The sequence below is a fragment of the Microcebus murinus genome, chromosome 5, assembly GCF_040939455.1.
Source record: "Microcebus murinus isolate Inina chromosome 5, M.murinus_Inina_mat1.0, whole genome shotgun sequence".
NCBI lineage: Eukaryota > Metazoa > Chordata > Mammalia > Primates > Cheirogaleidae > Microcebus > Microcebus murinus.
Window position 1 is genome coordinate 57,931,028 of NC_134108.1, and position 144,179 is coordinate 58,075,206.

The following is a 144,179-nucleotide window of genomic DNA, read 5'->3' on the forward strand; positions in this document are numbered from 1 at the left end:
CCATTCTCTGGAAGTTCCATATTTTTTCAAGTATAGCACCTTGAGTTTCAGGTATAGCTTTTTTATTTTCTATAAGCCTTCGAAAAGTATGAACAAATACACGGTCAGCCTGACTTTTCTTGGAAGGGTAATAGCGGTGTTATTAAACTTTTTAGAATGTAACAATGACTTTTCTACTCTCTATATATCATCTAATGAATCAAGATAGAAATTTTAGATCACATTTAGAATATTTAGCTAAAATTTTTGACAGGAGAAAGAAACACTCAAATTATTAATACATCAATTTTAATGACGTTCATGCTTAGAAAATTTGATGCATATACTCTAGATAACTCTGGAACTAAATTAAAAAATAACAATATATTAAAGCACACATAAAGTTCTATAAATCATAGAGATCTGCTAAATTAACTGTTAATAGATCTACAGTGAGAGACTGAATATACAAATAGACAATGGCTAGATCATATATAAAAATAGAACTCTGACCCACAATCTCAGTAACCACCCCAGGAAGCCATCTGCTATAAGTTAGACTTGTAGGAAGTAAGACCACCATCTTTGGCAATTGATGCAGGAAGCCAAATGATAATCTCTGTAACAATTGGCTCTAAAGGGCTAGGATTTGATTAAAAATTAACAACTTCCTAGTTTTTGTTCCTGTTCCTAACTTAGGACCAACCAGAGAAAGACAAATATGTACCCTTAACCAATCACTTAGAATGCTCACTTCTAGGTAGCCCACCTGTAGCTTCACCATGCCACAGCCACCAATCAGGAAACTCCTGAAGGTTCTTTTTATTCTGCTATAAAGCTTTCCACTCCTCTGCCTGCCTTTGAGTCTTTGCAAAATATAAATGATGGTGGCTAACTCCTTTGCTGTATTATAGCAAGCTCTGAATAAATAAAGGCTATTTGTTCTCATTGGAATTGTCTTCATGGTCTTCATTTATTTCCATAATAGTTACTTGAGAAGTCACTTAATTGTATAACACACGTGTCCTTTAGCCTTTTCTATGCATGCGAAGATAGCTGTAATTCTGTTCACTAAATTGTATTTTTCAGTTTCATAGTATCAGATGTTCAAAAATATTAATTAATTCTTCCAGGGTTCTCACATTGGCATCTTTATTTTACTAATGAAACAACCTAAAACCTCCAAATTAAGTAACTTATAATGAATGTAAAGCAGGGCTAGAATTCCACCTTGACATTTTCGTTTCTCAACTGATCTCTAAACAAACATGTAATAGGAACTGTAAGAGAAAAATATGGCTACAACCAGATTGTTTTTTTTTTTTTAAATCAAAGTCTGAGGAGAGACAAGATTCAAGTTTGTAAAATAAAGAAAAGTATGTTTACTATGGGTATCTTCTGATATTTGAAAGGCAACATAAAGACAAATGAAAAAAACTGCTATTTTATTTGGTTGGTATAAAACAGATTTCTTAGTTGCTGTGTTCTTTGGACTGGTAAAGGATAATAGGAAAGTGGAATTGTGTAGTTATACAAAAATCAAAGGCCTACCTAGTTCCTGTCCCAGGACTGATCATATCCACCTGAGTATTCAATGGACATATCATTTTACCTCTCTAGACCTCAATTTCCTCATCTTCTAAAATGAGGTTTGTAACCTCTATCTGTCAGACTATTGTAGGGATTAAATGAGATAACATGTGGGAATATGCTCAGTAACTTGCATGTAATACATATTGGTTCCTCTTTTCCTCTCCATTCAGGGTGCTGTCACTATCAGAATCATAGCTGTGCATTGATGGCAGAATATCATCATCATTAATGTGCTAATCGTTCTTGCTCTAGATTGACTGTCTCCAAAGTGGGGATGGGATCTTACTTATTTCTGTACAACCAAAGCCTGAGAGGAAGTGAACACTGCAAATGCTAGCTTATACAGATGATCTCAGACTTGAGGAAGAGCATACTCTCCAAGAAGAGAGTAACATGCATGATATAATAAAGAAACGACACAAGACAGCAAATACTTAAGTGATAAAATGTTAAGGCACTGAGTAGATGAAAAAGAAATGGGTAAGCGAAGTTGGGGCAAACATCATTGAGGATGGATGAGCCAGGAGGTAGACTTTAGCAAAGGAGAGGAGTTTGCTACCAGGGAAAATGTGCAAACTGTAGTGCAAGAGGAATGTGGAAAGGCATAGAGATAGAAATAGACATGAATGTCTTGGAGGTGTGGTGAAAATATAGCTTAACTAGCAGAAACTTCCTACTTACTTCCTACAAGTCTGATTTTTTTTTTCATTTGGGGATAAAAACAGAAGATTGCATAGTTATGGTCAGATTAAATGGGGCCTTGAGTTTGTCAACAGGTACATCTGAGCACCTATAAATGCCTAAGCTTGCAACGGCCTACCTCCTCTGCTAAAACAAAAATTTTAAAAGATCATTAAAAACAAAAACAAAAAGGACAGCGCATGAAGCCAAAGTCTTTACAATGGCTCATAAAGACCTGCTGATCTGCACTCTTCATAGTACTGATCTGACTGCCTCTCCTTCCACTATCCTCCCTGGCCTATTCCACTCCACTCACACTGGCTTCCTTACTATTTCTGGAACATTCTCTAGGCATCAACCTGTGGTAGAGTCCTTGCTCTTGCTGCCTGCAATGCTCTTTCCCCAGGTATCTTTCTGGCTATTCTCGCATCCTGCAGGTTTATGCCCCTACCTTACTTTCTCCATGAGGTCCACTTGATCTCCATATTAAATACAGCAGCTCCTCCACCATGCCCTACTCTTCTTATTCCTCCCTACTCTGTTCTGCATTTTCTTTTTCTCAGAGCACTAATCACCTCCTCACATACCCTAGATTTACTTATTTGCTATGCTTATTGTTTTGTAGTGCCACTCTAGTGCAAGCTCTGTGAGTGAAAGCTCTTAGTTTTGTTCACTGATATATCTTAAGTACCTGGCACACAATAGACCTCCACAAGCAATCATTCCATGGATAAATAAAGGAATACAAAATTCTCAGTTTTACTACAATATAAATAAGAGTGAGATTCCAAATTTAAGTAAACCCTCTCATAGCTAGTGGTAGATTTATTGATGTTTTAGCATTCTGGTTTAAGATCCTGACCATTTTGGTAATACAAGCTCAGAATCTGGACTTGAAATTTTCATTCATTTACTCCACTGAAAGTCACTTGAACTTTATAGAGGCTGGAGGAAAAAAGAGAAAGTAATGGATGGAGAGCCACAGATTTCACACTGACGTTAGCTGAAGCTGAGGAGACAAATGCAGAACCGAAAGCCCTCAATCAATGAACTTGGTTTCAAATGCGTATTAAGAAAGCCTGAAGTCTTAATTCCTTTTCTCAGAAATGTAGAAAGGTCAGGAATTTGGTGACAGAATTTTGTTTGATCTTTCAGCTGAGGTTTCCAAATGTTTTTCAGATATTTTAATGTGGATAAAAGGTCAAACATCTTGAACTAAAAGTTACAATCAGGCTTTAAAACTTAGTGTGTTAAACAGTTACACAAGCTAAATCACCATTCGTCAGGGGGCAAGAGAAACTTAGAAACAAAAGCTAATGCTCTTAAACACTGTCAGCACAAATGGTAGTTAGGCAATCAGTTTAATTCTGAGCAAGAAAACTTCTTTTCCCAATGGGGATAATGATTCTAAGTATAATGAGAATTTTGCGCCAAATGGAGGAAAATAATTTAGCCATACACTAACAATTAAAATATAAGTTTCTTATTAGAATTAATAATTTCATTTATCATGCTACTCGAGGCATGTGACTTGGGTACTTTAGCCAGGAATTAAAAGTTGGAACACAAGAGTCATCTCTAACTATTTTTTTTTTTTTTTACTTCTTAACACATGGTATTCTATTGATCCATCAACAGAGTTAATGGATTTTTCTTTTATAAATTCGCTAGTGCTTACACTTTTTTACTCTCATTGTCATACTCCCATAGAGGTCTCATTGGCTTTTGTTTCTTTCTCATCCGGGGCCTGTGATTTATTGCCTCCAGAATAATCTTCCCCAAATTTCTCCTTCAACATTAACTTAATAAAGGTGTGTTAACCCCTTCTATGTGTAGTAAGCCATGCTAGATGTTACTCTTTCCTCTGTTCCCCACTGGAGGAGGCCCTTGATTCTCTGTTCTTCCCAGAACATAATTGTCATGCTAAATTCTTTCCAGCACATGTCAGTTTTACTCCATGAATATATTTTTATCTAAATTCCTTTCTATTCCCACTGACACTAACTTAGTTCAGTCAGTTTTTCCTTAATGAATGCAGTAACCTCCACCCATTCTTGTTCTGCTCAATCCGCATTGTGTTCTAAACACATTGCTCTAAGCAATATTTTAAAAATATACATCTGAGTTTGCCGTAGCCCAAGTAAATTACTTCAATGGCTTCCCATTACCTCCAGGATAAAGTCCAACTTCTTTAACATGACATACACTATTTTTCTTGGTCTGGCCTTATTTTATTTAAGCTAAAATGTTGAAAGTATCATTATGAGTATCATTATGAATGACATCATTCTTACCTCTGCTCTTTCTGTCCCAGATCCAAGCATTCTGGCTATGAGAGAGATGGAGCATTGCCTATCCAAAGCATGTGCTTTATTATGCAGGGTAGCATCCCAACCTTGCAAAGAATTATCTCCAAGGTTTCAAAGAAGGAACTGAGAGCTGGTTCTTTTCCTCCAACCAAATATATCCTTTCACAAGAAGTTAGGCTCACCAATTTCAAATCCATTTCAAACAAGCTTTAATGGGTCCTCCTGACCTCCATGGGACCATATGGGTAAAGAGAGATTGCATTTCTAGCCTAAAGGACAGTAAAGAGTTTCCATTCCCATCTTTCCAGTGTGCAGTGGAGTGAAGGTGAGAATTGGGTGTTTGAGTGGTATCACTTCAGTAACAATGGAAACACCCAGTTTGAGCAAAAGATCAGCATTTTGGCCAGTGGGTGTTTCCTGTTGCTTCAGGCTGCCTGGGACTTAGTAATGGCTCACTCCCCCTTGTGATACTAATTGGGCATAGACCAGGTTCTTATAGACAGCAGTTGCCCTGGCCGGAGGGCAAGAAAATGTTAACTCAGCAGGTCTGAGTTGCTCAAATCCTGCACATTGAAAAAAAAAAAAAGATCAGTTTTCAGGGCTGGTCCTTGACCAGCTCCTTGGAGATAACCTCTGAGTCCTTGGAATATTCTCCCTGATAAAAATGTTTTTTGTGTGTCTGAGGCCTTGAGCCATGTTGTGCCAGATTAACCAAATGAGTTTACCTTAAAAATGTGATTTACTGTGAATGCCTGTTTTGCTCTGGGCAGATGGGTGGGGTCTAAATAGCTGAGATCATGCCTACATGACTGCCATAGACTGAATGTTTGTGTTCTCCTAAAATTGGTGCATAGAAATCTAATCCCTAATGTGTTATTATTTGGAGGTGGGGCCTTTGAGAAGTGATGTGGTCATGGAGTGGGGATTAATGCCCTCATGAAAGAGATCCCAGAGAGCTCCTTTGCCCCTGCTACCATGGAGGTTAGAGTGAGAAGGTGCTATCTATGAACCAGGATATGAACCTTCTCCAGACACCAAATCTGCTAGTGTCTTGATCTTGGACTCCCCAGCCTCCTCCTGAATGGTGAGAAATAAATTTCTATTGTTTATAAGTGCTATGGTTGGATATGATTTGTCCCTGCCAAAACTTATGCTGAAGTTTGATTGCCAGTGTGGCAGTGTTGAGAGGTGGGGCCTAGTTGGAGGTGTTTGGGTCATAGGTGGGATTCCTCGTGAATAAATTAATGCCTATTAGTCTCTTTAGTGAGTGAGTGAGTTCTGACTCTTGTGGGAATGGATTAGTTCCCTGAAGAATGAGTTGTTATAATGGGAGGTTTCTCCTCTTGTTTGGATCTCTTTACACATGCCCACTTGCCTTTCTGCTTCTCTGCCATGTCTTGATGCAGCAAATGGCCATCACCAGAAGCTGAGCAGACACTGGTGTGCTCTTGGTCTTTCCAGACACTAGAATCACGAGCTGTATAAACCTCTTTCCTTAATAAATTACCCAGCCTTGGATATTCTGTTATAACAATACAAAATGTACTAAGACAATAAGCCTGCTCAGTTTATGGTGTTTTGTTACCTCAGCCTTAACAGACTAAGACAATAACTGACTCCCCCCAAAAACCCCTAGACTCAAGACTCAGTTGAGTTGCTTGTTTGGCAACACTTCGTATGTGTTGTCAACATTGTTGCTAGTAGAATTAAAGTGTGTTCTTGTGCAACTCCACTGAAAGGGGACACCTAGACACTTGTCCCTGGTGTTTTCTGGACTTCACCCTATGTACCTTTTTCCTTTACTGATCTCACCTTTATCTTCTCACTTTAATAAACCGGGTTTTATTACCCCTGACATAGATGCCTATGCATGCAAATGAACAAATTATATATTTTAAAACATAATTACATATTTAGCTTTCAAACATCATCTTTTCAGTTAAGTTTAAATTTATTGCATTATAAACTATCTTATCACCTACTATTGGCTTAATGGTATAATAGTCTTCTAATTTAGGGGACAGTCAGGAGACCAAAGAGTGAAAATATCATTAGAAAGTGACATATGCTTTGAGTATCCCTGAAAGTACAACCAGCTGGGCCATATCCAAGTCCTTAGTAGGCCACACTCCTAAACCATTCAGGTAGCTTCTTTAGGATAATTGGGCAATTCCAGTGACTCATATCAATCCTAGTGATATGAAGTGAGTTTCTTGATTGAAGGAAATGTTTTGTGGAAGGCAATGAAGGTAATAAGGTATTTAAAGGGTCAATGGAAAGATTTGATGGCAAAGGCATCATTGACAGAAAAAGCAAACACAAATTCAAAATAATTGTCTATTCCCATAAAGACAAGTTGCTCTAACCTCTATGATGAAAAGAGGCCAATGTGATCAACTTGTCAACTGGAATCTGTCATTTCTCAGCTAGCTTTGTGCTCTAGCAATTTTGGGCTTTTTGTGGTCCTCACACATACCACACTATTTCACTTCTCTCAGTGTTTGTGCGTGTACTCTCCTCTCTGCCTGGAATACCTTTCCCTTTCTTCTCCACATGGCTAACAGCTACTCAGATTCTCAAAGGCAGGGACTGTATGTCATGTATTTTTTTTTACTCTGTCATGCTTAACAGAGTAGAAACACAGTGAATATTCATTGAATCAAATGGAAGATAAACTCACCAAAAAAGAATAGAAAGGGAAGAAGACCAGAGGCAGAACCTTGGAGAATATCTAAATTTAGAATATGGATAGAAAAAGAAAAGTCAATAGAGGATTTTTAGGGTAAGTCCAAGAGGTGAGAAGAGAACTATGAGAATATTACTATATATATAATATCACATATTATATATGATTGTTATGTAGATTATATATCATTATTGCATATTATATATATCTAATCCTGTAATACTATATTTGAGTATATACATGATGTCAAGCCAAGGAAGAGAGAGTTTCAGGAAAGAGAGCTGACCTACTATCAGATATTGCAGGGAGGTTGGGCCTCATTCTTCAGACTCTTGAGTAGGTCTCATTTTCATACTGACTCTTTCCATTTGGTGGCCTTTTCCAACTCAATGTTTATATCCTTCTGTTTAAGAACTCCAATGGAAAAAAACTCAGCATCTATTTTCTAATAACATCTATGTGATACCTAAGCCTAATGTTCACTGACTCTGATGAGCCATCACTGGTCAGGGGACATGATGCTCTGATGGACCAACCCTGACTCAGGAGTGGGGTCTGGCCCATCTGAACCACATCAGCTGAGGATTCCTCTTAAAGGAAGTGCAAGTGCTATCAGTAGACAAAGGAGCATGCGTGTTGGTCAGGCAAAAATGATAGAAATCCACTAGGGCAGTACCTGAAGTAGCATGATTCTCAGTGCAATTAGTTAAATACTCTACCAATAGGTAGTTCTATAAGAGGAACTACAGAAAGAAAAAGTCTTTATAAATTTATATACATGTTTGGATCTATCTCCCTCCTTTCTGTGTGGAGTGGCAAAATGAGTAAGTTATCCCTTTCCGAACTGTGGATGGTGGAGAGTAGACAATGTCTCTGGAATGATAAGGAAGAGGCCTCTGTAAATTACCATCTAGAGTTCTTATAAAACTCTGAGGCAATAAATTCAAGACATATCTGTGTGTATGAATATATGTATATGTATTTTACATGCTATCTTTTAAAACTTGGCTACAATATACATTTCAGAGTAATAGAAATTCAACTCACTACTTCTTAATTCTTTAGGTACATTTTTATTTGAGCTTGAAATATTGGTTAGGAGAACAGGGTACAACAAAACCATATTTGCGTCTGTCTTATTATGGCCTATATTTGGCTACATCCATGATACATAGCTTAAAACAATGAAATCTAGCCAGAGCATTTCCTATTATTAATAGTAAATCCAGCTCCTCATAGCACCATTACAAAGGTGTTTCACTATCATGTAATATAGATTTTAGAGTAGTAAGGAACTGCAATTCTACACTGATCACCTAGCTGAGCCTGCTCACTTTAAAGATGAATAAACTGAAGTCCAAATTGGTGAATAACTTGCCTGAGATATGTCTATAAATGGCAGAGACAGGTCTAGAGCAGAAGATGAGGACTGGAATTGTCCTTATTGTCCTTTGGTTACTGTATCCCAATGCTCAATGCTCTCAGACCCTAGTTGTAATGTCTATGAACATTTAAATCCATATTGCATGTTGATATATGCAGCACAATCAAGAATTCTGGTGTTTATTTCAGTCTGTCTCAAAATTTGAGGGGTAAGATACATAGTACACAGCAACTCATCTTAAACTCCCCTCCTCTTCCATTCTGTAGCCTGAAATTCCTCAGAGCTTCTAGCCCACTTATTTAGGATCTCTCTCTCTCTCTCTCTCAATATCCTGTCCCTTCATGATCCACTATCCTAATCTCTCAGTTGTCTCTGCTTATTCCATGCTACCTTTATGTGGCACATTCTCCTGCCACTCTCGCAGCTTTTGTGCCTATTTTCCTCTAAGAACAAGGATGGGGGTAGAGGAAGAAGGGGAGAAGATAAAAAGAGGAGCGTGGGGGAAGGCGTGCATCTGCGGAGGTGTGCAGCAACGACACCCAAGAGTATATCCTTATATTTCAAATCTGCCCTTGCTCTGTCAGTAAGTAGAACTGCAGCTCACCCTGGCTCAGGACACCTTCGTTCTCATAAGAAACAACTAACTGTGTGGGTTTGCCATCAGTCCACAAGGAATGTCCCACTTACACAGGGTTCAGCTCCACTGCAAAGTTGCCTTTGCTTCATATGCTGATCTCTTCCCCAGTCAGCAGTGGCTAAAGTGGCATGGTTGTTTCCACTTGAAGCTGGAGGCACATCCCATGTCAGCTTTTGGAGGGGAGTAAAACACAGTATGGCAGACACTCCTTAAAAAGTGGCTGTGCACCTGAAGGCTCTTACATCTACATGAACTTATGCAACCTGATGAGTACATGCCTCCCTTTTTACCTACAGGTTGCACAATGGACTTAGCTATAAAGAAATCCAAAACTACAGTGCATACCCTGTGTGGTTCCCGGTGTGGCTAAGGTAATGGTTTCTGTCATGCCCCAATTGGTTGCTCTTCTTGTACTGAACAAGATCGTTAATTTTTTTCTGTGACCCACACAGTCCAGATTCCCTATAGTCTATGTCACATGATCACCTCTTCATATCAGAGCTGTTAATGTCAATTCCAGAGCATAAGCAGCCTTTCCATCAAGATTTGCTTCCTTACCAGTTGTATTTCTTCCTAACGACATGCCCAGAAAAATGCCTGCTGTCACTGCCTTCTGTCCTAGGAGCGGAGTTTCCATACCTGTGCAGTGCTCTCTGCTCCCTGTCTTGTCAGCCTGGACTCTATCTTTACCCTCTCTGCTCCAGAACAGTGCATGGGAAGCACTTTGCATCTCACTGTCCATTTCTGGGGAAAAGGATTAGATAGATCAAAACAAGTTCTTCTACTGCATAGAATGTATGGAGTTTATGATACCATGTGGCGTCTCAGGATTTTATTGTTTAACCATTGCATACCCATTTTAAAAGTAGGTGATAGTTATGGCAACCATGGAGTATGAGTGCATTTTCATATTTCAAATTTATTAAAATAAAAGGCTTTTATTCGTTGCAGGATGACAAAAAAGATTTTCCTTTTTTGCTCCATTAATAAATTTTCTTCTATTGAACTATCCTTGCATTTTGAAAGTAGTTTACTAGGTCATTCTTTAATATTTAAAAACATTTAAAGTAATTGAGCTTATCTTTTGTTTAGGAGTTTTGTGTTAGTTCTTTTAAGGGCAATTGTTCTGAAGTTTGTGCTTTCTTTGTTAGATGGATGCTGACTTCATATAAGGAATAGAGACAGTTTCTTTCTTTATCTATGTTCTGGACCAGTTTATAGCATAGAAACAATTTGTTCCTGGAAAGTTTGAAATAATTCATCTGTAAAACCATCTGGGTCCTGCACATTTTTGAAGAGTAGTTCTGTGACAACTTTATTTTTTCCATGAAAATTGATTTATTTAGGTTTTCTACCTCTTCAAGGGCCAATTTTGGTAATTTATATTTTCTTAGACTACTGTTCATTTCTTTCAGATTTTATTAATATAGAGCTGTGCAAAGTATTTTCCTGGAGTTCTTTTAATAGCCTCTCTGTTCCCTTTTCACTTTTAACTTTGCGTATAAGGACTCTGACAGTATAATTGGTTCTTGCACAATAGTTAAAAGTCAAGTCATGTTTAGACAAATTCTTTTTATTTTCTAGATACAATATTACAAATTAGAATTCTGGCCCTAGTCATACTATAAAAATACCAATGTTAATCATAGAAGCAAATGCAAGAAAAATACAAAATATACTTGTTCACTAGAAACAAATATTTATAAATGTACAAACCAAATATTTAGAATGAAATACAGATTTCAAACACTCCCTTTGAAGGATTTTTCTCTGTGGAATTATACTAGGTAAGCTTTCTCCAACTGAATTCAGAACGTTTTGATTGAGGGTTTTTTTTTTCTTTCTTGAAAGATTCCTTATTGCAAACAGAGATGCTCTTCGTTAATACAGTGGAAATCTTTTGCCTTGAAGATTCCCATTGTGCAAATTTATTACTTGGCAAACTCTGGAAGGTGGGGTTGTTTTCATCCTAATTCCATATGGCTGATCACAGGCTACAAGGGGTAGAGGTGAATCTGGAGACAGAGGCAGAGAGCAGAGCACAATGTGTCATATATGTTATGTACCGTCTATAGAGTTTTAGGCCAGATCTTGTAGATGATGGGAAACTATCGAAGAGTTTTAGCTATTTGTGTAGTATAACCATTTTGAGCTTTATGAATACAACTGTGGCAGCAATGTGAGGCATGGATTAGAAGGAGAAAGCATGAAGGCAGGGATGCCAGTTATGACAGCAGGGAAATGAGTTAGAGGCCAGAAGGCTAAGATTCAAATAATACTTAAGAGGAAGAATAGCAAGTCTTAGAGACCAACTGAGAGTAAGGAGTAAGTAAGGGGAAACGTTTAGATTGGTTTCCAGATCACTTGTGGCTTGAATGATTGCATGAATGGTGGCATCATTAGTTAAGGTAATTCAGAAAAGGAACAGGTGTTAGGAGGAAGATGATAAATTGCTTTGCACACATCGAATTTTACATTCAATGAATGTTCCATGGAACATTCAAGAAGAGCTGTGTTTGAAAGCTAGCTGTCTGTACTATTCTAAAGCTCAGTGGGGAGGTTCGAGCTGGGTTATGTTGACATAATTAGAATATGCTAGCGAATGCCACAAAATGAGTTTGCCTAGAGAGAGTGTTTTGGATAAGAAATGAAAAGGGGCCAGGACCAAAGCCTGAGAAACACTGAAGTTTAAAAAAACTATATTTAAATAAAGGTGTTTTCATTATTCCCTCTCCAAACTGAGTTCTCTCTTCTGACGAATGTCTTTTCAAGAACTCAGGCTCAAACCTTGGGGTCAATCCAACTTCTTGCATTCCTTTTATGCTCACATAATTTTCAAGGCCTGCTGAGTCTCTTTTCAACAAGCCTCTCATCTCTGCTCCTCGGTTCCCATTCTGCCTCTGCCCTAGGCCCCAGCACCACCACCTGGCAAGAGCCTTCTGGACATGGAAGGCCCTGCTCTCTGAGGTCATCATCCTGATGGCCTGTCAATTTTGTTTTTACGTCTGTTTAAGAGGGGGAATTATAAAAATAATGATACTCATATACCTTATGAACATACAAATGTGCATTCATTCACTCATCTTTTGATATAACCATAGCCTTTTGTTGATTATTGATTCATTTATTGGCATTCTGCATTGTTCTTCTTTTAAAAGCCTTATCTACAGTACATAATAATAGCTGGGCCTTCTTTAACACTTTCTATGTAGAATAAACACTTTTATGCACTCAAAAAAATTAACTATTCATCTTCACTATAAATTATGAAATAGATATTATTAGAAACTCTATTTTACAGATAAGGAAACTGAGGCACATAAAGATTAAGCAACTTACCCAAAGTCACAGAGTTAGCAAATGGTAGAATTGGAACTGGATACATTAAATCTTGTTATGTAGGCACTTAACCACTGTGCTGCATTACATCACCAATCTGAACATGCAAGACTCTTACAAAGTAACCTGACCATTGAATCCTACTACCATGTTTCCCCGAAAATAAGACAGGGTCTTACATTTATTTTTCCTCAAGAAGACACCCTAGGGCTTATTTTCAGGAGATGTGTTATTTTTTTAAGTATGGTACAGCAATCTACATTTATTCAAATATAGTTATGTCTTCTTCTGGAACATCATCATAACTCTCCAAATCCCGAATTCCATCCTGAATTTCTTGCAACTCTATTTCCTTTAGAACCATTGGCCCCAACCTCTCATGTCGAGCAATAGAGCTCTCATGGGACAGATGAGAAGGGCTGCTTATCTTCTTTACTGCTCTGTGATGAAATGCATAGGTTGTGCAGATACACTGCGTAGCCACGCCCATCACTAGGTCTTATTTTCAGGGTAGGGCTTATATTGTGCAAATGCTTAGAAATCCTGCTAGGGCTTATTTTATGGATAGGTCTTATTTTCGGGAAAACATGGGAAAACATTTTTTTTTTTGAAATGAAAAAACATTTCATTTTTCCCTCAAACTTTTACCCTTGTCTCACCCACTCTCAATCTCACAGCAGCTATGAAACCCTTAGTTTTTCCAAAGCAGATAGTTTGTTTTTCTTGGAAACAACCACCCTCTTTGCTGATGCACTCATAATTGTTTTGAAATATTTAATTAAATTATGTAATTGCAACTAAAGCTCATAAACAGATTTGGGAGCAAACACCCTGACTCATGGTAAGCAAATGACTAATCAGGAGGAGCAGGAATGCAGGGAAGTGCTAGAATATGTCTTACTGTCTCAGCACCCAGAGTGCCCTGTGCACCCATATGTGGATTTTAGAGACTACATTGAAAGCAGAGGTTAATGAGGCATTTAAGCTAAGAGGAGGTTAGTTAAGAAAAGCTCTCTTGTTTTCTCTTAGTTTCCAAACTTGCCAGTCTGATTCATCCTGCCCAGGGCTTTTAGAATGAAGCATCTTCATAAATGATTATGCCATTCACTGATCAAAGACATGCAGCCATTTCTCCACTGCTAGAGAGCAGTGGCCTGGAGCCAAGGTAAAGGCCTAAATTCTCAGCATGACATTTAGAGCCCTCAATGATTTAACCCAATCCATGTCTCCAAATATATTTGCCACTTATCCTTTCCATGCACTGGGAATATTAATCTATATTGAGTTTGAATTTTAAAAATCCATAATAACACATTATTAATAATTTCCTTAAGCAGAGAGCAGGATTCATAAGTACTCTGCTTTCCTCTTTCTTTATTCAGGGAGCAAGAGCTACAAAGGGTATAGGAAAGGAAAGGAGAGGGACAGAAAGAGAGCTGCACAGTGTTCGTTCTATGCGTTCTTTAGGGCCCTGCAGCAGATTGTATTTTCCAGATATGGCTATGGCATTATGTCTGGTTCAACACACTCTTCAGAACCTTGTCACTCTTTCCTCAAAGAGTGAGGTCTCTGTTTTCTCACCTTGAATCTGGGCAGGAGCTTGTAGCTACTCCCACAAGAAGAATATGACGGAAGTAACAATATGTGACTTCCAAAGCTAGGTCATAGAAAACATAAAGCCTGTATTTGGCTTTCTCCCTTACAATGCTTGCCCTTTGCACTCTGTCACCATATTGCAATGAAGTCAAACTAGCTTTTTTGCAGGGAGATCACATGGAGCAGTCAAAGTGGAAAAATATTGAGGCCCACTGCTGATGGCCAGTGTCCAACTACAAGATGTGAGTGAGCCAGACTTCACGTGATTTCAGCCATTAGTTTTCAAGTCTTCCAGCTGAGGCACCAAACAGTACCAGGCAGAGGCAAGATGACCCTACCATTCTCCAGCCAAAATCCTGATCCACAGTCTGTAAACATAATACATTGTTTTACTCCACTAGGTTTTGGAGACATTTGTTATGTAGCTATGGTAAATGGGATACGCCCTTTGGGCAAATAAGTAGATCAATGGTATGTTTCGGGTTCTTCTTCCCAGAATTTTGAGTTAGAAATGGTTGGAAAAGCTCCTCCATTTTAGGATTATCTGCTTAATGTTTTTATCTGGAACTCCCACTCCCCCTCACTGTTAGGTTTCAACTAGAGTGCGAAGTGTTACCTAGTTGCATGGACTTGCAGTCTCAGCTGGCTGACTCTTAGGCCAGTGACCTCGTGTGCCTTCCCAGCCATCTTCTCTGTGGGCTGAGCTTGTCACATGATTGCCAACATAGTATTACCACATGCTTCTTTTCCTTTTGGGCATTGCATAGGCCCCTGGTGGATGCTTACAATGTTAGTGAGTGTAATCCTTAGTTGTCCTGGGCAATTTGAAGAAGTAAAATCATTGTGTTTGTGCTCCCTGAAAAATCACTTTCTGCTTTAGAATTTCTTCACCTATCAATCTATACTCAAAAATAACATTTTCATAGCATTGATGAAAGAGGGAAAAATGATCACAAAGTGTTATGGATGGAAAAGAGGTAGGAGATACTTTGCTGTTTTCTCCATAATCCTTCTCTCATCACCAATCCCAAAACACTTCCTGCCTTTTTCTCCCTTTGTCATAGTCTGTTTTGTGCTGCTGTATGAGACTGGGTAATTTATAAAGAACAGAAATTTATTGGCTCATAATTCTGGAGTCTGGGAAGTCCAATAATAAGATGCTGGCATCTGGTAAGGGCTTTCTTGCTGTGTCTTCTCATGGAGGAAGGAGGAAGGTTCAAGAGAGAGCTGAACTTGCCCTTTTATTATGGTTCCATTTCCATCCATGAGGGTGGAGTCCCCATGGCCTAATCACCTCTTAAGGGTACTGCCTTCAATACTGCTTAAATGGCAATTAAATTTCACTATGAGTTTTGGAGAGGACAAACACTCAAACAATAGCACTCCTGCATGCTTTTGTTCATGTTATTGCCTTTGCCTGAATATCCCTAAAATTGTACCTATTTTTTTTTAGCTCAGTTCAACATGCCAAGTCTTTTAAGTAGCTAGTCCTAGCGGCAATCTTGTCCTATTTTATGCTCCCACAGAATTTTGTTCATAATGCTTTTATTTTTTTATTTTTTTTGAGACAGAGTCTCGCTTTGTTGCCCAGGCTAGAGTGAGTGCCATGGCATCAGCCTAGCTCGCAGCAACCTCAAACTCCTGGGCTCAAGCAATCCTGTTGCCTCAGCCTCCCAAGTAGCTGGGACTACAGGCATGCGCCACCATGCCCGGCTAATTTTTTCTATGTATATTAGTTGGCCAATTAATTTCTTTCTATTTTTATAGTAGAGACGGGGTCTCACTCTTGCTCAGGCTGGTTTTGAACTCCTGACCTCGAGCAGTCCACCCGGCTTGGCCTCCCAGAGTGCTAGGATTACAGGCATGAGCCACTGCACCCAGCCAACCAAACCATAATGCTTTTAAACCCTCGTCTTATGATTAAGTTATTTGTACACATGGATTATGATCTCTTTGGCTTGATAGTGAGGTCCTTGTTAAGTCTTTATTTCCCCCCACAACATTTAGCATTGTGCCTTTCAAATAATAAATCTGCAATACAAAGTTGTTGAGTTAAATTTCTAAATGAAAAGGAATGGTAAAATATAATAAGGTGTGTATGTATATACATATGCATATGTACATATGATGTAAATTGGAATCTCATTTTCTTCAGCATTTCTATAAATTATTGTTACAACTATTTGGGCTTAACTTTCATGTAAAGTCAGAAAAGGCTCCGAGGGACCTATCTGAGAGAACCGAGGAATTTTAGTGATGGCAAGTTATGACACACACCTAGTGTCTAATTTGGATAGTTGGTGGAAGTTTACACTAATTATTAAAGTCTGATTAAGTATTAATAAACACTTATAGCAGCTAAATGTGAAAATTTGAGCATCAAAAGTGATACAAAATATGATAAGAAAGAGCAAGAAAGAAATTTGATACTTTAACATAGCTTTTACTTTAAGCTAAAAAATGTGTTAGAATATTTCTATTTCAAAATATTTGTGAGATATATTGCATTGCTTCTACTTTGGAAGTGAGATAAACCACATGAAATAATTATTTCAAGCAAGTACACATGAATGAATTATATCTCACTAACAACATTATATACATATTCCATTCAAAGATATTAATATCGATTCTTTCATTATGTGAGATTTTTTTCAAGCTACAGCATTCCAATTAACATAACCATCTATTTTCATTTGAAGAGGGATCTCTGCTAATTTTATACTAATTCCTAAGATGAATAATTGAGATATTGGATACAATGCCTCAAAAAACTGAATCTTGTTTGGTGTTTGAAGTAACAAGTCCTGAGCCATGAGTTAATCAAGAAAACTATACATAGGTCTTCATTAACATACCAAGAATCAGCCCACCAATAACAGAATCATTGAACATGCACATTTAATGTTATAAAATTCAATCACACTTAACTCAGCCTGAAAATATCAGTGTCTTAATAATTCCTTGTGTTTATATTGACTTGAACTTTTCCTGTGGAGAGAGCACAGTTCTTTTGCATATTTTCTTTGATTAACCACATTTAAGAGTGGATGCCATTATCCACACTTGACAATATATCAAAAAGGTGAAGTAACTCAGCCAAGGTCACACTGCCAGAGAGAGATCTAAATCAGCTGTAGATGCGTTGGCTGCAATTAGCACACTTCTGAATCCAGAAATACACAGGACAAAATATACTTCTGTACTGGACGCCTCTCAATTATTGTAAGGTCCCAAATGATGCTGTCACCGATCTCTGTTTCCCTCCAAATGCTGTATTTAATGAAGGGTGAGAAGTGATGGGGTTGGCACCTGATGGGAGTTTTGCTGGAGAGGGATAGAGATGGAATCTGAGACAAGTATTGTGAGCTGTGGCTTGGTTGTAAACACTCTGCAGTAAGGTTTAACGGTTGCTGTAACATGGTCATTCATGGGCATGGACTCAGGCCAAAGCCCCCAGAGGTAATGCAGGCCCCTTTCGAAATGCTGGAGAGCAACAGTTGCCATGGATGTGTTCTGGGGGGGCCCCAGTGCTGGCTGGTGATTTAAAAAAGGGGTAGAGGCAATTTGAAGGTCAGGTGAAATTTGTAGAGCTGTCCTAGGCTCTTGGTATGACCCAAATCCTTCCTTAGATGTAATTTTCATGCCTGGCTGGTACTTGTATGTAGGTAGAGGGTGCCAGATAGTGTAAGAAAAGAAAAGAAAAACACAAACCAGAAGTTAGGGTTGGTATTAGATCTAGATTGGAAAATAAAAGACACATCTGCTCACATGCCTCAGCCCTATGGCACTGGAAGTGAAATCCATTTGTCACTCAGGACTAGATGCTCTTTAGAAATCCTTCTAGTTGCATCATTATCTTATCCTACTTAAGTAAAGAGCTTTTGAAAATTATAGAATCATGAAATTTATTTCCCAAATTCTATATTTTCGGTGAGTACCCTCCCTGAATGCGTAGAAATGTGGTTGTTTTTTTGAACAGATAACTTAAGGCAAATAAAGTATTACAAGGTCTTATCAACAGAAACAGGTAAAAGAGCAAGATGCCCTCTATTTAGATATGTAAACAGCAAGGCTCAAAGAGAACGTGAACTGACTGATTCAACATTTCCAGAAGATGAAATTATATTAGAGTCCTGAAGAAAACCAGGCTGAGAAAACTTTGCCCATAAATCAGCAATTAATGGTAGTTAGTCAATATCACAGGTTTGATAAAGTGCCAGAGCCCACTAATGGTATAAGAACATTAAGTCTTTGGTCACAAAGTCACAGCAAGTCTTTGCTCAGATTTACTTCGGAGCTGTCCGGACGTGGAGCTGTTGCTGTGAATAACAAATCTGATGTTTTACTTATGTCATTTTTGTGGCATTGTGCTGCATTCACACTTGGTGAAAATAAAGGCAGGCTGAAATAGAACAGCAGCTGTAGATGTGACGTTAAAGAGTTTAGAACTTTGGCTTCTAGAAAGTTAAGTTGGTCAAGCTCATGTATGCTTGACTTGCACCAAAGTTCTGCCCCACAAACTTTGCTACCGTTGGCTACTGGGTTGCTCAATTACTTGCAAGATGGGCAAGCTATGGTCTTCTGAGATTGAAGTGATGCAGACTTGTGCCATCATCTCATAGTTTTTATCTTGCACCTGCCTTTACAGCAAAACAAAAATAGAATATGGATTACCTGTCCCCATTCCCAAGGAAATCTACAATTGTCTAAAGGAGTCAATGCAAATGTTTAACATGAGTCTATCCATTTGCCTTGCTGAAGTCTCCAGTAAAGTTCAGATATTGCTTTGTTCATGGTAAACCTTCATAGTTCAGACACTCTGCTCTGCAAGTGAAATGGCCTAAAGCTTTCTACTCAGGGTGTAGCTCAGGGTTTGGTAGCATCTATATTACCTGGGAGCTTGTTACAAATTCAGAACTCAGGCCCCACCTGGAATCAGAACCTGCATTTTAACATGATCCTCAGAAGTTTCATAAGCACATTGAAGTTTGAGAAGTGTTGGCCTATAGGACTTTTACTATTTTTACTAAAAATGGTATTTGTTAGGCATTTTATATAAAAGAATGCCTGCTTGGATTCCTATCTATAGTTGGAGGTGGCACAGACAAAATTGGAATAGAATATGCTACCAAACACAATTTGTATGTGAGATCCAACTCTTAGTCTAAGTGAACATAAATTCTTATAGTGGGAGAATACAATACTGATATTGTGATTACCAAAAAATGGCCCCTCCCATCATCAAAATGCTACCTTCAAAGAAAGTAGTTCAAAAATCTATTCTTCTGAATTTTAAATATTTGTGTTGCTCCCTTAAAGAGGTACTTTTGAGTGATTGCATTAGGGTTGCCTTGTAGCGGCACTAACAGCTATGGAAAGATATTCATTCTTAGGGAAATAGGACATACAAATATGAAATTCACTCAAGACCTCTCATCCTCTAAAAATGATCCAAACACTATATGAATAGCAATCTACTTAGTAAATAGTAAATAAAGTGCTTGGGTCCATAACAGATCGATGGCAGCTGACCATTGTTAAATCTTGTCTGGCCCATCTCCAAGTTGTTTATGCTGTCCTGGCAGCCACAGGCATTCTCAAAGGGCAGGCGGCCAGGAAGCGGGCGGAAGGAAGAATGCTGCTTGCAGCCCCTCCTGGCTTCTCCCCCTCTTCTTAGTGGCTTGCTTTGTGAGTCATTTGATTTGGAGAAAAATACCCTTACTCTAAAGCAATCAAATCTCTCACCATTAAAAGCTGAAATGATGAGCAGGAAAAAAAAAATAGTAAGAGGACATTGTATAATAAGAAGCTTTATCCTGGGCAACATTTTGATAAGCACAATAAAGAGGCAGAGTCAACTTCTCCTTAAAATTCTGGAGACTCACTACCAATTTATAATCAGAAGGAAAAAAAGAAAGCTTATTTTAAAAATCATTTTCTTTATTTCTTTTTAAATAACTTTGAAATAGAGGAATTTTTCCTAATAAGGCACGAAGAATCTATCCAAGAAACCCCAAATAGTTATAGTATCACAATGGATGATGTTTAAAGATGCACTTTTGGGGAGCTTCTTGTTAGATTACCTTTGTCTATTCACAAATTATTCAGGAAGGATACAGGGCTGTCAGATGAAGGAAAATGCATTATCCAAGGGTGCTGGGTTTGGGAGAAAGTTTATAATAGGGGTTAATCAATTATTGTAACAATTTCATTTTAAATTATACTTATTCTTGAGTCATTTGTATTTACTATATAAATTCTATTATTTATATTAAGTATATGGGGAAAATATTTATAGCTTAATAACAATACAGGATACACCGTTTTGTGTTTCAAAGGAGATGGGTAACCCAGAAAATCATTATCTTCAATTTTTTGTTTTAAATAAGACAGGTTATATTAAGTAGGGAAGGGACATTAACAGTTGTGCAGGGGCACAGATAAATATATAAATACTGAAAGTTTATCTGGGTAATCCAGCCCCCTCAAATCTTCCACTGAGGTCAAAATAATTGTGAGAGGTTGAAGACCTTGAATTATATGAAACACTTACATTGAAACTCTCAGATAATCACTTATCATTTTTGCTTTACCTGTACAGACAGAAAATCTTTGTTCTTTTAACAATTACCATGTCACTGTGAACAGACCACAGGGACCCACCTAATATAGATACACAGGAATTCTTTCAGAAGCATTTTTAGCTGGGTACATTGGCTCACTCCTGTAATCCCAGCACTTTGGGAGGCCAAGGCAGAAGGATTGCTTGAGCCCAGGAATTCAAGATCAGCATGGGCAACACAGAAAGATCCCAGTCTACAAAAGATTTTAAATCTACAAAAGATTTAAAATTTAGCCGGGCATGGTAGCATGTGTCTGTAGTCCCAACTACTCAGGAGGCCAAGGCAGAAGGAATGCTTGAACCTAGGAGTTGGAAGTTGCAGTGAGCTATGATGTCGCTACTGTACTGAAGCCTGACAACAGAGCAAGACCCCATCTTTAGTGAAACAAAAAACTCACAAAGAAAAAAAAAAAAAAAAACTCTTCTACACTTAAAAAAAAGGAAAAAGTAGGAAGGAGAGGGATTGTAGCCTCAAGGATTATACCCTCAACTGGGCTTACCCGAGGCCCTGGCCATGAGCTTCATTTATCTGGCTTTGAGCAGGTGTGAAGTAAGAGACCTATTCAGTCCTCTGCCTCCAGGTGGTATTTCTCCTAAATTATTCTTGACCACTGACCAACTTTATTATCGTTAAGGTTTTAAGTATATGATCCAAGCTACAGAAAAAGAAACAGTACAAGTCAAAACAGCACAAACAGAGCAAGTTACGTACGTTTTTATTTTTTAAATATATTTCAAGATATTCCTTGTAGGCCTGTGTAAATTCAGTTTAAAGTTTTATCAGGTTACTTTAAACAATCGTACTGACTTGTAGTCAGTATTCACTTATTAAAGATATTAGGAAATAGTCACTGGAAGCTGCAAGTTAAGAGACCTACATTCAAGTCTTGGCTTTGCAAGCAACTTGTCATAAATCTCTGGCTAAATCATGCTGTCTTTCTAGGCTTTTCTTTCCTCTGGTGACAATTAAAAGGGTTAGACTAGAATGAACTTGAAGGTTCTATTCTGACATTTTGCACTAGAAAGGCTCAATTACTGATCTTCTGCATGTTTTAATAAATATTAATAATATTCATACATTTGCATACTACTTTATCGCTCACAAAGTGCTTTCATATATATGATCTCTTTTAAATCTTTCCAGTGCCTATGAGTTAGGTACATTTCATAGAAGTGAGAACAAGCTCAGAGAAAGCTACAATTTATCCAAGATCACAGAGCCTAATGTGACAGAGCTGGATAGAAGGGTCTTCCTATTCCCAAGTTCAATTTTTCTTTCTATTGTATTCAGCTGCTTCAAGGTTAGTGTTATATGGGAGCATGGTTAGTTAAGTTTATTGATTTAGAAAGTAATGTGTTATTAAAAAAAACAGACTTCTGGATTTAAAGTCAAACAACTAGGTTTCATTGACAGCTCTGACACTGATTTGGGGAATTCATTTCAACTCTTTGAGCTTCAGTTTCTTCATCTGTGAAAAAAAGGGTCTGGACTCTATGGGTTTGGATTTTTTTCTTGTTTATAATTCTGGTTTTCTTCTTAATTGTTGTCACTGTTTCTAGAGTAATACAATGATAAATTAATATTAAATGAAACCTTTTTATGGATTATAAGAGGTTTAAAAAGGTAGACTAAGAGATTACCCTGACTGGCTATTATTCATGCTCTTTGGTCATTGGCATATTAAAAATCTTGAACTAATATTACTGACTGAATTCTACTTTTTAAAAAACTAGTTAACCTAAAATTCCACAGGGGGGTAAATTATTTTGGCTGAGTTATGTAGAAAATGTATAGAGTTGCATTTTCTGAGAGGTCTTGACTTAAGAGAAGAACTTGCTTGGGAACCAATGATAGAAAACCAAAGGGAACTCATTGTGAAGACATTTTTGGCCCTCTCTGTAGTGTTCTGAATGTTATCTCTATCATCTGATATAGTATCTTATTGTCATGCATACTCATAGTTCTGAAAGTTTATAATTGGTAGAAATTTCATTTTAAGATAAAGAAAAATCACTTGAAAACAGTAGATGGTATGATGGTGAGTGTTTCAAGAGTTAGGGACAAAGAAGAGTTTTGAACCTGCTGCTTCTTTGCCCGCCTCCCCATTTGAGTAGAACATTGTAACTTTTGAAGCTAACATAGAATAGATCATAACCAGCTTGCTGAGCTGGTGACTTTATGCACAATTAAGCCTTGTTGGGACTTTCTTTATTTGTAATAGTGCTGTTACAGCGTGGGATGCTATTCAGTTCCAAACAACATTCCATTTAATAACTAGGCATTAGTTCACCCATTAAATCAGGGCCATCACTAACTGATAAGCATCGCCCTTTTCTTTTGCCTCACTTGGCTCTCCTGCCCAGCAAACAAAGCACGGCAACAGCATCGCCCTTGAGATGAGAAGGTTGGAGGCAGGGTAGACTGAACAATGATGACCAAAATGCAATCTAGTCATGGAAATGAAACTTCCCTTAGACTTTTCTTTTCTTTAAATAAGAACTTGTGTACTTTCCAAGAAGTATTTTAACTGCCATTAAAAACAAAATTAGACAAAATAAGCAACAGTACCAATGACCACATCTTTTAGACACTGAAATGATGAAACTGTATGGAGGGGCATGCAACAGATATTCATCCAAAAGATAAAAGCAAAAATGTTACTATAATAGCAGCATTACTTGTAGTAATCAAAACTAAAAGCAGCTCAATGACCATCATGAATAAAATAGATAAATAAATTATGGTATAGTTATACAATAGAAACTCAAGAAACTACCATTACACTCAATAGCATGAATAACTCTCACAAACCTAATTTTCTCACAAACCTATATTATATACCCAAAGAAGTATATAATATATGATTTCATCTACTTAAAGGTCAAAACTTAGCAAAATTAATCTCTGGTGTTAGAATTCAGGATAATGGTGACCCTTGGGAAAAATAAGGGGAAGAGGTTTAGCAGGGCTTCTGAATGCTGGTACTTATCTAGTTTTTGATCTGAATAGTAAATACATGGGTGTGTTTACTTTTCATCAAACTGTACACTCATATTTTGTAACCTTTTAAAATAGATTTCATACTCAAATGAAAAGCTTATCTAGAAATTATCTTAGGAATGAGCAGCTGCTGTCGTTAGACTTGGTGTGAGCACTTTACAGGCATCAACTCAATAGAGTCTCACCAGCAACCATAGATGGGTCAGTCTTATTTACTTATTGATAAATTGTTGTTTTCATCTAGTTTTTATTTGATAATAGATTTAGATTTATAGAAAAGTTGAAACAAATAGATTTAGATATACAGAAAATTTACAATGATAATATAGACAGTTCCCACATACCACCCATCCATTTTCCTCTTATTGTTAACATCTTATGTTGGCCAGGTGCTGTGGCTCACACCTGTAATCCTAGCACTCTGGGATGCCGAGGAGGGCAGATTGCTCGAGGTCAGGAGTTCAAAACCAGCCTAAGCAAGAGTGAGACCCCATCTCTACTATAAATAGAAAGAAATTAATTGGCAAACTAATATATATAGAAAAAATTAGCTGGGCATGGTGGCACAAGCCTGTAGTCCCAGCTACTCAGGAGGCTGAGGCAGAAGGATTGCTTGAGCCCAGGAGTTTGAGGTTGCTGTGAGCTAGGCTGACGCCACGGCATTCACTCCAGCTTGGGCAACAAAGTGAGACTCTGTCTCAAAAAAAAAAAACAAAACCCTATGTTACCATAGTGCATTTGTCACAACTAAGAAACCAGCATTGGTATATTACTATTAACTAAATTATACTCTTCATTCCAATTTCACTAGTTTTTTCATAATGTCATTTTTCTTTTCCAATATCCCATTTAAAATGCCATACTAGGTTTTTTTAAAAAAATAGACAAAATCAACAAGCTTTTAACCAGACTAATAAAGAAAAAATGAGAGAAGACTCAAATAAATAAAATCAGAGATGAAAAAAGAGACATTATAACTCATAGCACAAAAATACAAAGAATCGTAAGAAATTATTAGGAAATGAATAAATTCCTGGACACACACAACCAGCCAAGATTGAATCATAAAGATACAGAAAAATGAGAACAGACCAATAACAAGGAATAAAATGGAATCAGTAATAAATTGTCTCCCATAAAATAAAAGCCCAGGACCTGACAGCTTCGCTATTTAACTCCATCAAACATTTAAAGAAGGACTAATACCAATTCTTCTCAAACTCTTCTGGAAAACTGTAGAGGTGGGAACAATTTCAAACTCATTCTATGAGGCCAGAATTACTCTAATATCAAAATCAGACAATGACACACCAAAAAAGAAAACTTACAGGCCAATATTCCTGGGATGCAAAAATCCTCAATGATAAAAAGATCATTCACCATTGTCAAGTGGGATTCATCTCAGGTATGCAAGAATGGTTCAACATATGCAAATCAATAAATGTGATACATTACATTAATTAAATAAAGAACAAAAAAACCACATGATCACTTCAATAGATGCAGAAAAAGCATTTAACAAAATTCAACATTTCTTCACAGTAAAAACTCTCAAGAAATTAGGTGTAGAAGGAATGTACCTCAACACAACAAAGCCCATATATGACAAATCCACAGCTAATATTAATATCATACTGAATGGAAAAAAAGTCAAATTGAAAGCTTTTAATGACTGGAATAAGAAAAGAACATCCACTTTCACCACTGTTATTCAACATAGTCATGGAAGCCCTAGCCAGAGCAATTAGATAAGAAAAAGAAATAAAAGTCATCTAAATTGGAAAGGAGGAAGTTAAATTGTCCCGGTTTGCAGATGACATGATCTTATATATAGAAAATCCTAAAGACTCCACTAAAAAACTGTTAAAACTAATAAACAAACTTAGAAAGGTTACAGGATACAAAACCAGCATATAAAAATCAGTAGCCTTTTTATAAACTGATAGCTATTTGAAAAAGAAATCAAGAAAAAAATCCTGCTTACAATAGCCACACACACACACAAATACTTAGAAACAAATTTAACCAAGGAGGGAAAATATCTGTACAAAGCTATAAAACATTAATCAAAGATATTAAAGAAGACACACATAAATAGAATGATATTCTGTGTACATGGACTGGGAGAATCATTGAAATGTCCATGCCACTCAAAGTGATCTTCAGATCCAATGCAATCCCTATCAAAATATCAATGATATTCTTCACAAAAATAGGAAAAAAATTCATAAAATTTGTATGGAACCACCAAAAACTCTAGATAAGCCAAAGCAATCTTTCGCAGAAAGAAAAAAGCTGAAGGCATCACAATACCTAACTTTGAATAATACAATAGAGTTGTAATAACCAAAACAGCACGATAGTGACATAAAAACAGATACATCAACCAATGGAATAGAATAGATAGCCCAGAAATAAACCCCCACACCTGTGGTCAATTGATTTTGACAAAGGTGCCAAGAACATACAATACAGTCTCTTTAGTAAATGGAGATGGGAAAACTGAATATCACACACAGAAGAGAAAATTAGACCCTTATCTCCCATCATATATCAAAATAAAATAAAAATTGATTAAAGACTTAAATCTAAGATCTAGAAATACGAAACTACTAGGAAAAAATGTTGGGAAAACACTCCAGGACATTGGTCTGGGCAAAGATATTTTGTGTAAGACCTTAAAAGCACAGACAACAAAAGCAAAAATAGACAAACAGGATTATATATCAAGCTAAGAATCTTCTGCAAAGCAAAGAAAACAATCAGCAAGGTGAAAAGACAACTCCAGAATGAGAGAAAATATTTGCAAACTATCCGTCTGACAAGGGATTAATAACCAGGATATATAAGGAGGTCAAATAACTCAATAGGAAAAAAACCCAAATAATCTGATTACAAACTGGATAAAACATCTGAATGGACATTTCTCAAAAGAAGGCATACAAATGGCCAACAGGTATATGAAAAAATGTTCAATATCACTAATCATCAGAGAAACACAAATCAAAACCATGATGAGATATCATCTCACTCCAGTTAGAAAGGCTTTTATCAAAAAGGCAATGAATAACAGATGCTGGCATGGATGTGGAGAAAGGGGAACCCTCATAGACTGTTGGTGGGAATGTAATCAGTACAGCCACTAAGGAAAACAATATGGACTTTCTTCAAAAATAAAAATAGAATTACTGTACGATTCAGCAATTCCATTACTGGGTATATATCCAAAAGAACAGAAATCAAAATATTGAAGAGAAATCTGTACTCCTATGTTACTGTGACATTATTCACAACAGCCAGAGCATGTGTCCATCAATGGATGGATAAAGAAAATGTAGCATATATACATAATGGAATATTATTCAGCTATAAAAAAGAACGAAATCCTGTTGTTTGCAGCAACATGGAGGGCACTGGAGGTTATTATGTTAAGTAAAATAAGCCAGGCACAGAAAGATAAATGTCACGTGTTCTCACTTGTATGTGGGAACTAAAAAAGTGAATCTCATGAAGATAGAGAGCAGACTGGTGGTTACCAGAGTCTGGGAAGGGTAGGAAAGAGGAGGATGAAGAGAGTATAAATGGGTATAAATAGACATTTAGAAGAAATAAGACCTGGTGGTTTTTTTTTGTTTTTTTTTTTTGAGACAGAGTCTCGCTTTGTTGTCCAGGCTAGAGTGAGTGCCGTGGCGTCAGCCTAGCTCACAGCAACCTCAATCTCCTCGGCTCGAGCAATCCTCCTGCCTCAGCCTCCCGAGTAGCTGGGACTACAGGCATGTGCCACCATGCCCGGCTAATATTTTTATATATATATATATATGTATATATATATATATATATCAGTTGGCCAATTAATTTCTTTCTATTTATAGTAGAGACGGGGTCTCGCTCTTGCTCAGGCTGGTTTTGAACTCCTGACCTTGAGCAATCCGCCCGCCTCGGCCTCCCAAGAGCTAGGATTACAGGCGTGAGCCACCGCGCCCGGCCAAGACCTGGTGTTTAATAGGTGAGTAAAGTGACTATAGTTAACATTAATCTATTGCACATTTAAAAATAGCTCGAAAGGAAAAATTCAAATGTTCCTAGCTTAAAAAAAAAGATAAATATTTAAGGTGATGGATATCCCAATTACCCTGATTTGATTATATGAATGAATCAAATTATCACATGTATTGGGAAAATGTGTACAGCTATTATGTATCAGTTAAAAAATTAAATTGTAAAAGAAATTGAAGAAAGTAAAAAATAAAATTCCCATTTTTGTATACAATTTATATTGCACATTATATATTGGCTCAGTCATATAAATATCCCTATCCCTATTATTCTGCCTCTTTATAGGAGCAATGAGACAAACAATGCGTGGATTAACATTTTATTATTAAATGTTTTTCCATCTTAATGGAAATTTTTTAACAAGTCAAATAGGATGCAAACTAAAATGGGCGATACTGTATCTACCGAAAATAAATCAACATGGCTGAGGAAGGGAGGCCGCAAGAGTATCTTCTTCATCGGTGGTCATGGTCAGAGGCGTTAGGATTTGTATCGGGGCAGAAGATGTTTGCAAACTTGGTGAATTATGCCTTCACCAAGAGCTCCATAATGTATCTTCCTCTTTTCCTCTGCGGATCCTGCCGCCCGGAATACCTATGCATCACCTGACCCGCCAAATCTGGATTAAGCTCTCAGCAAGACTACACTACAGATGTCAAGCCGGCGCTTGAAGGGATTATATTGCAGAGCGTTTGCAACCCATGCCTGCCAGGGAGTAACTGGGCCATTTACAAGTTCACCTCGGGAGCGGAGAAGCCAGCAGGAAGCTCCTCCCCCCGGGCCTACGACAGGGCTGTCCAGAAGCCCTCAAGCACCTCCGGCGGGAACAGCGCCCTGCCTGCTTCCTGGCCCCGCCCCGCCCCGCCCCACGCCCCGCCCCCGCGCCCCAGGCCCCGCCCCTCCTCGCAGCCGCTGCGTCTTCCTTCCGGGTCGCGCTGGGCCGGGCTCGCCGCTGCGGTGCCGCAGCGCGAGAGTGCGGGAACCGCCCCCGCGCCGCCTGGTCTCTGGTGAAGCCCGCGGCGCGCGCCTCTCCCGGACCCTGCAGGGTACGGCCTTTCCTTTAATTCTCCCTCCTGAGCGTCTCCGTCTTCTTCCTGCGGCGCTGGGGCCGGGCTGTGCGGCGGGCCCCGCCTGGAGAGCCTGGGCGCAGGGCACAGGCTTCCGCCGCCCGCCCCTCCGCCGCCCCTGCCCCGCCCGCGCTGCGCTGCGCTTGCGGGGCTTGCTGGGGACCCCGGAAACTGTTTACGCGCTTCGGGCGCTATTTCCCTGTCCCGGTCTGTCGGCAGGGCGGGAGGCGCCGCCCAGACGTGTGCGCGGCGCAGGGTTGTTTACACCCTGGGATCTGCCCAGATCCGCGCGCTGCGCTAATCTGGACGCCACGGGTTGGCCTTTGCCCGTCTGTGTACTTGTTGCTTCTGTGCCTGCTGCCCCGATTTCCCTGACATGCGATGATTTTTGCCTATCCGGGCCCATGTTTTCTTTCCTCAGGACTGCCACAAGATGCCCGGCTGCAACCTTATTTCAATGTTTAGGGGTGCTGCTAGGGTGACCATCCCCTTGGCCTCCTTGTCAGTATGTTTGCAACAGGGGTGGTTTTGGATTTCTTGGTTTCACAAATGATGATTGCCACAAAGCCTTGAGAAACATAAACAAATTGAAATGCAGCATACAAATAACCAGAAAGTTAAGATGGTCTCAACCTGTGGTCAAGTAGTTGCGTTTGCAGGATACTGAGTCTGGCTTTATACCCTGGAGGGCTCACTACTACCAGATGCTGTTTGTTCTGGTCTGTTTAAAGACAAGCTGTCTTTTCTGCTTAAGTGCCCTCCTGGATTTATTAAGTTTAGAATATAGGTACACTTTTTCCTTCAAGCTCACTTCATGCTTCTGTATTACATATTTCGTACCTGTTGGTTGAGTAGAGGGAGACTATACAGACAGATCAACGCTTCTATCATCCTTTATCAGATACTAAGTTCTTGGGTGAAAGGATCAGCGTACTTGTCTTTCTAGTAGCAGTGTGCATCACTCTGTAGTATTCGTTGAATTGGATTCTTTTTTCCACACTTCCTGAATACTAACTTCTTTTTTTTTTAAAACTGCTGACCCAAATTTTGGCTTTTCTGAACCCTGGTTTTTCATATTCTTCCCTTCTGTTACTTGAAAATCAAAGAGGTTAGGTCAATGTAAGTGGTTAACTTCTCTTACTCACACCTTGATGCAATAATGCAGTTATAGTCCTCTGTACAGTGGTATCTTAAAATGTTGGTAACTGCTTGTCTTTTACTTCCACATATGGTCAGTTAATAAAAACTGCCCCTTCTTTCTTTTTTTTTTTTTTTTTTTTTTGAGACAGAGTCTCGCTTTGTTGCCCAGGCTAGAGTGAGTGCCGTGGCGTCAGCCTAGCTCACAGCAACCTCAAACTCCTGGCTCGAGCAATCCTCCTGCCTCAGCCTCCCAAGTAGCTGGGACTACAGGCATTCGCCACCATGCCCGGCTAATTTTTTGTATATATATTAGTTGGCCAATTAATTTCCTTCTATTTTATAGTAGAGACGGGGTCTCGCTCTTGCTCAGGCTGGTTTCGAACTCCTGACCTGGAGCAATCCGCCCGCCTCGGCCTCCCAGAGAGCTAGGATTACAGGCGTGAGCCACCGCGCCCGGCCTGCCCCTTCTTTCTTTACAGTGTTAGTCTTATTGCCTCATCTTAATTTTGGTGTATTCAACATTCTCCATCTTAACGTCATGGATCTAACTTTGGTGTCCTTTCAGAAAGGCGTTTTGCCCCATGAGTGGTATATAAATATCCACCTATGTTTTCTTCTAGTACTATTAATGGTCTTATTCATATTTTAGTGTGAGATAGGAAGTAAGGCTTTAACTTTTTTGTTAAGCAGTGACCCCATCATCGTTTGTTGAATTCTATTTTTCTCTGCTGATAAGTACTGTAAGTATCATAAGCCCCAATTTCTGTATATTCTTGGGACCCTGTAAACTATTGTGCAGTGATCTCTGGCTTCCTTGCTGCTCCTATTATTCTAGCTTTATAGTGTGTTTTAATGTCTAGTGATTTGAACAATGCCTGGCATATTGTAGACATCACTAAATATTTTTAGAGTTAACACATTTAATGGGTACAAGTCAGTTTCCTTTCTTTACCTCTTGCTCCCCTCCCTGCTTTTAAAGTTTCTTGTCTGTTCTTGAAATTAATTTTTTTAAGCTTGCTTTTTCCATGGTCAGTTGAGTCATTAACTGTTGCTAAATAAACCCCTTCTTTTGTTCACTCAGAATTCACCACTCAAGTTGATCTTCAGAGTTCTACATAGAGAAGCAGCAGCCTGATTCAAAGTCTGCATGTCTTTTGACTTTGCATTGTGTCTTAATAAGTGTAGTGTTGTCAGGGTTAGTCTTGTTCTGTGTTCTCAGTTCTTGGTGTGCTTTTGGCAGAAAAATGACCAGACACACCAAAATAAGGCAAGCATGAGGTGAGATTTAGTGAGGGAGAGAAAGATAGGATTTTAGAGCAAAATAGAGGTATACAGAGCAAGATACATACACCACAGATGACAACCAGACCCCTTGTCATAGCAGAAAAAGAGTTTGGTTATGGGCTGGGTCTTGTTTTATAGTGTCCAGATAGGGACCTCCCCGTGATTCAGACGTCACCATGAAGCCACTTTGGACAGCTGGGAGTTGCATGACCTGAGTCTTACTATGCATGCGGGTTTTTCTATCTGGGCTCTATTGTACCTATGGTGCTTGGTCTGTGGGCGAAGGAGCCCTCTGCATTGTTTTGCAGTTGGCATGCTAAGTTCTGATTGGCAAATTTGTAGGGTGTTCCTTCCTACCCCAGGCATGGCAGTTGGTTGGGACCAAGGAGTGGGGCCTGCGACCCATCCTTGTCCTTTTCCCAGGTGGGGCAGTTGCACCAAAGCAAGACATCTACTTTTGTCCCTATATGACCCGGAAACCCTTGCTGTTTACCTAACAGTGTGGCTATGATTTAGGACGTTTTGTAGCTGATTTCTGCAGCTCTAAGAGGTAAATGGCTGTAGATGTCTTCCCTGGGACATCCTCATGTCCATTTGTATTTTACCTTTCCAGCTGGATGTCAAATATAATCAATTTCCATATGTTGCCATAATAGACACTTAAAAACTTTATCATAAAACTCGATCATAAAAAAAATATATATGTTCTCTGCCAGGTGCTGTGGCTCACACCTATGATCCTAGCACTTTAGGAGGCCAAGGTGGGAGGATCACTTGATACCAGGAGTTCCACCCTGTCTCTACAAAAAAAAAAGAAAAAAAAAAAAAATGAGCCAAGTGTGGTGGAAGGCACTTATAGTCCCAGCTGTGCAAGGGACTGAGGCAGGATGATGGAGTAAGCCTAGGAGTTTAAGGCTGCTCTGAGCTATGATGAGGCCACTGCACTCTAGCCTGGGCAACAGAGTAAGACCTTATCTCAAACAAACAAACAAACAAACAAACTAACAAAAACATTCTTTAAAAAAATTAAGCAATACAGAAATAGCCAAAGGAGGAAGTGAAAGTGTTGTGTGCCCACGTACCCAGTAACTCTGTTCCACAAAGATCATCACCCTTTAATAATTTGTTCTCGCTCCTTCTAGATTTTAAAAATATATGTGTATAAGTCTGTTTGTTTCATAAATGGCAATGTACCAAATGTAACTTTCTATAGCTTCTGTTAGTAATAATGAACATTTTTCTATGTCAGTGCATATAACATCTTTTTGAAAAGTCTTTGTAGTATTTTATTGTAGAAATAACCCCAAATTTATTTAACCAATTTCCTATTGATGTTTAGGCTATTCCAAATTTATTATAAACATAACTGCAGTGATTATTTTTGTATATATATATATATATATATTTGCATGTTTGTTTATTTCCTTAGTGTAAATACGTAGATGTGGAATTGCTGGGTCAAATGCTACACATATATTTTAGAGATATTATAGAGATTCTGCTATATATAGTACACTTCACAAAGGTTGTTGGTAAGAGGACATTTATACAATTTATGAGAATACTGCTTTTGCCATATCATTGCCAAGAATCATCAAAGGTCTGAGATTATACCCTACTTGCAAGCTAACGGTTTTAACGGGTGCTGTCGGGAATCAAGCTGCCTGGGTCAGAGACAAAGCACAACAGTACCAGTAGCCATAGTATCATCTTTTTATGCTGATTCCTGGAGCTCCAATTTCCACAGGTGATGGGACCAGGGCTAGGTGACACTAGCACACAGAGTAGGTTTTGTTACAGGAGAGGAATCTTGAATTTAGGGAACCTGAATCTTTCATGGTGTACTTTGAGTGAACTTACCTGATTTTTGCTTATCTGATTTTGAAGGAGACATTGTCTATATTTTCTTGGATAGTATACAAACCTGCCCTCTGCTCCAGAGGGAGACCTCTGTTTGTATGTCAGGGCTGTTTGGCATGTAAACAAAGGCCATGAGTTCCTCTGCTTATACGACTTCTAGAAATTTGAGAGACCTGTGAAGTATTATAACTGCTAAGATGATATCATTTTTTTATATTTAGTGATTTTATGACTGAAAAATGCTACTTTATTACTGTTTTAATACCGCATTTCCTTGCTTATTGATGGGATTGACTGTATGTTAGTTGGTCATTTGTACTTTTACATGATCATATTCTTTGCTTAGTTTCATGTTGAAGTATTCGTCTTATTGATTTGTAATAGCTGTTTACATATTGTGGCTATTAACAGCTTGGTACATCATTTGTTATTTTCTTTTTTTTTTTTGAGACAGAGTCTCACTTTGTTGCCCAGGCTAGAGTGAGTGCCGTGGCGTCAGCCTGGCTCACAGCAACCTCAATCTCCGGGGCTCAGCGATCCTACTGCCTCAGCCTCCTGAGTAGCTGGGACTACAGGCATGCGCCACCATGCCCGGCTAATTTTTTGTATATATATTTTTAGTTGGTCAATTAATTTATTTCTATTTTTGGTAGAGACAGGGTCTCGCTCAGGCTGGTTTCGAACTCCTGACCTTGAGCAATCCGCCTGCCTCGGCCTCCCAAAGTGCTAGGATTACAGGCGTGAGCCACCGCGCCCGGCCTTGTTATTTTCTTATAGCCTCTTCTTTCTTGTAAGGTGATTTCTGGGAGCTTTTGCTATAGAAATCTTTAATATTTATGTTGCTAGTTTTGTTCTTTTTCTTTATGGCTTCTGGGTTTCCACCCCAAGATTATTAAAATACTCTGTATACATCTTTTATTGTATATTTTTTGTAATATATTTAGATTTTCAAATTTATTTTTCTAAATTGCTGGACATTTTCCCAAAACATTTATGTTGATGAGCTCTCCTTTCTCTGTTGTTTTGATTTGACACATTTATTATAACATATAATATCCTTATTTGTTATTTTCTAAAAACTGACAAATTAGTAACTAAAGTATGTTAGTTCCTGACTGAGACTATGATTTTGATAAAATTCATCCTTAAACACTATTATGTGTAATTTTTCTTAGTAGCTTTTATCTTTAAAAATATAAAATACCTTTTTTTGCCCTGTTTAATGATTTTTTTGCTCTGGAGTTTACATTGTCTGATATTATTCTTGCCTTCTGTCAGTTTTGTGTTAACCTGATAGATCTTTATTGCCCACATGTGTATTTTCAGTCATTCTACATTATTTTGCTTTACTTGCCTTTCATAACATCAAACATTATATAGCTGGAGTTTCTCCCTCCATTCTTCCCCCCTCCCCATTTGCAAGATTGTCTTTTTGTGTTTTGCATTTTAAAAAACTTTTTTGAAAGATACTTATAGATTCACATGCAATGGTAAGAAATAATGCAGAGAGATCTAGATCCTGTGTATACTTCACCCAGTTTCCTCCTTATATCTTGTATAACTATAGTACAATATTACACTCAGGAAATTGACATTGATACAGTCTATAGACCTTATTCAGATTTCACCAATTTTACATGTACTCTTTGTGTGTGTATGTTTATATGTGTGTGTGTTTGTTTCTAGGCAATTTTATGTAGATTCCTGTGACTACCACCAAAGTCAAAATACATAATATTTCCATCACAAGGATACCTTATGCAGAAGTGTTTATCTGTAATAGGAAAATTTAACCAAGTCATATTTACTTTGTTCCCTTCTTCTACAATCTTGGAAATTCTAAAACCATCTATAACTGATTCTTTATTACTATCATTTTTCCCCTTTCTTCGCTATATTCTTGGTTTTATTGGTCACTTGTCTTCTCTACATTCTTGGTTTTATTGATTTCATTTCTTTTTTACATTACTTCTGGGTTCTTTTCCCCCTGCTGACCATTCTTTTAACCTTTACCAGCACTGTATCTGTAATTATTTAGATTTAACTATGAGGTCACTTGTTACTTGAATGTTAGGTCTTCCCCCTTTTCTAAATTATTTATTTAATTTTTTTTTTTTTTTACTGGAATAAATTCTTGAATAATGCTTTTAGGAAGAGTTATGGGAAGTGTACTTGCATGCCCAGAAATATTTTTCATTTTGTTGTTTTTCTATGTGAATAGGAGTTTGAATCAGTTTTTTTCCTTTAGAATTTCTAAAATATTACATTATCTGCTAGCATTTCCTTAAATTTCAATCAGCTACAGTATCTTCTTGAATTCATCTTATATAAGTATTAGGTTTCTCACATTTGTGCTCTAGGTCACTTATCATTTTCCTCATTTTAATTTTCAATTTCAGTCACCATGTTTTTAGTTTCTAAGAACATTTTGATCATTTTTTAAATAAGCTTTTATTTTTTAATGTATCCTATAACCTATTCACATTAAACATAATAATTATTTTTTAACTATTCTTCAGATTTTGACATTAGCTTTCCCATTTGCTATAATTGGCTGACTTCTTTTCCTGTGTTTAAAATGACCAATTACATTCAGACATATAAATATAGATCTGCATTGACTGATTTGTTTCTGGTCTGAAATTCTTCTGAAGTCATGAAGGTCACTAGTCTCTGGAGAGGCGGTTTCCCAAGACAAGGTGAGTAGTTGGGGCTCTGTGAACAGTATTTGCCCTGGGCAGGATGAATGGGTAGGACAGGCCAGCTAGTAGATATCTTTAAGGATGTTCTGGTTAGAAACAGACAAATAAGCTGTGATGAACATAATAAGCCAATACCAGGGTATCATATCTCTAGCTCGACTCATTTTGATCTAAAACAAAGACTGAAAATGATACCACACAGAACCATCACCCTAAAAATTCCTTTCTGTGGCCCCTTTTATAGTCATTGAAGTTAACCTCTGCTACCTTCCCTAAAGCCCAGGCACATAGATCTGTTTGCCTTGCCTATAATTTTGCCTTTTCCAGCATATCATATAAGTGGAATCATACAGTATGTAGCCTTTGCATCAGGCTTCTGTCACTTAGAAAAATAAATTTTAAGGTTTATCTATATTATCACCTGGGTTGTTCATTCCTTTTTATATTTGCTGAGTAGTAATTCATTGTATGGATGTACCACTGTTTATTCATTCACCTGTTAAGGACAACTTGTTTGTTTCCAGGTTTGAATTATGAATAAATCTGCTGTAAACACATGGGTGCAGGTTTTTGTTTGAATATAAGTTTTCACTATGCTTGGGTAAATACCTGAGAGTGGGATTGCTGGATGGTTTGGTAAGGGTGTATGAACCTTGAACTGCCAAACTGTTTTGCAAAGTGGCTATACCATTTTGCATTCCCACTAGAAATGGTTGCAGCATCTAATTTGGTATCATCCTAAAATGTTATTAATCTGTAATTAATTCTTCCCAGATCTAAGACATTAAATACTGTCTTTCCCAGGGTTTACCCTTTTGAAACTGTGCTTCATGCTGCTGTTCAGTAAAATGTGTGCCAGGACACACAAATATACCATAAAAGAAAAAAGTAAATTGGACTTAAAATCTTTTAAAGATACTACCAAGCAAATGAAAAGTCAGGCACAGACTAGGAGAAAATACTTCCAAAATATTTATGTGATGAAGAGTTTGTATCTAGAATGTATAAAGAACTCTTATAACTCAATAATAAGAAAACAACAACAAAAAAACTGGGTTAAAAAATGAGCAAAATAGATATTGCACTAAAGAAGATACAAATGACAAGCACATGAAATGATACTCCTTGTCATTAATAAATTGAGAAATGAAATTAAGACTATATCATTGCCTACCCACTAGAATGGATAAAAACTGACAATATTAACTATTAGTGAGGATGTGGAGCAACTGGAACTCTCATAGTTTGCTGGTGAAAATGTAAAATGCTACAGCCGCTTTGGAGACAGTTTGGTCCTAGAAACAACCCAAATATAAATCAACAGGTGAATGGATATATCAATATGGTTGACCCTGGAACAACATGGGTTTGAACTGTGCCAGTCCACTTATAGGCAGATTTTTTTTCAGTAACTATAGGAAAAGTTCTTGGAGTTTTGCAGCAATTTGAATAAACTCACTAGACAAACCACAAAGCCTAGAGATGTTGAGAAAATTTTAAAAAGATGTATTATGAATGTATAAAACATGTGGATACTAGTCTGTTTTATCATTTATTACCATAGAATGTACAGAAATCTATAAAAAGTTAAAATTTATCAAAACTTACACACAAAATAAATGGTGCCATCTGCAGTCAAGAGAAATATAAACAATGTAAAGATGCACATTGAATCATAACTGCATAAAATTGGCTATAGTATATATTGTTCTACTGTAATAATTTTGTAGCCACCTTCCCTTGTTGCGGCAGCCTCAAAGATTATAGGTATCTGCTTAAAACACTGTCTGATCTCTGACCTCAGGGTATTGAGTATAAAAAGCAAAAAAAAACAAAAAATAATAACACTGTGCGATGCTAATCATCTCTACCTGATGCAGTTTGCCCTTCCAATGAATTGCATGTTGCAGTGAAAAGTGATCTCTTGTAGTTCTCATGTATTTTTCATTGTATTTAGTGCAATACCGTAAACCTTGAATAACACCATGGAACTCATAAGAAGTGCCACTAGTGATGCTGAAAGTGCTCTCACGAAGCAGAGAAAAGTCATGACATTACAAGAAAAAGTTGAATTGCTTGATATGTACTGTCAATTGTGGTCTGCAGTTGCAGTTGCCTGCCATTTCAGGATAAATGAATCCAGTGTAAAGACCGTTGTGAAAAAAAGGAAAAGAAATCCATCAAGCCATTGCTGCAGCTACACTAGGAAGTACTTTTTCTGAAATGTTTTCTTTTTATCTCGTATTGAAAATGTAGCTTTTATGTGAGTGCAGGATTGCTATAAGAAAGGCATACCTATAGACTAACATGATTTGAGAAAATGCAAAGTCATTATTACAACTTAAAACTAAGGAAGATGAAAAATCTAAGGCTGGAAAATTTAATGCCAGCAAAGGATGGTTTGACAATTTTAGAAAGATTTGGCTTAAAAAAGTCAAGAGAAAGGAGAAGCAGCTTCTGCCAACCAAGAGGCAGCAGACAGGTTCTCAGGTACCATTAAGAAAATCACTGAGGGCCAGGCACAGTGGCTTCTGCCCATAATCCCAGCACGTTGGAAGGCCAAAGAGGGAGGATCGCTTGAGGCCAGGGGTTTGAGGTTACAGTGAGCTATGATTGCGCCACTGCACTTCAACCTGGGTGACACAGCGAGAGCTTGTCTCTAAAAAGATTTTTTTAAGTATATTAAGGAATAAGGGTATCTGCCCGAACAGGTTTTTAATGCATTTGGAAGTTCCCTACTCTGGAAAAAAATGCCCCAAAGGACATTTATCAGTAAGGAAGAGAAATGAGCACCAGGAGTTAAGGCAGGAAGGATTTAAGGCTAGCACTACTGTTTTGTGCAAATGCAGTTGGGTTTATGATCAGGGCTTCCCTTATCTGTAAAGGGACTAACACTCAAATCCTGAAGGGAAAAGATAAATACTCCCTGCCAGTTTTTTGATTAAATAATAAGAAGGCCTGAACAATGAGAACCCTGCTTTGTCCCTTAAGTCAGGAAGTCTCTTGCTAGTAAGAGAGTGCCTTTATAAAGTTCTTTTGATCTTGGCTAATGCCCCTGGCCACCCAGAACTTCCTGAGTCTTAACACTGAAAGCACTGAAGCGTTCTACTTGCCCCCAAACACAACGTGTCTCTCTTACAGTCTCTAGATTAGGGTGTCATAAGGACCTTTAAGGCTCATTACACATGGTACTTATGGAAGGGATTGTCAACTCCATGGACAAGAACCTCAACAGAGAGAACATCGTGGAAATCTAGAAGGATTACACCATTGAAGATTCCATTGTTGTTAAAGAAAGAGCTGTGAAAGCCACCAAGCCTGAAACAAAGTCCTGCTGACAGAAACTGTGTCCAGATGTATGCACATCATAGGATTTGTGACTTGAGTTAATCGAGGAAATCATGAAAGAGACTGTGAGTGTGGCACAAAAGGTGGGGGAGTGAGGGGTTTCTATATATAAATCTTGGAGAAATCCAAGAGCTAATAGACACCACACCAGAGGAATTAACAGAAGGCAACTTAATGGAGATGAGTGTTTCTATACCAGTGACAGATGATGAGGAAAAAAACATAGAAGCGGCAGTGCCAGAAAACAAATTGACATCAGACAGTCTGGCAAAAGGCTTTTGATTATTCAAGACTGCTTTTGACTTCTTTTATAACATAGATTCTTCTGTGATATGGACAGTGGAACAAAAGCAAATATTGGAACAAAGATTGGTACTTTACAGAAACGTTTTTAGAGAAATAAAAAAGCAAAGTACCAAGTGTGCCTGCCACTTCTGCCTACTCTTCTACCTCCTCCATCTTCCACCTGTGTCACCCCTGTAAGAATACATTATTTAATACATATAACATACTACCTATGTTAATTGACTATAGTGTCAGTAAGGCTTCCTGCCAATGGTAAGCTATTAGTGTTTAAGTTTTGGGGGAGTCAAAGTTATACTTGGATTTTCAACTGCACAGGGTGGTGGTGGGGTTCACGCTCCTTTCTCCTACATTATTCCAGGGTCCACTGTGTGATGGAATACCATGTAGAATAAAAGGGAGTGAACTGATACACATAGCAACATAGGTAAATCTCAAAGATATACTGAGCAAAATAAGCTAGACTCAAAAAAGTCATTTGGTCCTTGAACAACATGAAGGTTGCAGTGCCAACCTACCACACACTTAAAAATACACATATAACTTTTGACTCCTCAAATCTTAACTTACCCAATAGTTAATAGTTAGGTTTGTAGTTGACTGAAAGCCTTGTGGATAACAAACAGTTGATTAACATATATTTTGTATGTTATTTGTATTACCTGCTATATTCTTACACTAAGCTAAAGAAAAAATATTAAAATCCTAACAAAGAAAATAGATTTACTGTTTATTAAGTAGAAGTGGATCATCATAAAGGCCTTCATTCTCATCTTCGCATTGAGTAGGCTGAGGAGGAGAGGGGTAGGAGGCAGAGGAGGTGTTAATTTTGCTGTTTTAGGGATGGCAGAGGCAGAAGAAAACACACATATAAGTATTCCTGCACAGTTTAAACCCATGTTGTTCAAGGACCAACTGTACATATTATTTCACTTACATGTAACTCTGGAATAAAGGGCAATCTGGTTTATAGTGACAGAAAGCAGATCGGTTTTTTGCCTGTTGCAGGATGTGAATGGGTAATTGGCTGGAAAGGGACACCAGGAAACCTTTTGGTCTAATGGAAGAATTCGATACCTTGATTTTGGTGGTGGTTACATTGGTGAATGTCTTTATCAAAATTCATGAAACTATATACTTAAAATGGGGTACATTTTTGGAATGCAAACTATACCCCAAAGTTAATTTAACTTTATACCATTTCACTTAATTATTCTTTTAGCTATAATAGCTGTGACAGAACTATGATATTGTACTTGAATTTTTATTAGGTAGGATTACTGTAAATCTATATTTTTCTTAGGTAAAATGTTCTTTATGGTAATGTACAAAAATGTTACAGTTTTACAGTATATGGTTTTGATAGAGATATCATTTTTCTTTATTTAGTAAGTACATTAAAATTATCCTTAACCAGACATCTCTTAATTTTAATATTTTAGTTAATATACATTGTGTATGTGCTAAAGGTTTAGGATTATTCTGAATTCACAGCTCTTCTCATTCAGATGGTTTATTCTTAACCCATCATTAAATAATGAAGAAAAAGGTAAAAATACAGATAATATAGCATAGTGGTATCTGTATCTAAGATACTTTGTATTGTCATACCTGTGTAATTAGAAACATGTCCTTCTTTCACTTTGTGAGATAGTACCTTGGGCAGGAAGTTGTTTTTCAGGTCCATCGTATCAGTAAAGTTACCATTCCACTCATCTACAGCTCTGCTTTTATTTATTTATTTTTTGAATTCCTCTGATTCCTTCTGCTTTTCTTTGCTACTAAAGATTGATTATGAAATATTTCAGAAGTTTAGATATGCTTGTTAAAGAAAGTCTAGGAAAGAGGAGAAAACACATGATGCAGAACTAACCAGTATCAATTCCTAGCTTAAATTGGTTTTAAATCTTAGCCCTGTTTTCTGATAAATTCATTCCTAGTCTGACTTCTTAGGTACCTCTTGCTTAGTTTCTGCAGTTGGTTCATTAACTCAGCAGAAATTTGTGAAGTGCCTACTGTGTTCCAGACCTTCTGTGTTACTTTCTTGCATTTTTGAGGGATACCTTGATTTCTGGAAGAAAGAAAGGTACTTTTACCTCTGGTTTTAAAGATTTTTTTCCTCTACCTTTAGTTTTTTGCTCTTCCTGAATTCCCCCTGCTTTCTCTCTTTGTATTGTTTGCCTGGATTCTCAAGAAGCTCTGAAGCTGGATGAGAGTCTCTGTTCTCCCTGTTGAACCACTTGGTTCATTTAAGAACTCCAGAAGAATTTATTTAGAGGAAGAAAGAAGCACATAAAATCTTAAGATAATATCACCAGTATTCTCCACATGACACTGTTACATTTTATGTTAGTTTCAAGCACATACAATTAGAATGCCAATAATTATGATGAAGAAAAATGGATGCTTTTGCTATCACTCCTTCATACCATATCTAATACCAGAACAATATTAACCTGTCTTTTTACCCTTGCTTGTATTATTGTTGTATTATTATTATTGCTGTATTATCTTGTATTATTGCTGCTCTTGGCCTCTTTTTTAGATATGTCCTTTAAAAGAGATAACCTGAGATAACTTAGGTAAAGGATAACTTCTCTTATCTAAGAAAAAATGTTAACTTTTTCATCCATAGTTTTTCCACTTCTCCATAATCAACCTGCAGTCTTAACATAGATTTGGAGTGTTAAAAAAATCACTGTGTTTGAGAAAATAGCTTTCTTTTACCTCTCCAATCATCTCTTTCATGAATCTTTCTTTAATTTCAATCAGTTTCTTTGTGGCCAGAGTCAAGTCTCTCGTATGTATTCAGGGGCTGCTTTTGTGCTCACAGAAGTTACCACTTTTTTTCGTTCTCTTTGAAAAGTAAAATTTCAATATGTATACTCTTCCTTCTTAGATGGCTTCAAAGAAGTTCATACATTTGAATCTCACCTATTGTGTTTCAGTTTTTATTATTTATTTCGCCCTTTTTCTCTGTATCAAGATATAGAACATTTTTTGCTTCATTTTTTTGGTTTACATGTGCCTTATCTTGAAGAGTCACTGGTTTCACTTCTGTGTTTAATTCTTTTATGCCATCTATTCTGCCAATCTTTATAAAACAACAAGTGTTTATTGAGCAAATGTTGGCATGCACTAGGCTAAGGGTCTAGTTGCAATTAAGATACATTCTCTGAACTTGAGGATTTCATAGTCTATTGGGGAAGAGAAATACCTTGGCATGTAAGAAATAGCAAATATGTAACCTGTAAGAGCAAAGGAAGGGTGGGTGGTGGATAAAGCTAAACCTGACCTTGAAGGATGGGTAAGAGGGTGCCAGGCAGGGGGAGAGAGGGAATTCCATGGCTACCTAGCCTTTGTTGAAGACCTAAAGATGCTGAGACGTGATACCACAAGTGCTATTAAGGACACAGTAGAGTCTCTGGTGGATGTATGGCAATGGTGGTGGGTGTGAAAGTGAAAGGGATGGGGGAAGTCAGGGCAGAGGTAAGCGGAATGTTGTTACATACCATGTTATTGGAATGGCAGCCTACCTTTAATGGTGCCTCTCGGTATATGAGAAGAATAAGGAGGAAGAAAATCCAATGGAGACTGAGGAGAAGTTACCAGAGAGGTAAGAAGGTGTATAAGACCACATGTTGGTGTAGAATCCTAGAGGGGGCTGGCCAGAAAAGAGGACTGATAGGAATTTTGGATGCTACATCAAATTCAGATATAATTCCACTCTTTTCTGGATTGGTATTTTCCATCATTCCCCTGTTTTGATTTCTAGATTCAACCATAAAAGTCCTTTCCTCAAAATAGTATCTCTTGATCAGTTTCAGCAGGATTCAGAAATGAGAAACATTTAGATTTGGCCTTTTTTCTTCCTTTATTACCACATTGCTCATTCTGTTCTATTTTGGTTCTATGCTGCAAAACTGTCAGCACCCTCTTTTTTCCTATCACTTCATTGACATGCCTCTGTGGGCTCTTTTACCAGTAAGTATTGTGTTATAGCTTGCCTTCTATATATGGCTGTGCCTTATTGCCTGTCATTTTTGTCTTTTTCCATGTTTTTTTACTTTAATATAAGTTGAGAATTCTCTTTTGAGTTTTAAACTTGTGTTCCATGTTCTTTCATCACACTGCGAACCTAGCCTTTCCGTTGTCCTGGCTCTAGTGCGTTCTGATTGCTCCCTTTGTTATTTCTTGAAGAGTCTTTTTCCTTCCTTCCTCTTCTTCCCTCTGTGGAAGCACAAGCCCCACTTCTCTGTAGCTCCTGCCATCCTGCTTCTCTCCGCCTCATCGACTCCCCATCTCACTTCAAATCTCAGTAGGAAACATATGTTCTCCCTTGTCTATACCTCTTAATTTCTCTTTTCCACTGTTATTGCTTTCTTTGTAATTGTATTATTTAACTTTGTTAAGCATTTTATAATATGGAAGATGTGGTTGAAAATAAAGTTGTATTATAATGAAATCATGTCGTAGAAAGCAAGTTGTTTCCCAGGGAGTATGAAAGTCTCAAGATACAGTTAAAATGGCTGTTGTTTTGTATTCCTTGATTGTGCTAATGTAAATGTTCGGTGTGTTATAGAGAGTTTCTTGCTTCATAATCATTGTTAATAAGTGATTGGATGAAGCAACAAATAAAATGAAGTTTATCCTATTTCTAATTCTGACTTCTTGCTAAATGGAAAATAATATTTTTATATGTTGTGAGAGTCTTTTAAATTAAAGTAGCTTTTTGAATGAACTAAAAAAGAAAATCCCTCTCCAAAGGTAGATTTTATAATTACCCTTTTGGACAAAGTTAGGGTTCTAGACTAATATTTATTTATTTATACCAGGTGGGAAAAATCAGTTTGTCTTTGAATCCCATTCTCCTCATAAAATAGAGTTATTGTATCTTTTACACTTGGTTCTTTGCCCATTGGGATATTCATTGGTTGTCACAAATTACCTCCACGCCTTGGCAAAAGTCCAGATAGTACATGGAAAATTTGGACTTCTGCATTGGTTGTTGCTACCCACATGAGTCCTGAGACAATGATTCCATTCCTTTTTTCAGTTTCATTTCCCAGGGAACAGTAGAGGGGGCTATCCTTTCTTCTCCATATGCTCTTCCCCACCCCTAAAATACTTTTATGTGTCATCTTAGTAGATTGGAAAGGAATTTAGAATCAATGAAGGACATAACAATGCGTTTGTACATTACTCTTTTTCATTTCTATGCTTTGCTTATCTTCAAAAACAGGTTTTAATTTGTATAACATTTTTAGAATAGCACTGCTGGAAAAAGAATAAATATATTTGCTTTTTCAGTGTATCATACTGTGCTTTTCCTTCTTTCAAAAATTTCTTATGTAATTTTTAGCTTTATTTCACAAAAAATTAACTCAATATTATTTTTATCCATAGTTGGAAAAAAACAAAGCATTCGTTTTACATTTCTGTACTGAAGAAATTTGAACATATAACACATATATTTACAGTTTATAACTCACTTTTACATATGTTGCCTCACTGTAAAGTTTTATTTAACTTTAACACAGCTTAAGAATAATATTGCGCATATGATACTCTTGCTGCTTTTGATATCGTCTTATAATCTACAGTGGTAAAAGCTAGCTGGGAAACAGTTTTAAAGTTTGTGGCTTTTTAATGTCAAATAGAATTTGACTTTCACGATTTGTCTCAATCTTTTCACCAAGAATGTGAAAATGCACAAGAATATCTTATTTTGAGGATGTTTCTTTGGTTTTAAAAAACTGTTTTACTTTCTGATAAACACCATTTTATAAAGAAAATGGGTGGAGTTTAATTGAAGCAATTTGTAGACTGTGTGAAGTGAGAAGTGATGTCCAGACATCATACAGGTAATTCATCTATCCACACTGTTAGGTGGTTTTCTGTTCTTCCCTTAAAGATTTCCAGGGATAAAACGTACACAGTCTTCCAAATTAGCTGGTCTGTCATTTGAGTTGCATATTTGTTATATGTTGTTCTTTATTTCCTGGATTTTATTTTTGCAGTTTAACTTCATTAATTCTTTTTATTTTCAGAAAGAGAAGGATCAAGTAACTTCTTTGGAAAATGACTCTTTTTAGTTTACCTTTTGAAATAAAGTATATAGTGTAGAAGAAAGATCTGTATCATTTCAAATTTTGTTTTAATGATTTGAGATTTGTGTGGTTGTAAAACTTTTTTTATTGGATGGATTTATACTTGTGATAGGTGAAATGTTTGAATAAAGAAGTGATACAAGTAGATAGTTGTTTTTTTCCCACATTTATGACATGACCTATAGTTCAGCATTTGGTGTTACATGTCCTGAGCTGAATCTGGTTCACTGATGCATGGCACATCCTAGGAACATGTGCTATAGCAACACTTTATTTTAATAAAGGCTTTGTTTCTCTTCTTCAGAAAAAGTTTTGTTCTGATTATTATTTTTAGTTATTGTGATGCAGATTCCTTCATTTGGTGATTTAGTGACTGTCCCTCATTGCAGTTCATTTTCTGTTATGATCTATAATTTTTTGCTGTGATGCATCTTTAATAAAGGTTTAGTCTGTGTTTTGAAAGCATCTCTACAGAGAGGTTTTACATTTGCTGCTACCAGGTCCCAAAGTTTTACCAGTTCAGGACTACTTTTTCTTTTTTCAGTTTTTGACTTAGAAATGGAGTAGAATTCTAAGCCATGAAGGTAGTGTGAATTTAGGCTCCCATTCTATGCATAGTACATGCCTACTAGGCATATACTATGTGGGGTTCTGATTTGTTCTCATGACTTTGCCCACATTGGCTCAGTTGATGGCCGTGCCTACTCAGAATTCCTGCCAAGTAAGATAAGTTTTTATAGTCCTGGTTTCAAGGATAGGATGGTCTTTTCTGAGTTTTGCCGTTATGAAGGTCCTTCCAAATATAACCTGTGTATTGAAATAACTTCTCTGCCTGGGTGTTAGAAAGTCCCCTTGTAACCATTATGGACTGTAGCTCATTCCATAAGTCATATTAGCTTTAGCCCCTGGCCTCTGCTCTTTGACTTTCTTCTTTGTTTCTTATAACTGTGGATTCTTTCCACTTAGTTCAAGCTCTGCTCTTTCTTTATTGTTTTACTGGTTATATTTTATCAAGTATTTCAGTATGTTTGAATCTGGCTGGGATTGAGAGGCAGAGGGTTGCTGTTTTATAATTTAAAATTATTTTAGCCTTTTATACATTTTTTTTGTTTGCTGATCACCTTTCTATCAGCATGTCAAATATTATGTGCCTACTATATGCTGAGTACTTTGAGAAATAAAGACATTTAGGTAGATTCCCTCCTTCAAGAAACTTCTAACATAGACGCTAGCAGAGCTAAGGTATGTATCTAATAAAAATGCACTGCCAGTGGGTGCCAGAGAGTAAACCTGCTGATGTGGAATAAAGTTGTTGGAAAAGAAATGACAGAGGAAGGAAGACAAAGTAAAATATGAAGGGTGGTAAAGCTTGACTGGGTTTATCGGGTTAGTACAAGGAGAGATTGGTCCAGCTTGAAGGGAGCCTTGAAACACCAAACCAAGGAATTTGTATTATATCTTAAAGATAAGAAAAAGCCATTGGAGGTTTGTGAGTGGGAGAGACATGTAACACAAATAATATTTTATAATCCCAGTGATAAAGTTTTGGAAGGCTAGCACTTTGCTCTGCTAAAGAAAGGTTGGTATGTTCCCCTTGTTTTTAAACTTAAGACTTTACAGGTACAAAAATAAGTATGTTTGAGTTTCTTGTTTGTGTTGACGAGAGGTCACCTACTCAGGACAGGGTCCAGGCGTATGTTGTAAATGAGTGGAGCTGGCTGGGAAAAAGGGTGGCCACTGAGAGTGGTCAAGCCTCTTGGGGTCCTCTTGATTGTTAAAGGTTACAAACCAGACCGATTTATAAAAAACACTGTTTGGCCCCAGTAAAATACATCTGCAAATATAGTTTGAAACAAAAGCTATGGGCTTGCAACCTCAGTATAGATAAGGTTCATTATTATATTTTTATTACATTCTGTCATAAAATTTTTTAAATATTTAGAATTGTCTATAAAATTCAGCAAAAGTGTAGTCTGACTTGAAAGTGTCTGTGTCTAATAATTGGCTGTTTATCTATAATAATGCTGTTGGGATATTTGACTTCCTGAGTTAGACATAAAAATATTTTCCAAACTCTTGTCTTACAGGTAAAAGAATGTCACATTTCAGCACTCGTGCCTGAAATCAGCATGCAAATTTCAGGCTACATGGATGAATGCCAACTTTTGCATTTCCCACGTGCATCCTATGACCATTCTATCTGGGGTGAGTGATTTCTAAGAGTACCTGGCAACAAACCAGATGCCAGCCAGCCGTGGACTGCCCTAACAAATAGTGCTAAGAGTTATAAATTAAACACTGTCTGGTGATCTGTGATGTGTAAGGCAGTTAATTTAGTTGGTCTTGATTAACTGTCAGCACCAAAAAACTATATTCCCAGTAATGTGAAATCTGTACTTAGCATGTTTGGAAGACAGTAGTAGTTAACAATAAGAAATCATTTGTTAAAATGTGAAATTACAGCAATGCCTAAGATTCTTTTGGATTTACAACAGTATTTTAGTGGTTCACCTTATATTTTAAATAATTTTTAAGCTTCAAATTCAAGGAGTTGGTATTTCTTAAGTGGTGGTTTTAATTTTGTGTAAAATAGGGTTTTTGGATCATGCATCTTCCATTGCCTTATAATATCATTTTTGCTTCCCATGTAGCATAAAGTTGTATGCATTACAACATTTAGGTTTCTTAAAAATACATTAGATAAATTATTTATACTGGACATTCACATTTACAGTTTAAAACTTGTTTTTTCAGAGTTTTATTCTGGGAAATTATAGTGGGATAAAGCCTGTTTGTTACCTTATCCATGCATTTTTCTGCTTATTTAAATTATTTTATTTTACCAAGCCATTCATTTTTTTAGAACATCCTTCAAAGAGTTCATGCATCTTACTGAGGACACCTGACCTTTTGAAGCTTCATAATTCACATCTAGATGTCACCAGTCTTTCCCATGTTAACAGTTCTGACTATGTTTTATTATATATGCCTTCGGCGCCGAGCCAGGACAGCTACAAGAGGAGAAATGATGAACAACCATAGAACTATAGAATCAAACAGCCGGGCTTCCCCTCTCAATGCAGAGGTAGTCCAATATGCCAAAGAAGTGGTGGATTTCAGTTCCCATTATGGAAGTGAAAATAGTATGTCCTATACCATGTGGAATTTGGCAGATGTACCAAATGTATTCCCAAGTTCTGGTGACTTTACTCAGACAGCCGTGTTTCGAACTTACGGGACATGGTGGGATCAGTGTCCCAGTGCTTCCTTGCCATTCAAGAGGACGCCACCTTATTTTCAAAGCCAGGACTATGTGGAACTTACTTTTGAACAACAGGTGTATCCTACAGCTGTTCACGTTCTGGAAACCTATCATCCTGGAGCAGTCATTAGAATTCTGGCTTGTTCAGCAAATCCCTATTCCTCGAGTCCACCAGCTGAAGTAAGGTAAGACTCATTTTTTAAAGACCTAAGTTATACGGCTGAAAGGTTTTGGTTGTTTTAATATTTGAGGCCTTTTTGGAAGCCTTCTCTTGAATGATTTAAAAGAATTTGATTTTGAAAATTTTCCTTAGTTTCCTGATAAGGAAAGGAGATCACACATATGAAGATTTACTGCATGCTTTATACCTGTAACACCTCACACTATAATATTCATGGATGGTCATATTTGCATGTCATAAAATTTAGTAGAGACAAAAAGCACAGTTTGAACAAATAGGGACATGGGCCATTCTGAGAAGTTAGTAGGAAATATGACTTCTAAAATATTTTCAGGCAGGCATCATGTATTGCTTTTAAATACTTTGAATATCTCAGAATAGGCCTATAGAGTGATACTTTGGAGGAGATTCTTAGGGGATTAGGTCTGATGTTGGATGTTTTTGTAACAAGCATATTCATTTAAAAGCAAATGTTGCTTTGAGTAATTCATGCATTCTCCTTACAAGCCTGTTTGCATCCTTAATTTGCATAGCATCTCCTCTCTTGTTTTTGTCATTAAACCTGCTGATTTGTAAAAATATGATCTCAAAAGTACATAATGCAGTCTAGCCTGTACCCTATTCTCCATGTGCCTAAGACACATCCCTCCTGCAAGTAAACCACTTTTATCAACTCCCTTTTTATCTTTCCAGAGTTTTTTTGTACAGATACAAGCAAATAAAAAAATATTTTTATATAAAAGTAAGCATTTCTATATAAAAGTAAGCATAATAATCATATTGTTCTATATCTTGTTTCATTTCGTGGTATATATTGGATTTTTTTCATAAAGAGACCTTCCTTATTCTTTTCTATAGTTGCAAATAATACATAGTGTATATGAACTCCCACTTATTAACCCCCATTGATGGGCATCTAGTTGTTTTCAGTCTTTTGCAATTATAAATGTTAATGCAGGGAATAAGCTTATCATAAGTCACTTCACATGCATGCAAGTGTATCTGCTGGATAAATTTCCCAGAAGGGTTGCTCAGTCAAGGATAATTCGATAATTTTATAATTTTTAACATTTGTAACTTTTAACATTTTTTACATTTTAACAATTTAATTGCAATTATATCTAATTTTAAACACTTGTAGTTTTGATATATAGTACCAAATATCCCTCAAAAGGGGCTGTGCCTACTTATATTCCCATTAGCGTATGTGCATGCATGTTTTGCCAAAGCTTCATCCACAGAGTGTGTTAATAAATTTCAATTATTTTGCACTTCAGTAGGTAAAAAATGTTATTTCATGTTAGCTTTGTTAAAAATTCCTTTATTATCTCTGAAGTTGAATGTCTCTTTATATGTTTAAGAGCCATTTATATTTCTTTTCCTCAACTATCTGATCATATTACTTGTTCATCTTTCTATTACTTATTGATCTTACCAGTTTTTAGATCTTTATGTCACTTGCTTAAATCACCCTTTATTAAATATTTTAGTGTCTACCATGTGCTAGGTATTGTTCTAGGTATTTGAGGTATGTCAGTGAACAGTGGACAAGATAGGCAGAAGTCCCTGCCCTTGTGAGCCCATTCTAGCCTGGGAGTAGATCCTGGGCACCTGCTGGACTGTAGGCCCCCCACTGCCAGAGGAGGAAGAATGGGGGCAGGGGTCTGCTGCCACCCCTGACACACTGCTTCCTTGATGTCTCTGTCCCCTCACCTCTAAGGGGACACCTCCACAGCTTACCAGGGAAACAAATACAGAGACAACTCAAGTTGGAGACTGCTGTTATAATCTTGTTCAAGGCATTTTCAGAACTACCTTGATAATTCATTGTGAACAATGTTATTGAATCATTTTTTAATCCAGAAAATCAGCATTCTTTAATATACAAATTTTTTTTCCCCAAGAAGAAAAAAAGTAATACTTTGGCCAGGATCTTTTCTTATGTGAGAATTATTTTATTAGGACTCTGTCATTCTTTGTCTTTTTCCTTCAGTTATCTACTTTTTTGTAAAAAGCTGTACAGATTTAGGGGTGAGATCTATGAAACATGTAATGTCTTTTCTCCAGTCTAAAGCTTAATGGCTTCATAACAGATTTTTGAGTAAAAATCTAATTCCTTAGAGTTACACTGTATAATTGTGATTAAAGTTAAAGCTTTATAGATATATTTCTAATTTGTTTTGCTGATTTTTAGCTTTTTTCTATAGCAAGTGCCATTAGCTTTTAAGAGAAAAAGAATCTGACCAATATAATACATTATTACAGGATAAGAAAAGGCCTTTCTAAATTTTACTAGTTATGAAATGAATAGATATTGCATTGTAAAGAAAAAAGTTGTTGGAAAATATATATGAGAAGAATACCTGTAATTCTTCTGCCTAGATTCAGTAACTGTTAACATTTTGGTGAATTTCTTTAAACAATCAGAAACATTTATTGAACACCCTCTTTGTCAGTTCACTTCTGGGAACAAAACAGAGAGCCAGGCAAAGTGGCTGTTATTCTTTGAGCGTACAGGCCAGCATGGAAGAGGACTGTGAGATCACAGGGAACATGTATTGGCAGAGGGGAGGACCTAATCCCTGGGGCTCAAGAAAAGCTTCCCGGAGGAAGTGACTTAACTGAGACCTGAGGATTGAATGAGGCTCCATTGTGGATAGGCAAGGGGGAGAGAGAACAGCACAGTAGAAGGTGAGATGAGGTAAGATCATGGCGTTTGAAGAAGTAAGAAAAGTCCAAGAGGACAGAGATCTTAACTAGTGGTTTCTAGACTTTGGGATTATGTAGATATCTTAGATCCAGTTTCCCAGAAACAGACCTTTAGATAGCTATTACTATGCAATTACTTATGGAGGTGCTCCAGGAGAAACTGCTGTGGGGGTGGGGGAAGCATGATGGGGAAGGAGAAGTCAAGCAAGGATGCAATGCCATGTGAAGTCCTCGTTTGCTGGAAGGCAAAGTTGCTAGGGAGCTAGGCTTTTTTTTTTTTAAGCAGAATGCCAATTTGTTAGTTTCCAATTAGAGATGGGCTGGGAGGTAGGGAGTGATAGGTACACCTATCAGAATACTTGTTTCTTTTATTCCTAGTTTAGGAATAGTTATTCCTAAACTATCCTTTAGGAAAAGGATAGTTTTCCTTAACTATTCTTTCACTTTCAGCTAGTGAAATTGAACAAGGTTGGCATGAGCACTTTTTCCCTGGCTACTAGATATGCTTACTAACCAGGAGAAATTTTGGTTACAGGGAAGCTTTTTGCATGCATGGGCCTGGTTTTAACCTGAATACAAGTTAGAAAACTTGGTTTCTCTGGTTTCCATTAATGAAACATCTGTCTTCCTTGCTTGTCTACCTGCTGCTTCCTGGTTGCCCTGGAGAGAGTTTCTAAGTGGTATAACCAGCAGGTCAATAGTCAGAGAGAGAGAGTGGTTTGTTAATTGTTTTTGAGCACTGGACACATAGTAGTCATTCAGTACAATCAACAGAAAGAACATTAAATGGACTTGTGAAGAGAACACTCTTGGTTACCATCCCAGAATGGAGTGCTCTGGGTGTGGACCAAAGCACAGTCCGAAAGGGATTCCAGGTTGAATTTTGCACACATGTCACTCTAGATTTAAAATACTTGAGTAGTACACTAGAGTTTGTCAGATTTCTCCAGTAGATAAATCCAATGTGTGAGAATAATAGTAACCACATAAGTGGGTAGACTACAATGGCCATAACTTAAAGGAGTTTATTCCTATCAACACTGCCCTGAGTCTAGAGACTTAAGAGTTGGGCTATCTGCAAAGATGTGTGTGTATGTTGGCATGTATATGCATGTACATGTGCATATGTCTTTGCTTTCTTGTTTTCACTGACTTATTTCTAAGATTCTGGCTATAATTTTCCACACTAAATAGAAATTGGTATTCTTTGTTTTGTTGGATAAAATAGACACCTTTCTCTTTCTTACTTTGGATTGATACATTCTAGTTCTACTGGGGAATTATAAATAAAAATTCGCTTTAATGCAGATACCACAAAATCAGTTTGTGTTGGTCTCACAGTTAATGTTCATTTAATTAAAGTGGCTAAAGACCTACAAAATAATTTTTGTCTTTTTATCATTTTTACTTTTTACTTTTTGGGTTATCAGGGAAATCAAATATAAACTAATGATTTATTTGCAAATTTTTTATGTTTAAACATTTAAAAATCTTTCTAAAAGCTGTTAAGATCCTGATATTGTTTAAGTATATTTGTAATTTTTATAACTTATATATGTGTCTCTACATATGTAATGTTCATTCTATATAGAAGTCACAGGCAGAATTGATGCTAAAATAACATTAATCCTTATGTTTAAATATACTGGAAATGTTAGGAAGTCAGTTTAAAGCATCACCTTAACCTTGTCTGTTTTGCATATTCTGCAAGGTAGATGGGACTTCAGTAGATGAATGCATTATTAAAATAGAATATTTATGCTCTAATCAATGCCTTTCTTTAAGCTTATATTTGTAATTTTATAATTTAATTTACATTATAATGCATTTCACATTATGCATGAAGAACATGTATTGTCTGCATATTTGTTTATTGCAAAGCACCTGGTGGAGGTTATTTCTATATTACATCTTTAGTGTTTCTGTTAAGCCTCACAAAACTTCTCTTTGAAGCTAAACAATGAAATAGGCTGGTTTGGTTCACATGTGCTGTGAACCAGTATAGGCAGGTATTTCACAGGGTCCTGAGTGGTCTTGAACCTGAGACATTCCTCCAACATTGTCTGCGTCAGTTTGCAGTAGCAGTGAAAGGATGAATAAAACCAAAGTTTGAATTTTCTCATGCAGTCCACAATTTACCCTGTGATTCTTGAAAATAAATCATTCATAATCAGGCATACATTTTGCCACCCACATTGTTTTACGTGTTTTGTACTTCTGTTCCCCTGTACCTATGTGACTTATTCTAGTTTACTACGCAGATTGACATTAGAATATTCCAATCAATTCCATTGTTAGAAACCCTTAAGATTTTTGTAGTTAGTCTCTAGGGACACTTCTTCTTGGGTCCAGGTTGACACTTCAAGTTTGTTTTTCTGCCTTGTCACAGAAGAAGATACTCAGCCTGCTTTTCTTTCTATTTTAAACCTGTCACAACCTGCTGTATTTCTTGGAACTCTTCCCCTGCCTCCCAAGATTAGTTATACTGTGTGGCCAATTCCTCCAATCCTCCTCCTTGTTGCCTCTGAATGCAAATACTCACAGGCTCTTTCTACTTGATGGGTTTTATTTCTAATTTTCAGGAAAGAATTAGCAAAAATAACAAATATAAAGGTTCTAGAAACTGTAAAAGTTCCTGTACTGGTTCCCTATTCTGTAGTTCCTGATTACTTTGGTGATGTGTTTACTAGACTCCTCACTGAGCTTCTACCTTATGTTTTTATTCCTGAAGGTAGAAATTACCATACTTCCAATCTCCATTCTTCCAAGATTGGGGCTATCTGCCCTCCTTGGCCCTTAAAGACCATTAGAATATCTATATGTTGATGGCTTCTATAGTTTTGGCTCACATTTCTCATTTGAGTTTCACACTCTTTTGTCTATTTCAGTTTCCTATGTGCTTTGCTATAGTTAATCAGTTTTTACTTAGATACAAGTAGGTCATTGGGCCAATAAAATAAACCACTAATTTAATGGTGAGAAAAAAATCTCATATAATTAATGAATATATAAAAACATTTTAAGTGTTATTAGTAATCAACAAATTATGAATCACATCATAAGGAGATATGGCTAACTGAAATTAGAGGTTATTTAAAAAAAACAAATAATGCTTTCAGTTGTCATTCTTACATACTATAGACATAAGCTTTTTTGAAAGCAGTTTGTAGTGTATATTGAAAGACTTAAAAATATTCTTTGATATTAAGTCTTCGTTAAAAAATTCTGTTAGCCAAAGTAAATAATTAGGAATAGAGGAAAAATATCTATTGAAGTATTTTTATCTGTATTTCTAATTTTCTTTGCTATATTAGGAAACAATATTAGAGAAATTATTGGCAAATATGAGAGTGTTAAATAGCTGATGATACTATGTTATGAAGAATCTTTAAATAATTTTGGAAAATATTTTTATTAAGAAGACTTATATGGAGATGGAATATGAGTTAGGCCTTGAAGAACAAACAGGTAGATAATAGTAGGTTGGGCATTTCTTTGAAGGAAAACAACATGAGCAAAGACACAAAGGTGGAAATAAGTTTATTGTATGAAAAGTAATGATCAACCTGACTAGGAAGTAGGAGTTCATTTGGAGGGATAGGAGAGGATGTTATTCACCTATTACATATTAGACACCTGCCAGGTACTAGGGATACCAGGATGACTAAAAGATAACAACAATGGAAATTCAGGAGAGGGGCATACGTAAGAAACAATTTCCTGAAAAATTTGACAAAACTTAATGACTTGATAAAAGAAAGAGAAAAATCAAAGATAACGTGAAAGTTTTGAGTTCCTATGGCGCCAGTAAGAGAAATGGAAGAGCTGGAGAAGGAGACCTTTGTAAGGCCAGATGATCAGTTTAGTTTCTGCAGGTGGTTTCGGAGGTGCGCACAGGGGAGCTTTCTCCTGTGTGCTTTATTATTCCTGTTTCTTATTAAAAATCTGTTGTTGTTCTTCAGAAACTTCAAACTACGTGTTTCAGTTTTTAAACTGCCCGATGTGAAATCTGAAGAACAAAAAGGGGGAGCTGCTTTGGGACTTGTAAAAATAATTTAAATAATAAAGTCTGTGACATTTAGTTTTAAGGTTTTAATATCCTGGAAACAATACTTGTGTTTGATTCTATTCACCTTATTTGATGGCTTTGTTTTGCACCATGACATATTGGGCATGGGGCCATAACCTTAAGGTATCAGTAGATCTCATTCTAAACTATATTATAGGGAAATTTCTTTTTTTGGCAGATGGGAGATTCTTTGGTCAGAGAGACCTACGAAGGTGAATGCTTCCCAGGCTCGCCAGTTTAAACCTTGTATTAAGCAGATAAATTTTCCCACAAATCTTATACGACTGGAAGTAAATAGTTCTCTTCTGGATTATTACACTGAATTAGATGCAGTTGTGCTACATGGTATGAAGGACAAGCCAGTGCTTTCTCTCAAGACTTCACTTATTGACATGAATGATCTAGAAGACGATGACTATGAAGAAAAGGATGGTTGTGGAATGGACAATCTTAACAAAAAGTTTAGCAGTGCTGTCCTCAGGGAAGGGCCAAATAATGGGTATTTTGATAAACTACCATATGAGGTAAGCTAAAAATATTTATTAGCAATATTGGACATAACTATAGATTTTTAAATGTCTAGATGTTAATGTTTATTTTGCTAGATATCAGAGGAATAGGAGCATCGGTAAGGTGTATATAATCTGATTTGTTGTATATTTTGGTTTTGGAAAAAGTAGACAGAATTACGTTAATGAATTTTGCTGCTTTTATTTTGGATTGACTTTAGTGTTTCTGGATAAACTATTAAATATATGTTATATCACTAATTAATAGTAACCAAATACATAAACCAATAAAAAACTATACTCCACTTTATATTTTATAATGTAAGTATAGACAATACATGCTTAACTTTATATCAGTTATGTCAGAGATTATTTGCTATTAAAAATAAGAGTAATACTAAGATTGTAAAATGAAAGCTTATTCCATTTAGTAGTCTATAGTTCTCTAAGTGTCATTTGTTCTTCTGCACTAACTCTATTCTGTATTCTTCTAACTGTAATCTTTGGTCTAAGTAGGTACAGAGTAGCTTTACCTGGATATACTTTTTTTGTATCTAATTTGAAGTCTTGTTTGCAGTGTGTCTCTGCAGGGACACTTCTGTGGTGTATTTGCATCCCTGGGTCCCAGGGATCAAATGCCAGTAGCATTCCACAACTATGCAACACCAAAACCTCACCCTACCTGTTTCCAAATATCCCCTGGGGCTGGAAATAGGGCCAGTCATTTCTGTCTCCTGCTGAAAACAGTTCTATGGTTAAAAATAATATAATCAATTTTCTTTTTAAGAAAAATTTATAAACTAAAATTTAACAACTTAGATAGCCCCTTCCAAATTGGCAGGTATTTCAAATTTCATTGTAATAATACAAATTGCTTAATTTGCGTGGAACATATTAAGCCTCTTGAATGCCTGTATAACATTTTACAGTTAAAATGCTATGGTACATCCTGTGAAGTAGCTAAAGTTGCCACATAAAGATGAATTTAAGGGTCCAAGGTAATTCAGTAAGCAAGCCATAGGACCAGGATCCCACCCAGCCCTTTTAAGTCAAGTCTTGTGTTATAGAAGGGAAGCTTAACAGATTGGCCTTTAATGGTAGGTATGAAAAAGATGAAGGGAGAGTTGAATTAGGAGAGAGAGGGAGGTGAGATATTGACAGTGTGGCTCCTCAGGGCTCTGAGAAGGTCTGTTGTGGCAGCAGTGGGAGCAGTTCATCTGGAGGAGAGTGAATCACTTCTTTGAGTCTTACCTACTTCCCCAAACTATAAAATAGAATTTAAATTCAGCAAATGTATTTTAAATAGTTTATTGAATTTTTAAGCTCTTTATATGTCAGAAAAAAAAAGAAAAAATTTAAATTTATAAAATAAAAAAGAAAATAAATAAAAAGAAAAAAAATAGTTTATTGAATTTTATCCAGATCTGATAAAATGCTTGACACATACCGATGTGATAGGGGAAGGAAGCTGTATGAGATGGGATTGGATGGAGGCTCAGGGCTGCCTCAGCGCACAAGTCCATGCCCGTAGATGACAGTAATTGGGACTCCCCAGCCTTGGCAGCGCCCATCCTGCTCTGCTGCATCAGAGAGGATCTCTGAGTTCTTCCAAGAGGTTTGCATTTTATCCCTTTAGCCAGTGGTCATCAGGATGCTGAAGTGTACAGTGGTTTTCAGGGTACTCTAATATACACTAATATTAGTTGAGGGGAGTTACAGATACTTTAGACTTTGTAAATAATTTACTTTTGCTAAAAACTTAGAGCATGTCCTTGAGTTGAAAAACAAAATAAAGTAAAAGTTTCAGTTTTCCTTAATCTATGTATTCAGTGATATCCCAATTAAAATGTAAACAGAATTTTTTTGAAGTAAAAAGTTCACCTAAAAACAAAAAATGAAAATACTCAGGAAAATTCTGGACAAGAAGAGTGATAGAGGGGCATTAGTCCTGATTCACATTTGGATCCAAACAATCTAATGGATTCCAATGTATACGCTTTAAAAATTTAGAAGACAATTTATTTTATTTTAATTAGAAGGCAGTTGATATGGAAGACATAGTGGGTAGATAAATGGGACAGGATAGCGTGTACAGGAACAGCAGCTCCCTTGGGAAAGGGCTAAATTTCTGTAGTTAAAAAAAAGGAATAAGAACCACAAAGAAAACAGTCCTGTATTTTTTTTTCTTTTTTTGCCTTTCAGAATGAAAAGTTTAAAGTTTTAATACCAAAGGTGTCTAGTATATAGGTTAAAGGATACTTTCGTACACTTTTGTGGATATGTAAATTGATATGAACATTCTGAAGGGCAATTTTTTGCTTGTACCAAAACTTATAAATGTATGTAATTTACCCTAAGGATATATTTGCAAAGTTTGCCAAGATGAACATACATACATAATACATACACACAATGATATTGTAATATAATTTGCAACAGAAAAAAAAAGCATGAAATACATCAGTGAGAAACTAGTTGAATTGTTATGTCACATCTATGAAATGGAATGAGGCGGGTTTTTATGCAGATACAGGAAGATCTACAGGATATATCATTAAATTAGAAAATCAAAGTGCTAAACAGTGTATATAGTATCATTCTTTTAGTGCAAATCCAAGAATAGAATTTCATACATGTTTATCTGGAAGAGATCAGAAAAACCTTTAACAGTGCTTATCTCTGGGGAGAGGGATTGTTAGAATTGAGTGTAGAGAGGGATACATTTTTCATTTTCTATCTTTCTACAATATTTAGGTTTTCTAATTTTTTACTTGAATTTTTTTCATTTGTATAATATTTTACATGTCACCAGCTTTATCTGGATGAGATTTGTTAAAGAAAAAATTATTTATTTGTGATAGATATAGGGAGTACTGCAGCGAGACTTTGCGGTGGGGGAAAGAGTGGGCTCAACTCCGAATACAGCATGTGTAAGTGGGAATTTATAGCAAAGTTGCAGATTGCTGGGATTAGTGGATGGAAAATTACTAAGAGGAAACATCAGGAATTAGGGAGAGTTTGACTAAAGACAGGTGATCAGACATCACCTGAGGGGTGGTAGTAGATGGGGGTTCTTACTAAACTGATTTAGTGGGGTTCTTTGCTGAAACTTGATTTTAAAGGAAAGTGCATAGATGGGCCTGGAAGGTTCAGAAGTCTGATTAAATTCTGGCAAAACAGCATCTTTGTCAGCTTTTGGGCTAATTTTTAATATCCTTATATTTTCCTGTTTTTACAATACACACACACCAATATTATTTTTTAAAAGGCTACTTCAAATTTTAAAAGTAAATAGTAAAATACCCCAAACATTATTATATACAATAGATTAATTAGCTGATGCTCATATTTTATAAATATTCCTTGAAGATATTTTAAAGATCATTTTGTTACTATTTTGTATTATTTTGGCCCAAAACAATGAAATTCTGACCTGAAATTAAGACCAAACCTAGATAATCAAATAAATTGAAGAAGAGCATTTAGGGTAATTATAAAACAAAAAGTTTAGTTAAATAAATACCCTTAATTAAGTTTAAAAAAAAAACCCTTCTGTCTTATCTTAAATAAGATTTTTAACTTTTAGCAAATATTTTATCTTTTTTTTCTTTTTGGTTCTTGGTTCAGAATAGGCTATTTAAGCAGTTCTTTGAAGAACTAGTTTAGAAGCCTCCAATTGTTAAGAAAAACCCAAAACTTTGACTAGTTCAAAGAGATCATTTTAATTTAAGATAACAATGTCTTTGTTTCCACCTTCTTAATAATTTTTGTATCTGTTTGCTACTCCATCATCACTGTCAGTTGCCTTAAGCAGGCCCTTAATTTTCTCTTTCCTGGAATTCTGCATTAGCGCCCTGGCTGGTTTCCCTTCCTTCCTCCCTGCCTCCAGTAGCACCCCCTGTAATAATCCTTCTAAAATACAAATCCAACCATGTCGCTCTGCAGTTCAGATCCTTTCAGGATTCCCCATGGCTTTCAGGATAAATCCAAACTCCTCTGCGAGGCTCTTTGTAACCCAGCCCTTACCACTAGACTCTCTTTTTACCTAGTTTTCCCATCAAGGTTTAAAGCTGTGACTTCTTGGCACAAGTACACTTTCACTTTGGAGTTAGACCTGTATATTAAGCCTTTAGTAGCATCCTGTGCTTCTCTCCATCAAGACTAATAAAACATATCACTGGACCAATCCCCATTGGACCATAAGCACTCTGAGAGTGGGAACTCTTCTGTTACCAGTGTCTGGGGTGTAGTAGATGGTCAGTAAATGCTGAGTGTATGAAAAATTATGCCATTCAACAGATTACCAAAATATATCTTTGTACCCTAAGAAAGTGAGTAGTCAACATGAGCTGAGTATATTTCAAACAATTTTGAAATATAATATGGTCTTAAGAATGTATAGTTTTTTCATACTGGAGTAATTCTGTTGAATGTTGATTTATTTACTCTATGAAAATATTATAAAATATACTTTTATTCCTTATTAGACTATATTATATGCTTAATAAAGTGATACTTACTGTTTTTCACTCTTGATGGTCTTGATTTCTCTCTCTTATGTAGCTTATTCAGCTGATTCTGAATCATCTTACTCTACCAGATCTGTGTAGATTAGCACAGACTTGCAAACTACTGAACCAGCATTGCTGTGATCCTCTGCAGTACATTCACCTCAATCTGCAGCCATACTGGGCAAAGCTAAATGACACCTCTCTGGAATTTCTACAGCCTCGATGCACTCTTGTCCAGTGGCTCAATTTATCTTGGACTGGCAATAGGGGCTTCATCTCTGTTGCAGGATTTAGCAGGTTAGTGCAAAGCCTTGATAAAGTTTTATTCCACCAGCAGGCTGTACTTAATTATATGATAGTTTTTATAATAAAAGTTAGAAATTATATACCATGTACATTATAGAAATAAAAAATAATTACATTTTATGTATCATTGTGTTCCGAATAATGCTGCTTATAAAAATGAATGTATTTTACCATCCTCTTAATAATAGGAAGAGGAACTGTACTCTTTATTTATCTCATATTTTTTAAATCCCAAGTAACTTTCAACAGAGCTCCTTTTTTTCTTTCTCATATTTTCAGCACAGATGATTAACACATTTTAAAAACTATTTCCAAATCAAAATCTACCTCTCTAATGTGATTTGTCAGAAATGGAAAACAATTTATTATAGAACATTTTTAATTAAATCTTAATTACATGTGCAATACATCACCCAGATTTAGAAGCTCATTTAAACTAATTATGTTGAAAATGCAATTGCATGCTAAATAGACGACCACACTTGTAGACCTGCCCAGGTGTTTCTGCTCCTTTCTATTTAAGCATTTAGTTTTCTTACTATTAAATGTCACCTGTTAAACATTTGAAAGCTTGCACAAGTGCATATTCATTTAGTAATGCCATAGTAATTTATATTATACAAACAGGTGTTTTTCTCTTAACCTTGATGATGGTTGTTCTCATTGTATGTTATATATAATCCCATCATTTTTGTGAAGTTAAATAATGGAGTAGAAACTTTGGGGAAATTACCTGTTATTTTTAATTAAAGAATATTCTTTTATCCTGAAAAATGAACTACAGCTATCCCAACATGTATCCTCAGTGGATACATTCTTGAACAGTGGTTTATGATTAGACATTTGTATGTGGAGCCTTGTTTCCTCTTGACTCAGATTATAAAAATAAAAGTTGCAGTTTCAGAAATAAATATTTGATATTGTATTTGGATGAAGTAATAATATTTGAACTGGTAACAGTGTGCTTAAAATGCTAACATTGATAGTTTATGCATCAAAGTGAAAAATAAACACAAGCAGTAATGGTTTGTGGCACATGTTGAAAGTGTGGCTGTACCGAGTTTCTTTCTTTCTGCCAGAAAAAGAGCCAGGGGAAAGGATTTACTGTAGACATTTGACAGACAGCTGTCCATTGAAACTCAATTTAGTCCTTTCTGCTTCCCCTTACTCCAACACACACACTTCATTGGCAAGTTTTTCTCTCTGCTAATAGGTCCAAGAAGAATGGAAGCTAATGATGACTGAATATTTAGAGCATATACAATCATAAACCAAGACTAATTGAATATGAGAGCAGATAGAACAAGTGGTGTCAGTAAGCATTATTTTACATTATACAGACCTTCAGATTATTTTAATTACCCTCATAGCTCTTTCTCATTGTTTTACACTATTAGGACTATATTAAGTGCTTGTTTTCACCCTTTATGTACAAGGCATGATAGTGGGTATTTTTGGCCATGTAAACAGATATATCAGATATATAATAACAGTTCCTGCCTTCAGCCTAGAGAGAAGATAAAGATATTAAGATAAACACATGTCTTTTATGTATTTTTATAAATAACAGGCTGGTAACTAATGATTTGTAGACATTAAAGAAAACATGAGTGAGTGGCCGAATCCAGCTTCTTTGGCAAAGTGCTGTTTATGACCATAATAATAATAAGTAAAATGTAAAGGTAATATTAAATCAGTTTTTTAAAATTTTCATTACATAGCTCATTCTGGTTGCATGAGAAGAAATACCAGTTGTGAGTAGAAAATCAAGAAGCACTATTTTTTAAATTTTAGACTGGCAATGGATAAAGATCTTCCTTTGCAAAGTTAGAACTCCAGTCTACTTTCTCACCAGCAGTTTCTCTTCCATTTTCAATTCACCCAGGTTAGTTGCTGTAGGGCTGTTTGAGTAATAACAAGACTGCATACATGAATTTAAGTTCTCCATATTTTACTGTAGTACTTCAGCCAGTAAAACCATAAATCTTGATAGCATTCCTTTAACTATCGTCACTATTTCCATTAAGAAAAGTCTAAATAACAAGCAGAGAGAATCTTCTCTTGGGTGGGGGCATGTTGGAGTTTTACCTCCTGATTGCTGTTGGCCCCCAGGACTTGACTGCTGAATTGATCATCATTATGGCTGGTAGGCAGCGTTCCCAGAATAAACAATAAATATTCATGGCTTGATTATTAATGAATAATCTATGAATAAGTATGGTCTATTTATGCTTATTACTGTGAAGAAGACTTATTTATAATACTTTAAAGAAAAACACATTTTTAAACTAGAGACCAACATGATGAGCTGCTTTTTGAGCAAGTCTCTGGGAAAAAGTTTGATGTTTATTTCTGTTGCCTAAAGATGTTATCCTCACAAGTTAGAACTGTGTAACTGGATTTTAAATATTTTTAAGAATTTGTATTATTCAGAATAGCAGAGAAATAGGTTAAGTTGGAATAAAGAGAACCTAAAACTTTTAATCAGTTATTAAAATCCTATTCTAGCCATAGATTTGTGATTTGCAACTTTGAGTACCGCTCAAGCATATTATTACTCATTAAAATCACTTCTATTATAACCCCGCTTTTCTTTTTATAATATAGTTTCCTAAAGTCTTAGATAGTCCTTGACCTCCCAGCTTGTTTGTGCTTTAAAGTGTAATTACATCTTTCTGTTTAAAAAGGCTGGGGTTTATTTTCCCACTATCATATTTCTTCAAATAATTGCAGAATCACCCTGATCTCTATCTCAATTATGTATAGGTTTTTACCCCTAACCCCTCTACTTATTCTAAGTAGTTTATAGTCATTCCTTGAGGAAACATTCTTGGATGCTTTCTAGATTCAAAAAACAGATAGTTTGACACAGAGCTAAGTTTTATGGTATAAAGAGCTTTTTGTTCATTAATATATTTATTCAATTGCCTGCCTATATTTTATGCATTTGTCTCTCCTAGAGAGTAGAGACAATTTCAAGACTTTCTTTTCTCCTCTTTCTATACAGGGGAAACTGTATATGGTACCATATACACTTAAGCAGGAAGTTTTGTTCTTAATGGCTTTGTTTTAGATTAGATATATTAGTGTTCCAAGTTATTTGGGATTAAAATTATCTTAAATATGCTGTTTTATAAACTTAGTGAATATCAGTTAACAAAACATAAGATTAGAAAACAGAAGCCACAGATATTTATGTCTAATTCTCCCCTTACCTTTATACTTCAGGCAAGTTGTGAGGATTAGTGCCTTTTATTTTGTGGTGAGTAAACTCAGATTAAATCGTACATTCATGTGATGTTATTTTAGGGTGCAAGTTACCATTTAGTAAATTACTTCATATGTACTTGTATTATTCTGGACAAATTAATTCACCTCATAAGGATAAGCAATTTATTTCTCTCTCCAGAGACTCCTTTTTTCACAGCAGGAGACCTAGTTTGGGATTGTTTATCAGAACTTAGGTCTTCTTTTAAAACCCTCAATATTAAAAAGTACTTTATGAGCTTTTACAATGTAGAATGAATAGGCTGCAGGAAGTAAAGAAGCTGAGTTCTTTCAAGTGACCAGTGTCACAGTTGAGGTGAAGAAATAGTTGACCAAGACAAAAACATGTGTGTAGTAATGCATTAAAATAAAACTTACATGAGGAGCATTAAGGAAAGAAGAATTGTGTTCAGCTAATTGAGTCTGCTACTACTTCTGTTCTTTGGGATATAGATATTATGAAAAGGTAGATAGTATAGATCTTGTAAATTTAGGTAAAGATGGGGATATTGACCAAATAATCTGTTCATAATAAAGATTTGCAATATAGGAATCTAGAGAGAGAGAAAGTCAGAAAGGTAATATAGGTGTGGTCATTATCTCTATTGTGCTTTCAAAAATTTTATCATTCATTATTTCAACTTGGGAAGTTTTCCGCTGTCTGTTAACAGCTTTTTGGTGGTTGGCTTAACAGCACTCTATAATTCTTTGGAGAGGAAAAGTTCAATAATGAGAGCAAAGAGAAGAGGGATATCAAGGCATTCTAAGTCAAATATGAAAAAAGAAATGTAGAACAAAGTGCTTTGCCAAGTAATGAAGACCTTAAAGAGAATTAATATACTCTTTTAACTTTTGTAATCTGTAAATATTTAATAATTTTAGCAGTATTAAACCAAAGTAAGATACTCTTTAGCTCTACATCAATTTCTAGATTACTAGTATATATTATTAAATAATGAAGAACTCCCATAAACTACTATGTACACTCAAAGTAAGATAAAAATGTGAATTTCATCATATTTCTTGGGAACAGATTGATCCTGTTAAGGGAAAACTACCCTGAGTCACTAGAACTTAGTTTGTTCAAGAATAGAAGAAAATTAAATTTATCAAGTGAATTTTCATAAGTGGAAGATCCACTCAACTCACTCTCATCAAATGTTTTTTATGTGCCTGACATTGTTCTAAGTCCTGGGTACACCAAGGAACTGTCTTAATTGCCAAAGGATTTGAGGCAGCTTATAAAACTCAATATAAAAACAATTAATAAGTCAGGATTGGTGGTTAAGAGAAAAATAATGGTTGGGACTAGATGATGCCAGAGTTCAATTCAGTATATAGGAGGTATGTCATAATTTAGTATGCATTGGTGACCTTTGAAATAGATCCAGAATCTGAATATTTACCACCACATTTGGTACTACCATCTAAATCCAGTGTGCCATCCTCTCTTCCCCGAATATTGCAGTGGTTTCCTGAGGGTTCTCCTGTTTTGACCCTTATTCCTCTTCAATCTGTTCATCACACAAAGACCAGAATGATCCAGGTAAAACACAAGGAGGTTGTATCAGTCCTCTGTTCAACACCTCTGATGGTAGGAATCTTATCTCCCTCAAAATAGAAGCTGAAGTCTTTGTAGTGACACACACTATATGAGCTGTCCCCTCCCCTCTCTAGTCTATTCCTCAAGTCCCCACCACTCTGTGCTGCTTGCATCAGCGGTCTCACCATTCTCACTCTACTGGTTATACTGCCCCAGAGCCTTTGCAGGGTTTTACTCACCACTTCACAAGAGACTTCTCTGACTACTCTGTCTCCCCTTGACCTTTTATATTGCCCTTTCCCGCTTTTATTTCCTCTTTGGCACTTTTCATGTTCAAATTTACTTATTATTTCACTCATTTATTTGTTTATAGTCTCCCTCTCTCACCAAAAGTTAAGTAAGCTCCATGAGGGCAGGGACTTCGTTTGGTCCACTGCTATTTCTCCAGTGCCTGGGTCATAGTAAAGCTCCATAAATATTTGTTGAATGAATGAATGTGCTTGATGCAGACTACAATTAGCTAAGATAACTAGCAAAGGAAACAGGAGTGAGATGAGTTGGAGGCGATCCGGGAGAGGGAGTTAGAAGAGGAGTGTCAGAGTTTTAAGGTAAGAGTGGGCAGTTGTATGAAATGTCACAAATAAATCAAATAAAACAAGTACTGATAATAAAGGGCATTGAATTTAGCGTTTAAAAGGAAAGGGTGAATTTAGGGACAGCAAAACATAGACTGCAGTGGATTAAGAGTAAATAGGTGTTCAGGTGTAAATAAGATATGTGGGCTGCTGGGTTATTTGCAATATTTAGAAGAAATTTGCAGCAACTCAGGTATTTTGTTGTTTAAATGTGAGTTGGCCAAGATGTAACTTATATTTGTTTATGGAGTGTTTTGACCTTTACAAACTGTGTTCACATATTATTTGATGTTCAGTACCACAAAGCAGTATGTACTGGTTACATCCTTTAAGTCTGCTTTTATAGCTGGGGAAATGCTGAGATTTGGCTAAATGCCTGTTTCAAGGTCACTGCTAGGAAGTGGTGAACAGGGCAAAAACCCATCTTGTGACCTTTAGTTCAGTGTTACTTCCTTTATTTACACAAGTGAGCTGATTTAGTCAATTTTATTTTGAATGTGTATTTTTAATCTCATGAAATCATTTAGGAAAAAAGATGTGGCATAAATTAACAGTATATTACTGATCTGACACTGATGGGCAAGATTATGTCAAGAGACCTGCATAGATGTAATTGGTGCATGGTTTGAGGACTCCATTTGCTTAGGTAATAAAGCTTTATGGATTCAAATACTCCTAAAGTCGTGTTTACTTTTAGATTGTTTTCGAGTGATGATTATGGGCAGAACTGTTTTTCCCCAAAGTGTAATGTAACTAAGATACATACTGTGATTCCTACTCTGATAAAGCATTTTGTGTCCTTTACCTTGGATTATTTCTGTGAATTTTATGTGGCGCTGTAATTTACTATTTTGTAATAATTTCAACATCAAGCAGTCTAGCTGCTAAATAATAATAGCTCCATGGAACATATCACAACAGTACAGTTAAACCAACCTAGAAATTTTCTGAGTTGGGAGGAGGCTAGTCTCATTTGTTTTAAGGTCATATAATTAAAGCTGTTTCCTTGTGTGCAGTGTTCAAAATATATTATCCAGTACTGAATGGGTATTGTTTAAGGGAGATATATCTTCCAAGAGATTAGAGTTTTGTTTTTTTGGCTTTACCAACTCAGATGTGAATTGCAGGTAAGTTGGAGAAATATACTTTCTGCTTTCTTAATTTTCCACTTAGCATTAGCTGACTTTTTATTTGATGTGAATCCACTTTATCTTCCCAGGTTGATTTATTTTAGCCTAACAATTCATATTTCATTATGCAGTCAATGAGAATTTAAGCAAAACAAGTTTCCTATTTCCCCTAATAGGAATCTATACCTCTAAGTGTATCTGCTTATCTGCTTAGAGTTGACGTGATTTCAAAGTTCTTGCAAAAGTATTTTAGTTTTACAAACATGGAATCTTTTTCTTTAAAGGTTTCTGAAGGTTTGTGGATCTGAATTAGTACGCCTTGAATTATCTTGCAGTCACTTCCTTAATGAAACTTGCTTGGAGGTTATTTCTGAGATGTGTCCAAATCTACAGGACTTAAATCTTTCATCCTGTGATAAACTACCACCTCAAGCTTTCAACCACATCGCCAAATTATGCAGCCTTAAAAGGCTTGTTCTCTATCGGACAAAGGTAGAGGTAAGAATAATTTATCATTTACATCTTTGCTAGTGTAATAGCCAACTGAATATTTAGTTGCCTTTGCTCATAATAATGTGACTTGAGATTTTTAAATAAAGTTTATGGTGCCATCTGACTAAAATCATTAGAACTGATTCACAGTTATTTCAAAGTTATTTAAAGTCTATTATGTTTTTAAATTATAAGAAAATGTTCTTCTCTGTGCTCTTAAAATTTTTGTAATGCCGTTCATGCTCCCAGATAAAAAAGGTAAGCAGTGTGCTGAGGTAAGCTGAAATGCTAGCAGGAAATGAGTGAGAGAAAGAGGAAGGAGGATAGTATGCAAGAGGACATTTGCTTGGAGAGGGAGGAAGCAAAGTGGATTTATCCAGGGCCAGACCTTAGGAATTAAAATTTGTGATACTATAGTTAGTTCATGAGTTTCATTAAAAAAAAAAGAAAACCCATAATGGAATTATGTCATATACATTAGTCTACTTGTTTTTTTTTTCCATGCAGTATCTCTAGGACATCTTTCCAGATCAATATAGATATTGTCTGACTCTTCTTAACTGTGAAGTGTATATTATACCATAATCTATTCAACATTCCCCAAATCAACATTTAGTTTTCCCAGTCATTTTCCTTCTATAAACTACCTAGCAATAACATTCTTCTGTGTATAGTCTTACATACACATATTATTATTGCTGTTGGAAGTGGTATTGCTGGATTAAAGAGTATGTGCCTGGGCCCCTATAGTAAATACCCACCTTCTGCCATGTGATTGTTCCCTCTACTCCAGGCACATTGGCCTTCTTTCTATTCCTTGAACTTTCTGACCAGGTCCCAGCTCAGGGCTTTTGCTCTTCTGCCCATTTGGAATGTTTGTCCAACTCTTTATTGGCTGTCTTCTTTTCAGCTGAATGTTCAACTTAAATTTTTTTTTTTAGAGATGGCTTCCTGAACATTGATAAAAATAGCCCTGCTTGGCCGGGCGCTGTGGCTCACGCCTGTAATCCTAGCTCTTGGGAGGCCGAGGCGGGCGGATTGCTCAAGGTCAGGAGTTCAAAACCAGCCTGAGCAAGAGTGAGACCCCGTCTCTACTATAAAATAGAAAGAAATTAATTGGCCAACTGATATATATATAAAAAATTAGCCGGGCATGGTGGCGCATGCCTGTAGTCCCAGCTACCTGGGAGGCTGAGGCAGTAGGATCACTCGAGCCCAGGAGTTTGAGGTTGCTGTGAGCTAGGCTGACACCACGGCACTCACTCTAGCCTGGACAACAAAGCGAGACTCTGTCTCAAAAAAAAAAAAAAAAAAAAAATAGCCTTCTTAGAGGTTTGTTTCTTTCATATCAACCAGTTCTATTTTTTTTTACATCCTTCTTGCTCTCTGAAGTGATATTTGCTGTCTTGCTCATTCTTCATATTAGAATACAACAGAAGGAGCCTTGTTTTCATTGTCATGTTTCTAGCATCTAGCATAGGACTTGGTAAAGAGTGGCTATTCAGTAAACATTTGTTAAGTGAATAAATGTAGATAACCAAATTACTTTGCCAAAATGATACACCAGTGACTTTTCCACTATAGTGGACCGTTGCCTGTCTTGAGTGTTACCTTAGTCAAGGTATTCCACCTCTCGGTATTTTAGTTTTCTTGTCTCTAAAGTAGGGGTAATAATAATTCAAATCTCATAGGGATCATTGTGGGAATTAAATTATATTTAAAATACCTGGAATATAGAAAACTTTTAATATGTATTAGCTGCTAATAATAGTACTAGCAGTAATATTATCATGGCAGTTTTTCAGTATCTTTTACTATCTGATGGGAGAAGACTATCCTTATTATGTGTTAAAATTTTTTTTTTGTAAATCCTTGTATATTTATTCACCCAGGTGTATATTTCAGCAAGGATTTTATTAGAAGTACATTATATTTCATTTTGCTCTTTAATAAAGCTTCCCATTTGTTCATGTAGGTCTTGTTTATATCCAAGAACATGTTATTGTTTTCTTCACTTAGCTCTTATAGCTTTCTGATTAAATTTATGTGTTGCATGTTACAGTTTCAGATGCTATTCTTCCATTTAATTTTAACTGGTTATTGTTAGCATAAAGGAAAATTTGGGGGGTTGTATATTTACTTTGTATCTACTTACCTTATTGAATGCTTATAATTGTTCTAATAGGTTTTTACTTATATCTTGTGGATTTTCTAATCATGCAATTATATAATCTGAAAACTAATATACTTTTTATTTATTTTCCAATATTCGAAATATTACTGCCTTAAGTATAACTTTATAAATAATGTGGAATAACAGAGTTACAGCAGTTTTACTAGTGTTATTCCTAATATAATAGGAATGTCTTCAATTTATCTTACATTTATACAACAAATATTTACGTTCCTATTAGATGCCAGGCACTATTCTAGGCACTGGGACTTCATTAATGAACTAAACAAGCAATTCCTTATGCAGCTTACTATTTTCATATGTTGTTTGATGTTGCTTTCTGATAAGTAGTCTTTATCATTCCATTTAAGAATACTTTATCAAAATTGTATATTGTTTTTTAAGCCTCTATTAATGCATTCATTTGTTGCTTCTCTTATGTATTAATGTAATGACATATTGAACAGTCTTTGTATTCCTGGGGTAATCCCTGTGTTTTTAATTTGATACATAGGTAGGTTGATTTCCTAATATGTTAGAGCCAAATTCCTTGGATTTGGACCAACTAACTTTATCACTTACTAATTAGATCTTGAGGAAGTTTCTCAACTCCTTGTACTGTCCTTGCCCTTTTATAAAGTGGAAGTAATAGTAGTACACATCTCAAGGGCTGCTGTGAGGATTAAATTATTTATTGTATGTAAAATGTCTGCAACATGCCTGGTTCGTACTAAATGCTACCTAAGGATTTACACTTGTAAGTATTCTTTACATTTTCTTTCTTAAGTGAGAGTGAACTATGGTTTTCCTATTCATTCTGTTTTATCAGGCTTGGGGCTAGGGTCATGACAGCTTAGCAAAATGAATTGGGCAACTCCCCATCTTTTGCTCCGATCTAGATTAATTTGAATACATGGGAATTATCTGTTAGATAGAATTTACTTATGAAAGCATCTGGGCAATATAGCCTTTTTTAGTGATAGATCAGAGTAAATACCTTTTTCTAACACATGGGATTTTTTCCAGTCTGTGGAAGCCTGAAATTATATGAGTATGAGAACTTCTATTTAATGCAGCTGATATGATTTGGATATGGTTTGTCCCTGCCAAAACTCATATTGAACTTCAGTTGCCAGCATGGCAGTATTGGAAGGTGGGGCCTAGTGGGAGGTGTTTGCATCATGAGGAAAGGTCCTCCTGAGTAGATTACTGCCTTTTCACAGTAGTAAGTGTGTTCTTGCTCTTGAGAGAATGGATTAGTTCCCACGGAATGGATTAGTTCCCTCGAGAACAGGTTGTTATAAACTGAGGATGCCCTTCATGTTTGGCTTCCTGGCATCATCTGTTTCCCTACCAGAAGCTGAGCAAATGCTGGTGCCATGCTCCTTGAACTTCCCAGCATGCAGGACCATGAGCTAAGTAAACTTTTTTTCTTCCTAAATTACAAACTAAGACAACAGTATTCTCAATCTGGGGCAAAATGTTTAGCTACAGTTTGATGAGTGACCTGGTATGGTGAAAAAAATACTTTGATTTTTGTTCTGGTTCTGCCCGTGACAAGCTTAGTGATCTAGGTTAAGATACAGTCTCTGATTCACAGATTTTTTTTATTTGTAAAAAGAGAGGACTGTTGTTCCTGAATGCCAGTTTAAAGATGGTATTAGCTTATGTTTTCACAGGTCTGTGGTGAGACGACCACCATTTGTGTGGGTATGAAATTGACTGCTCTCTTTTCTTGGGTAGGACTGTCCATTCCTAAATTATGCTGTGACTGCTTTTTATTGGAACATTTACTATTTTATTCACCTGTATACTATAAACGGACATCTTCTGAGCAAGTGATGCCTCACTTAAAAATTTTCTGATTGTTTAAGAAGAAGTATAACATACTTTATTATTAAATGAGCCTTTGAGAAGAAAAATAGGCTAACAACCAAAAAAATTACATGAACTTGCTAGGCATCTTACATCTGTGGTGATTTGTGAAAAGTTATCCCATGAGATTCTTTTGAAATGTTATATATTAATATGATCTGAGTGTCAGAGAATCATTAAATAGTCTATAATTTTCTTAAATTTGTCTCCAGGGACTGACAGATATGACTATATTTTTTAAAAAGTATGATTTATGAGGATTGAAAAGCTTTCATATCTCAAGAGTGGAAATGTATACATATGTACCTAAGTCTAGATAGTATCAGCTCTAGTTCCCCATAGTTACTTAAATATAGATGTAAAAACATTGCATGAATGTATTAAATAAAATTTAGGTTGTACTCTATATTACTTACTATTAATTTTTTTGTTGGTCTATCTGTTAAAATACCATAAAAATCACTTATATATGATACAATTTTTCTGACATTGAATATGTAGAAAAATTTATAAAATTGAATTTTGATTGACCTACAGCTTATAAGAAAATAAAACATGTTATTTTAGTGATAATAGATGGCGTACCCAAAATTGAGAAAACTTGCCCAGGCAGTTATACTTTTAATGCTCTCCAACACTGTATATAAAGCTCTCTACCTGTACTTCACTCACTTATGTTATTATCTCCTCATTCTTTTAATCTATATCAGAGTCCCTCATGGGCACTAAGTAATTCAGAAAAAAAGTTGAAGACAATACAATTAGCTGGTTTCTTTTAAAACAGGCAGTGGCTACAGCACTGGTATTCATATAAATCTGTAACACCTCCTTTGTCATTTAAGCAAACCATTATGTCCCCTCCCTCTCCTTCTCATACACACACCTTTTAATCCTGCACTTAATGATGTTGGTGAACCAGAGCAAACAGAATGAAAAGACAAGATTTAGGAGACTGGTCTCTTTCTAAACCTTCCACATAATCATTAGCAGTATGTTCAGATGTTATAGACTCTGTTTTGAAAAGAATGATTAGTAATTGATTTCAAATGCCTTTGCTTGCTCTAGGGAAATATATGAGGAGAAAAAGAAGATATGAATTTGAGCTTTCTAGAAGAGGTTATTTTGTTTTAAAAGGACTACAAATTATCCAGTGCCACTTTTACCCCTGTTTTTCTAAACCCTACAAAATTCTAAAATAATTAAAAATTAGTATTAAAAATATTGACTCTATTATATTAATCTCAGAGAGGTCAGATTTATGATATAGTAGAGTTACATTTTGTCCCTATATATAATTTACATGCATAAATATAGTACATTTATGCCATTTCATAAGACTTAATAAGCAAATCTGTGTGCATAGTGAATAAAGCTTAACAGGGTTTTGGAGACCTGGGTTTTATTAATAGTCCCAAAGTTTGGGAAAACTTAATATATTTTGTTACTGTTCTAGACATTTTACACTATTATTTAATTCCTTATGCCAGTCCAAGGAGGATAGGTGATATTCATATCTTGTAGATGATGAAATTAAGGTCCCAAAAGATTAATAAGTTGCCTGGTGGCACAGGACAGTCATTAGAGTCAAGATTTGACCCCAGCTCTTGTGGTCTTGATGTTGTAGTTAAAATTGTAAGATATATAACATGGAATATTAATTATTCTAATAGCTTGGCTACCTCTATCTGAAACAGAGATTTTTCTTTACTGCTTATTTCTAATTTGCAATTGGTAAGGAATATAACATTGTAACCAACATATACAACATTATAATCCCATGTAATAAACTATTAAGTTATATTTTATAAATATCTTTTATTCTTAAATATCTTCTACAGGAAAATGGAATTTTGTCTTTTTTTAATGAACCAACTTAGAACTTTTAATGAACAAATCACAATTAGTTATTCAAATTATATTTAGAAACATTTAAGTGAAAATTTGTAGAATCAATACATAATGAACTGCTTTAAGTGAATGGTTTGTATAGGCCTACTCCCAATTTTATAGTAATACTATAATGGAGAGCAGCATTAGGACAGATAATCCTCAGAATAATTTTGACATGTAAAATGATGTGTATTAATAGTTGATGGCTAGGTGATATATTTGTAAGTGGTCGGCCAGAGCTAGGCATAATACTGCAGGCCTGGTTACTAGTAAGAATGAGACGTCAGGAGAATGAACTGTGGCAGAGTCAGAATTGCCTTCTATGCTAGTGGGTAGATTCTGAGTAGCTGGTGTTCCCCCTCCCAGTTCCAATGGTTGTTCAGAATTTTTAGCCCTATAAGATAGTAAAATCTAGTTCAATTTATTAATTTATTTCATGAGATCTTTTTCTTTATTTAGATGTGCTTGGGATTACAATAAAAAATTACATCAGAGAAATAACGATGTCTTCTTATAACATCAGCAAACAAAACAAAACTAAGTATGCTCTTTGCAGGATAAGTAGCATATATTTGTTGAATTTCAGTAGGTGCAGAGCATTATATCTATGCCTAGTAAAGAACAAAATGCTATTACATTAATGAGAGACAGGGTGGACTGGTATATGATAAGCCCAAATGCATGGTAGCAACGTGTCATAGGTTTGTGCTTAGTTGGAGGTGGCACTGTGTTAGGAAACCTTTTTAGGAGAAATGACCCTAGAGCTGAGATTTAGGCCCTGTTTACTGCGTGATCCCAGAATTACTAGTAAATGGGTTGGTAAGTAGCGTTATTTTTTTTTTAACTGAACTTTGTGGACCTTTTAGAGTTGCATAGACAACACTTTAGGCAAAAGGTGGGAACTTAGGAAAGAAACTTTAGTTGTGCTTAGTTTTTTCTACCATCTGTGGCGAGAAAATGACTATATTAGAGTTAGGTATTATAATGATTGGAAGGACTGTGCTTCAATTTCCTTTAGTCCTTTTCTTCTCTATTCATAAGATTCTTACTATGATGACAAACCTTGATTGCAAACACTTCTTTAGCCATATATAATGATGTATTTTCATGAGAGTGGGGGTGTAAAAGTGAAACTCATTAAAAAGACTTTTAAATACTTAAAAAGAAAATAAATTTTATTTTGAAATAATTTCAGACTTACAGAAAAAATACAAAAAAAAAAGATTTCTTATATACTTTCACCCAGATTCCCCTATAATTATTTGTGTGAACCATTTGAAAATTAGTGAAAACATAATGATCCTTAACCACTAGGGGCATTTATAAGTAGAATATGCAATTTACCCCTAAAGAGTCATGTATCTATAACTTACTCTTAAGACTTGTGCTATGAGCTGAATTGTCTCTCCCCAAAATTCATATGTTGAAGTCCTAACTCCCAGTAACTCAGAATGTGACTATGTTTGGAAACAGTTTTTAAAGAGGTAATTAAGGTTAAATGCGGTCATTAGGGTAGGCCCTAATCCAGTCTGACTGATGTTCTTGTAAGAAGAGATTAGGATACAAACACATAGGGAAGACTATGTAAAGAAACCAGAAGAAGATGGCCATCTACAAACCAATAGGAGAGGTCTTAGAAGAAACCAACTCTGTGAACACCTTGATCTCAGATTTCTAGCCTCTAGGATCATGAGAAAGTAAATTTCTGTTGGTTGAACTACCTTGTCTGTGCCACTTTGTTATGGCAACCTCAGAAAACTAATACTACTTTGTAAAGGATAGCATAAGAATAAGTTTTTAAGATAGTGTGTGAGAAGCATCTTTAAGATAAGTCCTGTACATTTACTAAAATAATCTGGATTAGTGTTAGAAGTTTGAGCCTGTTTACCTTTTCTTTGTTTGGAAAAAAAAAAAGAATAACACCTGGAATAAGGGTTGAGAGTGGGGCATGGTAGGTAGCTCAGTAAGAATGTCATTCTGTTGCTTAGCAGCAGACGGGAAAACCAAGAGTGTTTTTTTAAAGGTTGGAGTTATAAATGGAACACCTGCATCCAGTTTTGATTGCCTCACTTCAAAAATGATAGAGCATAAATTGGAAGAATCTGAAGAAGTGAAAAAACTGATTATAGGTATTGTGGGGGACTAGTATATGACAGTAATCCATAAGTGTGGTTCAGCAACTGTTTACTTGGCCTACTAGGCTGTGTCGACAGTTTCAAGGACCCCTCTGCTTTCATCTTCATGAACTAGAAGACAACAAAAGAATTTGATCTTTACTCCTGTAGGATATCAACACGTTTCTATTTTCTTTTTTCTATGCCAGTTTATTCCACAAGATTGTATACATAAGAAGAAATGCATACTACCCTGTCACTTGATGAAAGTGCTTGGTCTTTCTCACTAAAGATATATTAAAATATATGTATACTCCTTTGAAAAGAGTATGATTTGATTTAGTGCTGTGAATTTGCTTTCCGACATGTCTATATGATGGTCTCCTTACTGCATTTTTATTTGATTTAAAGAACACATTATTGTATATTGGTAAGTAGAGCAGTGATGGCCTTTCTTTTAATAGAGCCAGTGGAACTGACAAACTCAAGACTATAAGACCAAACTGTATGGCAAATGAAGGGGATGGCCTCTCCCTTAACAGGGCCAGTGCTGATAACTAAGACCAAGAGAAGAAATTGAAATAAAAAGAACCTACTGTGGTCACTGAAGTAGACTAAAGCAGGCTGTCATTAGCTGTCATCTGAAATGCAGTCTTTCAGACAGATTAATTTAGCTAGAAAACATATAAAACAGAAGGATATTAGTAATTTGTTTTTAAACAGAATCAAGAATTAGGATTTTAATAATTTATAATAAGTTTAATTTATTAATTATCATATGATGACCAAACTTTCTGAGAGTTCTTGATATGTGTCTCCAGGGTAGAATATACCTATACTTCTCTATCCTTATTGGCCTTGTAGAATTCTAGTGGGAATAGGAGGCTTTGGGTGTGGGTGTGTATGTACGACCTGAGCTAATAGGTTGTGGTTCAGGTAGGGTCAAGAAGCCTGACTTGTCAGTGCTGCAAGGGAGGAGGTGATCTCTTGGAGAGCGGACACATTATCAACTACATTCATGACAGTGACCCGTAAACCAGGTATAAGAAATCTACCTGGAAAGGACATTGTTCATTAGCAATGGCTGATTAGCCCATTCTCTCACTGTTGACTATCCCAGGGGAAGCTAAATTACAGTTATAAGACTTGTTTGGTGAGTTTAGAATGAAAACATTGAGAGTTATGTGACTCAAACGTTTAATGGCCTTAGCACAGAGCAGTTTGACACTTTCATCCTAACAGGAAGGAAAGAAGTGCTTTTGAAAGAAGATAAAGTCTTTGAACCAGAGCACTCTCTTAGCTGGGCATCATTTAGATGAACTGTGTCAAATAACATACATCTCAGACTCTCCTTATGTGCTTCCATGACAGTCTAACTCTTCTCCTTCTGATCAAAACATTCTTTCTTTATATATTTAATGAGGGTACTGTCGAGTCTAGCTAGTGTGTGAATTACCATGTCTTTTTGACTATAAATCTCTGCTGTCATCCGTTATGGCTTGTTACGGAAATTGATCAGTTTGGTCATCTATGAGGAAAAATGTATTCAACTATATTACTGTAGGAGAGATCAACTACAGTGGTGAAAATAGGTTCAGAAATGGGACGGCAGAGCAAGGCAAGGGTGTGTGAATGTTTAGCCTTAGATTTTGTTTCATCACACATATGCATTATTGGAATCTGACAAATTATCTGAATGTCAAACTTATACTTTAGAGCTAAAATTCTAAGTCTGTGATCTATGGTAGCTATAAAACATCTACAGTTAGATTTAGAGAACTTTCTTTTTTTTCCTCAAAGGCATGTGTACAAAGCTTTATTAGTTTATGCCATTTATAATCTTTAACCTTTTCTTTTTAAAGATCAGAATTTTAACTCCACCACCACAATGTTGATCTTAAAGTTTAACTTGTAAAAGACAATATTATTCTCAAGTTGTGATTATGTATCAGCATATAATCTATACCGTATTATATTAATATATTTAAGTTATAGAAAAGAAAACAATTCATGATAGATGGTTCATAGCAAATTTCTATAAAGTAGTTGAACTTAATATTCAGGAAAGGTGATTGTTTATTTCTACATATGGATAGTTTCAATTACTTTAAAGAGTTCTCAAAATACTTCAGCTTTTGCTCTATATTCCCCTTCCCCAAATTTATCAAGATTAGAACACTGGGCCCCAAAAAATTGAAATTGGAGAGAGACTCACATTTATGTGTATATATTAAATTTTAATAATTGAGTGGTTGTGTTTTTAGGATTTCTTTGGAGGTATTTGTTAAACAAATTTATGGATTTTCATTTAGTGGATATACTTTTTAAAAATTTTGCCTTATTACTTGGAGATATTGCTCTGATATGTTTAAAATGTATCATGATCAATGAAAGTTCACTTGTTTGTAGCACATGATATCACTAGTTTATATTTTAGCTATTCTATGACTGTAATATATAAACTTGTTATATGTCCCTTTATCGATATACTTTCTAGGAATCATATTTTAGAATGGGGAATACTAACTTGGAATCTTACCTTCTTATATTAAAAGTGTTATAATTAAGGTTACATTCTTTATTAAAGATAAATAATTTTAACACTGAGCAAAAAATGTCATAAACTAGTTATAACAACTAAAAACCTATATTAATATAAACTAGCAAATGTAGTAAGTACTGCATACATTCATTATACAAGATCTCAATATATTGTAAAATGTACAAGGTATGCATAAATATAATTCTACTGCTATAAATCTGGACTACCTAAAAGTTATATGTGAGTATAATAAACATCAGTTTTTTTCATTAAGTATTTTTGCTTAATATTTTAGAAGTCTGGAGGATGGGAAGTTTTAAAGTTTATAGGTAGCATTTCTTAAAAAACTGTCAATGAAAATTTGAATTCATGCCTTCTTTTACCTATTAATAAATTTCCTTATAACAAAGTAATTAATAATAATTCTTTATAACTGCATGACACTTCATATCTGCTGACACCAAACTTTCACATCTGTTATCCCTCACTTCATTAACTAAAACTTTTTGAAGTTGAAATCATTCTTTTTAGAAGTAGTCATTGTAGCTTCTGAATATTTCGAGGCTTCATTAAGGACATTATGGGGAATAAAATTGCTAAATAAATAAATAGGAGGGCAGTTGTAAAAGAAGGGAGAAGTAGTCTTCCTTCACTTTTAATCATTGGAGTATAATGTTTATGGATTAATTCCTTCACAATCTTTTTCTGAGTTGTAGAAGATGGTCAGGAGCCCTAATACTGGAAGTATGCTTTTCAGTTATTTTTGCTTAATTGCATTAATGAAAACTGTTTATACTGAGATTGTCTCTTGCTTTGTTATTGAACATGAATCTTTTGTTTTGTGTTAGTTCTTTTTAAAGGTGAAGATGAAAAATTATAGTTCTCTAATATTAAATGATTTTATAATTCTCAATTGAATGTGCAGACTGATTAAGTTATTGTAAAATATTACCCGAGTAATTATAATATGCCATGAATTCCTCTTCTACAACTTAAAATTCTCCCAAAGGAAAAAAAATGCATCCACATCTGCTGTTTTCTAGATATATATGATTAGACTCTTAGTCTAAAAGTGAATTAGGAGAATATTCTGTTAGGTCTGTGCCTTAAAGTTACAATTTTTAAGATGGAGAATAACAATAGATATGGTTTCTCTAAGGGACAGTCCAAATAGGTTGCTTACTCTTATTTGTAATTAGAAGAACTGATTCTATAGGGAATTCATCTCCAGCTATATCAAGAGAATCTTATTGTCCCAGCCTAGGGATCATCATCAGTTAGAGCTACGTGACAGTGTTACATAGTTGTCCAAGCCAGCTCAGGAGTTTAGACAGAAGCCTTAAAGAAAAGAGGGAATTTGGCCTGGGCAAGAGGTACATAGTGACCTGGCATTGGCCATGCTTCATAGTCAGAACTGAGACAAGCTTCCTACTGGGTCTACAGTATCCCCAGTGCCACAGCAGAGCAGGACCTCTGCATCTTCAGTACAAGTCCTCGTTCTGGAAGGGGGCAATCTGTAAGACTCCCAGTTCCTTGGGGAGGAATAAAAAAAGTGGGGTCTGGGGATGGAGGTTCAGAGAAGTAAATGTAAGCATTTAAAAAAACCTCTATAAATTATGAAATATAAATAGCTAAGACAACAAGAACAAATAATGTGAAAAATAACTGATTAGAAATCTAGGAAATAAATTAGTCATTGGAATAAAATAATTAATAGATGGGATAAATTCTAAATTGGACACAGAATTGTTAAATTAGAAGTCTGAGCAATGTACTCAAATTTGTAAAAGCTATGAATGTTAGGTACTACTGTAAGTTCTTTATATCATATCAAATATAAACTCATTTAATCCTTAAAGCAACCCTATTCATTTAGCAAGAATATATTGTGCCTATATCTATCACTGTATTATTTATCTATGGCTATGTATCAATGACCCCAAAACTTAGTGGGGTAATTAAACAACCTACATTTATTATCTCATATAATTTCTATGAGTCAGGAATCTGGGAGTGGTTTAGCTGGGTATTTTGGGCTCAGGTTCTCTAAGGATGTTGCAGCCAAGTTGTTGGCTGGTGCTGTAGTCATGTGAAGGCTTGACTATGTCTGGAAGATCAGCCTCCAAACTCATCATGTGACTATTGGTAGAGCTTCTGTTTAGCTTGTGGCTAAAGGCTTCTGCTCTCTCCACATGGGCCTCTCCATAGGCTGTCTGAATGTCCTCATGACCTGGCAGTGGCTTCTCCCAAATGAGCAGTAGAGGAGGGAGGAAGTCAAAACAGAATCCACAACCCTTTTATAACTGTATTAGTCAGGGCAGGGTTATTCTAAGAAACGGAACCAATAGGATATAAATAAAAGATTTAGTATAAGGAATTGGCTCATGTGTCTTATGAGTCTTATAAGTCTGAAGATCTGCAGGATGAGATGGCAAGCTGGAGACCCAGGAGAGGTAATGGTGTAGTTCTAGTCTGAAAGTAGGCAGACTTAAGACTCGGGAAGAGGCTGGGTGCGGTGGCTCATGCTTATAATCCTAGCACTCTGGGAGGCCGAGGCAGGTGGATCACTGAAGGTCAGGAGTTCGAAACCAGCCTGAGCAAGACCCCGTCTCTACTAAAAATAGAAAGAAATGAATTGACCAACTAAAAATATATATAGAAAAAATTATCCAGGCATGGTGGCACATGCCTATAGTCCCAGCTACTTGGGAGGCTGAGGCAGGAGGATTGCTTGAGCCTAGGAGATTAAGGTTGCTGTGAGCTAGGCTGATGCCACAGCACTCACTCTAGTCTGGGCAACAAAGTGAGACTCTGTCTCAAAAAAAAAAAAGACCCAGGAAGAACTAATGTTTTAGTTTATAGGAAAAAAAAAACAATGTCCCAGTTTGAGGGCCATCATGTAGAAAGAATTCTCTCTGCCTTGGAATTGGTCAGCCTTTGTGCTCTATTCAAACCTTCAACTGATTGGATGAGGCCCACCCACATTAGGGAAAGCAATGTGCTTTATTTAGTCTACTGATTTAATTATTAATCTCATTCAAAAACACCCAGAATAATGTTTGACCAAATATCTGGGTGCCCCATGGCCTAGTCAGGTTGATACATAAAATTAACCATCACAATAACCTACTATCAAAAGTGATATGCCATCACATCTGCAATGTACTGTTTGTTAAAAGTGAGTCACTAAGTCCACCCCACACTCTCAAAGGGAGAGAAATTAAGCTTTAATTCTAGAAGGAAGAAATATAGAATAACATGGGGACATATTTTTCAGACCACTTCAGGAACTGGTACTTGGTACTTAGGAGATTTCAATGTTCATTGAATAGAAGTTCCAGAAGAAATAAATGGAATGAATGGTAGCAAAGTAATATTTGAAGAGAGAATTGTAAGGAATCTTCATTTTCATCTTTCATAAAGAAAGATATGAGCCTTCAAATCAAATGTGTACTTAGGATATCAAATAAAATGAAAATAAATCTTCAGATACATTGTGATAAAATTACAAAACAAGAAAAATAAAGGGACAAGAGAGAGAAAAGACATATTTCCACAGAGGAAGACAACTAATCTGATGACAATAGACTTACTATCAAACAATAGGGCCTAATAGGCACTGGAATAACATTTCAAAGTGTTGAAAGAAGATAACTGTGATCTTAAAATTTTAAGTCTGGCTAAACTTTCATTCAAGATTGAGAGTAAATCTAAAATATGTACAATAAAATTTATTTTAAAAAAGATTGAGAGTAAATATTCAGACTAACATTACTTTTTATGACTCTAATTCCTCATCTATAAATGGAAATTATACTTCCTTTTAGTTTGTTTTCTGTTCTGTTCACTGTTATATCCCAAGTACCTAAACAGTACCTGATGCATATTAGGTGTTCAATAACTATTTATTAAATGAAAGAATAAGTAAATAGGGTTGTTGTGAGGATTAATATATATAAAGAATTTACAGCAATGTCCGATGTGTTACTAAGTACTTAATCAATGTTATCAAGATCTTATCACTCACGCTAACTTGAAAAACTATTAAAAATATTTCTCAACAAAAAGAAAAATTCTGTAAGGAGGTATCATATATAAAAAATCATTATGACACAGAAATTGACAAAATTCTGGTAAATTCTTATAACTAATAACCATGGGGGAGAGGAAAACTAATCTTTTTGCATTATTTTTAAAAAGGTGAAACTAAAACATTTAAGGTGTTTTTAAAATTCATGTGAAAGAACAAGGGACTATCCAATTTTCCCAGCACCACTTATTGAATAGGGATTCTTTCCCCAGTGTATATTGTTGTCTGCTTTGTCAAGGATCAAATGTCCATAGGTGGGTGGTTTTATGTTTGGGTTCCCTGTTCTGTTCCATTGGTCTATGTGTCTATTTTTATGCCAGCACTATGCTGTTTTGGTTATTATACCCTTGTAGTATAGCTTAAAGTCTGATAAGTGATGTCTCCAGATTTCTTCCTTTTGCTTAAGGTTGCCTTGGCTATTTAGGCTCTTTTCTGGTTCCAAACAAAGCATGGAATTATTTTTTCTAGATCTGTGAAAAATGATATTAGTATTTTGATGGGGATTACATTAAATCTGTAAATTACTTTGGATAGTATGGACATTTTAATGTTGATTCTGCTGATCCATGAGCGTGATATGTTTTTCCATTTGTTTGTATCATTAACAATTTTCTTCCTTAGTGATTCATAGTTCTCTTTGTAGAAATCTTTCACCTCCTTGGTTAAATATATTCCTAGCTACTTTATTTTCTTTGTAGTTATTGTGAAAGGTTTTGAGTCTTTGATTTGATTCTCAGCTTGACTGTTGCTGATGTATAGGAGTGCTACTGGTTTGTGTACATTAATTTTGTAACTTGATACTTTGCTGAATTTATTTGTCAATTCCAGGAGTCTGTTGGTGGAATCTTTGGAGTTTTCTACATATAAGATCATATCATCAGCAGAGTGATATTTTGACCTCCTCTTTCCCTATTTGGATACCCTTAATTTCCTTCTCTTGCCTGATTGCTCTGGTTAGGACTTCCAGCACTATGTTGAATAGAAGTGGTGACAGTGGGCATCCTTGTCTTGTTCCAATTCTAAGTGAGAATGCTTTTAGTTTTTCCCAATTTAGTGCGATCTTGGCTGTGGGTTTGTCTTATATGGGTTTTATAATTTTGAGATATATATCTATGCCTTTTTAGTGAAGAGTTTTTATCATAAAAGGGTGCTGAACTTTGTCTTTTCTGCATCTATTGAGAGTTTTATATGATCTTTGTTTTTGTTTGTGTTTATGTGGTTAGTAACATTTATTGATTTACATATGTTGAACAATCCTTATTTCCCTGAGATGAAGTCCACTTGGTCGTGGTGGATTATTTTTTTGATGTTCTGCTGAATTTGATTTGCTAGAATTTTGTTGAGAATTTTTGCATCTATATTCATAAGGGCATTTGGTCTATAGTTTTCTTTTTTTGTTGTCTCCTTTCCTGGCATTGGCATCAAGGTAACTACATGTAGAAGACTGAAACAAATCTCTTACCACTCAAAAAAATTAATTTAAGATGGATAACAGACATAAACCTAAGACATGAAACCATGAGAATTCTAGAAGAAAATGTTGGAAAATCTCTTCTAGATACCAGCCTAGCCAAAGAATTTATGAAGAAATCCCCAAAGGTAATCATAGCAACAACAAAAATTAATAAATGGGACTTGATTAAATTCCTCTGGACAGCCAAAGAAATAATCAACAGAGCAAATAGAAAACCTACAGAATGGGGGAGAAAATATGCACATGATATATATCTGTTAAAGGGCTAATAACCAGAATCTACAAAGATCTCAAGAAAATCAACAAGAAAACATCAAACAACCCCATTAAAAAGTGGGCAAAAGACATGCTTTTCAAAAGAAGATAGATGAATGGCCAATAAACATATGAAAAAAATGCTCAAAGTCACTAATCGTCAGGGAAATGCAAATCAAAACCACAGTGAGGTATCATCTAACCCAAGTGAGAATGGCATTTATCAAGAAGTCCCAAAACAATAGATGCTGGCATGGATGCGGAGAGAAAGGAACACTTATACGCTGTCGGTGGGACTGCAAACTAGTACAACCTCTATGGAAAATAATATGGAGATTTCTCAAAGAACTAAAAGTAGACCTACCATTTGATATAGCAATATCACTACTGGGTATTTATCCAAAGGGAAAAAAAATCATTTTATCAAAAAGATACTTGAACTCAAATGTTTATTGCAACACAATTCGCAATTACAAAGATGTGGAATCAATCCAAGTGCCCATCATTTCATGAGCATATTAATAAAATGTGACGTATGTATACATGGAGTACTACTCAGTCATAAAAAATGAATTAATACCTTTTGCAACAATCTCGATGGAACTGGGGACCATTATCCTAAGTGAAGTATCACAGGAATGGAAAACCGAACACCATATGTACTCACTATTAAATTGGAACTAACTGACTAGCACTCGTGTGCACAGATGGAAGTAAAACTCAGCAGAAATCAAACAGGTTGGAGCAGGGAGGCGGGATGGCTGAAGTCATACCTACGGGTACAGTGTATACTATATGGGTGATGGGCACACTTTTAACCTTGACTCAGGCAGTACAAAAGCAATGCATGTAACCAAAACATTTGTACCTCCATAATATTCTGAACTAAAAAAAAAAGAATAAAGTGCTAACTGCAGGTAATAGGCTTTTGAAGAATGAAGAAAAGGTTTTTATACTGCTAGATTTTAAGACTTATAAACTATAAGAATTAAGACTAAAATATTGGTGCAGGGAAAGGCAAATAGACCAGTGAAACAAAATGACCTAGAAATAGACTCACACATATATGGAAACTTGGTATGACTAAAAGCATCACAAATCAGTAAATAAGGTAGAGTCTTCAATAAGTTGAACTGGAACAATTGGAGAAAAGTAAAATTTGATATCCTACCTTTATTAATATGTAAAAATAAATTCCAGTTAGGTTAAAAACCTAAGTGTAAAAAAGAAAGACTTTAAAGCTGTCACTTGAAAAAAAAGAAGAATATTCTTCCCTTTTAAAGAAGGAAGAAGGTAAAGGTAAAGAAGGACTTTTTGGAAAACACAACAGAATATAAACATAAGGGGGAAAAGATTAATGTGACTTTATTAAAATGTTCATATCTCAGAAGATCCAATAAACAAGGTGAAAAGACAAGTCTCAGATTTAGAAGATATATTTGTAATAGATGTAACTGAAAAAGATTGGTATCAAGCATAAATAAAGAATTTCTACAAATCAGGAAGGAAGAAACAACCTAATGGAAAGAAAAATCAGCAAAGGATATTATTAAGCAATTTACAGAAGAGGAAATAGGAGTAGCCAATAAACAATGATAAGATTCTCAACCTCCCTAGCAATCATACTAATGCAAATTATACTATCCTGTACTTATCAGATAGGCAGACTTTAAAAAGGATAAAAAGTCTGTATGTTGGCAAAGATGTGGGGACCTAACACTTTCTTACATTAGTGGTGGGAAAATAAGTTGATTTAAGCACTCAGAAGAGCTATTTTGCAAAATCTAATGAAGTCAAAGCATACCCAGACACCTGGAAATTTTTGGTCTGGTATATGCCTGACATACTTTCATATAAATGCACAGGGAAGCATGTTTAAGAATATTTATTCTAATACTGTAATAGTGAAAATTACATGTGCATTATAACACTGTTTATATAAAAACCATGTAGGATTTTATATACTACTTATAGATATATAATGGATAGTAAAGTCATATAATTTTCCAGCATTCTTTTAAACACCAAGTGATAATAAAGGTTACCTCTGAAGAAGTGTGTGAATAGATGGAGGGATATAAAAATGGAGACAGAGAAGCAAAGAAGGCAAAATGTTAAGAGTTGATAAAATCTGAGTCTTGTCTACATGCATGTTATGTTTGTATATTTGATATTCTTCATATTAAATTTAAAATTAAATTACCAAACAAGTTGCACGAATCATATGTGTCTATATAGTATGTGTGTGTGTATATATATATGTACATTTTTAAATTTAAAGTTTCTTAACAAGGATATGCGAGATCCTTTCTAAAAATTCTCTCTAATATGTTCTGGATCTTGCTCATATAAAAATCTTATAAAACAACTCTTTTATAAAGATATGGACCTTTAGTAAAAACAAACCTAATGTCATGTCCGTATTTGTTAGTAAATTAAAATGGCTAAGTATTATGGAGAACCTCAAAATTAATTTATCTTCAAATACCCTTTCTAATGTGAGCTACATGGGCTTGTCTTATAAATGATGGAAGTTATGTTGAATCAAGTATAAAATCAATATAAGCTTTTTTTATTTTGCTTAAATTTAAAGAAATGCTTAACAGTGAAATAATTAGACTTAAGTCTAATATCCCTCTAAGGCCTGTTATAACTATTACTTTTTTATGTTGCTCTAAATAATCTTATTTTATATGAAATACTTTACTACTTTCTCAATGAGAATCTTATCTGGGATTTGACCAGATGTTTTGCATTGTCATCAACACATTCTTCACCTTTCCCTCAACTGGTATTTTTTAGTTTTTGAACACTTCGAACAGATTTAACAGTGGTTTTATAATACCTTGATGTTTTATGATATCATCTGGTTAAAATGTTTATCAAGGAATTTTGCTATATAAGTTTGAATAGTTTTTCTTTTAATTTATAAAAGAAATTTGAATATTTTACATTATTTTGCTTTTTACAATTCTTCGTGGCAGACATGTCATGAAATAAGATTAGGACTTTTAAAAGATGTTTTAGGTGCCATGGTTATATAGCAGTCTAGCATACTTTTGGTTTCTTTAGTGGTGAGACCGTTTTTATTGCACAGGAGAGATGAGCTTAAATGGCAGGAACATGACTAGAAAGTACGTGTTATATATGTTTCAGTCAGCATGTTGGTACTGACAGGTGCTCAATGGTTGTTGGTATCCTTGTCAGCAAAGAGAATCCTTTGACATTAAAGTCACCAGCTCAATCCTGATTTGGGGTGACTCTATTGGCAGTTCCATCAGGCTGCAGCTGATCAGTGAATGTCAGAGCTGCAGCTGTTCTTCTAGAGTGTCACCAGCCCCCTGTGGGTTTTTTGTTTTTTGGTTGTTTTTTTTTTTTTGGAGGGAAGGATGGTTTAGCTTGTCTTGTTCTGTCTTAACCAGACTTTCAAATTGCTTACCTTTGGGAAATGAAATGAAAGGTCATAGGGAATATAGGTATCTTTAGGGCATGCAAAACCATATACAAAGTGACGACTTACATGGAGACCAGTAATGATTACCTTGACTCCAAGCCAATCAATGGCGAAGCCTCTGGGGACTCATTAAATGGCATTTGTGGAATCTGTAACCTAGGTTTTGAGCTATACTTCAGGAAAAGCAGTGACAGCCTTTAATGTCTAATTGACCTCTTCTCTTTGTTTCACTTTCATTCACTTTCCATATTTGCCTCTGATGTGGTCCCCAATGGCAGCAAACGGCACTGCTCAGCATTTTGAACTTCTGCTCAGAGCTCCAGCACCTAAGTTTGGGCAGTTGTGTGATGGTAAGTATTTGAAAATTCTTTATACGACTCAATCACTGGTTCTGTTTCTTTCCATGGGTGAATTTTCTCCTGACCCACCCACCGTACCCCATACTCACCCACAGTTTTTCAGATTTATGCTTAACTACTTTGTTCTCCACTTTCAAACACTTTTCTTAAATTGGAGAGTTTGTCTTTGAAACACTGACATTATTTATCTGCCAGAGCAAGGAAAAGAAGTATTGGTGTGGTAGAAAGAGCTCAGTTCTGTACCAAGCCAGAGGTTATCTCAGACAGGCTATTTACCTCTCTAGGTCTCTTTACAAAATGCCAGTCATACCCAAATGCCAATAATTTAATAAGTTTTTCACAAAGCTAATTTTGGTTTTTAAATTCTGATATTATTTCCTGGAAATGTTAATGATAGTAGATAGGTTTATTTTGTTTGTTTATTTTTGTGTTTGTTTTACTGCCCTTCCTGGATAAAACAGGAAGATTGACATCCTATGTTGGAATTCAGTTTTGGGGAAATTTTGCTGGTCTACAAAATACAAAAGCCTCAGAAGTGTTGGGCTAGATAAGCTCTAAAGTCCTTCCAGATTTAAAATTATGATTTTATGTGCCCTTGAAAGAGCTCATGGGAAGAATTAAATCTTTTTTGTCTAAACCACATAATTACAGAGCTTATAAATAATACTGAAACATAAAGGAAGGACAGTAGAATTTTCATGGGGGAGGAGCACGCACGTTTGTGCCTCTCTGTGTGCGTGTACACATGCATGCATACGTACTCACGGGAATTGAATCTTCCAGTATAACTGACTATGGAGCAACCATTCTTCTTCACTTCCTCCCCTGCCAAACCAAGGCTAATGTCGGAGATCCCCAAACCATTCCAATTTTGTATCCAGTTAGTAGGAAGACCTGAATAAGCAGGATGGTTGCAAAATTTTACAGAAGTTCTTCTGGTATCCTAGGCTTGGAATCAACATGCATGGTCCTTGACCTAAAGTAGATACCATCTACTAAGGATTAGAACATCCTTAAGAGCTCAACAGTGGCTTTAGAAATGCCTCAAGATTTGGCAATGTGGACTAGATAGGCCTCTTATAATGATTTATTTATCTCCATGTTCCCATGGTCTTTAATCCTTGTGGTTAAGTCTTAATAAACCCCAACTATAGGCTCAGGCCATCGCAATCTCTGAAAACAATATTGGGAGCACACTAACTTCTCCTTACTTATGGTCAAATTCTAACCATAGTAAGCCATTTCATAGGCTTCCGTGTGTCTCTCTAGAGGCTCTTCCTGATGGGCCTGGTGACATCTGATGTGCAACAAACCAGCCAGTACTACCACTTATACCTTTACTTATGGCTAGCCTGCCCTCTTTAGATTGGTAAAGATCCTGTTTAACTTTGGCTGGACATACCTTATTCTTGTATGTAAATATTCCGCTTGTAAAATTATTCCGTTTAAACTGGAACAACATTCCAGAAAAAGAAAAAAAAGAAAAGCAAGCCTGTGACCACAGATGCATTAGAGTTGTAATTATATATGTTTATAGTTGGAATTATATTTATTTTATATATTTATATTTATTTTATATAATTTTCCAAAGTTAAGCCATGAAAAATTAATTCTGAAGGATATTCAATTAAAAAGGTGTATGTGTAGGAGTGGAATGGAGATTCCTAATCAAAATTAAGAATCCTATTATCTCCTCCTCCTGGAGTTGTGTAATATGTGGTACAACAAAGAAATGGTTTACCTTTGCTTAAACCAGTATTTTACAGCCTTACCTAACTGCTAAACTCATTTTTCCATATTACATTATATTTTTGACTGTCAATATAATAGCAGTTTTAAAATTTGTGATACTTATGAAGCTATTGTCCACATAAATAGTGCACTGTGTTGACTTTGCATGATGATTATGATCTATTATATGTCTTCTCTGTTTGTCCTCTCATGGCACACTTCTTTCTGTATTGAATGTAATGTAGACACTAAATTAGTTGAGCCAAATTTTTTCTGAAACTAATCTTTATGCCACAAGCACCAGTTTAACAGATCTATAATGACAAGAACTTCTGAAAAGTAGTATCTTACCCATAATAAGCCTAGATATTCTAGTCAGTGCCATAAATGACTTTGTAGGACTCTCTGGAAATTTTTATTTTTTCTCTTGATTGAGAAAGAGAATTAAAAAAATTTTTTTTGAATAGTCATACCTTTGACTTAAAATTATATCATCCGTGGTAATGGAAAGCAGTGAAAGAATCAGAAGTTTGCTTTAAGTATTCATTCCAGCCCACTCTTCTACCAAAGCTTTCATCAGGTTTGTAGGTAAGTGTGTTAGAATTAGATTCAACCACCAATGAGAGAAAAACTCCTAATGACTATGCTTAAAAATATATAGTTTATTTCTCTTTGATGCAAGTAAAGTGTTAGAGGTGAGTAGTCCATGCTGTTAGGGTAGATCTACTCCTTAGATTCCTAAGAGATGGTAATACCTAGCTTACTGCTTTGCAGTCCCTATGGACATGCATTTTACTTCATGGTTGAAAATGGGGCAACAGCCATTACATCCCATGTCAAGCAGTAGGGAAGGGAAAAAGAATGCCACTTTCCCTGAAGGATACTTTCTAGAAGATGCATTTTTAGCCTTACTTCCTATTATTCAGAACTTAATCATATGATATACTTATAGCATGAAAAGCTGGGAAACATAGTTTTTATTGTGGGCAGCCATGTGCTCAAGTAAAATTCAGAATAAAAGTAAATAACTTTAACTAAGTTATTGTATTAACTTTTGTATTAACTTTTTAAATTATTGTATTAACTTTAACTAAGTTATTGTAACTGAGTTGTGTATTTCTTTTCTACCCAATTAGTCCTAGGGAGAGGTAAAAAATAATTAAATGACCCATTGATAAGCCAAGAGAAAGAGAAGTAAAGAACATATATAATACCCTAAATACCCTAACTTGGTAATTAGCCTCTAGGTCTGTGCTATCCAATCTAGTAGGTAACAGCCACGTGTGGCTATTGAACACTTGAAATGTAGGTGGTCCAAACTGAGATGTGATATAAATATAACATATATACCAGATTTTGAAGACTTAATACCAAAAAACTAACATCTCAATATTGATTTTATTCATAACATGTGGAAATGATAGTGTTATACATAAACAAAATATATTATTAAAAATAACATTTTTTTTTAAAGTGACTGAGTTAAAATTCCATATGTGATTTGTGTCATATAGTGCTGCTTGAGGTAATTGAAAATTGGCTAAATTAAAGAATCATAAGACCTAGCTTTTCTTAAGTTTCCTACCAATTGTGTGATCCTGGTCATGTTACCTAACTTTTCCTCTGTAACCTGTGTCATTTTTTTTAGTTAGATAATTGAGAATAAATGTGTCTAATCTTTTAGGATAAAAAATTCTATGTAATTTCTATAATTCCAAAGGGCTTATAATTAGTAAGGGCGGGGCCCCCCGCCCTTACTAATTTTTAGGCCCCCCGCCCTAACTAGGTTGCCTTCAGTCCAATAACAAATATTTGATTTTATTCTTATTTTCCCAGCCCTGAATTTCTTTGCGCCTGATGGGTGTAATTGTACTGTGAAAATTTCACAAAAAAAACTTTTGAAGGAATTTTGCACTGTATACTATGCTGGTAGAGAGTTAGTTCATATGACACTGAAATTGCCCTGGTACAAATTCAGCACACTCAGAATAATGGGTTTCAGAATGTTTTTGTTTTTGTTTTTGCTAAGGAAGCTAATTGGCAGCTCTAATTCTCAAGCCTGTAATTTTATGTTCAAGTATACTCACTTAAGTGGTTGGTGATATTCTCCTATACCTGTTTCTCATGGACTTCTGCTTGATTCTACCATACACAGAAGACCAGAACCTTAGAAATTATTATCACTATATCTAATAAGCCTTTGGTTTTGACTCAAAAATATAGCCCCAAAAGTGTCAGATTTCTCCAACCTCTACTGCCTAATCCAAGCCTGTCATCTCTTTTCTAAACTATTGCAGGCATCTTCAGTGGGCTTCCTCCTCCGTTCTTACCTACCATAGGCCATCTTCCAGGCAGAGCCAGCGGTGTTTTTGTTTTAATGTAAATAGTATTATGTCACTCTTTTGCTTAAAACTCTCCACTGACTTCCTTAGTACTTGAAATGAAAATCCAACTTTCTCATGGCCTAAGTGGTCCAGCCCTTGCATAATACTCTGCTTTCATAGCCTGTCCTCCCCCTCACCACCCTTGGGCCATGTGGATCTCATTTCTGTTCCTTGTGTGTGCCAAGCTTGCTCCTGGAGATCCCAACAACTACCATCCCCTCCCTCAACTCCTGACACTGCGATCACTCTCACATCACCCTATTTTACTATTTTTGCACCATTTATTACTCTTTGAATTTATTTCGCTTGTTTATTAGTCTGTCTTTCTCAAAAATGTGGGCAACATGACTGTTTCTCGGTGTACTGCTATTCCTAGTATCTGGAGTGGTACTGGCACACAGTAGGTACATAAATATTTGTTGAAAATAGGAATAAACAAATGAACAAAAGGAAATAACTATTGTAAATGTTTAGTATTTTGTTTCCTTTTGATTTCTGGTGGTAATTATGATACCTGATTATAACAAAGTCAAATGAACCTCTTAAAAGAACCCATTTAAAGAAACATTATTAAAGCATATAAAGCCCAAGAACTGAAATGTTTAATCCTTGATTAACAGAGGCTTATCCTATAATCATGAGATAAGTATTGGGTACCCTCACTAACTGACAGTGATTAACATGTTATAATCTAAATTATCCTCATGTTGTATGTTCAGTCTGCAAATGCCACATTTATCCCAAAACTAGTATCTTTATTAGAACTATCAGCATTTCCACATAGTGTTTTAGAACCAGGTACACAACACCTCTATCAGGTAGATCTTACATGCCTACCAAAGTATATTAATCATATATAAAATACAAAATATTAGCCTCTGTCAGTGAGTAGCAGCAGTAAGGTTGATAATCCTCAAATTCTTCATGAGAGACTAAGGACTTCAGACTGCTTTGAGATTTAATTCATTGATATCTTATGTCTGGAGTTCTGTTAAATGGATTTTTAAGTAAGTGATTATTTACTCTTACTGTTTTATGAAGCAGTACCAGATTTATGAGATGAGTGGGCAGATCTGTATTAATAAGAGTTTGAGTATGTTTACATGGAAGCAAACAATAGGAGATTATTAAGAATGTTCTAACTTACTCTAAACAGTTTGCATTTCTGAGTATAACATGTAAAAGATTGAAATTGTTTGATTTCCAGATTGAAGACTATGACGTGATAGCTAGCATGATAGGAGCCAAGTGTAAAAAACTCCGGACACTAGATCTATGGAGATGTAAGAATATTACCGAGAATGGAATAGCAGAACTGGCTTCTGGTTGTCAACTTCTGGAGGAACTTGACCTTGGCTGGTGCCCCACTCTGCAGAGTAGCACGGGGTGCTTCGCCAGACTGGCACGCCAGCTCCCAAACTTGCAAAAACTCTTTCTTACAGCTAACAGGTCTGTGTGTGACACAGACATTGAAGAACTGGCATCTAATTGTACCAGATTGCAGCAGCTGGACATATTAGGTAAGGATACAATATACAAATTGACATAGAAGCTAATTTCAGACTCTTTGTAAGGCAAAAAAAATTCTTGGATAAAATAAAAATTTTGTCCTGAGACTGCTTGGTTTGATAGGAAATACAAGATAGATCAATTAATGTGGGGAATAATTATATATTTACTTAAGTAACAGTGAGAATAACAACAGAATTGTATAGTTGAACCTATTAAAAGCTTTAAATAACCATTAATTGTTAGTCTAGTTAGAAAAATGAGAATTTCCATGAGCCGTTTCTTCATTTTTATTAAGGACAGAAAATAAGAAATGAATCTATTTGCTGTTTGTGTAATGAATTCAAGTTAGATATTTTCCAAATAAGCTTCTTTAAAATTTAAATTCTTGATTAAGGAATATTGTGAAATTTTCATCCCTGATAATTCTAGTTTTTAGGAATAGTCCTTTCCCTGGCAAATCCATTGAAAATCTTTTCCAGCTCTGGGATGCCTTGTGTCCTTACCATAAAATGTGATTTTGTTACTTCTTACTTTAGCCAGGGTTGCTACCAGGGCCACAGTTATCATGGCCCACACAGTTGTTACTTTGTGAACTCACATTGCACTTGCACATTTCACATCAAATGCATTGTGAAAATCATTTGGAACTGGGGTGACAGAAACAGGAAAGTCTGAAGGAGCTGATTTAAAGGGGTAGGAGGTAGGAATGAAGATGGTGGGTAGGGCATTTACAAGATTCAGGTCCCAGATGCCAAACTGGTGGGGAAATTCAGTTTTTATTTTTTTAACAAGACCATTTCAATATACAGTCTTTTGTTTTTTTAAAAAATACTTTTAATTTTTGTAGGGTCAATGTTATACTTAAGATGTTTTGTTTGGTTTTGTTTTTTTTTAAACAGGAACAAGAATGGTAAGTCCAGCATCCTTAAGAAAACTCCTGGAATCTTGTAAAGATCTCTCCTTACTTGATGTGTCCTTCTGTTCACAGATTGATAACAGAGCTGTGCTAGAACTAAATGCAAGCTTTCCAAAAGTGTTCATAAAAAAAAGCTTTACTCAGTGACTTGATATATATTCTGTAGTAAGTTAATGTGCTTTTGTAGGGTTTTATTTTGGGGTTGGTTTTGTTTTTTGTTTTGTTTAGTTTTTATAATGGTAAGAATTAAGACATTTGTAGATTTAAAAATATGAAATTGTGCATTAAATCAAGTAAAAATGTACACAAATGTTTTCACAAAATGTTGCAAGCACTTTTCTTCAAGAATATGTGAATGGATGAAATTATTTTTACCTTATGTTAATCAGTGATATGCTTTAACCAATAATTATATTATTAATAAAAGAATAACATGGAAACATGTTAACTTATTTTTAAATGAATACTTTGAGCAATACAGTATCATGATATTTATGTAAAAAATAAAGTTAATTTTTCACACCTCCATGTAAGAATGCCTTATTAAGCCTATTACCTGGGAAATATTTTGTTTGTATGAACAAAATTGTCAGAGCTAGTTAGAGAAAGAGACTTGTTTTTTTCATCCGTTAAGTTTATTTTTTCAAGCCGATATATAAACTCTTCAGCTGGAAAATGTGTAGTTTTTCTAGCCAGGTGGTGGCATGTGCCTGTAGTCCCAGTTACTAGGAAGGCCAAGGCAGGAGGTTTGCTTGAGACCAGGGGTTGGATGCTATTGTAGTGTGCAATGATTGTGCCTGTGAACAGCCACTGCACTCCAACCTAGGCAACATAGTGAGACCTCATCTCTTAAAAAAAAAAAAGAATTATAGTTTTTTCCACTTTTCTTCTAATATATTTATCTATTTCACTACTGGATAATACCAATATAAAAATATGGACATAATGAAGAACAAGAGGTAAACTACTAAATGAAATAATCTTTCCAGCTGTTAAGCAGATGCCTTTTTAAAAATTTGCCACAGGGAAAAGTTTAAGGCTTCTGAATTGTGTGTGGATTTTATTTATATTTTGTCCTGTGCTCCAGCACCTTAAATATTAGAAATCAACTACAGTGTGGGGGCATTGCGGGGGGGAAAGATAATAAACATTGTTTTGTTAAATTATGAATTGACTTTGTTCTACTAAGAAAGTAGATATTTTGTGTCATAAAAAGGCAGGGCTGCTTTGAATAGAAAACTAATATTAACTGTGTAGTGTAACAAAATTCATTTTTCGATTCAAGGCAAAATTTATATTCCAACATGCAGATGTGCTAGAGTGATCTTGTAGAACTGTACTGTCCATTACAGTAACCACTAGTCATATGTGGCTATATTTTATTTAATTTTAATTAAATTTAAGTAAAAATTTACTTTTTCAGTTGGACTAGCCACATTTTAAATGTTCAGTAGTCACATGAGGCTGTTGGTAATTATGTTGACAACATAGATATAGAACATTTCCATCACTGCAGAAAGTTTTATTGGCTAACACTACTCTAACATTTCTTCTGTTATAGGATTTATTTATTTAAGAAAAAATACATTTCATTTAAAAATTAGCGCAGTTAATATCTCTGGACAGTTTTCAAGGGTATTCTCAATAGTACATATGTGAGAGCACCTTTTCCCCCAAAGTTCTTAAGCTAGTAAGTTTATACATAAGGCAAGTAGTAGGCATATTTATTGAATGAATAAGAATACAGTATATTATTAAGTCATATGTCAAATTTTTAAAGTGTAAATGTTATAAATTATTACTAGTGGTGCTGTGTTTATTCTTTTATAGAATGTAAATAATGTAATATTGTGGTATGTAACATGTTAAAGGATTAATACAATCTCTTCTACATTAAAAAAATGTGTGTGAGAATTGCTGTCCTGGTCATATACATAGTGTGCCCCACCCAGTCTTCTATTTGATCAAAGAAGGTAAGGGGCAGTTGGAAAAGGATTTTGTTGTCCTCTGTTGTTATCTTCATGCACTAGGATTTTCTTTTCATCCACAAATGTACATAAACATTTTAAGTATTTTATTCAGTGGACCTTTGGAGGGAGGAGATGCATTGTTTGACTACCAACTATGTGAATTCATACTTTTATCTTAAACTAACAGCTAACATTAGGATGATGTTTACTTTATTCCAGGCACTATTTCGCAACAACTCCATAAAATATATGCCATTACTTACCCATATTTACTGATGAGGAAATTGAGACAACCAAAGATTGAAAAATTTATTAATGATTATATAGCTGTTAGTGCAGAGCCATCATACAAACCCAGGCCATCTAGCTTAGAGGCAGTGCATTCAACCTATGCTTTAAGTGTCCAGAGTGGCTTCTGGTTCTACAGCAGAAGTCAGGAAACTTTTTCTGTAAAGAGCTGGATATTTTAGGCTTCATGGGCTAAGAGGCAAAACTCAGATTATTATGTAGGTACTTAAATAACCAGAGAAAAAAAAATTTGCACAGAAATTTTACTGGCAAAATTCAAAATGATAATAACAGAACTTTTTTTATAATACGGTTTTACTAATGAGAAGAATTAAATACTTTGGGAGAGGACATTTCACTTAATTGGGGCTCAAAGTTAGTGTTTCCTATCATCAAAATTGATTATAAGTCTTTATCTGTTAATGCTGATCTGTAATAAGATTTTACATATTTCACCTTTGAAAATGCCTTTTTGTACAGATAGTTATTGCCAAGAATATTAATCCATAAGATTATGATTTTCAGTGGTCATGTTCATCACTGGTCATGTTTATTAGCATTGATAAAATTCTGTTAGTTTATTTCTTTTCTTGATATTTTCTTTTTAGCATATTTGCAGATTAATCACTTAAGATTGAACGTTAGGTGAAAGCCCCTCAATTGCACAGTTAAATGAATTTTGAAAAATGTAAATTTCCTTTGCACTTGCATCAAAATTCAAATACTGCTGGAACTGTAGCATGAGTTACAAATTTGTGTGAGAATGGAGATCCTGCTTCTTTGTCTTACTTTTTGATAACATAGGAAGTATATAAAGTAGTTTATCATTACTTGTGATTCAGTGTTAATTGTCATCAAAATGACTTAAGTATGTTTCGCATATAAACACTTCTCTTGTCTTGTAATTTTTGGTTGAATTCATTACAAAACATTATCAAGTCTGCAGCAAAAGCCAAATTCCAAAGCCATTCAGTGTTCCATAATAGTGGTTAAGGATATTTCTTCTTATTTAGAAAAATTCCAGTATCATCCCTGAACTCAAAAACTAACAATAGAGCTAACAGTGCTGTGCCAACGAACTGCCATGTGGTAAGGCAAACCAGAATATTCATCTTCTGTATCAGACAAGAGATAATGGAACTGTTGATGGTTAAATCTATGACTTAAATTTTTGTGTAATTATTTATCTTTTAGCATTTTGCTAAGGTAAATTATCTTCCCAGAGGCTAGTAATAATGATATGTTCTTGACCCTGTTTGGGAACATAATTAAATGATCATCTCAATGTAAATTGCTCTGAATTAAGATCTTAAAAATACACAATGTAGACAATATTCAGGTGCTTGGTTTTGAGCTAATATGTAACAAAGAAAAACTGATTTCTTTGTGAAATTACTTTTATTTTTTGATGTTTCCTAGGAATGAACTAACAACTAAAAACTCATATTTGCAAGTGTAGTAATGCTAAGAAGAGTCAGTAAAAATTACATTTGGCTATCATGTATATTAATAATGAATGTTTGGCTTTTCATTTTTTATTTTCAGGCATTAAAAGATGCCTGTTACTTACAGAGTAATTTTCATTTCCAAAGCCATTTATCACACATTTATCAGTGTTACATCTAGTTTTCTCCATTTAGCACATTTGATATTTATACTTCAGAGAAACTTTTCTTTTTAACTACACTGAAAATCTTGTCACTGACCATTAACTGCTAATCATCACCTCATTTGCCTATTGACAATATACTGCTAAAAACCTAGGCTTCAAGTATAAAACCATAGCTGTTAGACTAGTTTTTGGCAATAGCTAACATTCTGTTGAGTCATTTGCTTTAATCAGAGATCATGATTTATTATATATGTTTTATAAATGTGGATAGAGTCCAAGATTTTTTCTTTGGCACAGCAGAAAGTGTGCCTAAGATTTTTGCCTCTAAGTCTAAATTTTTGGCTTAAATTTTTGTACATATGAATACTATTAATGGTGTATTTGACTACATTTTCAATGGAAAAAGGTAGTTTTGTGGAAATCGATATTTTGAGAGAGGTTCTTATGTATTTGGTAAAGCAATACAAATTAGTGAAGTCTTAGTTACAAAAATTTGAAGGAAAAATTTAAAAGCAAAATAGTCATATGATCAGGTAAGTTGACTACACCAAAGATTTAACAGGTATTTGTTACAAATGAAGATCTGTACAGACAACTAACGTGTTTTAAATTTTATTTACATAAAAATGCTGTTCAATGTCTTATGCTTTGTGTTGTTTGTATTAGTCTGTACTTTAGAGAATAATAAGAAAAGCTTGAATATCTCATTAGCTCACTTTCAAAAGTGATCATTTCAGGACACTGCTGAATATAATGGAAGTTTTCAGTAAATAGGTTTGTGTCACAGCTCCTATGCAATTAGATGAGGATAAGCCTGGAAGATCTACATGCAGAACAATAACAGTCCATTCACACACTATGAAATGATATCAGCTTGGATGCATTTTAAACCCTAAAATTACATGAGTCTGCCATTAAACTATAAACTGAGTTCACACTGTTATTTATTATACTTCTTTCTACCTTCTCAGTAACTCCTCCAAAGTAAGATTTATTTACTTAAAAGTTTGTTTGGTTTGTTACTTAAAACATCAAAGTTTAATACAGAGTTTTCCACCTTTTACTTACAGAGTATCATGTATTTGCTTTCTGTAGAAACTAATCTCTTCATTACTGTAGTTCTTAAGTTGTTCCACAGTTCTTAGTCATGCTCAAACTACTTGTAAGCTAGGATGGAATGAAGGACATGAGATAAGACATTCATCCATCTATTTAGTGTGTGTGTGTATTAAATATGAAATGTCCAATTTTGAATCAAAAGTGGTTTATTATATCTCAAGAAGCAGTAAAGCAGTACAGTTAATCAAAGTATGCACCTACACTCTCAACACAGTTTTGCCATCTCAACATAGCTTGTTTATGCCGGCAGCCAAGAAGCCTAGAGAGTTGAGTGGCAATGAAATCGTGTAAGGTATTTTCCACAGCTTGTTGAGAATTGAATGTTTTCTTGCAAGAAGTGGTGTCAAGCCTGGAAGGAGTGGTAGTCAGTTGGTGCAGGGTCTGGTGAATACTGGTGAATATGGTGGATGACGGTTTGCGAGTCCAGCCTCTGGAGTTTGAGCAGTGTTGTTTATGCAACATGAGGTCAAGCAGTGTTTTGGAAGAGGATTGGCTTGTTTCTATTGACCAGCCTCAGTGGCTTAATCACAAGCATCCTCATCATTTCGTCCAATTGGTTGCAGTAAACATCCACTGTAATGGATTGACCAGGCTTCATGAATCTGTAGTGGATAATACCAGCACTGGACCACCAAACAGACATCATTAGCTTTTTTTGATGAATGTTCGGTTTTGGACTGTTTTGGCACTCATCTTTGTCCAATATGAAATCAGACATTTCATACTTAATAACCAATTTCCTTAAGTACTAAGCTTGACAGTTGATATTTCTGACATTTCACTTTGACGCTTCATTTAATTTTTATTGTTCATTCTTTCAAATGCGTGTTTTGGCTTGTGATTATCTTTCAAATTTTTTTCAGAGCAATTTTTGTGAAACCATGGATAAGTCAAAAATTCATGTTATTTTTTAATATGAGTTCCATCATAGAACCAGTGCAGCCCAGACAGCTGTGTGTATAGCTAGATAGATAGATACTGTGTTTCCCCAAAAATAAGACCTACCCATAAAATAAGCCCTAGCAGGATTTCTAAGCCTTTGCATGATATAAGTCCTACCCCAAAACTAAGACCTAGTGAAGGGCGTGGCTACGCAGCATATCTGCACAACCCATGCATTTCATCGCAGAGCAGTAAAGAAGACGAGCAGCCCTTCTCATCTGCCCCATCGTGACAGCTACTATCCCAGAGGTGACTGGAAAGGTGCAGGCAGCCCCACCAACAAGGTGAGCTCCCCCTGTCAGGTCCCGGACCTCCTATGCATGCTGCAAGCTGAGGCTTTGAGGGGAAAATAACACATCCCCAGAAAATAAGCCCTTGGGTGTCATCTTGAGGAAAAATAAATATAAGACCCTGTCTTATTTTCGGGGAAACACTACACACACACACACACACACACACACACACACATACACACACAACAAAAATATATTGATAGCTTTGTGCAAGGCACAGATTGAGGTAGGGTTGCTGGCTATTTAAAATGCATATAAAGGACCACAAAGCAATTTTTAAAATGGTTATGTGTCTAGAAAAAATTCTGTGGTAAAATAATCATGGGGTACAGTGGGTTAAACAAAGGTAGGTTTCTTTTTTTTAATGAAAAATAAGTTTAAAATATTAAGGGGGTACAAATACTTTTGTTTACATGGATTGCTTTTGTAATGCTTGAGTCAGGGTTAAAAGTGTGCCTGTCATCCAGATAGTGTTCATTGTATCCATTAGGTAGATTGTTGCCCATTTCCTCTTCCCCCCCCTCCCCTGCTTGATTTCCTCCCCTATTTTATTTCCCTCTATGCACATGTATGCTCGTCAGGAATAGGCAGGTTTCTTTACTGCTCAACTTTGGGGCCCTTAGAATACTAATGGACACTGTGAAGGCCAGGTGAGTTAGGGTTAGTAATGTTTCCCTATCTTTTATGGAATACCCATCAATATCTCTTGAAAACTTGAGTTTTTCAGAGCACAAGGAAATGCTTTGGGAAATGCCACTAAGCAGCATTATATATACATTATAAAAGGTATATGTACCTTTTATATATAGAAGTTTTACATACAGTAATGTTATTATTTTTCTCTTAGTAATTAACAAATGCTTTGTGGGGAAATACTTCGAGATAATGCAAATATCCTGTTTCTCACCATAATAAATACTAATTTTAGCATCTAAAAAATAAAAAATATATGAAACATTAAAAAAAGTTACTAGGGTAACTTTTAACATAATTTGCTAAATATTATACATTGTAATTTGTTTCTAAAAAAGTATTTTTTATTGTTTAACTAGATTTGAAAGTTGAGTAATACTTTGGTAATGTGATTTAAAAAATTTTTTTGAGCCTGATTACTTTTTATTTTGACCCATAATTTCTAAGTTCAGTTTTTATTCATGTATTAGATTTTTAAAATATGCATTTACTTTTGATATCCTAAAAATCTGTGAAATATGAATCATAGTTAATAATTGGCAATACCTAAAGGAACTGCTGTACCAACTGATGGTTTTATTATTTGAATGTAGCATTTCACAGTTTGCTTTAATTAATATTTATATGTTGTGCTATTCCATAAACTATTTTAATCATCTATTGTATCGAAATAGAAATAAGTAGGAATTTTAGATTAACTTCTGATTAGTGACTATTTAAAAATGTTTAATATATAATATGTTTTTTAAAAAAGTATAGTAACAGTTCACTATTAGCATCTGTTTTACTAACGTCCAAGAATGAGGGAAAGGGATAATTTATTATAAGAATAATTTATTCTCAAATAGATACTTTTTACATTGAACTCTATTATATGCATAGTACATACACACAATACTTATTTCAGTCTCTTCAGTAGGTATGTGTGAAATTTATTTTATTAAACTTTTTTTAGTGGAAAGTTATTTTTCTGCAATGCTTTCTACAGAATATAAATTGCTGCTAAGATTACAACAAAGGCCGGAGAACTGTTAATGCTAAGATAAATTCTGACACACCATTGTTCTTACTTGAGATATTTTTGCTGACAGATACCCCAAATAAAAATTTCAAAGCCCTGATAACTTTGTTTAAAAGTCCTAAAAATAATTCCATCCAGTAAAACCCAAACCAAGAATTAACTGGTCCTTATTATCAGAAATACTTGTAAAATTGAAAGACCATACAATTTGTGTATCTAACATATGTTATCATCACTGTAGGCAGAGTGTGTCTGGCCATGTGCATCTACACAGAAAGGAGAAACACTATTTAGACTGTGTTAGAGGACTCTTCTGTCTCTGTCTTTCAAAATGTTTTCGGCTTTTCCATCTATACTCACTCTTTGCAAAATCAGGAGTCTCATTTTCTGTTCTAGGTGCATCCGTTTTACCAGGGCCGAGAGTATGAACTGAAAGTGCTCTGGGAGCATCAGCAGGCCACCACCTTCCTCAGTGCCTTCAGCTCTTCTAAGCATTTGTGGCAAGCTACTAGCTCCAGTTTTAATTTTGCAGCCTCAAATCACCCCTCATAAAACAAACTGGGCTATTTTAAAATTTGTTAAATATTAAAATACCTAATTGTTAAAGAAGGTGAATTTCTTAAGCCTGGTGGTACGCTGATAAACCACCAACTCTTGGGAGGAAAAAAAAAGCCCCAATTTGTAGGGCTTTCCAATTTTTGTCATGTAAATGCCCTCATCTTGGCTGATTTTAAGCTACTGATGTGAAGTCACTTAATGCCAAGTAGGGATGAGATGCACACACTTTGTTCTTTTGAGTTGATATGAACTAGCTCCAGGTCCCCACAACCAGATGAAGTTATTAAACATCAATCTCATAATTTCTGAAAAAAAGGCATAATAAGCTATAGCTAGCTTTCCCCCAGAGGTGGTATTATCTGTAGTCAAATGGTCCTTCAAAATCTCTGAAATTCCTATTTGCCATCTAATATATTGCAAGAACAAAATTAACAGAAATTTTTCTAGAAAAAAAATCTGATAATCATACTTAGAGTAATTAAAAATAGTAAAAAGGTAAGCTTTGAAAAACTATAAGGAAAAGCAAATTATTTTTTCTGATGTAAATCTGACATAAATCATGTAAACTGATAGAGCACTGTGTTTGTGGGATTATAATTTTTTTTAAAAAATTTCCCTACATTTCCATGGGCTTTGAAAATTATATCCCCAAATAAATTGTGGCATTTCCTTTCTGCATGTTGGTGCGATTTTACATTATGAAATTGTCATGTAGATTCATTACACCTATTTTCCAAACACAAATGACCATAATTCAAATATGTACCTATCATATACCAAGCTCTAAACTGCATAGAAACATTCTATCACTAATGTATTTGCAGGCTCACTGCTAAGATACTTACACAGTTTTACAATGAAGATTCTTGGTCCGGAAACCTCAGAATTTTTACTTTTGATACCTTTCTGCTTCAGGTACCAGCTTTTTGATCTAGATTTGAATGCCTTTATGTATTTGCTTTTATTGGGTTACAATGAGTAACAAACAACTTCGAAAATTTTAGTGGCTTTCAAAACAAAAGAGTATTTCTCACTCATGGGCATGTTGGCTGCTGTGAGTTGGTTGCTGTAGCTGATCTGCAGGATGTGATTCAGGTCAGATTCACTCCATCCAAGGACCACACAAAAGGCCCTGCCTGGGGTATGTTCTTCTGGTAGCAGAGGGCACTAAAGAGAGAGAACTAGCAGCAACATGAAAAGCATTAAAGGCATCTTAGTGGACACAGCGCTCATCAAGTCTGCTCACGTTCTGTTGGCTAAAGCAAGTCGTGTCCAGTTCAGTCATTGGTCACAGACTACTCTTTCTAAGAGGAGCCATTGTAAGTCACCTCCAAAGTTTTGGAGAACAAATGATTCTGAACAATAATACCCTAGGTAGCACAATGTACCACAGATATTTGAGTTCACTGTAGGTAGCCAAAATATGTCAAAATAATATGAAAGGAAATAACATCTTAATTAAAAAAAAAGAAATACATTACTGATTACATTGGTTTAGTTCAGAATTTTTAGAAGGATCCTCATTTTTTGTAAGATTTTCCCAAATATCACTGCTGTTTAATTCTATCCAAGATAAAAAATAGGATAAACTAATAAAAATGTTTCTAAATCTTTGATGGTATAGCAATGGAAGCAATGGAGGGGAAACAAGAGTCATGAGGAATTCTCAAATTGGACAGAGCTACTTTTTGGCTGTTACTTTGAGTCTCAATTTTCTCATCTGTAAAATGAGAAAGTTGTTCTGAAGCTTTATGAGGTCATTCTAACTATAAAGCTCTTATTATAATGCTTTTTATTGTCACCTAATTAACAAAACATATCTTTTTGCAATTCTTATTATAGTTTAGCTCATTGTTTTTCTTAGAATTATGGCAGAGTGATGGAATTTTAATTTTCTTTTATTCATATCTTTCCTTATTAAAATGGATTTGAGATAAAGTAATGGAATATGATCTTCCTTGTTTTTAATTTTAATATTCAAGCTCACCTGGCTTTAAAACATTCAACCCACTAAAAATACTCTTCCTTTATGCTGAGATTTGCTAGTTTAACATCATTATATGTGAGAATCACCTGGGAGCTTGTTTAAAATGTAAATTTCCAATCCTCAAAACCTTGAAGATCTGATACTAGATAGAACCTTGATAACTACATTTTTAACAAACCCCAAGTTTCCAAAGTCATCTAAGCAGTATAAACCCTATAAGTTATTTTGGCAATAATGGAAAAAAATAACCTCATAGACTGGGATACTACATACTTAGTACAATAATTTAAAATTAGTTGTTAATACCATGCTTCTCATTCTTTATTTGGTTTTGTATTTTGTCTTCATGAATTTATCCATTTAGTGTATCTAAGTGATGAAATTAAGTTTATATGTAAACTTTAAAAATGTAGAAACCAAAATATCTTAATGTTCCTTTGAAATGAAAATGCTTCTATTAGTATAGCTTTCTCCACATGCATACAGGGTAGATCAATCTCAGAATGGAATACTACAAAATTAGAAGTACTGTTGGATTATTACACCCAATCTCTCTGCTTCTTCTCCTATTTCCTTGCAATTAATCTCTATAGCCATAATGTTCTGTTTAAAACATAGTCAGATCGTATCATATTTGCACTTAAAAAACCCTCCAGAATAAAAATCAAAGCCCTTATCTTGGCTACCTGTAGGATCTTATCTCCACAACTCCTTCCCCCATCCCCTTCCGTGTTCCTTGCTAAAATGCCCTGGGTAGGATATTCTTCCCTATATATCTTCACTATTCTAGCTCTTACTTTCTTCAGGTTCCTGCTCAAATATTGATTATGCACAGAGAGACCCTTATTGACCATCCAAAATAAAATAGCATATTCCCTTCTATCTATCAATTTCTAGCCCCTGTAACCACCTATATTTTTATTTTTAATACTTATGACTATTTGACACATGTATCCATTTGTATCCAGTCCTCTATAAGGTTAAACTTTATCAGCACAAGGACGTTGTTTTGTTCACTGCTGTATTGCCAGGGCTTAAATTAGTACCTGGTACATAGTAGGTACTCGATAAATATTTGTTGAATGAATATTAGACATTATCCACAGCTTGTCCTATCTCTATTGTAAGGAAAGACTATTAAAATCCAAGTTTTATAAAGTAGGCCATGTTTTTAAAGGCAGTTTTATTTTCTCTTAATTTCCCATCTATTTTGAAAGTCATTTTAATTTATTAGTTTTAGATTTATCATCCCATTGGCAAACTATTCTTTCCATCTTCTTCTTGTCTATTTTTCAATTATGTGTGATACTTCACTGTGAATTATGGCAATTTAAAGTTGATATTTAATTTCAACAAGTTTTAATTACTTAATTGAAATATGAAACTCCGACTATGAATTCAGTGTTGGTGAAAGGTACCAGATTTACATTCCCATAAAACTAAACACTTACTTTCTTGGGATACATATATGGGGAAGGTATATGAATGGGTAATAATATTCAGGATTTCATCTGAAAATTAGAAATCTTGATTTAAAAACAAACTAAGTGAAAGAATGATTTGTTCCTCAGCATCTTCTGATACATGCCAAAATATGTACCGGTAGAGGTTTTTATGCCATAAAGACAAGCCTTCCTCTAACAGAACTGAGGTTATTTAGACAATAGTTTCAAAACACTTTGAAAACTGAAAGGAAAAAACTATCTGTTGAAATGTATAATATAGTTTTAGCAAAATAAGATTGATCCACATTAAAATTGTCCACCTATTTGCACATTTCTCCCTCCCTCACCTAGATGTCCCTGCTTCCTACTTCCTGCCTGCACTAGTGCTTGGAAATGCCCTATGTGTCAGTACACTGTCGAACAACCTACAATTCTGCTTAGACTGAAGCTCAAGTAACACCTGTCCTAAGAACTTAAGCTCAACACCAAACATGCAAGCTGAGTAGCAAGCCCAGAAGATTCTCCAAATGATGTATAATTTTAGAGTCAAAAGAGGCCAGGCTATGGGATCTCCTATGTTTAGCTCGTAGAAAAATTCATTCCGCTCCAATGTGAATGGTTTTTATACCATTTTATTGCCGGTGGACATATCTTAAATTATCATGTGAGATCTCAGCTTTTATATAACTATACCTGGTGGCATGTTGATTATACTGGACTGCTTCCATCATGGAGGGGGAAGCATTTTGTTCTTTCTGGAATAAACACTCTTGATATGGATTTGCCTTCCCTGTGCAGTACCTCTGCCAAAACTACCATCTGTGGATTTAGAGAATGCCATGTCCGCCATCATATCATAGTATTCCACACAGCATTGCTTCTGATCAAGCAAGCCTCATGAAATCCAATGGGCTTACCACATTCCCCACTATCCTGAAGTCCCTGGCTTGATAGAATGATGGAATTGAAGACTCAGTTACAGTGCCAGCGAGGTAGCAAAACCTTGAAGGGCTGGGACAAGGTTTTCCAAAAGGCTATATATGCTCTGAATCAGTATCAATATGTAGTGATGTTTCTCCCATAGCCAGTCTTCATGGGCCCAGGAATCAAGGGGTGGAAATGGAAGTAGCACCACTCACTATTATCACTAGCAATGCACTAGCAAAATTTTTGCTTTCTCTTCCTGTGACCTTATACTCTGCTGGACCAGAGGTCTTAGTTCCAAAGGAAAGAAGCCTTCCACCAGGAGATACAACAATGATTCCATTGAACTGGAAGTAAACTGCCATCTGGCCACTTTGGGCTCCTCATGTCTTTGAGTCAACAAGAAAAAAGGGAATCACGGTGCTTGTTGGGGTGATTGATCCTGACTATCATGGGGAAATTGGACTGCTAATGGATGCAAGGAAGCATATATCTGGAATACAAGAGATTCCCTCGGGGCCATCTCTTAGTATTACCATGCTCTGTGATTAAGATCAATGGAAAACTACAGTAACCTGATGTGGCAGGACTACTAATGGCCCCGACTCTTCAGGAATGAAGATTTGGGCCACCCAAGCTGGTAAAAAAAAAACTACAACCAGCTAAGATGCTTGCTGGAGGCAAAAAGAATACAGAATAGGTAGTAGAAGAAGGTATTATGAATACCAGCTATGACCACGTGACCAGTTACAGAAATGAGGACTGTAGCCCAGGCGTGGTGGCTCACGCCTGTAATCTTAGCACTCTGAAAGGCCAATGCAGGCAGATCTTTTGAGCTCAGGAGTTCTAGCCCAGCCTGAGCAAGAGCAAAACCCCATCTCTACCAAAACAATAGAAAGAAATTAGCTGGACAACTAAAAAAATATATATCTAAAAAGAATTAGCCAGGCATGATGGCACATGCCTGTAGTCCCAGCTACTTGGGAGGCTGAGGCAGGAGGATCGCTTGAGTCCAGCAGTCTGAGGTTGCTGTGAGCTAGGCTGACACCATGGTACTCTAGCCCAGGCAACAGAGTGAGACTCTGTTTCAAAAATAAAAAATAAATGAGATCTGTAATTGTCATTATTATTTCATCATGTTCATTTGAATACCTGTATGTGTAGCAAAATCTTTGTTTTCTTCCTGCTTTTATCCCTTATCATGTAATATAAGATGTATTGAGTTTATATCATAGTACTTAAGTATTGTTAACTTCACATCATAGTATTTAAGTTATGGGATATTGAGGGGAAGAGTAAACATCATCCAAGGACTTTATATACTCATCTGGGAAAAGGTTAGTATATTTTTGGTTGTATGCAGGGTAGTTGTATCACATTAGGTGGAAGTATGATTTTGTTATTGTCTTTACATGGTGATTAAGTATGGTTTAAGGAGATGCATATGGGTGCCAACTTGACCAGGGGGGAACTTGTGGTGGTTAGTTTTATGTGTCAACTTGGCTGAGCCATAGGGTGCCCACATATTTGGCTAAACATTCTTTTGGGCGTTTCTGTGAGGGTGTTTTGGATGACATTAACATTTAAATTGGTGCCCTTTGAATAAAGAAGATTGCCATCCATAATGTGACTGGGTCCTATCCAATTATTTGAAGACTTTTTCAGAACAAAAAGACTGGCCTTCCCAAAACAAGACAGAATTTCTCTAGCAGACTGCCTTTGGACTTCATCTGCAGCATTGACTCTTTCTGATTCTACTGAAGACTGCCTTCAGAATGGAACTTCAAACATTGGCTCTCCTGGATCTCCAGCTGCCAGCCTGTCCTGCAGATTTTGTACTTGCCAGCCTTCATAATAACATGAGCCAATTCCTTATGATAAATCTCTTTTTCTGTATATATACATCCCATTTGCTCTGTTTCTCTGGAGAACCTTAATGAATATACTTCCCAACAAAGCCAAAAAAGCTTGTTGCTTAGAAATTATATGCAGGAAATTAAAGATATTTTATTAACTGGATTCAAAATATTTCACAGGTATTGAAGTCCATGACATACAATCATGCAAAGCTAACAGAAGTTTGCATTACATAAACCTTAGCTAAGAGATCTAGTCATTCACTGAGCTTTAAATGTAGACTTTTCTATTCCAATGCTCTTGCCTACTTTACAAACATCTACTTTATTTTTTAATAAGCATAATTGTTGTAGAAGTTTTGCTTTCTTATGACCTTGAGACTCAGAATACTTAAGTTTAATACTTTATCGTTGCAGACATTTTTAAATCCTATTAGCTGACGTAATAACACTGATGTACAATGAAATCTATTTCAACTTTCATGTATTAACAATAATGGTAACTTCATTTCTTTTTTATAAAATATTTTTGTTGCATACAAAGCTACTTAATTTCTGTAGGCTGAATACAAACTAGGAAGAAAAACTTGGCTACTACATTCATTAAATCAATTACATATGAAATTGGACCACAGAAAAAAGTAAAAAGTTATGGGATATATTTTTAGAATCATCTCAAAAACTTGTGAGATATTGAAGCTCTGTAGAACAGTTTACAAAACAGAATAAATTATAGTGTAGCATTAGTAGACTTCTTACAAGAAGAAAAGCAATTTTTGAAGTTCCTTCAAGGACAAAAGATAATGGATGTTTTTATAGTTTGCATCTGGACTAACTCTATTAGTGTCATTAGTGGTAATGTATTCCAGAAGCCATTTAATGTAATTATGCAGATAATTTTTTTTCATTAAGAATGTTGTGGAATTTCAAATAAGAACATTTTTTAGGTGAAATCTTTGAATCTTTTAAGAGTAGTTCCTTCAAAAGGTCTATTACCTATACAGTAAGTAATAGGGAAACTCTAGGTTAAGAGCCTACTAAAAATCTTCACTTTTGTAACTCACCTACATATTGGTACAACCTATTCCTTTAAGTTGCTAAGTCAAGATAGAAAAGAAAAGAACTCTCCAAATTCCTTTACTTTTAGGTCTTAGCCTAGATATGTTTAAAATATAAGCATTACTACTATATGAAAATACTTTAATTATAGTGGACACATTTTTTCCCCTATTCAACCATATTTTAACCGTTCTTGAATCATCGTTCTGATTTTCTTGGGAAACCCACCCCTCTAAGACTCTCAGGACATGTGGGTTGGGTGGAGCCGATTACTTGGTGTTAGACGTTAGTATGTGAACTGAGGACTGGACAGTTAGAGCATTTCAGCTCCTCACCCTTCCCCAGAGTGATTATTTAAAGAGATGGCCAATAAAATTAATTCTGAGCCTCAGGTGGAACTCTCCAACCTGGGGGTCCTGGCAGTACATTTGCTTCCAAATGCAAGAGTTGTAATAGTCATATACTACTATTTTGAAGAAAATATTTTTATAAGCAACTTTTCCTCCCACTCATTTACTATAAAGGGCAAGTTTCCTTTGTCTTTTCCAGTAGTTTCCTAGCTTTCACACACAATATTCATGTGCTTTTGTTCTTTTGGAAGTTGGTATGTATTTGTGTTCTTGGATTGTAAACTCCTGTGGCAATTATAAATAATATTGATATCAGAGTTGTTCAGAATTTTCCACACACTTAGTAACAAGTGCTTAACAATGTCATTAGGATTGGTGGTTTGAAAATTTTTGTCTAGTGTAAAGTCCTTCACTCACATTTGACTTATCTCAGAGGACCGTGGGTTGGACAGTAATGGTACCTCAAGAACTTTTAAATGTTGAGCTTTATGATGATGCAGAAGTGGTAAGACTTTCTTTTGTGAAATTTGTCTTGTGACTTGACCTTACAGGGCAAATATTCCTAACCTACAGCACAAACCCATTCTCATATTACTCTTTCTTTTAGTTATTTATTGTTGCATTGTAACCACTCTGAATGTATGACTTCAAATAATAATGATTTATTCTTTCTGATGATTCTGTGGATTGTTTGGGCAAGTCTGCTGTTCTGGAAGTTGGTATGTATTTGTGTTGCCTTGGTATGTATTATGTATCTGTGCTGACTTGTGGCTTCATTCAGCTAGCTGATTGGCTGGGCTTGGATTCAGCTGGTTTATTGGCTGGGACAACTTGTTTCTCTCTTCTCTCTGTATTTCCAAGAGTGCAAGAATAGAATTTATAAGGTCCCTTGTAGCTTGGCCTTGTGAGCTGTGTAGGGTCATTCTTATGGCTGTATTTTCTTGATCAAAACAAGAATCAGTCCAGCTATCATCTACCACTTGATAAGAGGAGCAACACAATCTCATTGTAGAAAGCATGCAGGATGGGGGCTATTGTGATCATCCTTGGAAACAATATACCACACTTTTGTTTTTATTTATAATCACGGAAAAAAACCCAATTGGACCTTTTTATTCCCTAATCCTCTTTATGCATACAGTAGAATTCTTCCTGAACCATTTGATACTCAGAAAAGTACTCAAAATGAAGTATATTGCTTTTCATTTGGAAGTAAATATTTCTGAAGTGGAAACTATTAGAACATGCAGTTATTTATAAGTACACATGTGCTAGTCTATTTTCTTTGGCTTATATATACAACTAAGCTGATAATTTATGAAATATATAGGTTTTGCTCTTATTTTAAAAGTTAAAACACAAATATTGTTATTGCTATCCATTTTGCCTTTTACTTTGTTTTATTGTGTTTTAATTTTTGAAAACATAAATGCTTTGGAAGAGCCATACAGACCTTTGAACCAAAACATTGCATTATATAAGTTTGAAAAGTGTAGCAGTAGGTTAAAGATGCTTGTCTTTTGCTTTTGAGATTTTTAAATTTTCTATGAAATGTGATTTATTCAAAAGTTATATATTATTTATATAGTTTTAAAACAAGAAAAACTCTTAAGAATACAAGTAAATGTATAAAATATAAAGAAATTCATAGAAATGGTAAATAACAAATTCAGGATGGTGGTTATCTCTGGTGAGGAAGAGGGAAGTCAATGAAGGAGCCAAGATTCAAGGGTAAATCATATGTTGGCACTGTTTTATTTCTTAAACTGTATGGTAGGTATGCAGGTATTTGCATATTTTTTATATCTTTCTATGTAAAAAAACTACAAAATTTTAAAGAGAATTTTATATTTTATATTTATCATCTAATTAAGATACCATTCAAATCTATGCTACATGAAGCTCTTTCAGAAATTAACTTTTTTAAATTGGTTTCTAAATTGTTGCCTCACTATAAGAGTTAATTCTGAAACCTCATCCTTCTGACACAGTACCATTTTACCTTTTTCTTTTCTTTCCAAATTAAAAGCCTATGCTAATAATGGCAGAGAAAGAGGGCATCCAGCAACTCCTCCATTGGATACATACACCTTCTAACTCAGTGCCAATAGCCTCTCCACTTAGTACACTTAGTTGCATCTGAGAGGTTTTATACATGGTACATTTTGTAAAATACCCAGGGGGTATGTATGGGAATAGTATGTCTACATATGAAAAAAATGCTTGCAAAGTGACTCCAGAAAACTTTAATTCCTTTAACAAATTATAGCTAAATCTTATTCTGACAAATGTTGCAGAAAATAGTTTCTCATTTTTTTCCCAGTATCCTAAAAATATTAATTTCTAACAGACATTTTAAGTTGAAAAGTTTTTTTCTGAATACTATTTACAGAGATTCCAAGAAAAAAATTAAGGTCCTCTGGTCAATTTGATTTTAAATAGGAGATGGAAAATAGAACCAACTTAGATTGACTGTATCATACAGAAGAGGAAGAGAAATTATATGGAAGTCAGTTCATGCTCCGTTTTTATTTTCCCCTCACTTTTATTAAGGTATAATTGATGAATAAAAACTGCATATATTTATAGTATACAACATGATATTTTAATGTATATATAAGCTAATGAACATATCCATCATTTCACATACTTATATTTTGTGGTCAGAATATATAATATCTAATCCCTTAGAAACTTTCAAGTATACAATGCATTTTTATTAACTATAGTCCCCATGATATATATATCTCCAGAACTTATTTATCCTATCTAACTGAAACTTTTTACCCTTTAACCAATATCTCCCCACACTTACCCTCAGCCCCTGGCAACCACAATTCTACTCTTTTTTCCATGAGTTCAACCTTTTAGGTTCCACATATAAGTGATATCATGCAGTATTTGTCTTTCTGTGCCTAGCTTATTTCTCTTAACCTACTGTCCTCCAGGTTCATCCACAGTGACAGGATTTCCTTCTTTTTTAAAGCTTCATAGTATTTCATTGCACATATGTGCCATAATTTCTTTATCCATTCATCCATTCATAAACACTTAGATTGATATTCTATATCTTGGCTATTGTGAATAATGCAGCAATGAATATGGGCATGCAGGTATCTCTTCAACATACTGATTTCATTTCTTTTGGATATATACCCAGAAGTGAGATTGCTGGCTCATGTGGTAGTTCTATTTTTATATTTTTGAGAAACCTCCACGCTGTTTTCCATAATGGCTGTACTAATTTACCATCCCATCAACAGTATACAAGGGTTCTCTTTTCTCCATATCCCATGTAACACTTGCTATCTTTTGTCTCTTTGATAATAGCCATTCTACCGAGTGTGAAGTGATAGTTCATTGTGGTTTTAATTTGCATTTCCCTGATCATGAGTGATATTGAGCATTTTTAAAATATACCTATTGACCAGTTATATGTCTTCTTTTGAGAAATATCTATTCAGGTCCCTTGCCCTTTTTTTTCATTATTGAATTGTGCTATTATTTTCTTGCTATTGAATTGAGTTCCTTATTATATTTTAGATATTAACCTCTTATCAGATTTATGCCAATATTTCTTCCCATTCCACAGGTTGTCTGCTCACTCTATTGTTTTTTTTCCTTTGCTGTGGAAAGCAATTTAGTTTGATGCAATCCCATTTATTTGTTTTTGCTTTTATAGTCTATGCTTATTACCCAGACCAATGTCAAGAAGTTTTCCCCTATGTTTTCTTCTAGTAGTCATACAGTTTCAGGTCTTACAGGATTACACTTAAGACTGTAATCCATTTTGAGTCAGTTTTTTTTAAATGATGTGAGATATACGAAATTTCATTTTTCTTTACATGATATCTAGTTTTCCCAACACCATTTATTGAAGAGATTGTCCTTTCCCCATTGTGGGTTCTTGGCATGTTTATTAAAGATCAATTGACTATAAACATGTGGGTTTATTTCTGGGCTATCTGTTCTGTTCCATTGGTCTATGCACCTGTTTTTATGCCAGTCCCATGCTGTTTTGATTACTATAGCTTTGTAACATATTTTGAAATCAGATAGTGTGATGCCTCTGGCTTTGTTCTTTTTGCTCAAGATTGCTTGGACTCTTCGAGGTCTTTTGTGGTTCCATACAAATTTTAGAATTGTTTTATCTACTTCTGTAAAAAATGTCATTGGAATTTTGATAGGAATTGCATTGAATATCTAGATTACTTTGGGTGATATGGGCATTTTAATAACATCAATTCTTCCAATCCATCAATGCAGGATATCTTTCCATTTATTTGCATTTTCTTTAATTTCTTTCATCAATGTGTTCTAGTTTTGAGTGTACACAGCTTTCACCTCCCTGCTTAAATTTATTCTTAAGTATTTTATTTTTTTGGCTGCTATTATAAATGGAGTTATTTTCTTGATTTTATTTTCAGATATTTTGTTGTTAGTGTATAGAGATGCTAATGATTTTTGTGTGTTGATTTTTATATCCTATAACTTTACTGTGTTCAAATATTAGTTCTAATAGTTTTTTGGTGGAGTCCCTAAAGACTCTTTAGGGTTTTCTATATGTAAGTTCATGTTGTAGGCAAACAGAGACAATTTGATTTCTTCCTTTCCAATGGGATGCCTTTTACTTCTTTTTCTTGCCTACTTGCTCTGGCTAGGATGTCCAGTACTATATTGAATAGTGGTGAGAGTGGGCATCTTCATCTTGTTTCTGATCTAAAAGGAAAATATTTCACCTTTTTGCATGCTCTGTATTTAAAACCTGGCAGTTTCAGTTACTTTATACTATACTCAGGAGAATACTGACATATTTGTATTCCATCCACCTCTATTCAAATTGCCTTCCTTTTTCCTAACTCAAAGTAATCCAGTATACCATTCCTATCTTTTAAAAGCTAGAAAATCTTAGAGAGTGTTTTTTGTGCTTTAACTAGGAAGTAGTATTAAATATAAACAAATGTATTATCCCCAAATGTAACCCCTCATAGTTTTAGTTGACTGAACATGTTAAACAAGGAAATTTTAATGTATGTCTAAATTTTTTTAAAATAGTCTACTTTTTAAACTGTCTTGAAAACAAATAAACATTTGGATGAAGATATATGTAAGAAGATATATGAAAAAAGAAGTGATATGGTTCAAGCAAGCCTCCTTCTGGGAAGTTACTAGAAGCCTGGCTGCAGTTTTTCTATAAAGATTTCTCCACACCCTGGATATTGCCTACTACCTATAAAAAAATGTGTGGCCTCTGATTTACATTCACTTTCTGTTCCTTCATATTTTTTCGGTTACAGAGGCATCATTTAGGACAGAGCCTAGCATGTGGTAGGTACTTAATATAATTTCCTGAATTGAAATTAAGTTGTTTTTACTGGGGTCAGGCATAAAAGGTAGGTTCAATAAATAGTTAGATGTTACTGAAAACCTGTTATTCTGATGGCTTCATGATTTTTGTACGTGTGTGTGCATGAGAATGTGTGTGGGGGGGGAAGAAAGAGATAAACTAGTAAAACTAGCACACTTAAAGCTGCACACAATTTCTACAATTCTTTTTTGTTCTCATCTCTCTATCCTTGCCCATTTGATTCTCCCCAAATGTAATCATGGTCTTACCATTTTTTAATCTCTTTTTTTTAGCCTTGCAGCCCTTCAGGCACCATCCTCTGTATCCTTTTTAGACTTCTTTTACTGATCACTTAGAGTCACCACCAGCTCTTCCGTCCCACCTAACCTCCCTGCTTTCATCCTTACCCCTCTCCAACCTATCTGATGCACGTTAGGTCAATTCTTTTCCTTCCAGAAGGGTTATATTCATTGGATCTCTCCTCTACAGTGGCTCTTAATTGCCTTTTGAATCTAATTAAAACTTCTTCAAGACCCACTACCAATTAACTCTATGCACTGTCTCCCTCAGCAGCCTTCTTATGCCAGGCGCCAGCTCCTGTTCTCTGACACAGTTGACCAAACCTGCTCACCCTCTGCCATTTCCTGCTTTCCTGTCTTACGCTGTGCCAGCTGCCTCCTACCTAGAGTGCCCACATTACTTCTTTCTGCCAAAGCATTCTTTCTCCTTTTTTTTTTTTTTAAAAAAAAAGTACTAAATCACTTTTCCCTCCTATTTTGATTACTCTAAGAATCCCAATCGACTGAACTTAGGTTTTTTCTTTTGGAAACGCATGTGTGTTTACGTACCTGCATTATCAAGTCCTTGTTGCAGGGATCAGTGCCCACACAACTTGGTGCAGGGACTCCACGCACTTGGCAATAAGTTTTGCTGTCTTTGGTATAGTGGTTTGGCTTTTCCCATAACCGGGAGGAAGTGCCTCTAGTGTTAAGTCCTCGGTTCACGTTGAACCTGCATCCTCCCTGAAGGTCCTGGTTCCTGCCTCAACTTCCCTTCCCCACCTGCAAAATGGCTGCCCTCAGAACCTCAGGCAGCCACAGCCACTCCTCTCCCCCATCGCAGTGCGGTGGGACACAGAAGGCCTCCAGGTGTTCAGAAGGCAACTATCTAGGATAGTCTATCTAGGAGAGTATATCTAGGAGAGTCACCTAGATAGTCTCTTCCCTGCCAGACGGCTTCCTGGGCTTCCTGAGGTGGCTTGCAAAGTGCCCGGGTCCCAAAAGGTGGCAGGGGAAGGAGGAGGAGGTGACCACAACGCTAGGTCTCGCTGCTCCGCCTGGCGTGGCGGCTCCAGCCCCCGACAGCCTCTTGCCTCCCGACGTGAGTTCTTGAGAAGACAGCGCCTTTGTAAACCTTAACCCCAGCACAGCCCCGGGCGGCCACTGCGCGGCCAACACGAAGAGGAAGGGCGGATCAGGCCCTCGCGCGGCCCTGGGCTAGACCCTTCCTGGCCTGTGTTTCTGCAGCTCCGGGCAGGGCGGTGCGCGCAGACACCGTCTCGGCCGCGCCCGACACTTGCTGCGAGGCCGGGCTTCCACGACGGACGCCACGCCTGCCTGGGCGCCCCAGGGGGCCTTCCCGCATACACAAAGGGAGGGACTGCCCTGGGCCACTCCTCCTCTGCCAAGTGGCAGAAGGACCGGCGGAAAGGCCGTTGGGGAGTTGGAAAGACTACCTGAGTGGAATGGGACTCCAGAGTAGCGGAGGGTACGCCAGAGTGGGGACTGGCTGTCTTCATAGCGCCCCTCCTGGCGACCCCGGGGTGTTGTGCGGCGTCTGTGGGATCCAAACTGTCTTTATTTCCAAGCCCAGTGGCTGGATGAGGGTCCTTGCCCGCTGGAACTCTCCACAGGTGTCCTGTATAGATTCACGATACGCTGCTGGTGGTTAGTGCTGCTGCTCCTGCTAATGCTGCTCCTGTTGCTTCCTGTGTATATATGTGTGCGCACGCGCGCGTGTGTGTGCACGTGTGCGTGTGTTTGATTTTAAGTGTATGATCCCAGTATTCTCTTCTTGACTAATTCAGGCTGCTATAAATGACACCCAGAGAAGGACGCTATAACCATCAAGAGTTTGGAAGATGTTAAGTAAAAAGTGCTTTGCAGGAGTAGGGCTAGCCGTGGCATCACGGCGGAGCTATAATCGCTGCGGTTACTGGTATGTGGCACTGGTGGCTTCCATGACTGAATATCCTAAACAAAAAGTCTGCTGAGTGGCAGCCCCGATTTAAAAACTCTTCAGAATCGGGGCTGCCTTCCATGGATAATGTAATTGAGATGACTGTCCCTGCATTTCTTTCCCCACACTAATAGACGTAAGCTATATGGTTATTTTTCAGTTAAGAATATTTCTTGTTGGACAGTCATAGCATAGACCGCCACTGGAGTTAGCCCTTCACTTTGGACTTGCACTTTACATAATGCTTTCCTGTACATTATTTAATTTGAGCCCTAGTTCAACCCTGTTGGAAAGATTTTTTAAAAGTGGTTTTATCCACATTCTGCCCATGAAGAAACTGAGATTTGAAGATGTCAGCTGACTTTCCCCAGTTGCTGGCTAGTAAGTGCAGCGTGGTAGACAAACACACATGTTCTGACTGCAAGCCCATTGCTCAGTTCCATTAATAAATACTGCTGGGTGCTGCCTGTGGTCCACGTCCTCTCCCCCCCGTCACGTTACTTTGGGATAAAGGCAGAGGGAGAAAGTACCATTCATGGTGAAAATAGGCCACAGTGTGGGGGGAGGACTAATTCACCGGGCTCTGAAGGAAGCGAAGTTCAGCTCCACAGGCTGAACTGATACCTTTGGTGAGAGTGTCTGGAGGGGGGGATGTTTTTCCTATTCTGGAAAATACTTACATGGATGGGTGTCTTTTCAATGAACTCACTTGAAAAAACTCACTTCTGAACCGTAAAACTGAACAAGCCTACTGTACGGGAAGAAATGTCAGACGAAACCTTGGCTGAGTTAAAATAGCATTCGCCGGACTCCCTCTTTGCTGAGGAAGCATTCTACCTGTTATTAACCCTGGCTTCTGACACAGAACTCTGGTCTCAATGCCTGGGGAAAGCTGGGGCGTCTCCTAGAGACTGAAGGCTTGCCTGCTACAGCCTCCACATGTGAGAGCTAAGGACTGGGGGAGTGATTTTTCCTACCTTTGTTTGGAAACTTTTCTGGTGTAGAACGTAGGGTCCGCTCTGGTTAAACTTTTCAAATCTCTACTCAGGAATTTCCTAGAACTGGATGTTTAGAAACTTTTGCATAAGTCATATGCACAGTCACCTTCATAAGTGTTTGGCTAGGAGGGGTTGAGGGAAAGAGTGCGGAGTGAGGAGGGAGAGGAGGAACAGCGGGAGGGAGGATTGGATCTGAAACAAAACATTTGAACAGATTAGGCGGCTATAAAATCAAGAGTAGTTCCGAGCCGATGCCACTGTGAGGCGCCAAAGTTCTACTCGGCTAAAGCCTGGCGCCGCCTTCTTGGGTACAAGGACAGAAGTCCCAGGGAACAGATGCACTGGGGGAAGAGAGCAGGGAGGAAGGAGGGAAGGGGAAGAAAGGAGGGGTGGGGCTAGGGTGTCCTTTATTCTTCAGTTAAACTCGCCTGGGAGACTTTGTTACATAACAAGTCTGTGCGTGGGGGAAGAAGACTTTGTTAGAGGGAAAGGAGGAGGGTGTGAGTGGGGGAAGCTCTTGGACAAGAAGAAAATCTCGGGCTACTGAGCCGACCTGAGAGCACAAACGGCCCTCTTCGCTTCAGAAATTTCTTGGGCTTCTTCTCAAACTGGGGCCACGACCTTTTCTAAAGGGGGCGTGCGAGGAAGGGAGATAGATTTGAACTGGGTCTGCTGCCCCCACCCCCAACACACACACACCAGCGACCCTGCCCGACATCCCGGCCCCTCGACCCCCGCGCACACACGGTCCACCCCCTCCCACGCCTGGGGGCTGCTGCTCCAGGAAGCGGGGCCCTTTCTCCTCGGGGCGCCACGGGGCTGCCCATCTCCATCTGCAGCCCCCGGGGACTCCTCAGCCGGGATAAAGGGCGGCCTCCCCCGCCTGCGAGCGTGCTGGATGCTCAGCCGTCAGCTGGCGGGAGGCGCAGATTTCATTCCGGCGCGGCTTTCGCTGCGGGCGGCGAGGGGCGGAGGGGCCGGGGCCCGCGGGGCGGGGCGGGACGGGGGCCGCGGGACCCGGGCGGCGGGCGGCGGCCGCGACCTGGGCAGGCTGAGCGCCCCGCCCCGCCGGAGTTTATTACATCCCCACCACCGGCAAAGGTTAGGAACGCGCATTTAGAGACGGGATAATCCGAGTTTAAATATTAAAAGTAAAAGCAGAATCGGTGGAATATTTACCTAGAGACTGAGCAGATCTCCCTTTGCGAGGGGAGAGGACCGTGGAGGAGCCCGGCTCCCAGGCCTGCGGCTCTGGGGCTGCGCTTTCCCAGTGGCATAGCGGGGCCCGCCTGCACCCACCTCTGAAGCTCCTTCAGATCGTGGTTAGGGGGGGAGGACTGCGGACCCTCTGGCTTTCCCAGGATCGGAGTCTGCGAGGCTTGGTCAAAGTCTTCTGCTTTGTCATATTCTCCTTTTTAAGGGCCTCCGGACCAACACAAAAGGTGGCGGAAAGTACGTTGGATCAATAGCAAAGATTGTTATTTAGATAACGAATTAATCTCCCTGTTATAATACTTTTATAGTGAACTTTGCACCCCTTCCATAAGAAAAAGGAATTTAAAGGGAAAAAAGTCTCAAACAGGATTAAGGTTTTAATTACAATTCCCTATCGAAATAGTATGTTTGATGAGCTGATCTTATCAATTAATAGTAACATTAAAGCACAAGAAACAGATTCACGGAAAATATGCTTAAGGGAGTCTTTTAAAAGTAATCGCACCCGGGGAACTAGTGGGGCAGCAGGCCAGCCATGCTGCGTCCGAGCAGGTTTCGGATCCGCGTCTGCTTGGACTCGGCCGGAGCCGGGCGCGCATCTGGGCGCAGGATAGGGCGGGGGCGGCGGACCGGGCGCTGGGAGACCAGGCTACGCGGGTGGGAGGGAAATAATAAATAACAGACGCTTCTTCCAAGCCCAAGCCCACATCAAAGTTGGGGCCCCACAAGGGCCGTGCAGTTCACTGCGTTTGGGTCAGCGTTATATTCCAGGGGCAAATAAAGTAATTTGAACATGCACCAACAGTTTTCCATAAAATACGAGTTAAAAGAAGTAATAGAACTAATCACTGTCTCCTCAAATCAAGTAGAAAACATTTCAATGCACTAATTAGAGTAATTAGAATAATAAGCCTCTGCCTATATGTGGTAAGACAATGTGTACAAACAACTTTATTTAATGTATACTGGTAATCAGCGATGCGTGCCTGCTTGAATGCTTAGCGCAATAAAACTACCCTCCGTCCGCCCAAACAATCAAATACAAATTAGTTTAATGATTGTGCCTGCTGAATGTCTTAGAAATCCACAGGCAGAGGCGAGTAAATAGAAGCATCCTTGTTTGCGTGCGACCCCGCCCGGGCTGGCCGCGGGGCCCGGTGAGTGGCCGCAGGCGGGCACGGCGGGAGCAAGCGGGAGGCCCTGCCGCGGCGGCGGAGGCCAGGCTGGGCGCCAGCACAGACCTGCGCCCCTCGGGAGCCCCTGCATCTGCCCTTGGTAGCCTTCCCGCTCCTCCCCAGCCAGCTTCCCGCCTCCGCGGCTCTGCCGCACAGCCAGGCCCCAAGCGCCCACGTCCCCTGGCCAGCCTCACCTCCTCCAGGAGGCAAAAGGCCGCCTTAGAACTCCCAGCGCCCTTCTGCGAAGCTTTTAAGAACTGAGTGATTTCCTCCTACAGGTCGATTCCTCCTTGGGGCGTCAGAGGGCTAAGGGGGGCGTCCGCCCTGCAAGTGCCCAGCTCACCGAAAGCAATGCCAGGCCTCCTTTCCTGGGGAGCGGCCCTCAGCTCTTGCTTGGGATGCCAGGGAGCCCAGGGTGGGGGCTACTGGGTTCCCTTCTCTAGGGAACTGACTTTCCTCTGCTGGGAACTGACTCTAGGTCCCCAGCAGGGAGGGGTCAGTTTCCAGTGGGTTTAAGAGATTCGTTTTCCTCCATGCTTCAGCGCTTAGAGAGTAGGTTCCTCACCACTGGAGGCAGGGGGCTGAGGTCAGAAAGTTTGATGGATGGGGGCTGAAAGGAACAGCTTCAGAACTTCGCCCCCCAGCTCTCGCTGTCCCTCTCCTTTCCCACCTCCTAGCCCCTCTAAAACCAGGAGAAGCCCAAATTACGCTACGTCACTGAACCTTTCCCCTACCCAGTTTTCCTGCCTCCTCTTCCCTTTCTCTTGGGGCACCGTCTCCCACGATTGCCTCTCCCATGCGGGAGCAACGTCCTGGGTCCCACTTTGCAGAGGCAAAAGCGGAAAAGCCAGGCAGGCGGAAAGCTACAACATTCATTCTCCTGTGGACCTTCGACTCTCCACCTCTGCACCTCACAATACCTTTGCCCCAGCCACGCGCGCCCCAGAGAAGCCCTGCCAACTCCTGTGTCTAGATCCCACTTCCCCAGAGCGGCGGCCATACCCAACACATCTGTGCTCCTACTAACACCAACTCTAGCCTCAGCCTCAGGCAGGCAAACTCACCACTTATCCACGCCCCCCGCCATGGCCTCTTTGGGAAGGAGAGAGTTGGAAGAACTCTCGGGGTCCAAGCTGTTGACCCTTCCCCTGAGAGTCCGGGCGTCGGAGCCTGGGGCGCCGCAAAGAATCCCTGATTTCCAGGCAGGCACTCCCGAGCTGCTGGCAGCGTCCCGGAGGAAGGCCGGGCCTGGGAGGACAGGGAATGTCCCGCTCCCCTCCTTTCTCTCCCCTCCCTGCTGCGGCGAGCCGGGCTGGCTGGGCCTTACTGTTAGCGGCCAGGGATCCCCGAGGTGGGGCGCGGCGAGGCCTGGGCGCCTCTTTTCCGACTGAGCGCCCAGCAGGTGCAGGCCAGCAGTACCCTCGCCCTCCTTGTCCAGGCATTGCACCAACTTTGAAAGAATATTTGTTAGGGGAACAACATCAACAAAAAGTTATTAAGGTCAAACAATTCTCTCCAGAATCATGTGCTGTGGAACATAAAAGGTCACATAAAAATTCCTTTGACGGAATGAGATTTCTTAACAGGAGGAGGGAAAGAACTCCCAACACTTTCCACATGGACTTGTCTGAACCTTGAAGCCCAGTGATTTACAATGGCTAATTTGTGTTACAAACCCACAAGAAACTTTCTTTTTCCCACTCTACTGCCAAACTCTGTGGCTATATTTTTTGGTATGTGGCTTTTTTTTTCTTTTTAAACAATAAACCCAGAGGAAACACTGGTGGAAGGAAAAATATATGATCCCAATAAAAAGGGACGCAGATTCAAATTTACTCCATCGCAAGGTTTCCTATGGCCGTTGTTCGGCACACCGAGAGTTAATCGTATACAATTCGTAACAATCAAAATCCTCTCCATATCGCTCAGATGGGGTCCTAATGGTCCCCTGTCTTTCTAAAATTGGTGACAACTACGTCTTTGTGGGGGCATTTATTTCCTTCTTTTTTCTAGATGACAGCTCCCCATTCTGAGAGCAGAGAGCTGTTTGCCGCCAACTACAGACCACTCCAGAGCCCAGGCTCCTCACGCACAAACCGCATGTGGAAGTCCCCCCTCCCCAAATCCCAGACAAAGAGCTATAAAAACTCAGAAAGACGTGGAAGGAATAAACTTTAAGATATAGATGCACTTTTACTGATGTATTAAATAACATTTCAGACATTTTTTTTTAAAAGAAATACAACTTAATGTTACCAACAATCAGAATTCTAGGAACGATAAGAGAGGCCAAGGGTTGTTTTGATGAAATATGGTATTGTTTCTAAAACCTCTAACAGCGAAGCCAAGCAGAGGTGTTATTAAGGTAAAGGAAAGGTACTACAAGATGAAGTTAATTAACTTTTTTTCTTTTAAAGGGGAGAACAAATTTCCTAACTTCCCACCAAACACCAGAGAAATGTGGAAATATTTTGATTGTTTCTCTATCTCTATAACCAAGCAAAACCTTGAAGAAAAGTAAAAAGCCATGTTCTGGCACCCCCATACCCACCTTCAGATAAGGGGTCATTAAAATAACACTGGCCCACATTTTGAAAACGTGGGCCAGTGTTAATTCCATGATTGGTAGCTGGGTTGAAGGCCCCAGCCACTTTTGCATTGTTTCTTATCCTGAATCAAGTGATAGGAATAGCTATCAGAAGCCCTGGTTCTTTCCTACCACCATCTTCCCCCTGTTAAGAGACTATGCATCATTGCAAAGTAAACTTTCCCAAATAGGGGAAAATATTTATATGAAACTTAGCTGTACATCCCATTTAGTCATATTGTCAAGCTTCATAGTATTTCAAGATGCATCGTTTTTCTTCATTTAAAATAAACACAAGCTTGGCTGGTTAGCTCAGTTGATTAGGGCTTGGTGCTGATAAACACTGTCCCTGTGCCTTACTCATTGAAATATAAAAGCAGACCCAAAGAATCACTTTTACCCTTGACCCTCACTTCACCATTTATCTTTCTTTTTCTATACAAGCCCCGTTCTTTACCCCATTCTTTAACTTGTGTAGAAATTCAATTCTACATGGAGCAGAGTTCTATGAAGTGATTGAAAAATCAACAAAGACAAATCAGAGACTAGTGATAAAAAGATAATCTCACCTCACTTCCCAGCACTACCCAAGCTGCTTCCATGATAAAGCAAGTGAAAGGCAAATGAATGCAGCATGTAGACATACATGTGCAGGTACCAATGCACCCCAATGCCATTTTCCCACCATTGTTGCTGTTGCATCTCTTTATTAGTTGCTTTTGGAGAAATAAGAAGATAGATGAGTGCTTTTATCAAAGCCATTTCACCAGACAATTTTGCCAACCAGTGCATGGCCTCTACTGGTGGGAGCAGGAGGGGAAGGGGAAGAGAAGAGTGCTTTTGTTGCTGCCATCTGAAATATAAAGGCGGTTACTTCGTGGGAACCGAGAATGTTTAGAAGTGCCAAGCATAATATTATTCGTGGCCATTCTCTCCCTCTGACCTTCACATAACTCTTTCTCACATGATCATTTCTCTCCCATTTTACACCATAAATTTAAAAAGTGACATATTTTGAGGAAACACAGAAGCTCTTTCAGGATGGCTGTATTCTGCATTATTGTCTTTAGAGGAAGGGTTTGTCCTTGTAGCTAACCAACATCTCAGGGACTACTGTCCCACAAATTTCTCCTAGTGGCAGTGATGGAGTTTTTCACCTTATTGTGTAATATATTCCCCAAACCCGTGTGGAAACTACCCAAGTAGTCTTAGGACCTGAACAGCAAGCATGGGTCAAAACTATAGTGTGCCCTTTTAACATGTGATGGTCTCCAGTCAGTAGCCTCTGTGGCTAAGAACAAAAATGCCTTTTCAAGGTCCACTAAAATGCCCTGCAGAGGGCATATGCTGCTTGTTTTCTACCTACAGTGGAGGAGGATATTGACCCAGGACTCAAATCTATACGCAGCTTAAACATTTTACCCATCAGCATGTCTGCGGTCACAAAACACTTCTTCTTTCTGTCACTTCTCGTTCAGACTATTGATAAGATCATTTGGCTGAATCTGTTTGGGACCTGTGTAATATTGACTAGGAGTTAGAAAAGATGATCAGATGTAATAAGCCCAGAAACTAGCTTTCAAAATGGACATTTATACTTAAACCAGTGTTCCAAGGAGGACTTTAAATACAGCAGAAAACTTGTAAACTAACTCAATACTGCTTGAAATTCTCTTAACCTTTAAACAGATTTTGATAAGTGTAGTGTTTCATCTGAGATTGTCTAAAACAATCTGTTATTAGTTCCATGGCTTGAGTGTCCTATACGTTCCATTTTTTTCTTTTCTTATTTTAGAGATTGTTTATTTGCCTGATGAGAAACAGACACTATTGTATAAACCATTGCAAAATCCATCTTTTTCTGTAAACTTAACAGGAATAATATATAGAATCTATCTCTAATCATTTGGTAAACACACATATAGTACATTGTCAGGGTTATGTCTGTTGAAAAATATTTGTTAATTATTAAGAATAATAATCACCTAAGCTTTGTTTTTCTGAAGATCCCAAATTATGTGAGGACATGTGGGTAGAGATTAAAATCCAACTAGTTTTACTGATGTTCTCCAAAACAGCATGATTGGCTAAGGTAGAGCTAACCTGGAAAAAAGATATAGGGATATCTGCATATATTTAAAAGGGATAAACGTCTCTTTGTTGGATCATGAAATGGCAAACGAATTGAAACTCAAACCCAATGACCATTTCAATTTAATGCTATAGGCATAGTTACTGAAAGATTTGGGACTGATAGTTTTTGCAAAGAAAAGTGAATCAGAACAGTAGTCTACATTTTTTTTTAAAAGCCTTTGAAAGTTATAAACATGAAACCTGGCGGTATATGCATAAAATTTATTCCAAAACTTTATGAAGTATAAAGGAAGGGAAGTGTTTTACACACAACTCAACTCAGTCTGTTTAAGGTCTAGGGTTTTCCCCCCCTTAAAACTTGGCACTATCTTTAAAAATAAAATAAAGATATTTCAATAATTAGAACAAACTATGAAGGTATTGTGCATTTCTGTTTTATGTAGATAATAAAATATTACTTTAACATAAATATATAAGGATCTCTGCGTTTTTATTTTCCCCACAAGCACAACCAAATGTACCAAAACAAAGTATTTTTAAAGAGACTGAACAAAAAAATTACATCCCATATAGATTTTGCTCACCTACTCATTTAAAGCTACAGAAAAACAGTTTCCAGAACCTTTTTGCTTCAAAAGAAATAAATATACATTGAGGCAGGCCACTTAAAAATGATATGAAAATATTTCCCTGGGTAGCATTAAAAAAAGAAAAATAGACAAAGAAACATTAAAACTATTTCTGCATTTCAAAAGACAGATATTAAACATATATACATAGTGGTAAGGTTCAGTGGTAACTTTCATCTTAGTAAACCTATAAGAGTCAGAGGAGCTATAGACACATCCCCTGAACTCCAGCTTCTGACCTTACCTACTTGGTAATAAGTATCTGAAAATTCATTTCCTCCCTTTACCATTGGCTATTTGCCCTGCTCAGGATTGCTTCCCTAAAGGCCAGTCCCTATACCTCAGGAACGGGCAATGTGGTGCATCCAGAAGCAGCTCCGTGCCCATCTCCTTGTGACATTCATTGGGGGAAATGAAATACAGGCAAATAAATATGCCCATTATAAGTCACCATTTATCTTTCAAAAACACTGAAAATGAAACAATCACAGGTGTTTGAAAAGACAATATAAAGCATATTTTCTAAAACCTTAAAGACTACTGAGTGCAATGCTAATCTGATACTGAACCATAATTTTATGGTAGTGAGAATTTAATTTTTTCAAACAAAAAAATTATCTAATACCTAACCAGAAAAAAAGCCCCAAACTTTGATGATTAATAAAAAGTGGTTTCCCTTTTAGCGCCCTTTTGTGCTGATTTTTAAAAAAATTTTAACTGATCACAGTTTAATGGTATTTATTTTTAATACAGTTACAAGTTTTTTCACCTACACTTCCCAGTAGAGTCTTTTGTGTTTGGAGTTAACTGTTTTCCATCAAGAGAAAGTCAAAAATGCACTTAAAACTATTAACAAAGGGGAGAAAGGAAGGATTGAAAATGGCATTTTTTTCACTTCTTTTCCCTTCCATAGTGAAAGAGGGGGAAATAAACTGTCCAAGTCAAACTGGTATTTTCTGTAATAAATTATGGGAAAGGAGGGTGGGGGACATTAAGTATGACTTGATAAACAAATGAGCTTTCAAAGACAAAACCTGTCTACTGAGTGGAGATAGTATATGTATGCATGTTGGTATTTATGTGCTAAGAAACACAAGTCTATGCACACACCAATAAGTTCCTGTTTTTTTTTAATGTTTAATAAAAAGCTGTTAGAGGAATAAAGTTGAACTGCTGTCAGGACAAATAATTCTTCATAATTAAGTTATTAAAACTGAAGGCAGAGAACTATATAGGGATATCTGAGGATGTGTATTTCCCTAGTTCTCTTCAAAGTGCCACTTTCTTTCTGTTGGACAACTCTGGAGATATATTTAACCTCCACATTTCCTCTGAGCTCTTTCACAATGGACCCGCCTGATAAAATGAAGCAATCAGTCACTCATTATCGATTTTTCTTTTTCTCCCCTCCTTTATCCTCCCCCAGAAACACTGCCTGAAAATGAAGTTTACTTTGTGGTTTGTAACAAAAACCAGTGTTTGACTCTTATTTTTATATTTCTAACTGGATTCTTGCCTTGCATAAAGCGGGGTAGACCATGCACATTTCCTGAATGCAGAGAGAGAATTATTTATTTTGTATGAAGCCAATGGTTTTGCTTTGGTAAGAGGAACAAATAAGTGTTACACCAATTTAAGGGGGATCTGAAGGTAACCAAAGTTCACAAACAGAACAAGGAGCACAAAAACACTGGAAATGGAGAGCCGCCAAGAGCTGGCTTCAACTCTCTTCACTGAATAAAGCAAAACAAAACCAAAAACGGCAATTCCAAAATTAACGGTGGGGAGAAAGAGAAAATATGTTCATATATTTGTTCATGTAAACTTCAATTTTCTTGCAGTGCAAATTTATGTGGTTACATTTTGCCTATATGAAGTGTGTATTTTTTCCTCTTTCCTGATGGGGATCCACATCAAATAAACACAGCAGCATGTGCCAACTCCAAGCATCAGGAAGCTGCGTTTTGTGTTTATCACGGTTTGGTGGATTATTTTTCTTTTTGGTAATTTATTTAGTTTTGCCAGGTATTTATCTCAGTGCTTGCCATCTCTCTCGCTCTCGCTCGCTCTCTCTCTCTTTCTTTCTGTCTATCACACACTCTCTCCTCACTCTCTCTAGGAGACACTCCACTCCATTGCCTGGGTATTCGCCTGCAAATGTCAAAACACATCATTACACCTGCTACCATTTAAAGGATAGTCCAGTGTCTTAGTTGCTTTCCTTTTTCCTTATTTTTTTTTTTCATTTTAAGGGATGGGGAAATAATAATTAAAAATAAAAGAACAATCAGAAGTTAGAGAGGGAACAAGGGGGCCGGGAAAGGGCCATGGACCGAAGGGGAGGGGGAGCCCCGCGCTCTGCCCCTCCCCCCTCTCGAGTTCACTGGACGGGCGTCTGCACCCCGTGGTGTGGTGGCGTGTCCCTACTCCCCCCGTACACATCCTCGGCGCCCGGCAGAGTCCCTCCGGGAGGGGTCATCCTTTTCTCTTTCTGTCTCCTGTTACAAAACCAAACTCTCACCACCTCCTTCTCCAGCTGTAAGCTGTCCGCGAGGGAGGTGATCTCCTGGGCCGAGGGCTTGGGGCATTTGAGGAAATGGCTCTCCAGAGCCCCCTTGACGCTCACCTCGATGGAGGTCCGCTTTTTCCGCTTGCGCCCCTGCGCTGCGATCTTGTCTATGCTCGTGGGGCTGCCCGAGGACGAGTCCGCCTCCTCCAACCACTTGTTCAACAAAGGCTTCAGCTTGCACATGTTCTTGAAGCTCAGCTGCAGGGCCTCAAACCTGCAGATGGTGGTCTGCGAGAACACGTTGCCGTACAGGGTGCCCAGCGCCAGCCCCACGTCTGCTTGGGTAAATCCCAGTTTGATCCGCCGCTGCTTGAACTGCTTGGCGAACTGCTCCAGGTCGTCTGAGGTCGGCGTGTCCTCGTCCGAGTGCGGGTCGTGGTGCGCACCTGGGTGGCCAGGCGGGCCCTGCGGGGGCGGCGGCGGCGGCGGCTGCTGGTGCGGGTGCGAGTGCGGATGCGGGTGGTGGTCGGCATGGTGCGGCTCGTCGTGCGCGTCCCGTAGGCCGTGGTGGTGCAGCCCGGCCGGCTGCCCGCCGGCGCCCAGCATGCCGTTCACGGTGAAGCTGGGCTGCGAGTAGAGCAAGCCGCCGTTCGACGCTCCCATGGAGGGCGGGAGGTGCGCTGCAGCCGCGGCGCTCCGCCATGCCCCGGGCCCCGGGTGGTGGTTAGCGGCGTGGTGCACCAGATGCGGCGGCCGCTGCTGCTGCTGCTGCTGCTGTTGCTGCTGCTGCTGCTGCTGTTGCTGCTGCTGCTGCTGGTGCTGCTGCTGCAGGGCGCCTGGCCCGTGCAGCTCGTCGCCGCGGCCGCCCTGCTGCACCACCACCGAGGGCTTGATGTCCGGCTGGCCCAAGGGGCTGGTGGACCACGGGGAGCCGTCGCCGCCTCCCCCGCCCCCGCCGCCGCCCCCGCCGCCACCACCGCCTCCCCCGCCGCCGCCGCCGTGGGACAGCGCGGTGATCCACTGGTGAGCGTGGCTGAGCGGGTGCCCGTTGCTCTGCAGCGCGCCGTAGTCGCTCTGCACCAGGCTCTGCGCTTCACGGTAGCCCCCCGCGCCCTGCTGCATGCCGCCGGGCGGCTCGGCGTGCACGATGGAGGCGCTGGAGGTGAGCAGGCTGTAGTGGTTAGACGCTGCGGTCGCCATGACTCTCGGAGCCGGACTGAGCGCTCCGGTTAAAGGAGCCGCGCATTTGACAGTTACTTTTTCGCCTCGGGCTCCCTCTCCTCTGTCGCTCTTTCTCTCTCCTCCCTCTCTCCCCCAGCGGGCAGCTCCGACGCCCGCTCCGACGCCTTCTGTTGCTGCTCCTGCTATTACTGCTGCTGCTGCTGCCGCCGCCTCCCGCCCGCCCTCGCTCTTTCTCCTCCTCTCCCTCCTTCTCGCTCTCGCTCACTCTCTGACTCGCTCGGCGCTCCCCCCTCTCCCTGCTCTCTCCAGCTCTCTCCCGCTCTCTTGGCAGCGCCGGCTCGCAGCGGCACGCGCCTGGGCCCCGCCCCCTCCGCCCCCTCCGCCCCCTCCCATTGGCTCCGCGCCCTTTGATTTACGTGGATACCGCTAGCAACCTCCCAGGCCGGCGCCACTGATTGGCGCAGAGCTGCCCCTTCCCCCTCCCCGGGCCTCAGAGTCCTCCTCGCCCTCCTCCCGGTCTCCCCCGGTCTCCCGATTCAGATTCTCTCACTTCTCACCCCCCCCTTTCTTCCTCACCCAGGGCCTCCACCGCCCCCTCTCGGATGGGCCCCGCCCCCCATCTGTCTCCCAGGCTGAGAAGCCGGGCAGGGGGGCGGTCCTGGCGCTCTTATCGACCACAGCCACTTGGAAGACTTGGATGAGGAGGGGGGTCTACTTTCTCTTCCCAATAGGGCTTTGTGGTGGGGCGGGAGAGAGGGAGGGAGGGAGGAAGAGAAAGGCTGGATCGCACAGAGCCAGCGGGAGTCCGATTTTTATTCACCTAGGGACACACACACACACAACAGCGTCTCTTAAACCTAGAGCCAGGAGCCACACTTGTTCCCCTGTTCAAGTCTCCTTTCACCCCACGGTTAGAATTTCAGCGCACAAGTGCCTCTTGCTCCAGAGTGTGTGGACATCTTTGCCGCGAATAAAGGTTTTCTTCTCTACCCCGCGGCTAGCCCAGGCTCTCTTCTTTTTAGGTTCCAGGCCCAACTGTCTCTCAGCCCCGTGGCGAAAGAACCCGAGAGAGGCAAGCTCAGCCGGCGCCGCGGCCGGCGAGAGACTCCCATCAAGGCTCGGAGTTGCCGGCTCTGACGGCGCAGCGGCCTGAACTGAAAACAAAACAAAACTCTGAAAGTCTCTCTGTCAGATTCACACTCGGGCGCGCGCAGAGTTTTTGCTTTAGAAAGCTAGAAGCCTGCGTGGGCAGACCTTCGCCTTGTGCGAGGCTGCGGGAGTGCTGGCAAGGGGTGTGCGGCCTCCGAGTGCTGCGGAGCGGCGAAGGGCCGCTCGGGGAAGGGAAGGCGCGCTGAGGGCGCTGCGTGCGCGTTTCCCCGCGCTCCTGCCGCTTGTCGGTGCAACTTTTCCGTTAGCCGCTTCGGAAGGGAGGAAGGGTATGTGAAAGCAAATGGGCTGATGCCAGGGGAACCTTACTAATCAGTAACTTCTGCAGGAGCTAACGGATGGAGTTAGTATAACTCTCAGGCGCTCCTTGGCCACGTTCCCTGCCCAGCCTTCAGTGGCGAACTCCAGAGCAAGAACGCGGGACAGTGCACCCGCGGCGCCGCTCTACGGAGAGCAGGTGCTTGCTGCCAGTTTCGGAGCTCGCAAGTCCGGTAGCAAGAAGCAGGTCGCGGACTCAGGCTGGAACAGTGCAACAGCCACACAGGGCCGGGTGTGTGGCGCGGGTACTGCAAAGCGAATCAAAAGTTACTGCTGCGAAGGAAAACACCTCAGGGAACGTGAATCACATCCGCATCTCTCACCCCTGGCCCTGTGGGTTGTGGCTCTAGCGCTGGCTCTGCTGGCGGTCGTGGGCTTGCGAAGGGAAGCCAAATTAACGCTCAGAGGGAGCATTTTGGGGCCTCGGAGCATCTTAATCTAGACAGCAGACTGGAGCGGGCCAGAAAATTCATCATGACTAACAAGGAGCGGTGCTCTTTGGGGAGTGGCTGAGCTGTTTATAAATCACCACGTTGAGCACCCGCCTGGGCAAGGCGCTTTGGTTGAGAATTTCCACGTGTCCTCTGTTTATGAGCGTGTGTGTGGGAGAGAGAGAAATGGTTAGGGGAGGGGCGAGCCCACAGGCCGTCAGCAGGACGGACCTGCACCCCCCACGCGCGCACCCGCGCGGCGAGGCGAGGACACACACAGCGTGGCGCTCGGTCGCAGCGCAAGCGCGGAGCCACTCTGGCCGCGCGCCTGGGTGCTGTTAGGAATCCGGTAACTTTGCCCAGCTAAGAAAAAATTAAAAAGTCCGAGCCTCCGAGCGCGCAGACTCGGTGGCTGGTGCTCACAGCATCTTAATAGCAAGCAAATGGGCTGGATGGCGGGCAGGACTACCTGCTCCCAGCTTGGGCCTCGCGTCCCGCGCGCAGAGCGTGTGGCTCTAGCCCGGCCATGGGGAGCGCACAGGCCGATAGCGAGCCGAGTCTTCTCCTGTCCCGCTGCGCCTTTCTTTTCCCCGACGCAGGAGCTCAGAGTTCCTGAGGTTACAAGAATCCAGCCCCAGGGAAAGGCCGCCGCGTCCTGGTGCTAAGCAAAGTGTCCTTTCCCCCACCTTTCTGGGGCAGGTGTCTGCTTTTCTCTGGATCTAATTTCACATTTCTCGAGGGATAAGGCCTTCTGCAGCCATAGGGTGATACACTCAAGGGAAGAATGTAGTTTCCAGAGGCATCTCTGAGGGAGCCGAGGAGGCTTGGCTCCGAGTCAATTTAAAAGTCCCTCCTCCTTGTGTCCTTATTCTCTTACCTCCCCCATCTCCCCTCCCCCCCTCCCGCGTACCTCCCCCCCCCCCCCCCGCCTCCGGCATAGGGCGCTAGTGTAGGGGGACAAGAATGGGTTGCACGTGTACATCAAAACTTCTTGTCTGCGATGGGACTTCTCTGGCGATTAAATCTCCGAGATTCTTCCTACGTTGATGTCCCGGGTCTCCACTCCACCCCTGCATCATTTCGCTGGCGGGCGAAGGGACCGTAACTTTCCTAACAGAGCGAGCCTGGGCAGTTTTATCCAGTTTAGTATGTCCAGTAAATCCCTGGGAGTACATAGAACAATACCTTACCCGGGGCCTCAGCATTTGCACCCCAGCTCCACCCCTAGAACAGGGCCAATTGCCCGAGGCAGGGCTGGGCGCTCTCGGTGGCTGAGTACCACCTCCCCACAAGCTACCAACGCCTCCCCGCTGGTCGCCAGGGGCCCGGTTGGCGCGAACGCAGGATCCCGAGCAGCCTGGGCTTCCCTGTCTTCCTCCCAGCGCGATTTCTCCTTGGGGCTTCTAAAACTTGGGTTCTGGAAGGTTTTGTCCTCTGCACCCGTTCCTCCCCGCTCCCACCGTCGCGGGCGCATTTCTTTGTGCTGACCGGGTCAGGGCAGAGTCCGCGTGTCTGCCTGCCATTCTCCGCCCGCATAAAAGCAAGTTGAAGGTGTCTCGGGCAGACACCTCCAGGTTTTGATTCAGCTCATTCCCTTTCACTGTTCAAAGCAGCTGTTCAAATACAGAGGCTGCTACATTGACGTGGAGAGGATTTCAAACAACCCTAAAATGCTTTGAACTGACAAGGTGTCTTGATATCTCCCTCACTTCAGCACAGCTCCTTGAAATCACTAGAGGACAATGGCTGAGCAGGCGGTTGGAGCGGGCCTCGCTGCCCCTGGCGCTGACTGCCAGGTCCCCGGTGCCCCTTCCTCAAGGGCATGCTGGAGGCATCCTGCGAAGAGGTCCTGGCGCCAGCGCCAGCCCAGCTTCTTCTGCGTCTGGAGGAAACTCTACTCAGTCGATATCCAGAGCTACAGTGGTCCCCAACGGTTTTGGCACCAGGGACCCGTTTCATGGAAGAGAATTTTCTACTGCCGAGGTGGGGGTGGTGGGCGGAGCTCAGGCGGTGATGCGCGGCCGGGTTCCTAACAGGTCACTAATCGGTACCGGGCGGAGGCCCAGGGTTGGAGACCGCAGCTGAGCTGGACTGGTTCTGAAGAAGTGGTGCCGACTGCCTCCTGCTGGAGTGTGCTGCGTGGAGGGGAAAGCAACTCAGGGTATCCCAGCAAGCTACACCAAAGAGACACTCTTGTTATCTCACACACTTTCGCACCCTTCAAGATAGTGAGCCAGGCCTGGGTCTCAGAAGCCCCGGGCATCTTGAGCCAACCCCCCCAAATCTTCCCTTGAGTAGCAGTTATGGGATCAGTCCACGCCCTGTAACTTGAAATCGCATTTATTAACTCGTTCATCTAGTAAATACACTGAAACTACATGTAAAATTTCATTTATGTACTAGGAATTGGTAGAAACCCCACCATAACCTATACATTGAGCAGGAAGCACACAGTTATTAAAACAGAGGTGAGGTGACATTCATTCGATAGATACTAATTTTTTCCTATTTATGTAGTCCCAGGATAATAGAAATCAGGAAACAATAGAAAAGCAAAAAAAAAAAAAATTCATTAGGAGGTGGCTATTGGGGGAGTGGAGGTGGCAACCAGTTTACACTTAGGTAAAACTGCCCACTGACGTTTCCTTTTACAGTATCCACCTTGAGGGAGAATGGTTGAATCTCCCTCCTCCCCCCTCCTATTTAAAGCCTTGTCGGAGTTGTTCATTCCTTCCTTTGGTTTCTGCTCCCCTGCTGGACCCCAGCAGCTGTTTGATTTGGTAGAGACCACCCCCCCAACGTCTGAATGGAACTTCTTTACTAAAGGCCTACAGAATGTCAAAACTGAGGCTCCTACTTCAGAGTTAGAGCTTTATCTAGCCAATCCACACAAAGAGGCGGCTGCCTGCTTTAATGAAAACTGCCTTACAGCTTCAAGAACAGCAGTCTTGGGGAATTCATTTATAAGTAGCATGTAAAATGCACTTTCAAGTTTCCAGTTCTTGGGAGAGATACAATAAACATTTACCCAAAAAACAAAACCCAGAAATTAATATTTTTAACTATTGAGCAGCACATTGTCTCCTGAATTAAAAACAAACTGTATAAATTTATATGTTACTATCCATACCTATGTTTTGCAAGTTCCTACATGTGCATCTGTCCTCAAGTCATGAAAAGTCTTGAAGAAGGAAAACTTTACTGAAAGTTGAAACTCTGTTACTTCATAGGCTTGAAAACTCTGTATATGCCTCCCTTACAAACAATTCTATTTTATCTTCACTACTGTTTAAACCAATAACATGTTGTGTTCTATGTTCAGTATTTAAAATGAAATTATTTGAATGGATATTAATCTCCTTTTTCTTTAAGTTATGAATCTATCATTAAATATCATGCCCCCTTTGTAGTCCACAAGTGAATATTTTATAGACAGGCATAACTTAAAGACTTCTAACACTATGTCACCCAGGCAATCTAGCTGTTTCAGAGATTACTTTGAGTAATTTATCAAAGGAAGCCTGCTAGATTTTAGGTGGTGAATATAAGGCCTTAAGAGAGAGAAAGTATGAAGGACACATTCCCTCAGTGTGTAAAGCAAATTTATTTAGAAGAATTAATATAGCTTGTTTATACTGAACAAGCTAGAAAGAGAACGGGAGGCAATTGGTGGCTCCTAGTTCTCTTCCTGCAATTTCATTTTCAAGGTGCTAACAGTTAAATTACCTCCTAACAATGGAGCCTAACGGTATGTTTTTTCCTCCCCCTCTCCTTAAAGCAGGTGGATGGCTAGCCACCAGGAGAGGATGACAACTCTTTGATAAATTAAACTGATTTCAACAGAAATCTCTTTAGCTCTAAAGCATTTGGAAATGTACTGAGATGAAGCTCTTGCCGAAGCCCCTAGCCTCTCTTATCTTCTTGGAGCAATCTGAGAAGTGGAAGGCGAGGCTAGGAGGGAGTGTACCGGCACACACCTGCGCACAGGCGCGGGGGCGGGCGTGTTCAGCTCACTGAAGCCATTTCCAAGGGCTGGGGCTGGGGCTGGGGCTGGGGCTGGGGCTGGGGCTCTACCTCTGGGAGAAACAGGCTGTGTGTGGTTAAAGTTCTCTGATTCTGCACAGAGCACAAATGCAAATCCTTTCTGAAGTGTACAAGTACACTTGACAATTGTGTTGTTAGTGTCCCGGGGACCCCAGCCAGCGGGAGGAGGTGTGGTTCACGGAGAAATGTGTTTCCGGAGAGCAGTTAACCATAGCCCTATAGCTGTGGCCCGGGACCTTCTGCTAGGTCTCTGAGTTTCCAATCTCATTCAGGGCACCTTTGGGCATTATAAAGTTAGGGATGACTGCATTTTTAAGACGCGTTTTCAGAATATGGGTCCTGGGAACGTAGAGGGTGGGTCAATGGTGAGAAGAAAATGCAGAAAGAGGAATCCTTAGACAGACTGGAGCAGCGAGATCCCCTGGCTCCTCTTGTATTTTCTGAGAGTTTTTGATGGTAATCTAGGGCAGCCAGGTTCCAGCATTAAATGCAAAATAGGAAAACAGAACACGGCCAAGTCACAGGCCTGATCATATTAACGCCCTAGGTCAGAGGGAGAGAATAATGAATAGGCACGGAGCTCAGTTCGCGGAAGGGAACTTAATTAACCTTGGGAGAGTGAAAGAAAGTCAGAGATCATGCCTGGGACTTCGGTCTAGGGCGCTTATATTTACGTGAGTGTATGTGTCTGTGTGTGTGTTTTGAGTGGAGGAGAGGTGTAGTCTGCATTATGCATTATTCTAATTTTTTAACCCTGAAAAAAGCAGGAGTTCGTACTCCTCAGTCCCATCCAAACACCCACACTATCCTACAGAGAACTCCGCTGCGGGAGGCCCCCCCCCCAACCCCGAGCTTGGCAGGGAGGTCCTGTGTCCCAGCCTCGGCCAGCATGGGGACCAGCCCGGCTTGGGATCACGGCTGTGGTGTCCCGGCGCCCTGCCTGACCTCTGGAGGGACTGCCAGGGAAGGGATGGGGGTGGGGGGCGTTGGTGGCCGCAGAGCGCCCAGGCAGGTCCTGGATGCGATCCGGGGGAGGAAGACGAGGGCGAGAAGCAGGAGGCCGGGCCATTGTCCAGGGAGGGCGCATTTTTTTCCGGATGCTGCTGGTTGCTATAGCGAGGAGGGAAATCCAAACAGAAGGGCTCAGTTCGCCTCCCTCGGGCCTGGGAGCAGCGCTCCCTCCTCTCAACCAAAATAAAAGTGCCGCCCGGGGCCTGGCACCCCTTCCCTGAGAGCTGACTGAAGGCTGGAGAAGAAGGGCCCTGAGGACCCGGAGGGGTGTCCCGCCCCGCAGGGAACGGCCAGGCAGGCTAGTGCTGGCGCGGGCAGAGTGCACCAGCCACAACACACACACTCTCCCTCCCTCCTCCTCTCCTATGTCTCCTCTCCACTCTACTCCTGCCCCTATTTTAAGGAAAATCCCACAACTTTCTCAAACTCAAGAGAGTTTCCTAGTGGGCGAAACTCTCTCTCCGCCGGGCTGATGGCAGCGATTCCGCGTCGAAGGCGCGGACTGAGGAGAGGGACCCGCGCGCGGCGCGGACAGTGTACACAGCAGGAGCGACAACAGCAGCTACCGCATGGCCTGTTATAAGAGATCTAACATCACTAAAAGGAAAACTTTGCTAGAAAGAAGTGTAGATGCAAATTTCTCACATTTAAGAGAGAGACTCTTATTTTGCAGTAGGGTTTTTTTGTTTTTTTTTTTAATGTCTTGCTATTCAACTTCGAAAACTGTGTGAAGGGAAGGTTACAATGAAGCCTTTTTACGGCTTATAATTTCTCCAACAGTATAGTGCAGAATAGTGAGGAGGAAGACAGTAATATTTAGTTAATTGTGAGCTGTTAACTTGAGAAAATTTTGAGCTTGTTCTTTTAAAAATAGGGAATATACTTTACTTTAAGTCAGATAAAAAGTTAAGATTTTATTTGTGAGGACAAGTTATCTACACCAGAAGGAAGTGGGTAGTAGGAACTTTAAAATTTAATGCTCTCTTACTCTCCTGTGACTTTTAGTCTCTCACCTCTTTGTTTACCTCTTTCTGTCTCTGTTTCTTGCCTAGAAGTTTCATGAAAACTAAAAAGAAAAACTTTTATTTGACCCTGGAAAGCCACTAGAAAGGTATTTCTAAAGCATTTCTGTACTCCCTCCATTTAAAATATATCTTTTCCTTTCCAATTACAAGTACTTTTTCTTAAAAAAAAGTTCACACAACTTTGTAAGAAGTCCTTTAATTCATAATGATATTCACATTTTAAATAATGCTTGAAAGAAATCATGTTAATGAAGAGAACATTTGCAGTAATTTGGTGATAATTATCAGAATCACCACATATTCGCAGAGGCTTGAACAATACGTGTTCAGAGAAAAGCAAAACACATTATTTTAATAGTCTGATATGCAAACTATGGACCGTTCAATTACGTGGCTTAATAATGCATACATGATGTGATCTTGTTATTGGAATGGGTGGGTTTGCGGTGAGTCACTCCTAAGACCAAGAGTGCTCTCACATCCAGTAAAATCCATTGCCATGGATTAGGGGCCCCTGCCAAACTGCATTTAAGAGAATAAAAATTAATGACTGAGAATTTGAGCGTTAAATTAACATTAATTATATGACCTGCATGCTGGAAAGATTAAATTTCTTACGCCCTAATTAGATAACGTCTCCTCATACATCAAACAATTTCTATTTTCACTTCCAGGTTTCAAGAGTACAATGCAAAGTGCTGAGAGGCAGTAGTTGGGGCTTTTCCTTGTCTGAGGTCAGAGTTTGGGGTGTCTAGCCACCATCTCCACTGCTTTCCTTTCTTTCTTTCCTTGGCTGTATCAAACTTGGAGGTCATATAGTACAGGGAATCAAGCTCATTTCTCCACCTTGCACTAACAGTGGTGGTTGGAGAGCAGAGAACTTGGTAGGCTGTTCCTAGTTAGACTTGGAGCATCAGAGGGACCCTTTGCCGCTGCCCCAACAAAGCTGGGCCACCAGTCAGAGTCTCAGGCCAGGAAAACTAAGCGGCAAGGTACCTGCAAGGAACGCCTGGTCAGCACGCACCCGGACTCTTTTACAGTAGAAACGTCTAAGCTCGAAGTGCAAGGTCACAACCTGATCCAAAATGTTGTTTTTGGAACAGAAAAATGATTTTCTTGGGGAGGAGAAGATACACCACCAAAAGCCAAGACAACAGAACTTATTTAGTTTACGAAGAGGTTTACAAGAGGTTTGTCAGCCATTTCCCCAGCAGTGCCCTGACATTTCGAAATCTCCCACCAATGCGGGCCACAGGCGGTCACGCCGGGGCGTGGGGCTCAGCCTCTGCCTGACCCTGTCTGGGGTGAACACACGGCGGCCGTCGTCGGCCACCGAGTGGGTAGAGGGACACGTTGGGGGAGGAGATGTCTCACTCATTTGAAAACCTTCCCCTAATGGGGAAGGAACAGGGAAAGAGCAGGATCAGGGGGAGCATTACCTCCTCCCCCCAGGACAGATGGTCGGTGGTGGAACGTCCTTGGTTTCTATGTCTCGACTTGGGGGTACCAGGGCTCCAAAAAAAGCTACCAAGTGGATTTGGTTTGGAAACAATACGCAAGGACTAAAATTCCTGAGATTAGGATTCAGACCTTCCTCCCAGATACATAGTGTGGCCCCAGACCTCTGATGTCCCTCGCTCCCCGTCTCCTTTTCTCCTAGCCTCACCTTCCCTAGGGATCGTAAGGAACCCGGGGACCTTTCGGACAGCTGCCCTGAACACTGGGCGGGAGGAACGGAGCAAGATTAAAACCTCAAGGCGGCCGATTCTAAGTCACTCAGAATAGAGTTTTCACGTGTCAGTGTTTCCATTCAGCCACTTTCAGGCTTCTGGAAAAAGGGGCAGGCGAGCGTGAGTGCGGGTCTACGCGGTCGTAAATAGTGCCTTACGTGGCAGGGGAAGGAGAGTGTCAGGAAAGTTAGCAGAGGCGGCCGAGGAGGGGGCTCTGCTTGCGTGTTCCGGTGTCGTAGGGCAAACCGGAGCGGGAGGCAGGGTGGTCCCGGGAGCCGGGCGGGCAGGGAGACGCTCTTCCAGGCCTGTGGCGGGGGTAGGAGGGCTCTACCCGCTGCGGCTCGCCTCGGGTGCCCGGGCGCCCGCCCCGCCGCGACAGTCCGAGCGGCGCGGCCGCCGCGCGGCACAGAATGCACGCCCTGACTCGGCAGTTACTTCGGGAACACTGAGATCAGGTGGAATCCAATCTCAGGGCTGGCATGGACCTGAAAGTTAGTCCACCCCATATCTAGGATTGGAAAATTTCCGCCTCCGTTCCCCGCAGAGTCTGGAATCCCCGGGTTGCGGGATGGGAGGGGCGGGGCTCCGAGGCCCCGCGGGGCGCCCGCACCCCGACCTGCCAGGGCCGCGGCTCGGGGGAGGTGGGCGGCATTTGAAACTCGGCGCGCGCTCTCTTTGCGTGCCTCTCAGCTTTTCTCCGAAGGGGTTCGGAGGGGTGGGCGTAAGGATGAGGGGTGACAAAGGTGAGAGTGAAAACGAAGAGAAGACAGTGCGTCCTTTCTTCTGCCACAATGTATAACCTCCCCTAAGAAGGCGCCCTTTGGACAGAGAAACGCCTCTCCTGACAGGTCCACGGAATCAGAACGTGGCAGCTGTGGCGGCAAGAACTTTGCAGCCCTGCCACTCGGGCAGAGGGAAGCCGCGGCTCACTGCCCACAGCTCCACCTGCCCCTCTTCGCAGCGCTGTAGGTTTGAAGCGTGTTTCTCTTTTACACAGACCTTCCCCCACCCCCCCCACCCCACCCCCGCTCCCCGCGTCCCTGAGAGCATGTCTTTGCTCCAAATGGTTACTCCTTCTAGAAATTGGAAAATCAATACCAGTTTAGCCTCTTCCGTGAGATGATGCCCTGTCGAAACGCACAGGGAGGGAACCCGCACCATCTGACTCTTGGGCGGGCCAAAGGCATCGCCCCTGCCCCTGGATAATTTACATAGAAATTTACAATGAATAATACTTCTGAGCGCTCCTGATAATTTACTGTGGCTAGTAGCATTATTATAAGCCCCAAGACACACCTCTTCTGGTTAAATGATTGATCAGAAGCTTGCACCGTGGGTGTTTATTCTTCCTGTTTTCTTAAACCGCGTCTTGGATGGTTTCCTGTCAGTTTTCAGATGCCATTTGCAGCACAAACAGATTTCATATGCCTACTGCAGATTGTCTTCAAAGTTCTAGTTTAAAGAGCATTATGTAAGCCTCTCTCTATTTACATAAGAGCTTTAACTCAAACCTCTCAGAAAACCATTTATTACCAATGGAAAGCCATCCAGGGGAGCAGCATAACCGACCTGTATCTTCATGACACTTTCAAGAACAGCAGTAGTTCATTCTTTCTGGGGGGAAAAAAGTAGATGTAACAAAGAATTGGAGTATTTGCATTTTTATTCAGCTTGGTTTTATATCCTTTGAGCATTATTCTTAAGCTTAATTCAAGCAGTGGCGACATTTATAGGATACGCTTTTTATCTGTGTGGTCAGCACTTATCAGGCCACAGAGAAATGGCCCTGTCTTTCGTCCTCAAGTTTAATTCCAAATGTGAGAACAAACATCTTTCAGTTAGTAGAATCAATTAAGTACAAATATTAATAATTTCTAAGTTACTAAAAGGATTCATGAATGCATGATCATTGTAAGCAAAAGTCAAATAGTAATAAAATATATGGAATAAAAAGTTTGCTTTTTTGTTTTTTTACTACTTTCACTCTCATCATATTCCCCTTCCCATAGATAACCACTGCTATTAGTTTAAATATCTTTCTTTCTTTCTTTCTTTCTTTCTTTCTTTCTTTCTTTCTTTCTTTCTTTCTTTCTTTCTTCCTTTTTTCTTTAGTTCTTTCTTTCTCTTTTTTTTCCTCTTTCTTTCTTTCCATTTACTTACTAAACATTTGGGAAGCCTTTTATAGTTATAGATTGTTATAATTTGTTTTAGGGAGATGAGGCATGGAAAGAGAGGAAACTTAGTTATAAGGAGTTTAAAATTGGTATAGTATAAGAAAGGCCAATATCTTGCTCCAAATCACACGGGAAGCTAGCTTTGGGATATTTTTCTGTCTCCATTACTGCATTAGCCTAAAAAAAGTCACTTAGACACTGGCATTTTCAGGTCATCAGAAAAGATCAACAAGGGTCCTATGGACTTCTTTGCTTACCTATCAGATCATTAGAAACTGGGAATACTTCAAGAGAGTTCTTAGAGATTGAGGTTCTTTCTGGTGACCACCTTATATTTAAACGATCTATTATCTCCTTGCAGACCCAGGACATATGCCATTCTGTAGCCATGTCTCCAACATAGACCTTGTCTTAGGACTAGATTCCCAAACATCTTCTGGTAGGATGCCCCTTCTAAGGTGTAATTATGTGGTATTAAAGGTAGTGTTGTTACTAAGAGAAATTTTAAATCAGACAGGTTGTGTCTGGAGTGTACCATCACCTGCCATCCCTCTCCTTACTCCTCCCTACCACCCTGGCCACACAGGTTCCAGATGTGCCCTTTGGGGCATTTCAACCCATTGAGACTCTTTCCTCTGAAGGATTCTTCATTGTTGCCTTTCCTGTCATCATCAATCAGATAAGGTAATCAATATGTAATCAATACCAAGGCATTAAAAACTGATAAATGCTAAGAGGCTTTTGCCTTTTCCCAAAAAAGCTTGGAGGGCCCATGCCATAGGCCCAAAACAATGAATCTCAGTAGTGTAATTGGAATTTAAGACTGTAGTTGGCAGATGGAAGAGATATTTTAGGCAGAAAGAATATGCAGCGTTCCTAAAATATAGCCACATGGCCATGAGTCACCTTCTTTGTCCTCTCCTTAAAGACCAACTCTACCTCTGTGAGCTACTCAGAGATGAAATTACTACTGCAAAAACAGTGTCATTGAATTTTTATTAGTAATTGTGCAGTGTTGGAAAAGTTATAATGTGGTTGGTGGTGTATTAAAGAATCTACTTCTTCTAGTAACAGGTTCAGTGGAACTGATTCCACTTTGGGGACA

General features: G+C 38.1%; 2 protein-coding genes across 3 annotated transcripts; one reads left to right on the top strand and one right to left on the bottom strand.

Moving 5' to 3' along the window:
- Positions 1-28,797: 28,797 nt before the first annotated feature.
- On the top strand, positions 28,798-95,949 carry FBXL4 (F-box and leucine rich repeat protein 4). 2 transcript variants are annotated; one of them, XM_012769417.3, is made up of 9 exons: positions 28,798-28,932; positions 47,788-47,905; positions 48,564-49,147; positions 56,100-56,445; positions 60,994-61,238; positions 68,107-68,320; positions 88,460-88,531; positions 93,863-94,175; positions 95,067-95,949. In XM_012769417.3, the coding sequence occupies exons 3-9, from the start codon at positions 48,636-48,638 to the stop codon at positions 95,228-95,230; spliced, it is 1,866 nt and encodes a 621-aa protein (XP_012624871.1). In that variant the 5' UTR covers positions 28,798-28,932; positions 47,788-47,905; positions 48,564-48,635; the 3' UTR covers positions 95,231-95,949. The 2 variants fall into 2 exon arrangements, with proteins under 2 accessions (XP_012624871.1, XP_012624873.1); XM_012769419.3 differs by lacking the exon at positions 28,798-28,932 and adding an exon at positions 35,716-39,352.
- Positions 95,950-122,263: 26,314 nt separating this feature from the next.
- POU3F2 (POU class 3 homeobox 2) lies at positions 122,264-131,489 on the bottom strand. The gene has a single exon (XM_012769427.2). It carries the CDS (start codon positions 131,190-131,192, stop codon positions 129,864-129,866), a length of 1,329 nt encoding a protein of 442 aa, XP_012624881.1. The 5' UTR covers positions 131,193-131,489; the 3' UTR covers positions 122,264-129,863.
- Between the last annotated feature and the right edge of the window lie 12,690 nt (positions 131,490-144,179).

Bases quoted from the DNA above. Each gene is read 5' to 3' on its own strand.
- FBXL4 (XM_012769417.3), top strand. From the start codon at position 48,636: ATGTCACCAGTCTTTCCCATGTTAACAGTTCTGACTATGTTTTATTAT. The intron at 61,239-68,106 runs GTTAGTGCAAAG...TTTTCTTTAAAG, and splicing joins TCTGTTGCAGGATTTAGCAG to GTTTCTGAAGGTTTGTGGAT. The intron at 68,321-88,459 runs GTAAGAATAATT...CCCCAATGGCAG, and splicing joins TCTATCGGACAAAGGTAGAG to CAAACGGCACTGCTCAGCAT.
- POU3F2 (XM_012769427.2), bottom strand. From the start codon at position 131,192: ATGGCGACCGCAGCGTCTAACCACTACAGCCTGCTCACCTCCAGCGCC.